The sequence below is a fragment of the Cervus canadensis genome, chromosome 5 (genome assembly GCF_019320065.1).
Source record: "Cervus canadensis isolate Bull #8, Minnesota chromosome 5, ASM1932006v1, whole genome shotgun sequence".
In the NCBI taxonomy this organism is placed as follows: domain Eukaryota; kingdom Metazoa; phylum Chordata; class Mammalia; order Artiodactyla; family Cervidae; genus Cervus; species Cervus canadensis.
The window spans coordinates 168,347-281,473 of NC_057390.1; the positions used below are offsets into that span (position 1 = coordinate 168,347).

The following is a 113,127-nucleotide window of genomic DNA, read 5'->3' on the forward strand; positions in this document are numbered from 1 at the left end:
CTGAGGGACTGAACTGAACCCTTGGTAATTTTGCACTTTTCCCTTGCCCCTGCTGCTGCCATTTAGTTTTGTTTTGTTTTTTTTTTAAAAAAAAAAAAAAAACAGCTTTCTGGATGGGTAAAGTATATACTGTAAAATCCACCCATTCTTAAATGTACAATTAAGTGATTTTCAGTAAATTTACCAAGTTGTGCAGCCATTTCGAGCATTCAGTTTTAGAACATTCCATCAACCCAAGTGCCTATGTACTGTCTTGCCACCCCTGCCCCCAGGCAGACACTACTCTACTTTCTGTCTCCACAAATTTACCTTTTCTAAACATTCAATCTAAATTGAATTATACAATATATGTTTCTTCATCCTACATTCTTCGTTTAACGTGCCCAATCCCTTCTGCACAAGTTGAAATGGAGCTCATTTCTTTCCTCTCTGGTCAGTAGTTACTGAATAAAATCTGTTTTCACTGCTTTAACTAGTATCTGGCTTTATTTTTTACAATAATGCCCATCACCACTACACACACACACACACACACACACACACACAGACGAAAATGGTAATTGACTTAAAGGGGTCAATATTTTGCCAAATAAAGACTTTAACAAACCTTATTATGGTTATTTTGTAAAGGAAAGTACATTTTAACACCAAGAATATGTTTAACTTTAAGAAAAATTCAGTTTGTCTTTGTTTTGCCCCAGGGCAGTAAGAACAAGCTCTGTAAACCATATTCCCAATTATGGCAAAAATTTCAGTTGTCTAATGTGACCTGGGCTTTCCAAGTGCTCAGAGGTAAAGAATCTGCCTGCCAATACAAGAGACCTGGGTTTGATCCCTAGGTTTGGAAGATTCCCTGGAGGAGGAAATGGCAACCCACTCCAGTATTCTTGCCTTGAGAATCCCATGGATAGAGGAGCCTGGCGGGCTACAGTTCATGGGGTTGCGAAAGATTCAGACACGACTTAAGATTCCATAACAAAAATGATGTGACTGAAAGAGACTGGTCAACCTTGGACAAAAATAATCTCCGAGGTGATCATTCTAGGTGGAGGATTAGGGGGCCTTTTCCTCAATCTTCCTGTGAGCTTGTAAAGTTCCTAACTGTTTGTGGGGCTCAAGGTAATGGTGGGGGGGACCCCATTACAACTATGATTTTTGCCTATCTAGCAGGATGGGGACTTCACGTTAGAGTTAATTTGGGGGTGGGGAGATTCCCTATACAGTACACTTTGAGGTTAGAAATAAATACCTGTCTTATTCACATTCTTTGGAAATTTTCCCAAAAAAAAAAAAACCCCAAGCACCTGGATATCAGCCCGAGCTTTGCAGAAGTGCTTTCAAAATGTTGCTTCCAAATGAGAAGAAGATACTGATGCACATGGCAGTCTCCGTCTTCTCTGGTTCATGCTCTCTGACAGCCTCAGATGGTAAAGGTTGGGATCGGTCCATAGTACACTTCAGGTGTATGTTTCAAAGGTAGAATTCAGAAGTCACTAAGTCATATTAGAGGAGTTCCCTGGTGGCCCAGTGATTAGGACTCTGCTTTCACTGCCAAGAACAAGGGTTCAACCCCTTGTCAGGGGACTAAGATCACCATGCTCCACAGGGCGGCCAAAAAAAAAAAGTCATTTCAGAATATCAGATCATCCTTACACCTGCTTAACTATTTTTGTTGTTTAGTCACTAAGTCATGTGACCCCCATGGCCTGTAGCCCACCAGGCTCCTCTATCCATGGATTTCCCAGGCAAGAATACTGGAGGGGGTTGCCATTTCCTTCTGCCATTTCAGATCTTTCTGACCTGAGGATAGAACCCTCATCTGCTGCACTGGCAGGCAGATTCTTTACTGCTGAGCCACCAGGGAAGCCTGTTCCTTAAATACTTTTCTCCAAATTCTTTATTATTATTCTGCAAAGATAAAGAACTCAATGGCAGCTCTCAACAGTTATGAAAGCATTTTCTGATGAAAAAAAACCCCAAAATAGTCTTTATTTTAAGATATCACTTATGTTTATCTGCACTAGAAATGTGATGTTTATTTTTCCAGTAGTGAAAGTATGTACTGAGCTCTATCTATCCCCACCCTCAGCATCTTAATCTTGGGAGCATTGATTCACTCATTTGTTTATTCAGGAAAGATTTATGATCGTGATGCTTCACATATCATGCTATCTTCTGAGCAGAGTTATAGATACACTACCTGGGATGTCTATTCTCATGGAGCTTAGAGTCTAATAATGTGTACTTGTGAAGCCTGCACTTATCAAAATGCTAAGTGGGGTCAAGGATACCTACTCAGTTGAAATTGAACTTGATTGCATGTAATGAAAACTCAACTATACGGCTTAACTAAAAACAGATTTTAAGTTTCTTTAATAACGAGATAGCTGTTAGTAGGGGTCCAAGACTAAACACAGGCTCTGGTTAGCTTCTTGCTCTGCAATTCAGTCTGAAGTTTCCATCCTTAACTTCTTGCTCAACTACCATGTGATCTAGGCCATGGTCTGCATAATATCTGTCTTTAAAATTTATTGATGCTTTATATACATGATTAATTTTTATAAATATTCCCTGTGTGCTTAAGAAAATAAAATTTTCTCATTGTTGGATGCAGAACTTTAATACCTGTCCATTAGGTCTAGTCTATTAACTTCAAAATGTTTATCAGCTATATCCTTGCCAATTTTTCTCTGTCCACTTAATAAATCAATCAAGTAAAAGATGTTAAAATTCCTTACTATGATGTTGGGGTTACCAGTTCTTCTACTTCATATACTATAAGGATATTTTATTAGGTACATAGACATTGTTTTCCTAGTTAATTATTGAGTAACATTCCATCAAGCCATCTAAGTTTTGGACACATTTACTTCTTTTTCTGTGGCTACTTTAAAACTTTTCTCTGCTTTTCTGCAGTTTTATTGTGATGTGGCTGGGTGTAAATTTCATTTAGTTATCTCGCTTGGTATTTGTTGAGTGATGTATACACATTTCTTGATGTATAGATTGATGTGTTTCATCAATTCTTAAAAATGTTAGCCTTTTCTCTTGAAATATTTCATCCACCTTTTTCTCTTTCTCTTCTTGTCTTGTGGTTAAAGTTAATTATATTTTGACATTTTGACTTATTGTTTTTATTTCTAATAGTCTCTTTTGTAGATTCCTTTCTTAAAGGAGGAGTATCTCGGGATAATTTCTTCTGACTTGTCTTCTGGTTCACCCACTTTCCCCTTCAGTCCTGTCTAGTTTTCTACAAAAGGCCATCTTATTAACCAAGTTTCTCTCAGAGAAGCAGAATCACTAGGAGACAGATTTACAGGCAATTGACCGTATGCAATTGTAGGAGCTGTTAAAAATAATCTGTATAAAGCTTTTCTCTGAGTCTAGAACTTAGGATCTTCAAGGCAAGGACTAAGGAAGGGGAGTTGGATGTAAAGAGGGAGAGTAGAAATGAGCTAGAATCCCTAGGAGACAAACCAGAACCTGTCTTCATCTCTTACCACACCCAACTTTTGTGATGTGGGTGCTCTGAAGAAAAACCTTGTGTCCTTTATCTTGAAGTTAAACATACCTTGCCCAGAATTTGGAGAAGCTGAAGGAAGATCTGTGGGAAGGTGGGTCAGCTAAAGGTCTGGTTGTTGCCACATAGCAAGAAGGTGAACTAGCAGGTAAATGATAATGTGCATGTATTGCACCAACATCTGTCACCCCGTCACTGACTTTCTTAACATAAAGACAATATGACTGCTATATGACTTCCACCTTCTGAATTTTGTGCAAAATCTCTCTTATAGCCCACTCTAACTGGAAATATGCAAGAATAGGAATCCTGCACAACATATAGCAGCCCAGCCAAGACAACACACTACAGAATCACCAAAACACTTTTCAACTAGGCACCCACGTGTACCTCTTTCACTGGTACTTAACTTCCATCCAGAATAAAGACAATAGCGGGGACTTCCTTGGTGGTCCAGTGGTTAAGAATCCGCTGTCTTCCAGTGCAATGAACACAGGTTTCATCCCTGGTCGGGGAACTAGGAGTAGGAAATGGCAACCCGCTCACTCATTGGCAACCCGAAACATGGACAGAGGAGCCTGGTGGGCTACAGTCCATGGGGTTGAATAAAGTCTGACACAACTGAGCGACTGAACATGAATGGATAGATGGGAAACTAAGATTCCCCCATGCCATGGGGCAACTAAGCCTGCCTGCCACAGCTACCGAGCCCTCACATCACTACTAGAGAGAAGCCCAGGTGCCACAGCAAAGACCCAGTATGGCCAAAAAGAGAAAAGACAAGAGCAAGATCATGCTTTGACCTACTATAGTCCTATTACACCATGTTCAGCCAGGAACATGTTAACCCTCTTCCCTAAAAAAGATAAAAATCTCTTTTCTTTCTGTGGGTTATGTTTATTCTTCTAATTTTTCTTTTAATTCAGTCACACTCCTCTTTTCATATCAAATAAGTTGAGTAAGGAGATATAAAGTTAACTACTATTAAAACATTATGTGTTAGTAGGGAAATGGGAGGGGGAAGATTTCATATATTTTTTATAATTATATTTATAATTATATTTCACATTTATGTGTACACATGCACATTTATCCCTGGAGAAAGAACTAGCAACCACTCCAGTATTATCGCCTGGAGAATTCCATGGACAGAGGAGCCTGGCGGGCTACCGTTCATGGGGTCACAAAGAGTCGGACACAGCTGAGCGACTAACACTATACACATTTATATGACATTGAGGATGAAATATCCATAACCATTACAACCATTTTTGCTACTGGTCACGCGGTTGTGTTGTTTAATAACTACCTTTTGCCTTTACTTTTTGTTGCATTCCCTTTGCCCTGAGCTGTTCTTGGCTCCTTCTTGGTGAATAACTCAGATCTTCATCCCTAAAGGGTTTGGGCCATTAATAGTACTGCTTATGGGTTTTTGTTTTCTACTGACTTTAATAATAGGACATAGAATTAATTAGAATGCCTCCAAGAATTCTCCTGAGTTTCTTTAACCTCATTGTACAAACAGGATGACTTGATCATTACAATTAATCACCCCAGCCAGTATAATAAGCTCTTTATCTGTTGATTCACTGGCCTAAGAAGTTCTAAGTGGCCAAATGGCTGTCTCAAGTTTAATTAAACTATCATCATGTCCCTTGAGGAAGCCTTCCTGCTTTGGGAATTAATCACTCTAGACCAGTGGTTCTCAACATGGGGATGATTTGCCTTCCAGAGGACATTTGGTGATGTCTGGACACATTTTTGGTTTCACAGCTGTGGAAGGAGTGCTACTGGCATCTACTGGGGAGAGGCCAGGCATGTTGCTAAACACCTTATTATGCAAAAGACTGTTCCTCACAACAAGGGATTTATTACCCAGTGCAAAATTCCCTATACAGTACATTATAAACCTGTGACTTACCTATTTTTGAACTGGAAGTTTGTACGTCTTTCTCCTTCCCTTACTTCACTCCCTTCCCCTCTGGCAACCACCTATTTGTTCTTTGTATCTATGAGTCTGTTTCTGTTTTGTTATGTTTGTTCATTTCTTTTGTTTTTCTAGTTTCCACACATAAGTAAAACCATATGGTATTTGTCTTTCTCTGTCTAGCACTTCATTTAGTGTGATAGTTTTAGGCCCATCTATGTTGCTGCAAATGGCATTTCTTCATTCTTTTTAATGACTGAGTAGTATTCCATTGTATATGTACCCCATCTTCTTTTTTTTTTTATGTTTCTTTTTTTTCCATTTATTTTTATTAGTTGGAGGCTAATTACTTTACAATATTGTAGTGGTTTTTGCCATACATTGACATGAATCAGCCATGGATTTACATGTGTTCCCAATCCCGATCCCTCTTCCCACCTCCCTCCCCATCCCATCCCTCTGGGTCTTCCCAGTGCACCAGCCCTGAGCACTTGTCTCATGCATTCAACCTGGGCTGGTGATCTGCTTCACCCTTGATAGTATACTTGTTTCAATGCTATTCTCTCAGAACATCCCACCCTCACCTTCTCCCACAGAGTCCAAAAGTCTGTTCTGCACATCTGTGTCTCTTTTTCTGTTTTGCATATAGGGTTATCGTTACCATCTTTTTAAATTCCATATATATGCGTTAGTATACTGCATTGGTCTTTATCTTTCTGACTTACTTCACTCTGTATAATGGGCTCCAGTTTCATCCCATCTCATTAGAACTGATTTAAATGAATTCTTTTTAATGACTGAGTAATATTCCATGGTGTATATGTACCATAGCTTCCTTATCCACTCATCTGTTGACGGGCATCTAGGTTGCTTCCATGTCCTGGAAATTATAAACACTGCTGCGATAAACATTGGGGTGCACGTGTCTCTTTCAGATCTGGTTTCCTCAGTGTGTATGCCCAGGAGCGGGATTGCTGGGTCGTATGGCAGTTCTATTTCCCGTTTTTTAAGGAATCTCCACACTGTTCTCCATAGTGGCTGTACTAGTTTGCATTCCCACCAACAGTGTAAGAGGGTTCCCTTTTCTCCACACCCTCTCCAGCATTTATTGCTTGTAGATTTTGGATAGCAGCCATCCTGACTGGCGTGTAATGGTTACCTCATTGTTTTTGATTTGCATTTCTCTGATAATGAGTGATGTTGAGCATCTTTTCATGTGTTTGTTAGCCATCTGTATGTCTTCTTTGGAGAAATGTCTGTTTAGTTCTTTGGCCCATTTTTTGATTGGGTCATTTATTTTTCTGGAATTGAGCTGCAGGAGTTGCTTGTATATTTTTGAGATTAATCCTTTGCCTTTTGCTTCATTTGCTATTATTTTCTCCCATTCTGAAGGCTGTCTTTTCACCTTGCTTATAGTTTCCTTTGTTGTGCAAAAGCTTTGAAGTTTAATTAGGTTCCATTTGTTTATTTTTTATTTTATTTCCAATATTCTGGGAGGTTACCCGATCTTCTTTATCCATCCATCTGTCATTGGACATTTAGGTTGCTTCCATGTCTTGGCTATTGTAAGTAGTGCCACTATGAACATAAGGGTGCGTGTATCTTTTCAAATTAGAGCTTTCATCTTTTCCAAATATCTTCCCTGGAGTGGGATTTCTGGATCATAGGGTAACTCTAGTTTTAGCTTTTAAGGGACCTCCATCATGTTTTTCATAGTGTGGCATGCTATTTTTGCTGCACACTATTAGTTAGTCTTTAACTCAGATTAAGGAGGATTAAATAAGAAATGAAATACAGTCCATCTCTGGATGGGAGGAGCAGCAAGTCATATTGTAAAGGATGCAGATATAGGGAAAGGTGGAGAATGGGGGCCGTTGGGGGAAATCGACCTACCACAAACATATGTAGCCTTTTATAGTCTTTATCTGAAAAAACTAGTATCTGATTCCTTTTCAGGTCAGTTTTTCCTGTTTCTTGATTTTGCTAATTTCTTTTTGGCCATGCCCTGAGGCATGTGGGATCTTAGTTCCCCCACCAGAGATCGAACCCACACCCCCTGCATTGGAAGCTTGGAGTCTTAATCACTGGACTGCCAGGGAGGTCCCTTATCTATCATTTTAATTTCCTTTTGCTGCCTGATTATCTTTTGCTATACACTGGACATTTTACGTGAAAAAGTATGCATGGTAATACTTTGAGTTTTGTAATAGCAGCCCTTTCCTCCAATGAAAGGTTACCACCTTAATTCAATTTTCCCCTTAGTAACGCTTCATGTGTAAAAGAAGGTGACTGCCAACAGCATGACCAACAGGGGAAGGTACAACTTCCCTGGGAAAATGTCTGGCTTCAGAGAACTTCCCTTGGCTTGTCTGTGAAGTAGACCCTGATTTGGGCCAGGAGTCAAACAGTCCTTCCCTAAAAGAAGAAGCAAGCGAGGCTATCGTAGGGTGGGCCAATCTACCTTTTGAGATTTCTTTTTCATGATTAACCTTATACTGGCATCATATTAAGCAAAACTAAAAAATTCCCAGTTCCCTGTTTTTCAAGTGTGCTTTATTTTCCTGACTTGATACATTTCTGTCTGCATATGATGCCCGTTTACCTCTAACTTCATCTGTTCCAGTGGAAATTACCTCAAGACAAAGCTCAAATAATACCCCTTTCCAGAAGTCTTCCCCAACCAATGTGCTTTTTTCTCTTCTGTATCCTCTTAGCACTTAATACTCACCCCTTTTTTCCCCTCCAACTAACCCGGGGCATCTTCATTTCACAAAAGCCCCCTATTAACAGTCTTTCTAAAGTAGACTTTGTTTTAGAGCAGTTTTAGGTCTACACAAAAACTGGGAAGTACAAATTGCCCTTGCCCCCCAACACGGTTTACCCTATTATTTACATCTTAGGTTAGTGTGGTACATTTGTTACACCTGATGAACCAATACCAATACATCAACATCCACAGTTTATGTTGGATTCACTCTGTGTTGTATTCAATGGGACAAATATACAATAGTATGTGTCCCTCATCACTGTGTACAGAATAGTTTCACTACCCTAAAAATCTGCTGTGCTCTACCTAATCATTCTTCCTTCCCTACCCCACCCCCAGCCCCACCCTTGACAACTGCTGATTCCAGATAATTGACCAAAAATCCTGGAACTAACAAACAATTAAAGCAAAGTTGCAGCAATACAAGGTTAATATACAAAAGTCAATTGCTTTCACACATACTAGTCATGAGTAATTGAAATATGAAATTTAAAAAGTTACATGAAGACCAAAAAAAAAAAAACCCTCAGGTATAAATCTAACGAAATATGTACATGAATCTGTATGAGGAAAGCTACAAACCTCTGATGAAAGAAAATTAAATAAATGGGCATTCTTTCATTTTTTTAAATTTTAAAAGCCAACTCTCCACGTGTTGAGAATCAGTGACCAGCAGAACAGAGGGGCAACCATTCATTATAGCCTTTGATGGACTTGGGCTGGCTACATAAGACCCCTCCCCCTTTCAAATCAGAGATTCAGAAACTCCTTCCTTCTCAATGATGGTTAACAAAAAATTCTTCAAAACAAAGGTAGCCCCACAGATATGCGGTTACAAATGAAAAGCTCAGGGCCCCAATCCCTGTCTGCTGCAGCAAGAAAAGATGCCAAAACAAAATATAAATAAGTGTTTAGTATATGTAGTTCCTAAATATTGCATGGGATGTGCTTGAGTTCGTGCTTAGTCGCTGAGTCGTGTCTGACTGACTCTTTGTGACCCTATGGACTGTAACCCGCCAGGCTCCTCTGTCCATGGTATTCTCCAGGCAAGAATATTGGAGTGGGTTGCCATTCCCTTCTCCAGAGGATCTTCCTGACCCCACGATTGAACCCAGGTGGCCTACATTGCAGGGGGATTCTTTACTGTCCGAGGCACCAAGGAAGTCTGATGTAGAATCTACCAGTCACAAAATCTGTCCACAGCTGTTTACTCAAGTGTGGAAGGTAACAGTATATTCCTTAGAGGGCTGTTTTGAGGATGAGGTGATCGAAAATGTGAACTGATGCTTGGTACAAAGTGAGTACTCAAATAAATATCAGCTAGAAGCGCGCAAGCGATTTTGCCTCTCCTACCATCTTGCTAGGGCTTCTCCTTTGCCCTTGGACGTGGGGTATCTCGTTAAAGTCGCTCCAGCGCCATACAGTCGCAGCTCCAGCTGGGAATACCAGACCACCTGACCTGCCTCCTGAGAAATACGTATGCGGGCCAAGAAGCAACAGTTAGAACTGGACATGGAACAACTGGTTCCTAATCAGGAAAGGAGTACATCAAGGCTGTATATTGTCACCCTGCTTATTTAACTTATATGCAGAGTACATCATGAGAAACGCTGGGCTGGGAGAAGCACAAGCTGTAATCAAGATTGCCGGGAGAAATATCAATAACCTCAGGTATGCAGATGATACCACCCTGATGGCAGAAAGTGAAGAAGAACTAAAAAGCCTCTCGATGAAAGTGAAAGAGGACAGTGAAAAAGTTGGCTTAAAACTCAACATTCAGAAAACTAAGATCATGGCATCTGGTCCCATTGCTTCATGGTAAACAGAAGGGAAAACAATGGAAATAGTGATAGACTTTATTTTGGGGGGCTCCAAAATCACTGCAGATGGTGACTGCAGCCATGAAATTAAAAGACGCTTGCTCCTTGGAAGAAAAGTTATGACCAACCTAGACAGCATATTAAAAAGCAGAGACATTGCTTTGCCATCAAAGGTCTATCTAGTCAAAGCTATCAGTAGTCATGTACAAATGGGAGAGTTGAACTATAAAGAAAGCTGAGCGCTGAAGAATTGATGCTTTTGAACTGCGGTGTTGGAGAAGACCCTTGAGAGTCCCTTGGGCAGCAAGGAGATCCAAGCAGTCCATCCTAAAGAAAATCAGTCCTGAATATTCATTGGAAGGACTGATGCTGAAGCTGAAACTCCAATACTTTGGACACCTGAGGGGAAGAACTGACTGCTTTGAAAAGACCCTGATGCTGGGAAAGATTGAGGGCAGGAGGCGAAGGGGACGACAGAGGATGAGATGGCTGGATGGCTTCACTCACTCAATGGACATGAGTTTGAGTAAACTCCGGGAGCTGGTGATGGACAGGGAGGCCTGGCGTGCTGCCGTTCATGGGATCGCAGAGTTGGACACGGCTGAGCAACTGAACTGAGGAGCGCGCACGCATAATTGGTATCATTCCTTAGAAACACTGTGACTTCGGTCGAACAGTTTACACCAACGTAGAATCTCAAGGGCTAAGTTTTAAAATTCTACTAACGATTTGAGATAACGTATTAAAAAACTGTTAGTACAGGTAACTGAACAGAAAGAGCACAGCGCCTGCGCAGAGCGGCGGGGGCGGGGAGAGCCGGCTTGCGCAGCGCGGAGATTGAACGGCGCATGCGCGGTGTGACCTACGGGCGGCGAGCAGCGTGGTGTGGGACCTCCTCGCGCCGGGCTTGTTTCTTTGTAGCTCCCCTGCGCCGGCGCCGAAGAGAATGATGGACTTTGAGAATCTTTTCTCCAAACCCCCAAACCCGGCTCTTGGCAAGAAGTCCGCCACGGATTCTGACCAAAGGTGACGTCTAGTCTTTTCATGCTTTGAACGCAGGGGCTGCAGCCGGGTTCCGCCTCTTAGTTGCTCCGGGAGTCCGCGGGGGCGGCGCCGTGAGGTCCGGCGTGGAGCGCGTGGGTCGACCCGGCGCCCAGAGGTCGTTCGGGGGCAGGAGTTAAAGCCGGGGTTGGGTCCCGATTCGCAGACCGCCGCGGCCAGAGGCGCGGGGAACCTGGGCCCGGGGAGCGGCGGGGTTCAGGCGGCGATCGGGGTGGGGGCGGGGGAGGTTCAGGATGCTCCCCTTTCTCCGCGCCCAGGTCTTTCTGGCTGGGAGGGAGCCCGCCTGCAGTCCCAGTAGCCTTCCAGACCGTCAGCTCCCGGAGGGACAGAGATCATTTGTGGTTCTCACTACACGTGCTGGGCGTTCTTCGGTAGAAAAAAATGAGTCGTGAAGGATAAACAGCGAGTAGTCATTGAAAAAGCCTAAGTGAAGTGAAGTTGCTCAGTCCTGTCCGACTCTTTGCGACCCCATGGACTGTAGCCCACCAGGCTCCTCTATTCATGGAGTTTTCCAGGCAAGAGTACTTGAGAGGGTTGCCATTTCCTTCTCCAGGTGATCTTCCCAACCCAGGGATCGAACCTGGGTCTCCCGCACTGCAGGCAGACGCTTTAACATCTGAGCTACCAGGGAAGCCCGAAAAAGCCTAAAGACCATAATAAAGCAGCGAACTCCATTGGGGTGTATTATTTCCTTTATGTTTAAAGAGGTAGAGACTGCCATGGAGAAAGTGAAAGCTGAGTAGTGGGTAAGGGAGGATGAGATGGTAGGGAAGATGTAGGTCTTTTAAAGAAGGTAGTTAAGGAACGTTTACTAATAACATTGATGAGGAATATTTGAGTAGGGGCAGGAAGGAGGCGAGAGAGGTTGATCATGTAGTGGGAAGAGTATTCATGTAAAGGTCCTGAGCTGGAGTAGGCTTGCTGTGATGGAAGCAGAGTGGCCAGAATGACAACTGCAGTGGTGAGGAAGAAAGGTGGGACTGGAAGAGAAGAACCTGAGAGGTATTGGAATGGAGGGCGGATGGGGAGGGACAGATTGTGTAGGGACTTGCAGTTACCATGATGAGAACTTTGGCTTTTACCTTGAGTGAGGTGAGAGGTAAGTATAGGAGGGTTTTTAGCTGAGACCTACACATTAGCAGGACCATCTGGTTGTTGAGAGTAGACTGCAGTGGCCAGGAGTAGTTGGGATCCTAGAGTTCGTAGCAAGAAGTGGTCAGGTCTGGGGCGTCTCTGGTGATCCAGTGGTTAGGAGTCTGCCTTGTAATGTGTGGGAAACCGGTTCAATCCCTGGTCAGGGAAGATCCCACATGCCCCAGAGCAACTATCTGTGCACCACAATTACTGAAGCCTTTGTGTCCTTCAGCTCATGCTCCGCAGCCAGAGAAGTCACTGCAGTGAGATCCCGGAGCTCCAAAACTAGAGAAAGCATATGCTGTAGCAAGGAAGACCCAGCAAAGCCAAAAATAATTAAAAATAAATAAAAAAATTTTTAAAGTCGCTCAGTTATGTCCAACTCTTTGAAACCCCATGGACTGTAGCCCGCCAGGCTCCGCTGTCCATGGAATTTTCCAGGTAAGAATACTGGAGTGGGTTGCCACTTCCTTCTCCAGGATCTTCCTTGACCCAGGGATTGAACCCGGGGTCTCCTGCATTGTCAGGTGAATTCTTTACTACTGAGCAGTTGGGGCGAAGCTCAATAAAGGGCACATGGCTAGATTTTTTTTTTTTAAGTGATCAGGTAAGGATGTATTTTGAAGACTGGATGGGGAATATGAGAGAGGAATTAAGGTCGACTTCAAGATTTATGGTTTGTATCATTAGGTTAGAGTTGCTGTTTAAGATTGCAGGGGGATTGTATCAAGAGTTCAATTTTGGATATAAGATTTTGTCTAGTAGATACTTCGGGCTTCCCTGGTGGCTCACATGGTAAAAAATCTGCCTGCAATGCAGGAAACCCGTGTTCAGTCCCTGGGGCAGGAAGATCCCCTGGAGAAGGGAATGGCTACCCACTCCAGTATTTTTGCCTGGAGAATCCCATAGACAGAGGAGCCTGGTGAGCTACAATCCATGGGGTCGTAAAGAGTCGGGCCTGACTGAGTGACTAACACTGCTACTCCTAGTAAGTATTTTAATTGCCTCTTCTTTTTTCTTTTGGCCAAGTGACATTCAAGATCTGAATTCCTTGACCAGACCAGGGATGGAACCCGTGCCCCCCACAGAGGCAGTGTGAAGTCTTAACCACTGGACTGCCAGGAAAGTCCCTAGTAGACGTTTTGAATAGGAAGTTGGTTCTGCCTGCCTGAACTCAAATCTCAGTTCTGCTCTGCTAGATTTCTGATATGTTTTGTAAACATTCCGTATTCAGTTTTCTTACCTGTAAAATGGGCTTTTTAACAGTAGTATGTATGTGGAGGGCTGTTGTGGTGTGTCTAATGTGCATGGAACAGCAGCCGGCACAGAGTAGGCATAAAGCGCGTCAAATGCTTTGCCTAAGGAGAGTTTGCTTCCTAAAAAAGACAGTTCATGACTAGAAACTACACCAGTGCTAGTCCACAGCATTTGGTTTGTTGGCTCTCCTAACAATGGCCTTGGGCCCTCATGTGATGGATGTGACGCAGGACAGATGAGTGTAGTAACTGTTGGATTGGATGAAACTAAGGTCCCAGCTCCTCCTGTAACTCTGAAAGAAGTGCAGAGTCACTATTCACAGTTCTGTGCTGGCAGTACTTTCTACTTGCAGCATGTTCTTTTGAAATTGTCTAGTCTTTGCCCTTGTAACTCAGGCCTTAAGCTTTTATCACATAGTCACTACTTGGCTTCAGCCCCCTGTGTCTATGTGTGTGTTAATCGCTTAGTCATGTCTGATTGCTTGCAACCCCATGGACTGTAGCCCACTAGTCTCCTCTGTCCATGGAGTTCTCTAGGCAAGAATACTGGAGTGGGTTGCCATTCCCTTCTCCACTCTGTGTCTACAGCATCTACCATTATTTAGGTTTACCTGTATATTTTATTGGCCTCTTTGTTTCTTATAGTTCCCATTTTCATCTTTCTTAGGTTTGTTTTTAGTTTTGTTGGAATATCCTCTAGTAGTCATCTAAGACGGTCTCTGCTTGTTCATCTTCTCAGTTCTAGTGACCCTGAGAACAACTTTTCTTTCTTTTTTTAAAAAATATATTCTTAGCCATGCCATACAGCATATGGGATCATAGTTCCCCAGCCAGGGATCCAACTGCATTGAAAGCAGAGTCTTAACCACCAGACCGCTGGGGAAGTCCCAACAACATTCCTTTTTGATCTTCTCGCTTGAATATAAGTTTGGCTCTCTTCTGACCTCAGAAGGTACCCTGAATTCTACCTGAAATATTCTTCTCCCTGACATTCTTCTTTGTTTTCAATTCTTACATATCTTTTAGGTTCAGAAAACCTTTGGTCCCCATGCTAAGTCACTTCAGTCATGTCTGACTCTGTGTGACCCTATAGATGGCAGCCCATTAGGCTCTGCCGTCCCTGGGATTCTCCAGGCAAAAACACTGGAGTGGGTTGCCATTTCCTTCTCCAATGCATGAAAGTGAAAAGTGAAAGTGAAGTCGCTCAGTTGTATATGATTGTTAGCAACCCCATGAACCGCAGCCTACCAGGCTCCTCCATGGGATTTTCCAGGCAAGAGTACTGGAGTGGGGTGCCATTGCCTTCTCAGTCGGTCCCCATATCTTAGGTTTAAAAATGTTCCTCATATATACACCAGTTCTTTTTTTTTTCCATTTATTTTTATTAGTTGGAGGCTAATTACTTTACAATATTGTAGTGGTTTTTGCCATACATTGACATGAATCAGCCATGGATTTACATGTGTTCCCCATCCTGATCCCCCCTCCCACCTCCCTCTCCACCTGATCCCTCTGGGTCTTCCCAGTGCACCAGGCCCGAGCACTTGTCTCATGCATCCAACCTCGGCTGGCAATCTGTTTCACACTTGATAATATACATGTTTCAATGCAATTCTCTCAGATCATCCCACCCTCGCCTTCTCCTAGAGTCCAAAAGTCTGTTCTATACATCTGTGTCTTTTTTTCTGTCCTGCATATAGGGTTATCATTACCATCTTTTTAAATTCCATATATATGCATTAGTATACTGTATTGGTCTTTATCTTTCTGGCTTACTTCACTCTGTATAATGGGCTCCAGTTTCATCCATCTCATTAGAACTGATTCAAATGTATTCTTTTTAATGGCTGAGTAATATTCCATTGTATACACCAGTTATTATCACCCCATATCGAAAGGTCTTTCTTTCTTTCTCCCAAGTAGATAGAAAGTTCTCAGAAAGTTCTCAGACCTTGGGAACAAGGTCTTTTTCATTGTTATATCCCAGGATTTAAGACCCAGAGCCTGGTATATGGTGGATTCTCAGTATTTTTTGAAAGAATAGATGATTTATTTAGCTGCTAATAGTTGACTATTAAGATTATGTAATTTAAAGTTTAAGCTTTGCAGTTTACTCATAAACGTATGTTGACATTTACTGCTTATCATAATATTGTACGTTGCCCTGAAATATTTGGAGTAGAATCTGATTTTGGAATTTCTTTGAGGGCAGGTTGAAGGTAAACCAAAGCAGTGGATATTAATGCTGTGGTATGAGCCCTTTTCAGGTTGAAAACCCTTTTGTGTTATTTGGTATTTTTGCTATAGAATCAGTGGTGAAATAGATGATACAGAAATTGAAGAAACACAAGAAGAGAAAATAAAATGGAAAGTAAAACTGGAATGTGAGCAAATTCCCGAAAAAGTAAGACTAAGTTGGTGTATTGAAAAAAACAGACAGGAAAGGGTGTGAGAAATTAATCAGAGATTCTGTTTGTCTCATTTTAGTCAGCATTTGAGACAAGGTTACTTATATCAAAGGGAAACTGGTTACACTTTTTAAAGAATTAATCATTTAAGAACTTTTTTGTCATTTAACATGAACTGATTTTAGTGCATTGCTTTTACTTTTGTTTTCTCTATCTCTGAAGTGGTTGTAAACAATTTCAAAAGCTTCTTTCTTTTCAAATTAAAGTTTTGATTTGCTACCTTAGCTAGCCTTAGTGACTTACAGCTTAAAAATTGTATTAGTTTGCTAGGACTGCCATAACAAAGTACCACATACTGAGTGGTGACTTAAACAACAGAAATTTATTGTCTTATGGTTCTTGAGGTTGGAAGTCCAAGACCAAGCTGTTAGGAGGGTTGGTTCCTTCATAAGGCTGTGAGGAAGAGTTGGTTCCGTGCCTCTCCCCTAGCTTCTGGTTGGCTTGCTGGTAGTCTTTGGTCCCCCTTGGCTTGGCTTCCAGAAGCATCATCTTGATTTTTACCTTCATGCTCCGAAAGGCTTTCTACCTGTGTGAATAGGTCTATGTCTAAATTCCCCTCTTTTATAAAGACACAAGACATATTGGATTAAAGCCTATCCTAATGACCTCATCTTTAATTATACATATAATGACCCTATTTCCAAATGTGGTCATGTTCTAAGGTACTGGGCGGTTAGGACTTCAATTTGGGGAGGACACAGCCAACCCACAGCAAAGCCAATATCTGCTTCTCTCTTGCTTTTTCTCTTTTGGAACTTTTGTTACTGTGAACTTTAACACACTACAAAAGAATGAGTTCAAATTGGCGGTGAGATCTGCAAGACACACATGGCCTTTAATATGATACTGTTATACTCAGCTTTATATAAGGATACAGGGCTGAAAGTTCAGCATTTTCATCTCAGAAAGCCTCTCAGCTACCCAAGTACATAACTTCTTTTGCCCTTTGGGGCATATATGGCTGCTGTAGACAAGAGCCCTAATTGAAACTGAGAAATGATAGCTTGAATTTCCCAGACCTTTTTACTACTTAAAAAAAAATTTTTTTTTGGACTTCCTTGGTGGTGCAATGGATAAGAATTCGCCCACCAAGGCAGAGGACACAGGTTCGATCCCTCCTCAAGGAAGATTCCATATGCTGCAGAGCAACTAAGGCTGTGTTCCACAGCCGCTGAGCCTGTGCTGTAGAGCCGGGGAGCTGCAGCTACTGAGCCCCTGCTCCACAACAGGAGAAGCCACTGCACTGAGAAGCCTAAAACTAGAGAAAGGCCTGTGTGGCAACAAAGACACAGCACAGCAAAAAAAGCAAAACACCTCTTTGTGCACCGCCACTACTGCACCCACGCGCTAGAGCCCACAAGCCACCAGCCGCTGCAGTGAGACGCGCACGTGCCGCAGATGACCCCCACGCGCCGCAGATGACCCCCACGCGCCGCAGATGACCCCCACGCACGCAGATGACCCCCACGCGCCGCAGATGACCCCCACGCGCCGCAGATGACCCCCACAGATGGCCCCGCAGATGACCCCCACAATGACCCCACGCGCTGCAGATGACCCCACGCGCCGCGCAGATGACCCCCACGCGCCGCGCCGCCGCAGATGGACCCCCCACGCGCTGCAGATGACCCCACGCGCGCAGATGACCCCCACGCGCCGCAGATGACCCCCACGCGCCGCAGATGACCCCCTCGTGCTGCAGATGACCCCCACGTGCGCAGATGACCCCCACGCGCCGCAGATGACCCTCACGCCCCGCAGATGACCCCCCGGCGCCGCAGATGACCCTCACGCGCCGCAGCTGGAGAGAGCCTGCGCACAGCAGTGAAGACCCAGCACAGCCAAAATAAGTAAATCATATTACTTAAAAAATTTTAGTATTAATCACATAAGGCCACTTAAAGGTCCCCACTACATATATAACCCCATACAGGATACAGGCAGATACAACCTTCTATGGTTATCTTAAGGAGTTTCTCAGAAACAATACTGTGAGAATGTAGACACCTGGATTAGTTGTAACTAGGCTTACTTCAGGCCAGGCTCTTTCCTTACAAGTGTATAAAACGTAAGTGTATCACAGTTAATTAAAAAGTGAACTCAAGTAAACACTGAGTCCAAGAAAGCTCTACCCACAGCGCTTCTCATGCCTCCTTTTCTCAGTCGTGTTCCTTTTTTTCCTTCCAGAGATGAGTCCTATCCCAACTTGTGTACTAATCACTTGCTTCTTCTTTGCAGTTTTCCTGCTAATGCTGTCCTCAAGAGTGCCGTTTTCTTGTGGCTGTTTTTTCACTTGATAGAATAGTGTTGTATGTGTCCTTTTGTGTTGTATGTGTCCTTTTTCTTAACGTTATATTTTTGAGACTCATAGTATGCATAATGTATACTTACAGAATATGCATAGTGCACACAAGTGGTGTGTGCATTTGTTCATCTTCTTCACTGCGTAGCACTCCATCATTGGAGTATACTGGGTGCTGACGTTTGGCCTCACTTCCAGCTTTGGAGGCTGTGACCGGCGCTGCTCCATCTCAGTCGCCTCCTGCTGTACTTCGCCTCTGCATTACCTTGGAGTAGCACCGCTGGGTCTTAGAGGGTGAGCATCTTTCCCTTTGCCATGATGCCAAGCTGTATTCCAAAGTCATTCTACTGATTTTTATTCCAAAGGTGGTATATGAGAGTCTGTATTTCTACACAGATATCTCCACACTTCCTTAAATTTTGCCCTCTGGTGAGATACCTTCATTGTCATTTAGTTTGCATTTTATTGATTACTGTTAAGATGGAGCATCTTAAAAAAAAAAAAAAGATGGAGCATCTTTTCATATTTGTCCAATTTCGATTTCCCTTTTTTGTGTGTCAGCTTAAGTCTTTTTGCTTTTTTTTCTTTTTCCTTTATTCTGGATATAGGGGATTGTTTTTCCCCCTGCCCTGTGTGGATTATGTGTTGCAAGTATCAGCTCATATTGTAGCTTTTTTCCCAAGTTAATAGCAATTTTTGATAACAGGTTAAAATGATTTTAGTGTATTCAAGTTTATTCATCTTTTCTTCATAGTTAATGCTTTATGTGTTTTTTTTTTACGTATTCTGAGATAATAAAAATATTCCCATACAGTGTGATCTAAAAGTTTTGTTGTTTTTCCTTTTCCATTTAAGTTTATAATCACAATTAATTTTTGTGTTTAAAAAATTTTTTTGTGTTTACTATGAGGTAGAGGGGACAGATTGTGGATTACTTTTTTTTCCATTATCCTACCCAGTTGTTCCAACACCATTCACTGGGGGAAAAGGTGGTTCTTTTCCCCCCATGAATCTTCAGTGTCACTGTTGTCAAAAATCAAGTGTTTGGGAAAAAAACGTGCTTGTGTTCTGATGGATCCATTTCTAGAGTCTGTTCTCATCCGCTGGTGTATGTGTCTGCACCTCCCCTCGAGGCCTCCTTGCATTGATCAGTGTAGCTCAGTGATGATGGTTTGGGTGTCAGGCAGGCACGTCGTCGCACGCTGTTTTCTTCTTCAGCTGTCTCGGCTGTTCTCAGCCCTTCGTATTTCCATATAACGTTTAGAAATAGTTTACCAAGTTCCACAGAAAACCCTGGTGGGACTTTCACTTGGGAATGCATTGAGACTGTAGATCATTTGGGAGAGAATTGGCATCTTTAGAGTATTGGATTGTCCAGTCTTTAGGTCCTTTTTTAATTGTCTTAGCAGTGTTTTATAAATTTCTTTGTAGATATATTATATACCTTTTGTTAGATTTAATGCTGGGTGTCTGATGAGGCTTTTGTGAATTACGTCTTTTTTTTTTTAAGCATGATTTCTAACTTATTTTCATTTAGCTGGCATGCTCTGTTATATAGGGAATGCCTGGGATAAAGCTTTTGAGTTCTTGTGAACGTTTCTGAAAATACTGACTTTATCCACATAGCTGATAGGTATTTTGGCTGAAATAGAATTAAGCTTGAGGTTATTCGCCCCATTTTCTTCTGCTGTCCTTGTCGCCAGTGTGACGTCTTGCCAGTCTGGTTCTAGTCATTTTGTAAGCATCCTGTTCTGGGAGCTTTTAGATTCTTCTCTTTATTCTCAGTATTGTTAGAGACTATGAATCTTCTCATTCATTGTGCTTAAGTATTTGGTGAGACTATTCATACCCTTCATACACAGGGAATGTGTTTTATTTTTATTCTTTGTCTTTTATCTTTATATTCTAAGAAACTTCCTCTTTATCTTCATTTCATGAGTCATAATTTAATGATTCAAGGGTTCTTTCTTGTTCTGCTGTCTTGTTATAACTTTCTAGCATTTAAAGAAAAAATACCATCTTGATATCTTTGTGTATTTGTTTAAAAATTTTGTGTTCTTTTCTTTTCCTGGAATTGTATTTCTTCTTCTGGGCCTGGTTTTCTTTTTCCTGCTTTTTTGTTTTCTGCTCTCGATCTCATTTGCTTTGCTCTCAGACTTCTCATTGCAGTGGCCTCTGTTCAGAGCGTGGGCTCTGGAGCACAGGTCGACAGTTGTGGCTACGGGCCTAGTTGCTCTGTAGCGCGTAGGATCTTCCTGGATCAGGGATTCAGCCTGTGTCTCCGGCACTGTCTTCACCACTGAGCCACCAGGGAATCCCTGCTTTTGTTTTTCTTTGTGTCCTTTGAATTAAGAAAGGTCTGGAAAGTCGATGAAAGTCCTTTGCTGGTCTCTTGGTGAGTCTCCATAGGCATTTCTTCTCAATGGGAAGCCTGATTGGGCGCTTGATACCTGAGTGGGCTGTGCGCATCTGTAGGCTTCCAGCAGCATAGTCGTTCTTAACCCTTTATCTGCCATGTATCCCCTTTGGCAGTCTGGCAAAGCTCTTGGGCCCCTTCTCAGAAAAATATTTTTAAGTGAATGAAATAAAATATGTTGGGTTATAATGGAAGTTTATTCTATTGAAACACAGTTATCAAAATATTAAGAAATGAGGTAAGAGTAATATATTCTTTGTTCATGTACTAAATAATTAGATCCAGCAGTAGGTCTCATTATTGTGTTGTAGGTCTAAATATTATGTTGACAGAGTGATGAACATAAAACATAACTTTGAGATCTGCGGTAAGTATAATGTGTAAAAGTCCCTGTGATTTCTTAGTACTCATATAAGAAGACTTGGCACTTATCAGACATTTTAATAAATTTCTTTAGAGAATACCCTCTCTTTTGCATGGGGTAAATTTTTGTTTGATTATATTCTGGGTTGAGAGGGGGTGGTCAGAGATAATTTGTTACAATAGCTTTTTTTTTTTTTAATGTAGCATTTTAGTTCATTCTTGTTTATAGCCCTATTTCTCACACTGCAACCTAAGCCCAACCTCCAAATTATACCTTGCTTTATGTTTGTCAAAAATTTGCCAGGAATTTGTTGAACCCTTCTTAATTCCTTCCTGACGAATTGTACTTCATTTTCCCGCTCCCTATGCACACACTCTTTTGAGACTATTAATTTTTACATTTCTATACTTTTATTTCTGTGGAATTTCAGGAGGCCATACTAGTTCTATAAACCATTCTGAATCAAGCACAAGAAAATCTTTTACTTAAAAGAGGAGAAAAATACTTCAGACTTTCTTATGAAACGGGGATAAGTTGTAATATTGTGTTCTTACAGTTTCTAAGTTATATACAGAACAACAGCCATCAGAGCAGTGAGTTTATAGCAGCTGCATGAGGACATATTTAAGCAATCCTTGTGTTAATGTGTTGTGTATCTCAGTGCCCTCTGAAAAGAATCATGTCCATTAGAAATGCTTCTCTAATGTATGGGCTTCCCTGGTGGCTCAGATGGTAAAGAACGCACCTGCGAATGCCAGAGATACATAAGAGGCGTTGGTTCAATCCCTGGGTCAGGAGGATCCCCTGGAGGAGGGCATGGCATCCCACTCCAGTATTCTTGCCTGGAGAATCCCATGGACAGAGGAGCACATTGGGCTACAGTCCATGGGGTGGCAGAGAGTCGAACGCGACTGAGTGAAGAGCACTCTCACTTTCCCTAATGTATAATGAGGCGGCATAGCTGATGATTGTCCTGGCTTTATAATGTTACCAAGTCATCTCCTCTCTTCATTTAACACAAGTAAGTCACTTCTGTTGCTGCTTGTAGAGAAAAGGGCTGCTTCAGGACTGCAGGCCCGTGGGTCTTGGAGGGTGGGGTGAGGTGGGGGACATGTGACAGCGCTCACCTGGGTCCTTGTAATGCTTTGATTCAGATGCACTGACTGGAGCCCCATGGTTGTGCTAAACTCCATGTCCACTGTTGCTCGCTGAATGACTCTCTTCGGTTCTCCCTGTGCCTGCTTCCCTGGTGGCTCAGAGGGTAAAGCATCTGCCTGCAATGTGGGGGGCCTGGGTTCAATCCCTGGGTTAGGAAGATCCCCTGGAGAAGGAAATGGTAACCCAGTCCAGTATTCCTGCCTGGAGAATCCCATGGATGGAGGAGCCTGCTGGGCTACAGTCCACAGGGTCGCAAAGGGTCAGACATGACTGAGTGACTTCACTTTCTTAGCCTGCTAAATTATGTGAAAGGCTGAAACCAAGGTAAATTTAGTTCTCCTCACAGCCCCACCCATCAACAGATATTTGGATTAAAGACGAACTGAGCATGGCCCTGCCCATCAGAACAAGACCCAGATTCCCCCAGAGTCGGTCTCTCCCATCAGGAAACTTCCACAAGCCTCTTTTCCTTATCCATCAGAGAGCAGACAGAAATGAAAACCACAATCACAGAAAACTAACCAAACTGATCACATGGATCACAGCCTTGTCTAACTCAGTGAAACTATGAGCCATGCCGTGTAGGGCCACCCAAGGTCATGGTGGAGAGGTCTGATAGAATGTGGTCCACTGGAGAAGGGAATGGCAAACCACTTCAGTATTCTTGCCTTGAGAACCCCATGAACAGTATGAAAAGGCAAAAAAGACACTGAAAGATGAACTCCCCAGGTCGGTAGGTGCCCAATATGCTACTGGAGAAGAGTGGAGAAATAACTCCAGAAAGAATGAGGCGACAGAGCCAAAGTGAAAACAACACGAAGTTGTGAATGTGACTGGTGATGGAAGTAAAACCCGATGCTTTAAAGAAAATATTGCATAGGAACCTGGAATATTAGGTCCATAAATCAAGGTAAATTGGAAGTGGTCACACAGGAGATGGCAAGAGTGAGTATTGACATTTTAGGAATTGGTGAGTTTAATTCAGATGACCATTATATCTAGTACTGTGAGCAAGAATCCCTCAGAAGAAATGGAGTAGCCCTCATAGTCAACAGAAGAGCCCAAAATGCGTTCAGCACAGTCGCTCAGTCGTGCCCGACGCTTTGTGGGACCCTGTAGGCTGCAGCACGCCAGGCTGCCCTGTCCATCACCAACTCCCGCAGTATACACAAACTTGATGGACTGGTTGGATCTCCTTGAAGTCTTTCAAGAGTCTTCTCCACACCACAGTTCAAAAGCATCAATTCTTCTCTGCTCAGCTTACTTTATAGTCCAACTCTCACATCCATACATGACCACTGGAAAAACCATAGCCTTGACTAGATGGACCTTTGTTGGCAGAGTAATGTCTCTGCTTTTTAATATGCTGTCTAGGTTGGTCATAACTTTTCTTCCAAGGAGTAAGTGTCTTTTAATTTCATGGCTGCAGTCACTATCTGCAGTGATTTTGGAGCCCAATAAAATAAAGTCAGCCACTGTTTCCCCGTCTGTTTGCCATGAAGTGATGAGACCAGATGCCATGATCTTAGTTTTATGAATGTTGAGTTTTAAGCCAACTTTCTCACTCTCCTCTTTCACTTTCATCAAGAGGTTCTTTAGTTCTTCTTCACTTTCTGCCATAAGGGTGATGTCATCTGCATATCTAAGATTGTTGATATTTCTCCCGGCAATCTTGATTCCACGTTGTGCTTCCTCCAGCCCAGCATTTCTCATGATGTACTCTGCATATAAGTTAAATAAGCAGGGTGACAATATACAGCCTTGATGAACTCCTTTTCCTATTTGGAACCAGTCTGTTGTTCCATGTCTAGTTGTAACTGGTGCTTCCTGACCTGCATACATATTTCTCAAGAGGCAGGTCAGGTGGTCTGGTATTCCCATCTCTTTCAGAATTTTCCAGTTTATTGTGATAAACTTGCAATCTCAAAAATGACAGAATGAGATCTGTTAGTTTCCAAGGCAAACCATTCAATATCACAGTAATCCAAGTCTATGCCCCAACCACTAATGCCAAAGAAGCTGAAGTTCAATGGTTTTATGAACACCTACAAGACCTTCTAGAACTAACATCCAAAAAAGATGTCCTTTCATCATAGGGGACTGGAATGCAAAAGTAGGAAGTCAAGAGATACCTGGAGTAACAGGCAAGTTTGGCCTTGGAGTACAAAATGAAGCAGGGCAAAGGCTAACAGAGTTTTGCCAAGACAGTGCACTGGTCATAGCAAACACCCTCTTCCAACAACACAAGAGAAGACTCTACACACAGACATCACCAGATGGTCAATACTGAAATCAAACTGATTATATTCTTTGCAGCCAAAGATAAAGAGTCTCTATACAGTCAGCAAAAACAAGACCAGGAGCTGATGGTGGCTCAGATCATGAACTCCTTTATTGCAAAATCAGACTTGAAGAAAGTAGGGAAAACCACTAGACCATTCAGGTATGACCTAAATCAAATCCCTTACAATTAGACAGTGGACATGATAATAGATTCAAGGGATTAGATTTGATAGAGGGCCTGAAGAACTATGGATGGAGGTTTGTGACATTGTACAGGAGGCTGTGATCAAGACCATCTCCAAGAAGAAGAAATGCAAAAAAAAAAGGCAAAATGGTTGCCTGAGACCTTACAAATAGCTGAGAAAAGAAGAAAAGTAAAAGGCAAAGGAGAAAAGGAAAGATACACCCATCTGAATGCAGAGTTCCAAAGAATGGCAAGGAGAGATAAGAAAGCCTTCCTCAGTGATCAATGCAGAGAAATAGAGGAAATCAGTAGAATGGGAAAGACTAGAGATCTCTTCAAGAAAATTAGAGATACCAAGGGAACGTTTCATGTCAAGATGGGCACAATAAAGATCAGAAACAGTATAGACCTAACAGAAGCATAAGATATGAAGAAGAGGTGGCAAGAATACACAGAAGAACTATACAAAAAAGATCTTCATGACCCAGATAACCATGATGGTGTGATCACTCACCTAGAGTCACACATCCTGGAATGCCAAGTCAAGAAGGCCTTAGGAAGCATCACTATGAACAAAGCTAGTGGAGGTGATGGAATTCCAGTTGAGCTATTTCAAATCCTAAAAGATGATTCTGTGAAAGTGCTGCACTCAATACGCCAGCAAATTTGGAAAACTCAGCAGTGGCCACAGGACTGGAAAAGGTCATTTTTCATTCCAGTCCCAAAGAAAGGCCATGCCAAAGAATGTTCAAACTACCGCACAGTTGCACTCATCTCACACGTTCGTAAAGTAATGCTCAAAATTCTCCAAGCCAGGCTTCAACAGTACGTGAACTATGAACTTCCAGATGTTCAAGCTGGATTGAAAAAAGGCAGAGGAACCAGATATCAAATTGCCAACATCCATTGGAGCATAGAAAACGCAGGAGAATTCCCGAAAAACATCTATTTCTGCTTTATTTACTATGCCACAGCCTTTGACCATGTGGATCACAATAAACTGGGGAGAATTCTTAAAAGAGATGGGAATACCAGACCACCTTACCTGCCTCCTGTGCAGGTCAAGAAGCAACAGAACCAGACGTGGAACAATGGAGTGGTTCCAAATTGGGAGAGGAGTACGTCAAGGCTATATGTTTTCACCCTGCTTATTTAACTTATATGCAGAGTAGTACATCATGCAAAATGCTGGGCTGTGTGAAACACAGGCTGGAATCAAGTTTGCTGGGAGAAATGCCAATAACCTCAGATATGCAGATGACACCACCCTTATGGCAGAAAGAGAAGAGGAACTAAAGAGCCTCCTGGTGAAAGTGAAAAAGCTGGCTTAATACTCAGCATTCAGAAAACAAAGATCGTGGCATCTGGTCCCATCACTCATGGCAAATAGATGGGGAAACAATGGAAACAGAGACTATTTTCTTGGGCTCTAAAATCACTGCAGATGGTGACTGCAGCCACGGAATTAAAAGATACTTGCTCCTTGGAAGAAAAATCATGACAAACCTAGACAGCATATTAATAAACAGAGTCATTTCTTTGCCAACAAAGGTCCATCTAGTCAAAGCTGTGGTCTTCCCAGTAGTCATGCATGGATGTGAGAGTTAGAGCATAAAGAAAGCTGAGTGCCGAAGAATTGATTCTTTTAAACTGTGGTGTTGGAGAAGACTCTTGAGAGTCCCTTGTACCACAAGAAGATCCAACCAGTCCTTCCTAGAGGAGATCCATCCTGGGTGTTCATTGGAAGGACTGATTCTGAAGCTGAAAGTCCAATACTTTGGCCACCTGATGCAGAGCTGACTCATTGAAGAAGATGGTGATGCTAGGCAGGATTGAAGGCAGAAGGAGAAGGGGATGACAGAGGATGAGATTGTTGGATGACATCACGGACTCGATGGACATGTTTTGAGCAAGCTCCAGGAGTTGGTGATGGACAGGAAAGCCTGGCGTGCTGCAGTCCTTGGTGTTGCAAAGAGTCGGACACAACTGAGCAACTGAACTGAACTTGACAACTGGGCTTTTTACAAATAAACTGTTTAATTGAAACATATCATCCATACCGGTTGTAATAATAAATCTTGATTAACCCTGGTGTCTCCAAGTATAGACACCCGTGTAACCTGTCCTTGGGAGTGTTTCTACGCCGAGTGCTGGAAGGTGTCTGCTGCTTGGGCTGCTTGGTGGTTTCTTGTCATCATTGCTGCCGCATCCCCTGCCACCAGTGTTCTGGGTTAACGGGAGGAAGTAGACTTTGGTAGCTGGCGTAGTGGATTTCCAGTTGGGCCATTTTAGTTTACTTGCACTTGATGACGAGTTACTGAATTAAACCATGTGAAAGGATGGTCAATGCAAAAGGAGAAATAAAATGTGGACTATAATACTGTAGTTCTTTAATAGCAAATAATTCAGTTGTGGGGCTTTAGTCTTTCAATCTAGTAAAGTACACCCAGTGAACAGATTGAGTCTTCCCTCAAAACATCTTTTAAGTATGGATGCATGTGTTTTGTTTTTTTTTTTAATTCCAGAAAATTTCATATGCATACAAGCAGAAAGAATAGCATATGAAACTCTTGTGTTCCCATCAGTCAACTTCAACAACGATCAGTTCACAGTCTTTATTTCTCCTTCTTGGCCAGATTGTTTCAAATCATGCTAGGTTTTTAAATTTGAAAATTTAATTTTTACTTAGTTTAGGCACTCTGGAAGCTCTACATCTCCAAAAAATTTGCAACATAGGAAATCAAGAAGTAAGGACTATGATGCATATAGTGATGATGACATATGCAGTCAGGAGCCAGAAGATAATTTCGCTAAGGAGCTTCAGCAGTACATACAAGCTAAAGAGTTGGCAAGTGTCACTCAGTCCTTACTGTGTCCAGAAGCATCTGTGAAGAAAGAGACAGCAAAGGGGACCCAGAAAGGTAAGGGTCAAACTGTTTGATCATTTAAAGTTACCTGGAGGCGTAGTCATCGTTGTCCATGGATGGAATTGGGGGTGGGGTCTGCATTTTATCTCATGATAAGATCAGATTTTCTTGGATCTTGACACCAAATGTGAGCTGGTCACTTGGTGTACAAATGCTCAGTTTGCAAGAGGAGTGGAGAGTGCAGCAGAGTTTTCAAAGGATGACCACTTTGGGACTCCCCTGGTGGTCCAGTAGCTAAGACTCTGAACTCCCAATACAGGGTGCCCAGGTTCGATCCTTGGTCAGGGAACTAGATCCTATATGTGGCACCTAAAAATCCCCTGTGCACAACAAAGACCTGTAAGGCCACACAAATAAATAAATAATTTTCAAAGGAAAAAAAAAAAGCAGAGGACACGACAACTTTGCAATGCTAGATCCCTGGCCTCAGAGTATGTGAAGGACAGGAAATACCTTCTCGGGTTGCTTTCCTTTGAAGAAGAATAGACTGGGATAATAGTGTATGAGACTAAACTCAGGAATATATTCCTTTTTATAAATATTTATTTTATTTATTTATGTTTGGCTGCATCAAGTGTTAGTTGCTTCGTGGCATGTGGGATCTTAGTTCCATGACCAAGGGTCAGACCCATGTGCCCCACATTGCAAGGCAGACTCTTAACCACTGGACCACCAGGGAAGTCCCCCAGGAATATATTCTTTTAGATTACTAAAATTAAGCCACAGATATGACAATAAGGGACAATTGTAAGTAAAATTCTTAATCCTCTCCTTTTTTTCCCTGTTCAAATGTTTTTCTATTTAAAATGGATCTATAGATCAACTTAATCTATATAAAGTGTTTTCAGTGAATAATCTGGTAGCCATATATGAGGTCCTTTGAAGCTTTTACTATGGTGGCACTATAGCAATTCCTAATGAGATCCATCGTACTTTGAACACTTAAAAAGAATCTGGGCTGGTGGCTCGCAAGAATGATTTTGTTAATTATCTTGCTTTTTTTCCTGGCAATGCCTTATATATTTTCACAAGGAATGAATTTGGGATCTAGAGTATATTAATCCCATAGCTGCTGGAAAGACAGGTCCACATCATCCCAGTTTTTACTTTTTGAATAGTGGAGAACTTCTCCTGCATTATTATAGAATATCCCTCTTAAGAGTAAATTGCTAGTGTCATTTTATATTGTCTTTAAGTTAAATTTTTGTTGTTGTTGTTTTTAGCTGTTAAGCGAAAAAATAAAAACCTTAAAGCTGCTCACAAGAATGGTAAAAGGAAGAAACTGAAGCGAGAGGGGCCTGGCCCTGGAGACAGAGGAGATGCTGCCCTGAGGAGCAGTGGCGCACAGGGCCAGGTATGAGAGTCCACGTGTGTCGGAAGGCCCTGGTGGGGTCGCCTCACCCGCAGCGGGTCCCCACGTGCTTCCTTCTCCCTGTCAGGCTCCCTTCCTCACACTCAAGGCTTAGTGTCGTACCTGCCGCCCCTGAATACATGCACACAAGCCCCTGATTTCTGAGCGCTGTGCTGTCTGTGACTGTGGAAGAACAGATGTGGGAAGCAGGGAAAAGAGAAGATAGCCACGTGTGCATGTGTGCTCAGTCGTGTCCAGTTCTTTGCGACCCCGTGGACTGCAGCCCGCCAGGCTCCTCTGTCCATGGGATTTCCCAGGCAAAAATACTGGGCTGGGTGCCATTTCCTTCTCCAGGGAATCTTCCCAACGCAGGGACTGAACCCACATCTCATGTGTTTCCTACACTGGCAGGTGGATTCTTTACCACTACGCCACCTGGGAAGCCCAAACCACTGGACTGCCAGGAACGTCCCTAGATAGCTGTGAGGGCATTCCAAAGGCCGTTGGTCTATTGGTTTTTGACTCCCCCTGGAAATTAAAAATGAATATTTTTGAGACACCCCCTACCAGATACCAGACCCCCCACCCCCTGTGGTGTTTTTATTTTGCTCTCTAGAAGTTCTTCTTGTTCTGCAGATGTAATCACAGTAGAGCAGTAAGTGACTCCTTTGGACTCTACTTTTCTGAGGGCTTCTGAGCTGGATGGCAGCCATTTGTGAAGCTTGGTTCAGGACACAAGAGTTAGAGCTTGGTAAAATATTAGAAACACCAAGTATTATAGACTGAAATGTATTTATATAAAATTTGTTTTACAAAAGACGAGTGTGAAGCCATAGGGTTTAGGTGACTAACTGTGGTCACCCAGGGCCAGGCAGGGCTGGACTCAGGCGGTGTTCCCTTTCCTTTGGTTTGGATTGACCCAAGCGATTATTCCACCATAACTGACAGCTCTTCTACATGAGGAACACATTGTAAACATGTTTGTTAGAATTTAACCACACGGTCAAATAAAACCGAGAGTTAAAACTGGCATACTTGTTAGGCACCTGGTTTTGATAGTGCTGAGTGGAGTTTTGACATTGTTACAGAGCAGCTCACGTAAGCATACAGTCAGCTCCCTTTGTACTTGTGGAATTCCTAAGGCCTTACGGAGGAACACCACACGTAGGTGCTGTAAGTTGTACCACAAGTTAACATGCTGAAAGTTTATTTCTAAATAAAATTCCCCTTTCGTTTTTATATGAAAGTCCCCTTTTGTTTTCATACCTTTATCATCATCTTTGAGGGTCTGTTTCTAATTATGTGTATTAATTTGAGCTCATCAGTATACTCAGCTCACACCTAGTGAGCCTGTCATTGAAATGAAAGATTACACTACTTTCGGTTTACCTTTTGATTTTGAGGTTTGTCCCCAGTGTTCTAAAGAGCCTTGTTCTTAGACTTCACTGTTTATCACAATGAGTGGAACTTACCTTTTAAAAATTTTTTAATTTTTTAAGTGAGGGCATGTACATTACAATCTTCAGGTGGTGCAGTAAGAAAGAATTGGTAGGTAAAGAATGCACCTACCAATTCAGGAGCTGCAGGAAACTCAGGTTCAGTCCCTGGGTGGGGAAGACCCCATGGAGGAAGAAATGGCAGCCCACTCCAGTACTCTTGCCTAGAGAGTCCCATGGACAGAGGAGCCTGGCGGGCTGCAGTCCATGGGGTCACAAAGAGCCGGACATGGTTAGCATGCAGTCAAGATACAATAAAAATTCAGATTGCACAAACACTAATGTTCAGTGATGGAATGATACTGAAACTGACATTCATTCATTTGTTTCAAATGATGTGCAAAAATCCAGGTCTTACCTGAAGGGCAATTCAGAAGAATTACTTTTTAGTGTTTTAAAAGGTGGGTTAAGATAATTTTGTACAATGGAATAAAATGTTTAATCTCCTATTTCTCACATTTAGTTTTTTGTTTTTGTTTTCATAGAATGGGAAACCTAAAGAGCAGCAGCAGCCTGTGAGAATGAGTCAGGGGTTCATCAACCAACATACGGTGCAACGCCAGGGAAAGCAAATTTGTAAATATTTTCTTGAAAGGAAGTGTATTAAGGTATAGTGTAAGCAAAAGTACATTAAGATGTAAGGTATAGCAAAAACGTTCTAAAACTAGCTCCTGTTTCTGTTAGACACTCCAAAAGCATACTTGTATAATTTTAGAACTGTTTTCTTTCTGGAAAGGTTTCAAGTAGAAAATTTTACTGAAATATTCTTTTGTATTTAAGAAAGTAGTAATGTAATTCCACAGTGATAAGAGAACAGACTGTGTATGATTTTAATACCTTTAGACCATGAAATTTTTGTACCTTGTTTTATGTCTCTGAAAATAGATAATTTTTTTTAAATGCTTTGTGTTAAAAATGCTAAGGACTTGATAAATGGCAAGCCAATATATGTAATACAATGCGGTTACAATAGCTCTTTAAAAATCAGACTATACTGCTTCTAACTAAGGCTTTGTTTTCTTCTGGAATCATTTGCTTATTCAGAATTAAGTAGGAATTATAATGGCTTAACTGTGAGAAATGGCTTTTCCTTGTTTCTTCCTTTGGCCCAGGGAGATCAATGTAAATTTGATCATGATGCAGAGATAGAGAAGAAAAAGGAAATGTGTAAGTTTTACGTACAAGGATATTGTACCAGAGGGGAAAACTGCCTATATTTGCATAATATCCTTTATCACAAGATACAGTAACTTTACTTTTCATAAATGTTTACATGAATGTAAAATTTTGAATGAAACCAATGTTTTAACCATGGCAAAATTATATTATCTAAGCTCAGCTTGGTATTGAAGTGATTAAATTGTTCACAGATTCCCTCCCCCACCCCCCTGCCCCAAGAAAGAGTCTTTAGAAGTTCTCTCAAATGTACGTCCTCTCTAACTGGGTAGTGTAACAGGGTCATGAGACCTTTCTTTCTAGGTCCCAGAAAAACTTTCTCAGAATTTCTGCTGTGACATCCATGAATTGAATCTATATTTATGAAATCTACTTCATAAAAGAGGCAGGAATCGCATAGTTTGGGAGTACTTCTTTTCTGTTATACTCTGTGCTGTACAGAGATTAATTGTCCCTTAATTGAAGAGTAACCCTTAGTAACTCTTGAGTATAAATATAAATTGGTCCAGACATACTGTGAAAACATGGAACATAGCATTTTAGGATAACTGCATGTTTGGTTACCACAAAAGTTGTTTTCCTTTAAGACATTCAATATAAGGAATCTCAAACCCTAACTTGAGAAATTTTTCCTGGAAAATAATATCAGAGTTGTATATATGGATCCCATTTTAAACAAGCCTAATATATGAAGGATCCAGATTTGCAAGACACATCATTGTTATTGACTTTAATTCCCTTACCTCAAAAGAATGCTTTAAAAATAGTCAAATTTCTCAAAGTACTTAAAATGCACCTCTTTCATCTTATCAGTGAAACATACCTGTAGTTTAAGAATGATTATGAGGGAGAAATTTGTCCTGTGATAGCCAGTAAACTTCATGTATATAATCATCCTAAAGTTCATTTTCTTATAACCCAGTTAATAATTTATTTTCTCATACTTTATTTTATTAAGAATGGATTTTTTTATTTCTAATTCATTAATTTATTTGGCTGTCCTGGATCTTAGTAGCAACACGTGGGATCTTTAGCATGTGGGCTCTAGTTCCCTGACCAGGGATCGAACCTGGGACCTCTGCGTCGGGAGTGCTGAGTCTCAGCCACTGGCCCACCAGGGAAGTCCTGTCGTCTCATATTTTACATAGAGAATTTAATGTTTCTACTAGTGGAAAAGAACTTCATGTAGGAAAAATAAAGTTATTAGATTAATAATAAGCTATTTTAGCAGCATTAAATTTTTTTTCTTCCTTAACATTTGAGTTACATGAATATCCTTGCAAGTTTTACCATACAGGAGCAAAATGTTATCAGGGAGAATATTGCAAGTTTTCACATGCTCCATTGACTGATGAGACACAAGAGCTGTTGGCTAAAGTAAGTACAATTTTAATTTTTGTTTTTCTTTTTTAAAGAATACGTTTGAACCTAAGGGTGGGAATTTAAAAAGACATTTATTTAAGCAGAGTGCTTCATGGGTTAGCATATGGGTTATATTAGGACTGATAATTTAACAACTTACTTCAGTATAGAAAATTATTATTCATTTGTATGTTTTTCCTTGTAGCTTAAAGGAAAATTTATACTTGTTGCTGGTATAAATTGGAATGTTCTTAAAAACTTCAGTGTATTTAGCGACCTTAGTAGCTAAGTCAACCAATGGAAAACAAAGCAAATAGGAGAAATAGTACTTCTGATATACTCTTTGAAGGAAAGTTAAGAATCATTGGTTGATAAATATTTTAGAGTTACATCAAAGCATACTCAAGTGATTATTTCAAAGTTTTATTCAAAAGCTCTTTCAGATTGTAAGAAAAGATAGATGAAAAATAATAGTCATTTATGTCCTTTCATTTCCATGTGTGAGTTGGAGGAAATCTCTTCAAAATTAAATTGAAATGTGAGTGAAAAGAAAAGATTCTTTTGAAACCAAACTATTTAATCTTGCGGCAAAAACTCCCTTGAGCATATGCAAATATTGAAAAGTCAAAGGTCCTCATTTCTGGATGCTTTCAGTTTTGAAATAGGAAGAGTTATCCTAGAATTACAAATTATACCAAATATTTGGTGGTTTATTACCATGAAGCATATATAGGAAAAAATGATGTATGTAGAAGTCATTTTCCAATTCCCCTTCTAGTAAATATTATTAGGTGATTGCCAGGATTAATGATGTAGGAATCTTTAGAAAATTACAAAAAGAAAAAAAGAAAATTACCAGAGTATGATGATGTACCTGAATTAGATAGTATGTGAAAATGATTGTGTGACTTTTTTTCCCTCTATATTAGATTTTGGATCCTGAAAGGAAGTCATCGTGAAAATAAAATAGATGAAAAAGGTAAAATTAAAATTTAGCACTTTTTTTTCCCCCTCTGAAATGTCTCTAGGAATTGGCAGGGGAACATATATTTTCTCAAATAGAAGTCTTTTTCTCGCTCCTATCCCACTTAAAAGAATTATAAAATATTTGATACATCTAAGTAGATATATATGTGGGTAACTGTGGATCTACTTCCCACTCTGGATTTGTCACTATCTTTTTGTATTTTTATTCTCTTGTTTTATTCTTTGTAGATTTACAAAATGTGTAAGGTTAACAATATTATGCTTGGGTTTGGATATTATTTTAAACAGTATCATATTAGACATTTATTGGTGACTTGCTATTTTTACTCATTATGCTTCTAAGATTCATTCATGTACATGCATGCAACTGTCATTCATTTGTACTCTTGTATAGCATTTTTTTCTGTGAGTATATTACAGTTTATTTAGACATTCTACTGTTGATGGACATTGAGGTTATTTTCATTTTTAAAATACAAACTCTAAATAACTGTTTTACCTGTCTTCTGATGGAAATGTATGTGAGTTGTCCTGAGTATGAATCAGGAAGTAGAATTGTTGTATCATCTTAAAACTTAAGATAATTGTGTATACTTTCGGCTGATTCACATTGTGGTACAGCAGAAACCAATACAACATTGTAAAGCAATTTTTCTCCAATTAAAAAAAAAACTTAGGTTAATGCCAGTCTTTTCTAAAGTAGCTCTTACAGTTTTTATTCCCACCAACTGTGTAAAAGAAATTCCATTGCTCCACCTTCAGAAATGGTATGAACCTGACAGAAGCAGAAGATATTAAGAGGAGGTGGCAAGAATACACAGAAGAACTGTACCGAAAAGATCTTCACAATCCAGATAATCACGATGGTGTGATCACTCACCTAGAGCCAGACATCCTGGAATGTGAAGTCAGGTGGGCCTTAGGAAGCATCACTACGAACAAAGCTAGTGGAGGTGATGGAATTCCAGTTGAGCTATTTCAAATCCTGAAAGACGATGCTGTGAAAGTGCTGCACTCAATATGCCAGCAAGTTTGGAAAACTCAGCAGTGGCCACAGAAATGGAAAAGGTCAGTTTTCATTCCAATCCCAAAGAAAGGCAATGCCAAAGAATATTCAAACTACCGCACAATTGCACTCATCTCACACGCTAGTAAAGTAATGCTCAAAATTCTCCAAGCCAGGCTGCAGCAATATGTGAACCGTGAACTTCCAGTTGTTCAAGCTGGTTTTAGAAAAGGCAGAAGAACCAGAGATCAAATTGCCAACATGCTATGGATCATCGAAAAAGCAAGAGCATACCAGGAAAACATCTGTTTCTGCTTTATTGACTATGCCAAAGCCTTTGACTGTGTGGATCACAATAAACTGTGGAAAATTCTGAAAGAGATGGGAATACCAGACCACCTGACCTGCCTCTTGAGAAACTTGTACGCAGGTCAGGAAGCAACAGTTAGAACTGGACATGGAACAACACACTGGGTCCAGATAGGAAAAGGAGTTCATCAAGGCTGTATATTGTCACCCTGCTTATTTAACTTACATGCAGAGTACATCATGAGAAACACTGGGCTGGAAGAAGCACAAACTGGAATCAAGATTGCCAGGAGAAATATCAATAACCTCAGATATGCAGATGACACCACCCTTATGGCAGAAAGTGAAGAAGAGCTAAAGAGCTTCTTGATGAAAGTGAAAGAGGAGAGTGAAAAAGTTGGCTTAAAGTTCAACATTCAGAAAACTAAGATCATGGCATCTGGTCCCTTCACTTCATGGGAAATAGATGGGGAAACAGTGGAAACAGTGACAGACTTTGTCTTTCGGGGCTCCAGAATCACCGCAGGTGGTGATTGCAGCCGTGAAATGAAAAGACACTTACTCCTTGGAAGAAAAGTTATGACCAACCTAGATAGCATATTAAAAAGCAGAGACATTACTTTGCCAACAAAGGTCCGTCTGGTCAAGGCTATGGTTTTTCCAGTGGCAATGTATGGATGTGAGAGTTGGACTGTGAAGAAAGCTGAGTGCCAAAGAATTGATGCTTTTGAACTGTGGTTTTGGAGAAGACTCTTGAGAGTCCCTTGGACTGCAAGGAGATCCAACCAGTCCGTCCTGAAGGAGATCAGTCCTTTTTGGAAGGACTGATGCTGAAGCTGAAACTCCAGTACTTTGGCCACCTGATGCAAAGAGCTGAGTCATTTGAAAAGATCCTGATGCTAGGAAAGATTGAGGGCAGGAGGAGGAGGGGACGACAAAGGATGAGATGGCTGGATGGCATCACCGACTCTGTGGACATGAGTTTGGGTGAACTCTGGGAGTTGGTGATGGACAGGGAGGCCTGGCGTGCTGTGGTTCATGGGGTCACAAAGAGTCAGACATGACTGAGCGACTGAACTGAACTGACCTTCAGCAATGCTTTAATTGTCAGGATTTTAAATTTTTGACCAATTTACTGGATGTAGAAATGGTGTCATGTAGCTTTATTTTCATAAAGTTGTACATCTTTTCTTATGCTTACTAGCTTTTGAGCTTCAGCTTTGGTGAAATGCTGTTAATCTCTTTTGCCTGTATTTGTATATTGGACTGATTTCACGAAAAAGAGAGTGGCTATGGGTATAGGGAAAATGGAAGAATTAAGGCTAATTGATTTTTTTTTTTAACAGGGTGTGATAAAGACTTGATTTTCTTTTTTCCCCATACAGAAAACCAGTCTCCCAGAACCATTCAACAGAAAAGACTGCTTTTCCCCACTGATTTGTAATAGCCTCTATGTTGTATATTGAGTTTCTTCAAATGGAGGTCTATTTCTGGGACCTCTGTCTGCTCCTTTTGTCTGTTTCTCTAATACTCTACTGCTTTAATTACTGGAGCTTTACTGGATTTTGCTGTAGTTTGATAGAGAATCTGTTCTCAGTGTAGGAGAGGAGAGACGTGGGCTTGATCGCTGGTTGGGAGGATCCCCTGGAGTAGGAAATGGCATCCTGCTCCAGTATTCTTGGCTAGAAAATTCCATTTACAGAGAAGTCTGGTGGGCTACAGTCCATGGAGTGGCAATGAGTCCAACATGATTGAGCACCACACCACATGGTTTGATAATTTTTCTAATGTTGTTCTTCAGGAGCATCTTGATGATTTTGGACTCTTTTACTTTGTTAGTTTAGTTCAGTTTTTTTTAATAGCTTCAGAGGTCGGGTGTGTGGCTAGGTTGATCAAGCTGATGTGTGTGTTTGTTTGTTTGTTTGTTTTTTTTGTCTTGGTCTTTTTGGCTACACTGTGTGACATTGGGATCTTAGTTCCCCAACCAGGGATCAAACCTGTGCCCCCTGCATTGGAAGCGCAGGGTCTTAACCACTGGACCACCAGGGAAATCCCCAGCTAATGTGGTTTTTGTGTTTTCTTCTGTAGCTTCGTATGGATGAAGAGTGCTTGTGTCTGTCTATGCCCGTTGAAGACTGTTCAAGACTTGATTTGGAGTGGTTTACAAGATTCCTGGTGTAGAGCGCCCCCTTGTGTCATTACATTGAAGTGCACCTCTTCTGTGGACAGTGCAGAGGGATAGAATGGTGTCTAAAAAGTGAAGGATTGGTCTCCACCAAGGTGGTTCCAGGCATTGAAACAGAGGAGTGTATATGACAGAGATGCCAGGTGGTGGGCAGATGTTACAGTAGTAGCTTGCAGAGGTCTCTTCTGAGTGATTGCATGTTCTCAATAAAATAGGAAGCAAGGTTAGACTGAGTAAGGATGGATGAAGAGGTATAGGAGTTTGAAGAGAGAAAACCATCAGGTTTCTCATAGAAGACTTCCGGATAGTACACGGTAGATACACAGCTCTTTTCATGTCATTAAACACATTCACATGTTGTTAATGGTTGCTCATAGTTTTGTTTTAAATTATGGTTTGATGATGTTTTAAAACCCATTTCCTGTTGTTGGACAAAAAAGTTGTTTCCAGTTTCCTACTATTATAAATAAAATGGAACAGTGTCTCTTGCTATACCATTCTTTTTTTTTTTTTTTAATAGAAATTCCACTGATGACGTTTCATTCCCTGATTGCCTCACAGCCTCGCGCGCTCTGCTGCCCTCGCTCAGGGGGCACGGTGTGTCCCCGCGGAAGCCTGACCCGCGCACGGGCCGGGCCGGGCTGGAGCTTGCAGGCCACGGGGTGCTGATCGCCAGCGGGCAGAGCGGGCGGGGAGCACACTGCGGGGCGACGGCCGGGACTTCTCCTGTACCGTTCTTAAGCCTGGAGTTCCTAAATCTTTTGTCGATAAGACAGAAGAATGGATATCTTTCTCATTGGTTCATAAACTGTAGTAGAATGTAAAGTTTAGGAGTGTGGTGATATCTTAATATTCAAATACAGAATTTTTCAAGCACAAATAATAAGCTTCTAGGCATGTACTTTTGTTTAGTAGTACTGATGATGATTAGAAAAATACAATGAAACTGAAACTATCATCATCACATATAATAGGATCACTAACTGTGTACAGTAGAGGCCAGCATCAGTGGCACTTCTTAGCAAAGCCGTGTTTGAAAATATGAGTCAGAATTATTTTGGTTGTAACCTAGCCCCATAAAAGCCAGAAAGGAAATTGAATATACTCAAGCAGAGGTGTATCAGACAAGACCTGGGAAAGGAAGAAACAAGGATGATCCTGGGCCCTTAGCATGGGGAGTCTGTGAGCTGAGAGCAAGTCGTCTCTCAGCATCCATGGCTGTGATGGGGAAGAGGGAAAGAGAATGCGCTGGAATCGTCCATAGGAAGCCACATGGGAGAGACGCTGAGTCGGTGCTTTAACAAGGTTCGTTATAAGAACCTTCTATAATTTAATGACATTGTTCAGGGGAGTGGTTATGTTACCTATAGAACTGATACTTTATATCTTCCTTAAAGATCACACACAATTGAAAGGAATTCAAGATCTTGTCTTGGGCAGTGGTAGAAGGTACATTTTATGGCCAACCTGTATGTAAGCTAACACTGGCTACTGTACAGTAAGCTAACATTAGCACATACTTAGCATGTGCAGACGCTGGGCTAGTTTATTCAATACTGTTTGACTTTTTATAATTTAAGCCTCAAAACCTTTGGAGGTGGATAATGGGATCCATTACTTAGAAAAGAAATAAAAATATTTACCTTATACTTTCTCTTCATGAGCTTTGAAAATACTTGTATTTAATCTTCTATGACAGTTTTTAACAATTTTTTCCTTATGTAAAGTTTAAATACACATATAAAGTTTATGTATACAAAAAAAGTATTTGTTTTCCAAGAGGCAGTACCCACCTCACCTGTGAACTTAGAAGACCAAGCAGAGGTTGAAGGGACTGAGAGGGAAATTTAAATAGCTACAACTATTATTATTTTGAAGAGGCCAGCATCTCTGTGTCAGGGAACTCTCTTGCCTTGTGGCATTAAGTCAGCTTGAAGGAGAAACGCATTCTCAGATGTGCCCTGCACCCAAGCCAGCCCTTAGGCAGTGGGTCACGTGCTACGTGGGTCCTTGGAGCCATCCTGCGCACCCAGGCCAGCCCTTAGGTGGTGGGTCACGTGTTACGTGGGTCATTGGAGCCATTTTCAGCTGATCTCCAGCCTCCAGTGTCCCCTTGCTTCTCTGCAGTTCACTCTCTCTTCCTCAGTTAGAGCAGGTTTTCCAAGGTACTGCCTCAGTCAGGCCTCTGCTCTGTTCTGCCTTGAACCAGGGTCTGTCTGTCTGCCAGTTTCAAGCACTCTGAAGCCTGGGCATTACCAGGCCGCAGTGCCTCTGCTGCTCCCCGTGGTTTCCTCCTGTGAATTATTGATAAATCTCACCCTTGAGGCACTTGCAAGCAAGTACGTGTATAATAAAACCATAGCCATAGATCTTCATGACTCAGGTATCGAACCCAGGTCTCCTGTGTTGCAGGCAGATTCTTTACCATCAGAGCCACCAGGAAGGCCCATAATAATACCATAGTTTTAAAAAAAAAAATCTGAACCAGGGGAAATATAATCAAAAAAGTTTTAATGGGGAAAGCTGTACATGGATTTACACGTCATTACATGTCATTACACTGCATGCTTATGGCTGTATTAAATGTATCTTTTGGGGGGGGGGGCAGGTTACACACCATGCAGTACTTTAGTTCCCTGACCAGGAATCAAACCGGTGCCCCCTGCAGTAGGGGCATGAAATCTTACCCACTAGATCACCAGGACAACCCTATCACTGATCTTTTTTTAGAGCCCAAACAAAAACGATGAAGTGATTATCTGTTTACCTTTTATTTTCAGGAAGGAGATAAGATATAAAACCTAACTGTTCTAATAATAGTTTCGTAAAAACAGTTCTTACATAGGTCTTCATTATGGAAATCGCTGAGTGGAATGTGAACAAATTTCTCATTTCTAAGATTCTTTGTGACGCTTCATAGAACTTTTTTGCGGTCAGTTACTAAAAGACACATGACAGCAAAACTCAGTGTTTTTCAGCTGGTGAGAGAATATAAGTCAAGTATGTAGCCTTCCAGCCATGAAATTAAAAGATGCTTGCTCCTTGGAAGAAAAGCTATGACAAACCTAGACAGCATATTAAAAAGCAGTGACATCCCTTTGCTGGCCAACGTCCATATAGTCAAAGCTGTGGTTTTTCCTGTAATCATGTACGGATGTGAGAGTTGGACCATAAAGAAGGCTAAGCGCCGAAGAATTGAAGCTTTTGAACTGTGGTGCTGGCCAAGACTCTTTAAGAGTCCCTTGGACTGCAGGGAGATCCAACCAGTCTATCCTAAAGGAGATCAGTCCTGGGTGTTCATTGGAAGGACTGATGCTGAAGCTGAAGCTCCAATGCTTTGGCCACCTGATGTGAAGAGCCGACTCATTGGAAAAGACCCTGATGCTGGGAAAGATTGAAGGCAGGAAGAGAAGGGGATGACAGAGGATGAGATGGTTGGATGGCATCACAGACTCCATGGACATGAGTTTCAACAAACTCAGGTAGATAGTAAAGGACAGGGAATCCTGGCGTGCTGCGGTCCATAGGGTCACAAAGAGTTGGACATGACTTAGTAACTGAACGACTATGTAGTCTTCTAGTGTGTTAACTTGACCCAATTGTAGAATTTCAGTAAATCAGGTGCAAAAGTGTTGAATTACCTGCCCCCCGGTCTTAATAGGATTCCTGACATCCAGCACGGTTACCTCAGTTCACTGAGTAGTTTTATTAAATATAACCATTCAGGGGTTAAAAAAATACTGATGCGTGGGGCCCACTCCAGGCAGAGATTGTGATTTTGGAGTTTTGGAGGGAAAGCCTGGGATGTGTGAACCTGAGGGTTTTTAAGTAGCTCTCAGATGACTCAACAGCATAGCCAAGGTTGAATACTACTGGTCTCAACAACTAATGGAAAAGTCATTCTTGCCATTAGTGGGCTTAAGCTTGAAATACAAATTCAGGTCCTCTGCTGCACTCCTGGAAAAGCGAACATTTCTTGAGATACATGGTAAGGAACTGGATGTTGCCATGTCTAAACAGACACCCAGAATGGATGCAGCTGTCTTAAGACCTCAAGGGGAGCCGACTAGCCAGTGGAAGATGACAGAGAAGAGAGTTGGGAAGAACCTGGGTCCTTGAGAACAACTGAGCCATGGAATTCATGACCCTTAAGAGAGGAGACAGCCAGCATTCAGATCTCATGTTATGCCACGTGAAATCATATATTCTCTTTAGACCATTTTGATTTAGGCTTTATGTTACCTGCAGTCAAAGGCAAGCTAATCCACGTGACCCAAAAATAAACTATTTGTTGATCCAGAGGCCACGAGTCCTCACACACCGCTGTCCTCACCTAGACTCTGTTCACTGCGCCAGCTCCTGTAGGCGGCACAAGAAGAAACAGTAAGAAACAAGAGTGCTGTCTTTCACAATCAACCTCTCTGAAATTGGGATGTACTTTACAGCTGATGGAATATCACATTTTCATTGACCATTTTTTTTTTTCTTACTGGTACATTAAAAATGGTGGCTTTTATTAAGTTACTGACATTTCAGTTTGGAAATGGGGGAGACAGTATTCTAAGGTGGCTCCCAAAACTTTTGACCCAAGTGAAAACAGCCTGCATAACCCTCTCCCTTTGAGTGTGAGTAGGACGGATTTCCCTGCCATAGTTAACTTACACGTCAAAAGTAAGTGGTTTTTACCTTTGGTGTAATTAAGGTCTCCGATCAGTTGGTTCTGAGTTCATCGAAAGGAAGGTGATTCCAAGTGGGCTGTAACTAATCAGATGAATCCTTTAAAAGGCTAGGCCCTTCCCTGGTGGTCCTGGTGGTAAAGAACCTGCCTGCTAATACAGGAGACGTAAGAGGCGTGGGTTCAATCCCTGAGTCAGGAAGATCCCCTGGAGGAGGGCATGACAGCCCACTCCAGTATTCTTGCCTGGAGAACCCCATGGAAGAGGAGTCTGGCAGGCTACAGTCCATGGGGTCACAGAGAGCTGGACACGGCAGCATGCATGCACCATCTATGCCTGGTCTTGGGACTGCACACTGGATTTCAGCTGTCATTTTGGGAGCTCTCGATCTTCAAGGCTGCTGGGGGGAGAAGAGTGAGATTAGGGCAAGTCATTGCCACAAGACATTTTACCCAGATTCAGCTATTTTTTCTTTTTTTGGCTGTGCCGTATGACATGTGGGATCTTAGTTCCCCAACCAGTGATCGAACCTATATCTCCTGCATTGGAAGCACGGAGTCTCAACTACCAGACTTCTGGGGAAGTCCTTTCAGCTATTTTCTTGAGTAAAAATTCTCTTTGAATTGTTGTAAGCCTTTAATTTCCAGAATTCTGAAAAAAAATTTTAATTTTCACTGTTTTGGCCATTGTCCTCTCATACTTTTTATGAAGCAGTAGATTTCAGAGATCCTTTGTCTGTCCTTTCAGAACTGATGACAACACTTCACTTTTAAGTATTGTTTGACATCTTTTTTCCCCCATGTCTGCACTTTAGAAATGCTTATCTTTGCCGGGTATGAAGACTGCAGGTGTCCCATCTTCCAGTCTTTATTTCAGAGTCCCCCTTTCCTGCCTGGCGGTACAGGAGCTCATCTTTCCAGCCTGATGTTCCTCATTTCTGAGTGGGTGAGGCCTTCACTCCTGCTCCAGATATTTAAACTGCCTTTTTCAGGGGTTCCACAGAAGTGGCCTTATTTACCATTCACACAAGTCTTAAGTAAATACAAGTTTTGAATCCCAGCTGTATCCTGCACAAAAATATTTTAAATTTATTTGCCTGGATGTGTTGCTTGGCAGGTAAGCTTGTTACATAATAACATAAACTGGACTTAATCTTGGACTTCCTGAATAAATTCGTGATTCAGCCCATATCTGCTGACACACCAGCCTTTCTGTGCACCCGAGGACTATAAGCCAATTTCAACTTCCTCATGTCGCGGAGCTGAGTTTGGTGAATCCAGATCCAACAGAAACGCTCCTTTTTCAGCCAAAGACATATGAAATGGTCACTTCGGCGTGAAAAGAAGGAAAACCTGGTCCCAGTGAATTCCTGATTGTCTCAGGGGCTGAATGGCTGTCCTTGTGTGGCCGTGAAGGGTTCTGTGTTCTCCCCAAGCTGTGGAGGTGATGTGAGCTGCCCCTCAGGAAACAGAAAGCTGCCCAGCCTCCTGCAAGACTACCAGCAGCTCTGCTGTGCTGAGTTCTTGGGGATGTGCCCTCCAGCTAAATCTGCACCTAAAAAAAAAAAAGAGGTAGAAGTGACCTTGACTTTTGGATGGGATATGCAGGCCCCTCCAGGTGGGGGACTAGAGACCAAGATGGGGAAGGGGGCACCCGGGAACAGGCGGGGAGGCAGCTGCTCCCCGTGGCCTCGGTTCTGGCAGATCTCAGCAAGAGGGCTTCCCTGGTGGCTCAGTGGCAAAGAATCTGCTTGCCAATGCAGGAGGCGTGGGTTCAGTCCTGACCCAGGGAGATCCCACAGGCCATGGAGCAACTAAGCCCATGCGCCACCACTACTGAGCCTGTGCTCTAGAGAAGCCCAAGCACCCTAGAGCCTGCGCTCTGCAACAAGAGAAGCCACCACAATGAAAAATCTGCACTCCACAATCAGAGTGTAGCCCCCGCTCACTGCATCCAAAGAAAAGCTCGTGCAGCAATGGAGACCCAGCATGGCCAAAAATGAATAAATTTTAAAAAAACCCAGAAACTCACAAGGTACCGTGGCTGCAACAAGATTGAGCTGCACGAAGGACCCTCTCCTCTGAGGCCTCACCCAAATTTTCTCTGGTGTCGGGGTGCCCTCCCTGATATTCTGAAATTGGCACATATTGACTTAGCTGCCCCAAGGCATGTGGGATCTTCCCAGACCAGGGATCGAATCTGTGTCCCCCACATTTGCAGGTGGATCCTTAACCACTGGACCATCAGGGAAGCCCAACAGAGTTCTTGCGTCAGTCCTGGGGTGGGGCAGAGTTTGTCAAGTACAGAGTTGCTGGACAAGCTGGTGATCTGGTCCCTGGGAATGAGCAGGTGCTGGAAGTTTATGCTTAGGCAGTTTGTGATGCTCACATCTGAATGGGTGCAGTTTCTGGGTAGTGTAAGTCCCGGAGCAGCCTGTTTTGAAAAGCCACAGAGGCTGTGGCTTCTGTTTCCATTCTCGGTTTCCCCACAAGGCTGGCTGACAGCCAGGCAGTTTTTCTCTCTTACCAAGGAGAAACTGTGGCGAATGAGAGGTGGACCAGTCCTAGGAAGTGACCTGTCTGCAGCCAGTAGGTGCTGTGTGCAGTGATGCCCGTGGACTTGGCGAGGTTGTTTCTCAGATTCAAGGAAGGCCCTGACTTTCCAGGAACCCTCTGCAGAATTCCCATCCATTTGTCTTTTGATTCACACACACATATATATATTGGCCATGCCCCACTTTATGGGGGATCTTAGTTCTCTGACTAGGGCTCTAACCTGTCTCCCCCACACTGGAAGCATGGAGTTGCTGAGTCTTAACCACTGGGCCACTAGGGAAGTCCCTCTCACTTTTGATCAAGATTATAAATTGTGTTCCCCTTCTGTGTGTATCAGAGGAAAAGGAAATGCAGGCCTTGCAGTCCAGTTTTTAGGGCAGAACCCAACTTGATCTGTCCTTCACTTGCTCCATGAAGTCCCCTGACGTGAGTGACAGCAGTTTCGTTCACTGTAGACCACAGAGGAAGGGGTTTCTGAGACTGTACTGTAAGGGGAAGGGCTTCTTCGCCTTCTGCTGCAGGAATCTTTTTTTTTTAATAACTTTATTTATTTACTTGCAGTTGTGCTGGGTCTTCGTAGTTGCACAGGCTTTTCACTAGCTGTGGTGCACAACCACAACTTCTCTTGTTGTTGAGCATGAGCTCTAGGGCATGTGGGCTTCAGCAGTTGCAGCTCCTGGTCTCTAGAGCCCAGGCTCAGTAATTGTGGCCCGCAGGCTTAGCTGCTCTGTGACGGCGGATCTCCCCCGATCAAGGATTGAACCCATGTCCCCTGCATTGGCAGGCAGATTCTTTACCACTGAGCCACCAGAGAGGTCCTTCTGTAGGAATCTTGCTGGAGAGATGGTGGGGGTGGGGGGGCGGGTAGGGACTGTGGGGAAGGGGGTGGTGAGGGTTCGGAGAGGAAGTATTTGGTCCTGCAGACCCTGAGGGGAGAATGGTTTTGATTTCGTGTCCAGTCTTCTAGCCTAATAATCCAGGGTTGAGATTAAGAGTCCAAATTCCTTCCATATCCCTAGAGTCAATGAATTTATGAAATATGCTGATTGGGCTGCTTGTTTCAGCTCTGACTGCTGAAATAAGTAGAATTATGTCACTGCTAGTTATAAAATCAACCAAATTCTCTTTTGTAAAAAGAAAAAAGGCAACAGTGTTTTGAAATTAGCCTCCTGAATGTCCTCAGCATGACTCTGCATTCACTGCAAAATGGTCTTCTCTGACTCTCAGTTTAGCAGGAATTACATGAAGAAGGTGATTGTTTTTATCACCTTTTTTTAAAAAAAGGAATTTCATCTTGGTACCGTGGACTCCAGACACCTGAGGGCTTTCTTTTTTTTTTTAAGATTTTAAAATTTATTTTATTTGTGACTGTGGTGGGTCTTCACTGCTGCATGCAGGCTTTCTCTAATTGCAGCAAGCAGGGGGCTACTGTCTGTTGAAGTGTGCAGAGTCTTCCTTGCAGTTTCCTCCATGTTGCTGGGAAACCTACCCCAAACTTTGAGACCTACCATTCTAGCCCAGTTTTGCAATGTAAGATATCACTTGTGCGTGTGGTTTTTCTGTTTGGTGTAAAGCAGGTATAAGGAGTGGAGTGCATGCCACCCTTCAACCCATAGCGTGATCTCATTGTCAGTGATGGAGGGATTCCTCCTTATTTTTTTCTCACTTTGCATTGGCAGGATGGTTATGCTGGAGTAACAACTCTAAAATCTCTGTGGGACTTCCCTGGTGGTACAGTGGATAGGAATCCGCCTGCCAATGCACGGGACACGGGTTTGGTTTCGGGTCTGGGAAGATCCCACATGCAGCAGAGCAACTGCTGAGCTCGCATGCCTAGAGCCTGTGATCTGCAGCAAGTGAAGCCACCACTGGCCGCAACTAGAGGAAACTGGCATATAGCAACGGAGACCCAATGCGACCAAAAATAGATAAATAAAATTTAAAATAAACTCTCTGTGGCTTGGGGCCATGTTTTGCTCATGCCACACACTTTATGTGCCAGCAGTTCACATTCGCTGTCGGGGGGCCTCCACCTGAGTGGAGATGCCATCTCGGAGGGGGAAGAACGCTGTAATACTGAGACCCAGCCGCAAGGGGGCAGAAGTGCACAGAGGTGGGCGAATAGGAGCCTGTGCCTGTTGTGTGCTCATCTGTGTCCGACTCTGAGACCCCAGGCACTGTGGCCCGCCAGGCTCCTCTGTTCATGGGATTTTCCAGGCACGAATACTGGAGTGGGTTGCCATTTCCTTCTCCAGAGGATCTTCCTGACCCAGGGATCAAATCCGTGTCTCCTGCGTTGGCAGGTGGATTCTTTACCACTGCACCACCAGGGAAACCGGCCCTAGACATACCAAGGCGAAAATGCACAAAGACAAGCAGGTATTGCTGAAGGATTTTAACTGCAACGGACTAGATACAAGCCAAATGTCAATCAAGGGTGACTGGTTGAATAAATAATCATATGTCTTCATAAAGCAGCATTTTATAGAAGAACATTCTATCTGGTTCTATGGATTCATATTCAATATATCATTAAGGGGGAAAAAACCAAGATCAGGGAAAGTTAAATAAATTAGTATACTATCATTTATCATGTGTTTATATGTTTTTAAATGGAAGGGTAAAATGGAAAAAACTTGATTATCTGTGATAGAAGGAAGAAATAGGGTGAATGGGACGATGTTAGGATATAGACTTCTTTGACTACAGCTCATTTTGTGGATTTGACTTTATAACCATGTAAATAGTTTACACAAATTTTTAAAAATTAAAATGAAAAAGATCTAAAAATGGAAGCAAAACAAAGTGAATAATCCTAACCCTGATTCAAGCTTGGGCCATAACCACAGAGAGAGGTTATTTATTCCAAGTTATTTGATTGTACATCCTCAATATCATAAACCCTAAGGACAAAAAAAAAAAACTGCAAAAGAAAAATCTTAACTTTTTCAGTAATTTTTTCATGATAATTTTGGCATTGTTATCCTGAGGGTTTTAAAAGCCCCTGATGCTGGGAAAGACTGAGGGTAGAAGGAGAAGAGTGTGTCAGAGGATGGCACCACCAAATCAATGGACATAAACTTGGGCAAACTCTGGGAGATGGTGAGGGACTGGGAAGCCTGGCGGGCTGCAGTCCATGGGTCGCAAAGAGTCAGACAGGACTGAGTGACTGAACAACAACATATTATTTTGGTCATTTCTGAGAAGGAGGTCTTCAGAATGACAGAAAGAAGAGCAGATGTAAGATCAACGAAGCTACATTAAAAACCCTGCAGTCTTGAGTTGAATTGGAAGTATCAGTATAAACTAATGTAGAGTTTCTTCTTTAAAAAAATGGATAGTACCTATTTCCCAGCTCTATTCACTAAAACCGGGAAACAATGACTAAACCACTACCAATGAGCTCTCCTTACACTCAGATTTTGATCTAATGACCATGCCCCACTGAAAGAACATGGATGGATCCCTTGGGGGGGCGGGAGGGGAAATGAATGACTTCAGGCTGGAGAGTAAAATAAATGAGACAAGCTTGAAACATCTTGTTATGCAAGATAACTACAAAATTACCAAAGACCAGTGTGTGTGTTAGTCCTTCAGTCCTGTCTGACTCTCTGATCCCATGGACTGTGGCCCGCTAGGCTCCTCTCTCCATGCGATTCTCCAGGCAAGAATACTGGAGTGGATTAGACCAGTAGAGTCATGTCAAAAACAATGTCAACTTGAAGTAGTTCCCAAAAGCCAAATGGGACAATTTGAGTGACAGTAAAGATAATAACATCTATAGATTGAAGCATATATCAAATATGTCTAAGCCATGAGTTCATAATGTAGCCAATAAGAAAACAACACTCACTGGAAAGCTTAGAAAGACGCCAGGGAACCACTTTGGAAACTGACAAGGGGGGAAAAGTCAAAAATTCATCGTCTTGGGCTTCCCTGGCAGTCCAGTGTTTAAGACTGCTTCCACTGCAGGGGACGCGGGTTTGATTTCCTGGTTGGGGAAGTTCTGCATGCCTTGAGGTGCAGCCAAATAAAAAAGGAAGAAAAAGAAAAGGGGAAAAAAACATTAAGAAAATTCTATCCAATCTTTCCTGTACAAACCAAGCCTCAGGGTAGCCAAATAACCAAAGAAAGGAAGTTTCTCCTTAGAAGGTATGCCACTAATAAACGAAGGAACAATAGCACTAGAATATTATTTGCAACTCCTAAGGAAGTAGTGAATCTATGCAGTAATCATCCAGAGCTGCTGACATCAGAAAAGAGAGGCAACCAGAGATAATACAGCTCCCACTGGAAATACCTGTCATCACCAATAGAGCAGTCCTGTGACAATAAACCTAGATGCACTCTTAATTGAATTTCTAGCTATAACTACTGACATATAAAAAATGGAGAGGACAGAAAAGTCAAAGTGTAAGTCGCTCAGTCACATCTGACTCTTTGTAACCCCATGGACTGTAGCGCACCAGGCTCGTCTGTCCAGGGGATTCTCCAGGCAAGAATACTGAAGTCAGTAGCCATTCCCTTCTCCAGGGGACCTTCCCAACTCAGGGATTGAACCCGGGTCTCCTGCATTGGAAGCAGCTTCTTTACTGTCTGAGCCAGCAGAGAAGAGAGGACAGAGGGCCATGTTAAAAGAAGCTACAGAGACACACTCAAGAAAACCTAGACCGTGAGGAATGCTCGGGACAAAGGACCCAGTACTCTGGGTGTTGGTTTGCTTTTAACACAACAGGGGTTTGGGAGTTGTTACTTGTTTTTGGCCGTGCTGTGTCCTCGTTGCGGCACTGGATCTGATCTCGAGTTGCAGTGCGTGGGAGCTCCTCCTCGTTGCAGCGTACGGCTCCTCACTGCACGTGGCTTCTTGCGGGCAGCACGCTTGTGGGCTCTGGGTGTGCGGGCCTCAGCAGCTGCAGCACGCAGTCTCAGTAACTGTGGCTCCCGGGCTCCAGAGCGCAGGCTCAATAGCTGTGACTCACGGACCTAGTTGGTCTGAGGCATGTGGCATCTTCCTGGACCAGGGATCAAACCTGTGTCTTCTACACTGGCAGGTGGATTCTTTACCACTGAGCCGCCAGGGAAGCCTCAGTGCCCTCTCTGTCTTTTAACAGGATTCCAAGTTATTCCAATACATGCTAAAGTTTGAGAACCACTGCTATGGATTAGAGAGTTAAGAAGTTAACCAGCAAATTACAGAGAATGTACCTAATTCAAACAAACAAACAAAAAATATGATGAGCCACTCAGAAACGTGAACAATGACTAAATATTAAAGGTGTTATGGAATTATTGCTGATTTTTTAGATTGGATTGTGATCCAGGTCATGGGGTTTTTTTAAGTTCATATGGTTATACATAAGAACATTTAGATATACATGCTGAAATATTTACTGATGAAATGTGAAGTCCATGATCTGCTTCAAAATTGTCATGGCATGGGGTGAGAGCAGAGATGAAACAAGATTGGCTGTGAGACTATTGTTCAAGCTGCTGATTTGGACATGGGGTTTATTCTATTATCTGTACTTTTGTCTATGTTTGCAATGGTGTCTAATAAAAAGCTTTAGAAGCGCCCAGTCAAATAATATGAAACTGTATTACTATAGTATGTGAAAAGGGCTGCAAATTAATACCTGTTCTTAGGTTAGTCACTTAGTCATGTCCAACTCTTTGTGACCCCATGGACTGTAGCCCGCCACAGTCCTCTGTCCATAGGATTTCCCAGGCAAGAATGTTGGAGTGGGTTGCCATTTCCTTCTCCGGGGGGGACCATCCCCACCCAGGGATCGAACCCAGGTCTCCTACGTTGCAGGCAGATTTTGGCCATCTGAGCCACCAGGGAAACCTCCTAGCTATTCTGACCTAGCACAGATTGGAGCAATGAATGGAAGGGAGAAACTGGTTTCCATAGGGGAAAGCTGAGGGAGGCGAAGAGCAGGATGTCACCCGGGGAGGAAGGTCCAGGCATAATTCACAAGACAGTGGGTGCAGGCAGGCATTAATAGGTAGGCGCTGGGGCTCAGCACGGCACTTCATAAATGGGAAACAGGTTTGATGATGGTGGGTTGTGATGATGGAAATTTTTGGCTTAGATCTGGCCTGTGTCATCACCCTACAGAAGTTAGGGAGGGCATCTGCTCTGTAGTCCCCCAAATCACTCCTTACCTGCTGGGAGGCAAGAAGCTTGCCCTTTGGCACCACTCACCCTCCCCCCAGCAGGAAGGGAGGTCCACACACCTGTCACATTGTACTCTCAGGAGCACGGCCACACCTTGGTCCCTCCCACCTGGTGTCCCAGGGACCGGGCGACGGGTAGGCGTCTGACCCATCACAGCACTATTTGGAGACACAAAACCATGGATGACAGTTTTCTTTTTTAGTCTTTTTATTTTTTGGCCACAGGGCACATGGAATCTTAGCTCCCCAACCAGGGATTGAGCCCATACTTCCTGCACTGGAAGTGTGGAGCCTTAATCACTGGACCACCAGAGAAGTACTCTTTTTTTTTTTTTTCCTGGAATGATAGGGTTTTTTCCTTTTGAACTTTTTATTTTGTGTTGGGGTGTAGCCAATTAACAATGCTGTGATAGTTCCAGGTGAACAGTCAAGGGACTCAGCCATATGTATATATGTATTCATCCTCCCCTAAGCTCCCTCCCACTTGGATGACAGTTTTAATAACGACCTGTAACAACACAGGGAAGCAGATTTGCAGGCCCTAAATTCTGTTGCTGGAGAAATCACAGCTGATCCTAGAAGAGTCAGAAGGAACTCTCGACTGTTTCACTCTCTGATGTAGTACAAACAGAGGCGTCCTAGGAGCCACCTTGGTGAAGGGCTTGGTCACTGAACTGGCAACACACTCCGTCAGGCGCCACCTCACAGCAAGGGCAATACAAAGCGTTTTCCAATAGGACACCCGAGATGAAATCTCCCCTGGATGAACGCGATTTCCTGATGACTCAGCTAGCATCTAAGCTGTCTTTTGAACTATCACCCACCCCCACCCCCAACTCCCAGCACCAGAGAGAGTGTTCGAAACTCAGTCACTGGAGGGTGTCACCACTGGGCTCCTCCATCAGGAGTAGAAGGCCCTGGAATCAATGGTTTGCAATGCACGTGCGCTCAGTCGTGTCCAACTCTGTGACCCCAGGGACTGTAGACCACCAGCCTCTGTCCATGAGATTCTCCAGGCGAGAATCTGCTTGGGGGGTGTTGCCATTTCCTTCTCCAGGGGATCTTCCCAACCTAGGGATGGAACCCATGTCTCTTTTGTCTCACTGGCCGGCAGATTTTTTCCCAGCTGAGCAACCAGGGAAGCCGGGACCCAACGACGACTCAAGTGTTTTCTTAAACTCTCCATGGGCAGATGTTGCCTTACCAATCTCCCACATAGCCAAGCCAAATTCCTATTGATGGAGCAATCCTACATCACTTCTGTGTTTTCTTTTTCATTTGATTATCCCAGTTTATTCCAGCCTAGACAGGAGAGGACTGGGTACCCCCTCCTGGGAAGAACTGGGCTAGCGCATGGTCAGGGAGAGGCCAGATGGACAGGGACGAGCAACAGATTTTATTTTTTCAGTTATAATACCAGGTTATGTTTTGAGATATGGTTTCTCAAAAGGGAATTCATTCAGGCAGAATCTGCACATGAACTCTGGCTCCTTGGTCCGGAAGAATCTGCGTGGGGGTCCAGGCCCTGACGGGGCTCTCTGGTGAGAAGGCCAGCCATGGGACACAAAGGGAAGTGCAGACAGAAGAGCGTGCCGAGTCGTGGCAGGAACCCGCCCCCACGCCACAAGTACAGGGGCATGATTCACCCTCAGCATGTCCGGAACCCCTGCAATAATGAGGCCTGACTCTAACAACAGAAGGCTGGACCGTCATCTCAGACCCAGGCCATAAGCTCCTCCCTCCCCAGCTAGTTCAAACTTACAATGCCACTCATGCATCATTTTGACAAGCTGCCCATTCCCCTGTTAAAAAGAAAACAAAGATTTGAGAAAGTGCATCATCTAATGGCAGGCCTTAAAGCAGAAAAACATATGATGGCAATAGTTTGGGCTTTGGTTTGCACTTCAGCATCATGGGACAGCGTGCGGTGCTGCCCTGGGAAGCCACGGGGACAGGCAGCTGGGGAGACATGTCTGCTGCAGCCCAAGCCCGCAGCTATGTCTCTGCGGAAGAGAAACAAGCCCAGGCTCCTACACCCCGTGACCCCAGGACCCCCTCAGAAGTCATAAGGGGACACAAAGATGGTGACCTTGGACACGTGGCTGGCCTGGAAAGAGCGGTCCAGGTATTCAGACATGTCGACATCCACCTCCAGCGTCTGAGGCCCCTCCAAGGTCTGGACCAGAATCAGCTCCCCAGTCTGGCGGTCTGAGCGCTGCATCACGAAGTGGCCGCGGCTGTTACCGCCCACGATCCCGAAGCGCAGGCTGTTGGGCCCTGGCCGACCAGGGGCTGAGGCTGTGGCCATGCGGAAGAGCGTGATGGGCGTCTTTAGGTTGGAGGGCAGAGACAGGTAGTGGAAGGAGATTGTCTTGGGCATGTGGCGGCAGGGCCTGCTGTCCATGGGGCAGGGGTTCCGCTCACACTGGCTGGAACAGAGAGGCAAAACGTAGGGGATGCTCAGCCTTGGGGAAAGTCAGCAGTGGCTGCTCTGACCGGGCTGGTCTGTCCCACCTGCCTTCCTAAAGAGGCACCAGAGTGACCCCTCCAGCCATGCGTTCCTTGACCTGGGCACTCCAGAACCACAGGCCAGTGAGCGTGGCTGGTATCAGGCCAGGAAAAGGTGCTTCCCTGACCCAGCTGTCCATGTATGTCTGGGTGTGCATGTATGTTTATATATGCTATTACTACCATTTACATACTATGCTATTACTACTATAATATGCTATGACTACTAGTATATGCTATTACTACTGTTTCCGACTCTCTGCAACCCTCTGGACTGTAGCCTGCCAGGCTCCTCTGTCCATGAAATTCTCCAAGCCAGAACTGGAGTGGGCAGCCATTCCCTTCTCCAAGGGATCTTCCCAACCCAGGGATCGAACTCATATCTCCTGCATTGCAGGCGGATTCTTTACCGTCTGAGCCACCAGGGAAGCCCTTTTTCTTTCACCGTTTCTGTAGAAAAATAAAGCCGGGGAAGATTCAATAATGATGGTGCTAGCATTCAAACCAGGTGCCCCTTCTAACGTGCTGAGACCCCAGCAGTTAGCTGGTGACATCCTAGAGTGTGGTTCTCCACATGTGGTGAGCTTACTAAACACCCAGTGTTCTTTCTTTTTGACAGTGTCCCATGGCTTAAGAGATCTTAGCTTCCCCCACCAGGGATTGAACCCGGGCCACAGCTGGGAAAGCGCTGAGTCCAAACTGCTGAACCAACAGGGAATTCCCCCAGGGTTCATTCTTAAGCAGGACACTCTGCCTTCCTTAGGTATGTGGAGTCAAGGTCCTGTGAAAATGCTTTGATAGTTGTTGTTTTTTGTGTTTTTTTCTTCACCTCATTCAACACAAGCGTGAGTGCTAAGTTGATTCAGTTGTGTCTGACTCTTTGCGACCCCGGGGACTGTAGCCTGCTAGGCTCCTCTGTCCATGGAATTCTGCAGGCAAGAATACTGGACTGAGTTGTCATGCCCTCCTCCAGGGAATCTTCCAGACCCAGGGATCGAGCCCATGTCTCTTAAGTCTCCTGCATTGGCAGGTGGGTTCTTTACCACTAGCGCCATCCAACACGAGAGAGATGCAATTTAGCGATTCTGGTGACTCAGATCAGCCCCATTAAGGAGGTCACACAGCACTTCGCTGTTCATCAGGGAGGTCTGCCAAGGCCTGACATGTGGTCCCTCCTCCCTTCACTATGTGACACTGGAGGAAGACCCTGGTGTCTTCACTCTCGGTGAGTAACTGCCACCAACTTTCTTGATGCTTCTAACCTGCTGTAACCCCCACAGCTATTCGAGGAGCTGCTTCACTGGGTCAGTGCATTCTAAAGACAATGCTAAGGCCCTTGTGATCTCTCTCTCAGAGAAAATACATGTCTTTGTGATAGTTGCAGTTATTCTCTTTAAAAGCCTGTCTTCACCTTTTGAAGAAAAAAGAAAAAGTCTGTGAGGGGCTGAGGTTACTAGAAATCAAAACTCCTAACAGCAGCAGAAAAGAAGAGAGATATAATGCAAGGTGTACAGGTACCCTGTGAACACAGGAAATGATCCTCTTCCAAATCTGTGTACCATACATACCTCCTGGCAGCCCCACCACTGCCCTCTGCCCCCCAGTGGCCTCCCTGTCCTCAGGGGAGCACTCAGGAACATCATTCCTACCACCCAGGGCAGCATCACATTCAATGCAAACCCGCAAAGCAGAGAGATGGAAGCTCCAAGAAGCCAGACAGCGCCGTGCCTTTCATCAGACGTACCTGTACCTTCTCCCGAGAACATCTAGGAAGAATGCAGCCCAACCCTGGGGAGGCCTGGGTGAAGGGTGAAGGCACGCAGCTGAGGGTGGCCCTAGTCATACTCACAACGGAGATGTCTTCACATAGCTCACGTTGCTGCTGCCCTCGGGGCACTCCGGGCTGACGCACTGGAAGCCTCCGCCCGTGTTGATGCACACAGTCCCCCGGGGGCACACAGGCTGTGGGCTCACACATTCATCAACATCTGAAATACCAGACGAGGGCAGGGCGGGGTAAATGGGAGCCTGGGATCAACATATGCACAATCCTGTCCAAACAGCAGACAACTAGTAAGAGCCTTCTGCGCGGCACAGGGAGCGCTCCTCAGTACTCGGTCATGATCTACCCGGGAAAAGAACCTAAAAAAGAGCTGCTCTTCAGTCACCAAGTCATGTCTCTGTGACCCCACGGACTGCAGCACGCCAGGCTTCCCTGTTCTTCACTATCTCCCTGAGTTTGCTCAAACTCATGTCTATTGAGTTTGTGACGCCATCCACCATCTCATCCTCTGTTGTCCCCTTCTCCTCCTGCCTTCAGTCTTTCCCAGCTTCAGGGTCTTTTCCAACGAGTCAGCTCTTTGCATCAGGTGGCCAAAGTGTTGGAGCTTTAGCTTCAGCATCAGTCCTTCCAATGAATATTCAGGGTTGGTTTCCTTTAGGATTGACTGGTTTGATCTCCTTGCTGTCCAAAGGACTCTCAAGTGTCTTCTCTAACACCACAGTTGGAAAACATCAATTCTTTGGCACTCAGCCTTCTTTATGGTTCTACTCTCACATCTGTACATGACCACTGGAAAAACCATAGCTTTGACTCTCCAAACCTTTGTCTGCAAAGTGATGTCTCTGCTTTTTGATATAGTGTCTAGGTTTGTCATAGCTTTTTTTCCAAGAAGCAAGTGTCTTTTAATTTCATGGCTGTGGTCACCATCCGCAGTGATTTTGGAGCCCTAGAAAATAAATTTGCCATTGTTTCCCCTTTTTCTTCTTCTATTTGCCATGAAGTGATGGGACAGGAGGCCGTGATCTTAGTTTTTTGGATGTTGAGTTTCAAGTCAGCTTTTAGACATATATGTATAACTAAATCACTTTGCTGTACAGTAGAAACTAACATAACATTATAAAAATAATTTGCTTTACAATGTTATTAAAGCAACTAAACTCCAATAAAAATTAAAAATAAAATAAAATCCATGGATGTAAAAAACAAAGAAGAAATAGTAGGCACCCAGTGAGGGAGATCTCCTGCCACCCCTCCGTCACTGATGAGCCCACATGAATGGCAAAAGCAGGCACTGCAAAAGGCGCTCCACACGCAGTGAACTTTCCAAGATGTCCAACGCTGGTTCTTGTAACTGGAAGCCCGGTCGTTCTTAACTGTTAGAAATCTAGGTCTGATGGCAGATCCCATCCTCCCCCTCCGGACATGACAGGCTACAGGGGCACTGGAGGGCACGAATGAGTGTCACTAGTCACAACACTTCTCTCAACCTGCCTCCCCCTCAGTTAGCGGGACATGGAATCTGCCCTCCATGGCTAATATCATGCCCTTTATATGTTCTCTGTTCTTTACATATTCAATGAGCTCCTGGCCTGGAGGCTAGGTTTCTTTTCAAACCCTACACAATCCTACAGGGGCCTTCTATCATAGGATAGAAGGAAAGGTGGAGAGATGATGGATAGATGGACGGATGATGGATGGATGATGGATGAATGAATGATGAATGGGTGGACCATGGAAGAATGATGGCTATCTGGATGCCTTCTTTCTCTAGTCCCAGGTTACCACTCCTCTGAGCCCAGCCATGGGGCCCCACTAGGACGTCACTGGGAGTCTCCCTTTTCGCTTGGGTTGCATGTCAGGGTAGAGGAGCCCTCTGCCCTCCCCTCCTCCCCCTGTCATTCCGAGCCACAGTCTGGGACCACCTTCCTCTGCAGCAGCCTCACTCACCCTCACAGCTCTTTCCATCAGCCAGAGTCCGGTATCCACTGGGGCAGACACAGCGGTAGGAGCCGGGGGTGTTCACGCAGGCGTGCATGCAGAGCCGGGGGCGCCCCTCCTGTCCATAGAGCTCGCATTCATTCACATCTGGGGACAGAAGTGCCCAGTATGACCCCAGGAGCCGCCGTGACCCAGGATGGCTACTGCGTCACCATCGCTGGCAACTGTGGCTAACGGGCGGGGTCTTCAGTGGCCGCCAAGCCCGATCCCCTGCAGAGGACTCAGAAGGGAAGCAGGAGTGCTCCCCGTTCTCCCAAGCCAAGGACCTGGAGGGCCGAAGGGAGGAGGCGAGGGAGCTGATACGGGGACCCAGGGCCGCTCCTCTAAGACTGATGACTGCCTGGGCAGACCCTATGAGGCTGCCAAGTCCAACCTGGCAAGTACCTTGCTCCCCAGGGAGCAAAGCGTGGGGCGGCGGACCCAGACTTCCGCCCTGGTTCCCCGCCCCGCCTTAATCCTTCTCATCTTTGGGAACGGGTGTAAAACGGCTTCTGTGGCTGTAAAATGAGGCCATTAGCAACAACTAGGCAACTCTTAAGTTGGAACCGCTGGTTTGAGTCGTTTTCAGATGGAAGTCTGATAATCAGGAAGTGGGCCAGTCAGTAAGACTAAGCAGAGAGGGGCCCAGAGAATGAGCCCAAGCCCCTGCACAGCTCTGGGGACAGGGACGGGTATGGTGAAGGGCTGTCATTCTAGCTGCGCGCTGCCACCTGCCTTGCAATCCTGGCCGGGAGGGAGCGCCTCTTCTAGACGAGTGCGCATGACTAGGGGTAGACCGGGGACCCCTGGATGCTTTCTCTAGTCTGGTTTTCTTAGAACCGCCCCCGAGGTCCGCGCTAGCTGTGTCCTAGCAGCCATCAGGTCCACACCTACTTACCTAAGCAGCAAGGTGCGGGGCTTTCTGAGACCACGCCCAGGAAGCCACCCGCCCACTCGCACCTACACCTGGGCGCGGCGCACCCCCGGGAGGGCGGCAAGTAGGAGCCCCTCTCCCCACGACCCCCGCGTCCCCTCCCGGGAACGAGCCCGCGCCTACCCTGGCAGACGCTGTCGGCGGCCGCGCCGCTCAGGTGGAATCCGGCTTCGCAGCTGCAGTGCTGCGTCCGCTCCACCTGCGCGCATCGCGGCGCGCGGCTGAAGGCGGCGTCCGCGGCCTCGCTGCCCTCGGGGGCTGCTGCGGGGAGAAGACATCCTCAGGGCCGGGCCTGGCGCACCTGGGCCTGACCTTGGGGGGGGAGGGGTCCCGAGATCGGGGCGCGGCCCCTTCTCAGAGCTTCCTCTGGAGTAGGGAGAGGAAAGACACAGGATTAACCGAAACTCAGCCGGCGATCCAGCGCCCACACCAAAGGGGCAGAAGACAAGGGGAGGCGCCCGAAAAGAACGATGCACGCACGAGACAACTGCACCTAGAGGACCGCAGTGAGGTGAAGTCCGCGTTTCACTTTCGAAGGCTGAAAGCACCAGGACCCTAGCAGTGACCACTGGAGTTTAAAACTATGGAGTTTATCGAAATAATGCCATTTGCAGCCAGCCACATGGATGGCCCTAGAGATTGTCATTCTGAGTGAGATCAAAGACAGATATCATATGATCTCACTCATTTGTGGAACCTAAAACCAATGGTACAAGTGAACCTGTTCACAAAACAGAAATAGAGTCAGAGCTGCAGGAAACAAACGTATGCTTACCACGGGGTCAGGAGGGGAGGGGCAAACTGGGAGAACGGGATTGGCTGTTCACCCTATGCTACTATATATAGTAGTTATATGTGTATGTGGACATGTATGTTTCCCTGCTGGCTCAGTGGTAAAGAATCCACCTGCCAATGCAAGAGATATGGGTTCAATCCCAGGGTCAGGAAAATCCCCTGGAGAAGGATTCTCGCCTGGAGAATTCCATAGACAGAGGAGCCTGGCAGGCTACAGTCCGTGGGGTCGCAAAAGAGTTGGACACAACTGAGTGACTAAGCAATAACATCAACAACTATATATATATATATATATATATAAAATATATCGGGCTTCCCCGGTGGCTCAGACAGTAAAGAGTCTGCCTGCAGTGCAGGAGACCCAAGTTCATTCCCTGGGTTGGGAAGATCCCCTGGAGAAGGAAACGGCAACCCTCTTCAGTATTTTTGCCTGGAAAATCCCATGGATGGAGGAGCCTGGCAGACTATCGTCCATGGGGTCCCAAAGAGTCAGACACCACTGAGCAAACATGTCAATCCATATAATATATATATTTTAGAAAAGAATCTAAAAAAGAGTGGATATATGTATATGTATACCTGATTCACTTTGCTGTAGAGCAGAAACTAAATCAACTATACCCCAATAAATATTAATTTTAAAACACTTTTAAAAAATCTATGGAGAGACTTCCCTGTCAGTCCAGTGGTTAAGACTCTATACTTCCCATGCAGAGGGTGCAGGTTTGAAACCACGCTGCATGGCATGGCTAAAAAGTAAAAATTCAAGAAAAAAAAAATCTACATAGCTAAAAACACTACCTTTTTTCTGGGTTCTTTTTTTGTGTTTTTAAAATATTTTCCTAAAGTGTTGAAGGTTTTTGTTTGTTTCAACCAAGAATATAAATCAATGTTCTAATCAGTAAAAAAAAAAAAATGCTAATTTTTGAAAGCTTTCAAAGGATTTCAGACTCTCCATGGTTAGAGGGATTGGTGTAAATGTTATCTGATGCACAAGAGGAGACTTAGTCATCCCACTGGAGCCATCAAATTCATCCAGACAGAGAACAGAATGATTGCTGGGGAGATGGGAAGAAGTTGTTTCATGGGCACAGAGTTTCAATTTTGCAAGGTGAAAAAACTTCTAGAGGTGGATGGTGGTGATGGTGAACATAGTTAATGCCATTGAACTACACACTTAAAATGGTAAATTTTGTTATAGATATTTTACAATGTGAACAAAAACAGTGAATGTGTTTTGTTTTTTTTTTAAAGTAATCAAACAGAGGCTCCCCCTGGGAGCCAGAAAGACTGGCGCAGAGCGGATGAGAAGGAAGGCTGTAGGCTGGGGGACCAGGTGAGCAAAAAGACAGGGGTGTGCTGGGCTGTTGCTCACATTGTTCACGGGGATCCTGTGAGGACATAAACTAGCTTCAGATGTGCCTGCTCGTTCCCTCCTTCCACTTCCTCACAGAGATTCCTGTCCTGGGAATAATTTCTATATTACCTGTGCCCTGGACCTGAGGATCCAGGAGCCTGAGGATCTGTGCCCTGGAGCCTGAAGGTTCCAACAGTGGACGCCCAGACAGCTGGGGCTTAGCTCCAGTGTCCAGGATCAGCACAGTTGGGTTGAAATGTAGCTATTTCTTTCTCCTTCCTGGTACTAAGTAGAAGGAGGAGTGGGGCTGTTTCCACGTAGGGCAACTCCAAGGACAGGCACTGTCAGGGGACCTCAGGCTCTCCCTGAGAAAGCACCCAGAAGGGTGACTCAGCTAAACGGAATCAAGACACAGTAAGCAGCAAATCTCTGGGGACAAAACTTAAACTGGACCTTGAGCTGGGTCCAATGGAAAGATATCAAGTATTGACAAAGCTTGTTCTCTGCTAACCACCAATTCCTCCCCCTATACTGAGATTCCACTCAGAAGACAACCACACAGACATCCCAGGCTTTCCTGGCAGAGGAACAGGACATCTTCAGGGTTTGACTTTCTTATATGAGAAATGTTGGCTCAGGGAATCCCCTGGTGGCCCAGTGGTTAGGACTCAGCTTTCACTGCCGTGGGCATGGGTTCAATTCAATCCTTGGTCGGGGAAGTGAGATCCTACAAGCTACACACAGGGGAAGCCAAAAACAGAAAGATGGTTGCAGCATAGCATGGCACCACCCCCCATGTCCCACAGACTCCTTATCATCAGATCTTCTTTGCCCCTGCAAAAACAGCCACCATGTGGCACCTAGACCTCTGGCTACAGAAATGCTGGGACTCAAATGTCGACCATAACCTCGTCACCGGTCGAACATCTAGTTTACCCAGCTCTGAAAATACTATATCGGTAACTATGAACTTTGCAGGAAGCATTTGCAGGAGAAGCTGTTCTGCTGATGTGCAGGGGAAAGTCAACCACGTGAAGCTTCCTAGCTTCTCACGCCAAGTTCCAAATCTGGAGGGGTTTAGGGTGGGACTCAGTCCTTCCACTTGCATCTTCTTCCATGTGTGTGTGTGTGTGTGCTCAGTCATGTCTGACTCTTTGCAACCTCATGGACTGTAGCCCGCCAGGCTCTTCTGTCCATGGAATTCTCCAAGCAAGAACACTGGAGTGGGTTGCCATTTCCTCCTCCAGGGGCTCTTCCCGACCCAGGGACTGAACCCACTTCTCCTGCATTAGCGGGTAGATTCTTTACCACTGAGCCACCTGGGAAGAACCAAAACTCTGGTTCCACAAGTTAACTAAGCGCCATCCCAAATAACCATCTCAGGGAACCAGAGGGATCTATGATGTAAACCAGAGAGAACATCCCATTGGTCTGCCTTTGCTGACCTGTGACTAGGGTCCTCCCTTCTCGATAACAGACTGTCCTCCCCGGCCCCATACCTGCTACGTACCAGTCTGGGCCTGATGCTGACAGCGGCTCCCGGTCCTTCCAGGAGGACAAATGCATTTGTACTGGTTGACACCTTCCACACACGTGCCACCATTCTGACAAGGCTGGCTGGAGCATTCACTGATATCTAGGAAAACAAATAAATTTCAGATATAGGCATGAGTTCTCATTCTAAAACAAAACACAAAGCTGGGGTCACTTTCTTTTCATGACATGATGACTCCAGCTTGTGACCACTCCCCACCCCACTCTGTCCTTGCCTTGGCCCCTTCCAGCAAGAACAAGAGCTGGGAGGGAGCCAGTGGGGCTGAGATGTAGCCCACCATGCATGCAATAAGCCACTGACCCTGGCACACACTATGCCTACCTGGAGCTCTGCCTGCGAGAGTTGCCCATCTTTCAGCCCGGGTCCACCCAGAGCCGCCATTTCATAATTTGCAGCATAGACACTGCAGCTGGGCGGAAGGAACCAGCGTTGTCCTGGGCCCACACTGCCTTTGGGGAGAGTTAACTGCTTCTCATCTCCGCCCCTATCAGCCAGTGCCCAGGTAGAACCCTCTTTGAAAAGGAACTCAATTCAAGGGGTTATAAGAGGGAGAGATGGCCCATAAGAATGGTCAGAGATGGAGAAAAATAACTCTTTCCAAATTCTCACCCTGTGGGAATAGGGAGGAGTTAACCTTGACGCTTAATTTTCCCTTTTCCTGAAAAGGAAAACGTTCCTTGTTTATACACACAACAGTCCTGTGAAAAATGTATGAAAGTGAAAGTGAAACTCAGTCATGTCCAGCTCTTTGTGACCCCGTGGACTATACAGTCCATGGAATTCTCCAGGCCAGAATACTGGAGTCAGTAACCTTTCCCTTCTCCAGGGGATCTTCCCAACCCAGGGATCAAACCCAGGTCTCCTGCATCGCAGGCAGATTCTTTACCAGCTGAACCATAAGGGAAGCCCAAGAATATTGGAGTGGGTAGCCTATCCCTTCTCCAGTGGATTTTCCTGACCCAGGAATTAAATCAGGGCCTCCTGCATTGCAGGCGGATTCTTTACCAACTGAGCTATCGGAGAGATATATTAAACATGTTCAACAATTTAATAGGCTTAGTGAATTCCCTGGCAGTCCAGTGGTTAAGATTCTGTGCTTTCACTGCTGAGGGTCCAGGTTCAATTCCTGATTAGGAAACTAAGATCCTGCAAGCTGCATAGAGCAGCCATAAAATAAAATAAATATGTAATAGGTTTAATAGGCTTTAATAGATTCTTCTCTGTGTGGTAGATTATGGGTAATTTTTCTTTGTTTACTGACAATTATTTTATTTGTTGTTGTTCAGTCGATAAGTCGTGTCCAACTCTTTGCGACCCTGTAGACTGCAGAATGCCAGGCTTCCTTGTCCTTTACTATCTCCCAGAGTTTGCTCAGACTCATGTCCTTTGAGTCGGTGATGCCATCCAACCATCTCATTCTCTGTCACCCCCTTCTCCTCCTTTCCCAGCATCAGGGTTTTTTCCAATGAGTCGGCTCTTCCCACAGGGTTGCCAAAGCATTGGAGCTTCAGCATCAGTCCTTCCAATGAATATTCAGGGTTGATTTCCTTAGGATTGACTGGTTTGAGCTCCTTGCTGTCCAAGGGACTCTCAAGAGTCTTCTCCAGCACCACAGTTCAAAAGCATATTTTTAACAATCTTCCATTTTTCCACAGTGAACATTTCTAAATTTTCTAATGAGGAAAAAATGATTTTTTAAAACCCTCAGGCCACATCCGCTTGCTCTGAGTTCCTTAAGCCCAGTTTTAGTGCACAGGCCATTTCCACCAAAGAGGAACAATCTGTCAGTTCACTGACCTGACCACAGCATCTTGGGAAAGAAATTGGAAGCACTTCCTTGTTGGCCTCAGAGCATCCTTTCCTGCTGTGTCTATCAGGAGGCAGAAAAAGGTGCTTTGCTCCTGATGAGAACAACAGCCTTCCTGTGGGTGGGTTGGCAGGGACACTGGCTTCCCTCAGCCTCCTTGTAATTGGGAAGTTATGCAGACAATTACATGGATTCTGTTCATTGTGAAAGGACCCAGACCATCCGAAATGCTGCTTCTCCCTAGGGAAGGAGCCATTCCAATTTCTCTGTAAGCTCAGCCTGGGGAGGGGAACCTCAGCTTCCTGCCTCCGCCCACTCCCCCCCCACCCCGCCCATATGTTCTCTCTGCTGATGACCGGTTTTCAGGAATGTGTCTGAAACAACACAAACGCCCCAGAGCATGGGATTCCTGTTTCTGCCATCTTGCTCCCCAGCATAGTCTGAAAGTCACCAGGCTGAGAGCCAAAGAGTGTGAACCTGAGAATCTTTCAGTTTGGCCCCGTGGGGGGTGGGGACCAGCAGCAGCCTGGCTGTACCTGGCTGGTGCGGGTGTGGATAGGGTGGGGTGGGGTGGAGTTGTTGACGTGATAGAGGAATGAAGAGATGCCCCATGACCCTGTGTGCTAGCGCTGCCTGGATCTTGTCACCCAGGATTTTCATTGCTTAGAAATGAAAATTTCTCCATTCAGACTCTCATTTCTTATCTTGATACACTGTCAGGCATTCCATGGCCCGGTGCCCAGTTCTGGCACACCCTCTGTATCCTGACTGAAGTAGAGCTGTCATGGCATTCAAGTCTGTCCAAGCTGTGGCATTTGGTTGAGTGCATGGCGACTTCAGAACTGTAAAGAGGGCCGACTTAAATAGACATTTCTCTGAAGAAGACACAGATGGCCTACAGGAAACTGAAAAGATGCTTGACATCACTAGTTATCAGAGAAACGCAAACCAAAACTACAGTGAGGTACCACTTCACACAGGTCGGAACAGCCATCATCAAGAAGTCTACAAATAGCAAATGCTGGAGAGGGTGTGGAGAAAAGGGAGCCCTCCTACCCTGCTGGTAGGAATGTAAGCTGGTTCAGCCACTATGGAGACCAGTGTGGAGACTCTTCAAAAAACTAAAAATAGAACTACCGTATGATCCAATAAACCCACTCCTGGGCATATATCCAGAAAAGATGGAAACTCTAATTCAAAAAGATACATACACCCCAGTGTTCATAGTGGCACTATAGCATCCATCGACAGACGAATGGATAAAGAAGATGTGGTACGTGTATACAGCGGAATATTATTCAACTGTAAAGAAGAATGAAATATGGCCAGTTGCAGCAACGTGGATGGACCTAGAGATTATCATACTAAATGACGTCAGACAGAGAAAAACACCATATGATATCACTTACATGTGGAATCTAACAGAATTATACGGATCAACTCATTTACAAAACAGACACAGGCTCACAGACATAGAAAACAAAATTATGGTTACTAAAGGGGAAAGGAGGGATAAATCAGGAGCATGGGATTAACAGATACCAGTTAGTATACAGGGCTTCCCTGGGGGCTCAGACGGTAAAGAATCAGCCTGCAATGCAGGAGACCTGGGTTCAATCCCTGGGTCAGGAAGATCCCCTGGAGAATGAAATGGCAACCCACTCTAGTACTCTCGCCTGGAGAATCCCATGAATAGACGAGCCTGGCGGGCTACAGTCCAGTTAGTATATATAAAATAGATAAACAACAAGGTCCTGTGGTACACCACAGGGAACTCTACCCAATATCTTATTTTAACTGACAACAGAAAAGAGTCTGAAAACTTTCAGATTCCAAATCACTTCGCCGCACACCTGAAACTAAGACAATATTATAAATCAACTACATTCAATTTATAAAAGAGAGGACACTCACAGAGGCTGTGGAGAGGCTGGCAAGCCAGAAGCGTGGATTATGATTCTCTTTTAATCTGTTTACTGAGCACTTGCTATTTTCCCAGAACTGAGCTAAATGTTCCACATCCATGATCTGATTTTTTCTTTTTTCTTTTTGTTTCCTGTGTTTTGTCATCTTGCTTCAAATTTTCCATTTCTTCAATCACCTCATTTCTAAGGTTTTCTGATTTTTATTTATGTTGTCCTTTCATAGTTTTTATATTTTTAAAATTTCTTTCCACTTGTCCAGAAGTACTAGGTCATAGTTTTCATCTTTTGTATGGGCATGTCTTTCTGGGATTTCTTCATTGACTATAGAGGGTTTACTTTGTTTTCTTATAATAATTTGGACAGGATTTGGCAACAGTCCTTTTCCGTTACTCATATTTAGGGGAAATAAGTTTTCCCATATAGCTTTTCTAACTTTCTGACTATTCATTGGAAGGACTGATGCTGAAGCTGAAGCTCCAATATTTTGGCCACCTGATGTGAAGAGCCAACTTATTGGGAAAGACTCCGATGCTGGAAAAGATTGAGGGCAGGAGGAGAAGAGGGTGACAGAGGATGAGATGGTTGGGTAGAATCACCGAGGCAATGGACATGAGTTTGAGCAAACTCAGGGAGATAGTAAAGGACGAGGAAGCCTGGTGTGCTGCAGCCCATGGGGTTGCAAAGAGCTGGATATGACTCAGCAACTGAACACCACCTTCCTGACAGCCTCTCCCGTTAGTTGTTTTCTAAGGCAGCTCTGGCCTTCTCCACTCCACTCTGTCCTCTCCTCTCTCTTTCATCTGGACCATCTCTTTCATTTGCACCAACTTTCCTTGTTGGACTTAACTGGATTCTCCGCCCATTAGAGAATGGACCTTGAAAGGTCTTGGGAAGTTCAAGAGATCCTTGGGGCAAGACTGTTCCAGCCACTGAAACTTCCTGTTGCAAAGATAAACCCCACATCTGAGACAACTAACCCAGGAATGCCAGTACTGATCCATATCCCAATACAATTATTGGGTTTTCAAGAAAAAGGAAAAGCATTCTTTGGGCATCCTTATGATAGCAGTAACAGTTAAAACAGGAGATGTGGGAGAATTTATTTAAGATAGTCAAGAAAATAAAATGTGAGGCAGGTGTTTTATGTCCAATTGAACAGTCATTGTTGGTAATGCTGCGTATGTTTTGAAAGTGTGAGAACTCAGGAACTGCCCTGTGAGTTCCTCCTGAGAAGTCTACTGAACAGAGGTCACGGTGAAGAGGGTGGTGACGCTCCCCAAGGCTCAGCATCACAAAAAGAGACGATGGACCACAGGGACTTCTTGGCAGAAGTATGTACTGCCGTCCTGCCCAAACGATTGAAAAATCTCACCGGAATCTGATCAAGCCTCTGCAGTAAGCTACCAGTTTAAAAGAAATACAGAGATCAAAAACCTACAAACTTCCAGTCATAAGTACTAGGCATGTAATGTACAATATGAAGATTATGGTTAACACTGCTATGTAGTATATTTGAAAGTTGTTAAGGGACTAAATCCCAAGGGAAAAAAAACTATTTTTTTTTTTTGTATTTGTATGAGATGATGGACATTAACTGAACTTACTGTGGTTATCTTTTCACAGTATATGAAAATCAAGCCATTATGCGGTATACCTTAAACTTACACAGTGCTATATGTCATTTTATTTCAGTGAAGTTGGACCCCAAAAAAGAGAGATGCAGATCATGTTAAATAACCTCACAGGGATGCAGTGAGCAAAATAAAGGTTGTGGGAGGCTTCCCAGGTGGTCCAGTGGTTAAGAATCCACCTGTCAATGCAGGGGACACGGGCTTGATTCTAGTCCGGGAAGATCCTACATGCCACAAGCAGCTAAGCCTGTGCACCTAGAGCCCATGGTCTGCAACAAGAGAAGCCGCCACAGTGAGAAGCCTGCGCACTGCAACTAGGGAGTGACCCCTGCTCGCTGCAACTAGAGAAAGTCTGAGTGCAGCCACGAAGACCCAATGCAACTGAAAAATAAATAAATAAATTTTTAAGAATTCAAGGTTGTGGGAAACAACACATTTTCTTCAACAGATAAACTTCAAAGGAATGGCAGACAGAAAGAAGGAGCAGTCTTCTTCAAGACGACTATGGATTAAAAAGGTGTAGGAGACATAGCAACCAACTGTGGTGTACAGAACTTATTTGCACTCTGGCTCGAAGTGTTAAAAATATGAGAAGCAGTTGCAGAAATGTTTACCCTGACTAGAAATTTTAAGATATTAAAGGATTTGCTGTGTTGATAATTACTGGACTATGAGTACATGATGACCATTAAACTATTCTTTCTACTTTTGTGTATTTGAATTTTTCCATAATGGAAAATGTATTAAGATTGCTTGTCTTAATGAATGGATAAAGAAGATATGGTATATGGTATATATGTGTGTGTGTGTGTGTGTATGTGTGTGTATATATATATATATATATGCTGTGCAGTGCTAAGCTGCTTCAAATTGTGTCTGACTCTTTGTGACCCTATGGACTGTAGCCTGTCAGGCTCCTCTGTCCCTGGGATTCTCCAGGGAAGAATACTATAATGGGTTGCCATGCCCTCCTCCAGGTGATCTTCCTGACCCAGGGATCAAACCTGCATCTCCTCATCTCCTGCTAGTGGGTTCTTTATCGCTAGTGCCATCTGGGAAGCCCATATATATATATATATACACACACAATGTATACATGTATACACACATATACAACAGAATACTGAAAGTAAGTGAAAAGTGTGTATATGTATACATACAATGGAATAGTGTGTGTGTGTGTGTGTGTTCAGTTCAGTTCAGTTCAGTCACTCAGTCATGTCTGACTCTTTGCAACCCCATGAACCGCAGCATGCCAGGCCTCCCTGTCCATCACCAACCCCCAGACTTTACCCAAACCCATGTTCATTGAGTCGGTGATGCCATCCAGCCATCTCATCCTCTGCCGTCCCCTTCTCCTCCTGCCCTCAATCTTTCCCAGCATCAGGGTCTTCTCAAATGAGTCAGCTCTTCACATCAGGTGGCCATAGTATTGGAGTTTCAGCTTCAGCATCAGTCCTTCCAATGAACACCCAGGACTGACCTCCTTTAGGATGGACTGGTTGGATCTCCTTGCAGTCCAAGGGACTCTCAAGAGTCTTCTCCAACACCACAGTCAAAAGCATCAATTCTTCAGTGCTCAGCTTTCTTTGTAGTCCAACTCTCATATCCATATATGACCACTGGAAAAACCATAGCCTTGACTAGATGGACCTTTGTTGGCAAAGTAATGCCAACATTACTTATGCTGTCTAGGTTGGTCATAACTTTCTTTCCAAGGAGTAAGCATCTTTTAATTTCATGGCTGCAATCACCATCTGCAGTGATTTTGGAGCTCCCAAAAATAAAGTCAGCCACTGTTTGCACTGTTTCCCCATCTATTTGCCATGAAGTGATGGGACCGGATGCCATGATCTTAGTTTTCTGAATACTGAGTTTTAAGCCAACTTTTTCACTCTCCTCTTTCACTTTCATCAAGAGGCCCTTAGTTCTTCACTTTCTGCCATGAGGGTGGTGTCATCTGCATATCGGAGGTTATTGATATTTCTCCCGGCAATCTTGATTCCAGCTTGTGCTTCTTCCAGCCCAGCGTTTCTCATGATGTGCTCTGCATATAAGTTAAATAAGCAGGGTGACAATCTACAGCCTTGACATACTCCTTTTCCTATTTGGAACCAGTCTGTAGTTCCATGTCCAGTTCTAACTGTTGCTTCCTGACTTGCATACAGGTTTCTCAAGAGGCAGGTCAGGTGGTCTAGTATTCCCATCTCCTTCAGAATTTTCCACAGTTTATTGTGATCCACACAGTCAAAAGCTTTAGCATACTCAATAAAGCAGAAATAGATGTTTTTCTGGAACTCTCTTGCTTTTTCGATGATCCAGCAGATGTTGGCAATTTGATCTCTGGTTCTTCTGCCTTTTCTAAAACCAGCTTGAACATCTGGAAGTTCACGGTTCACGTATTACTAAAGCCTGGCTTGGAGAATTTTGAGCATCACTTTACTGAAGTGTGAGATGAGTGCAATTGTGCAGTAGCTTGAGCATTCTTTGGCATTGCCTTTCTTTGGGATTGGAATGAAAACTGACCTTTTCCAGTCCTGTGGCCACTGCTGAGTTTTCCAAATTTGTGTGTGTGTGTGTGTGTGTGTGTGTGTGTATTCTACTCAGATAAAAGTCAGAAGGAAATTGTTTTAAAATATAATCCACCATTCATTCATTCAATCATTCAAGCATTTGATAAATCAGCCAGCCAGTTGGTTTCACAGTAACCAAATATCAAGGGGCTACTTTATCAAAGGCAGCTATTTCAGATGTTGTTTAAAGGTCTCTCAGGAAAGCCTCATGATCCAAAAGTAAGCGAACCAAAGCTTTGCTCTATTCTGACTTCAAGATAACCTTTCAGATACCAAATCTGGTGCACCGCAATTTCTGCAGTCTCCCTGCGGCTTGCCTCTGCAGGCTCTGCCTGCCTCCTCCACCCTCCTTTGTCTGGATTCTGAGCTGCTTCTTTTCTCTCTCTGCCCTCTCCTCTGGGTGCTCTGATCACTGTCCTGGATTTAAGCACCACATGGGAGTGCTCAGTCGCTAAGTTGTGTCTGACTCTTGTGCGACCCCATGGGACTGTAATCCACAGGCTCCTAGTCAATGGGATTTCCCAGGCAAGAATACAGGAGCAGGTTGCCATTTCCTTCCCCAGTGATCTTCCTGGACCAGGGATCCAACCCACATCTTCTGCATTGGCCGGCGGATTCTTAACCACTGAGCCACCAGGGGACCCCGTTTAAATGGGCTCCATCATCACACTAATATAATTACTCCAAACTGCATCTCTGCGACCCTCCTTTGCCCTTGACTCCAGATTTTACATCCAACTGTTCACTTGGCTCTATTGGGAAAGGAAGTCGCTGGCCCCCCACTGGGCCTGGCACCTGCCCTCAACATGAGATGAAGCATTCCTAGGGCCTGTGCTGGGTTTACCACCTCATGTGGCCGTATATTTCCCTTCTTCCTGCTCCACAAGTGCTGTTCAGTTCTGCTGAAGTTGTATGCTGATGGCTGCCAGGCTCACCTGAAGCTCCAGTGTTTCAGATTCCTTGGTGAAGTGGGGAATCCTTCCACTGCACATGAGCAAGCTGCCCTGGGCAATCGCTGCTGAGAGACCTGCCCAACCTGGGGGATGGACGCCCTTGGCTGGAACTGATCTTGCACTGTCCAGAAGCATGGGGACAGCGCTGCTTCATCCAGGGCCCAACCGCCTTGTATTTTCCTTGGTGACTCCGATATTAAGATGCAGTGGGCAGAAGTGCTTAATGCCTCCCTGGGACTGCTAACCAGGGCACGGTGCTGGGTGTGATGGTCTCTGTGGGTTGAATGAATGGATCTCCGCTGCAATGTCACACAGACACCTTAATGTAACCAAAATGGTATTCTGATTAACGACCCACACACAGGTTTTAAAAAAGAAAACATCCCCACCATTTACATCCCCTTCAACAGGAAAAAGAATGAAATAATGCCATTTGCAGCAACATGGATGCACCAAGAGATGATCATACTAAGTGAAGTCAGTCACACAAAGACAAATATTACATGATAACACCTAATGTGGAATCTAACTAAATATTAATAATACAAGTCAACTCACCAAAACAGAAACTGACTCAGACATCGAAAACAAAATTATGGTTACCAAAGGGGAGCGCTGTGGGGGCGGCGAACGAGCTTGGAATTGGCAGATACAAACTACTAAACACGGGCACCTCCAGTGGCTCAGGGGTAAAGAACCCGCCTGCCAGTGCAGGAGACGCAGGTTCGATCCCTGGGTCAAGAAGATCCCCTGGAGAAGGAAGTGGCAACCCACTCCAGAATTCTTGTCTGGGAAATCCCATGAACAGAGGAGCCTGGCAGGTTACAGTCCATGGGGTCGCAAAGAGTTGGGCATGACTCAAGAGACTAAACAAGAACAACTGCTACTATATATATATATATATATAAAATAAACAACAAAAATCTACTGTGTAGCACAGGAAACTCTATTCAGTATCTTATAATAACCTACAATGGAAAAGAATCTGAAGCAGTACATCATACTATTATAAATCAACTATAGTGAAATAAAAACAAGAACAACCAAAAGTAAACCTACATCTGTTGCTGGGTCTTCGTTGTTTCTGTCCATGGCGCCATGCACCCTGTCACCCAAGATGGAGTCTGGGAACCTTGCCTTCTTTTCCTGTTCACATCCCTAGTGGGATAAGTTCCATGAGGCCGTCTCCCAGTTCACTTTCAATTTTCCCTGTCCCCTGTTCAATCTGGCCCCTGAACCTGCTAAGAGCCGCCTAAGTGGTTTCCCAGCGTCCATCTCTCCTAGTCATCTCCAGTTCACGTGCCCGTCCAATCAGTACAGTCTTCTTCTTAAACCTGGCTTATTTTCCCAGAACTACAACCCCCACCACCCACCCAGTCCTCAGGACTATAAGAGCTGGCTCAGGAATCTCTCTGCCCAACCTCACACGTTCGCAGCTCACACGCTGCTCCAGCAACAAGGTTCTATGTTTTAGGCTGTCATTTCCTCAAACATGCCCAATTCTTCCCTTCCTAAGCCTTTGCATGTGTTCCTCCCTCTTTCTGGAATGGCATCCTTCCCATGCCACCCACTGATGCCCATCTTTACCTGGATGGATCCTGCTCATCCTTTCAATCCCAGCATCCTTGTCACTGCCTCAGAGAGGCCCTCAGCTGCCCTCGCCCCATAGGAGGTTTTGTTCCCAGTCCCTTGCTGTTGTCGCAAACTTGTGTCTCTTTGGCTCTTTGCAACCCTGTGGACTGCAGCACCCCAGGCTTCCCTGTCCTTCACTGTGTCCAAGAGTTTGCTCAAACTCATGTCCATTGAGTCAGTGATGCCATCCAACCATCTCATCCTCTGTCGTCCCCTTCTCCTCCTGCCCTCAGTCTTTTCCAGCATCAGGGTCTTTTCCAATGAGTTGGTTCTTCACATCAGGTGGCCAAAGTATTGGAGCTTCAACTTCAGCATCAGTCCTTCCAATGAATATTCAGGGTTGATGTCAGTCCTTTCAAAGCACTGCCCACAAATGCTGATCTGTTTACTTTTGTGCTCAGTGACCTCTGAGCCCTACTCACACTCCAAGTTGGGCAGGATCTGTTAGATTCAGCGTTGAATCCCTAACATGATGTTTGGTGCACAGCTGGTACCCAGTGAGAACTGGTTGAATGAATGAAGGTTTAAAAAGAGGAGGATGGGGATGAAAAAAATGAATTTTTTCCCAGCATGGTGGACAAGGGTGTGTATTCCTCTCGTGCTGTTTTTTGGTCACCCATTATTGTCAGAGGGACAAGGTCTGTGGTTATGATTTCCTCAGTTCATGAAGCTTCAAATCTTAAAAATATGCTCTTCTGACTAAGAGGGGAAACAGGGAACTAATCCAGGAAGCTAAATGGCTGCTTTCCATTCTGGAGCTCTGGAGCCTACCTCTGCATTTTTAATATGTAATTATGTGTCATCTCCTCTCATGCCAAGTTGAGTTCATCACCTTCCTTCAAGCAGTTGACTGGATGGGGGGGGGGGGACAATTATTAAAGCACTCCCAAATTTTTCAGCGACACTGAGGTTTGGCATCTTGAGATTAGTTCCCTGTAAGTAAGAAGATGATCTCCGCACTGTGGTCACACACAGAGTGACTGCAAGACTCCTGAGAAGGTAAACAAAGTGGACAAGCAGAGCCACTGGTGGGAGTCTAGGGCCACTCTGAGGTGGGGAGAAGGGGCCACTGGATTGTTGAACTCCAGCCTGTGTCCTGTCCCCCCGTCAATGCTGTCCCACCAAATAGCAGGTAGAAGCACTATTTCTCCTTTTTGACAGGTTTGGGTGGCACCCTGTTGAGGCTTTTACTGGAAATAGCATCCATGAGACAAACTCCTGCATAGAACAGAAGTGTCAGTCGGGCACCGTCCACTCTCTCGGGAAAGGGTCATGTCCAGCGGCTGATGGGGCACCTTGGTCGTGACACCAGTGTTTCTGTTTCATCACCACCCAAGGGGGAGCTCCATGTCCAGTTTACACTTAAACCATAAGATAAAAGTGTTAGTTGCTCAGTTGTGTCCGACTTTTCGTGACCCCATGGACTGTAGCCCACCAGGCTCCTCTGTCTGTGGAACTCTGCAGGCAAGAGCACTGAAGTGGGTAGCCATTCCCTTCTCCAAGGGATCTTCCTGACCCAGGGATCAAACTCAGGTCTCCTCCATTGCAGGTGGACTCTCTACCATCTAAGCCACCAGGGAAGCATACAAGATGGAAAACATCCCTCTAAGATCTCAGCATGGACTCCTGCCACCTCATTCCCTGAGCCAGTTCGCAGGCTTTTAGATAATAAATGTGGCCCTCGTAGAAGTCCAGGATGGGCTGCCGCAAGCCATCCTCAGGCATGGGGGTCAGGGAAGAAGGACTGGTGGTTAGGGAGGAGGCTGGGAAGATAGGGGAGACCAAGAACACACGGCAAGTCTGCAATGAGCTGGGAAGCTCAAGGTGGAGAATGAGAAGCACCATGTTGGACAATGGGAAAGGCCAGCAGACTTGCTGGCCACGCTTGGCAGTGGTCCTCCAGGGAAGATGACCTCCACATCTCAGGAGAGGGGCCTGCTCAGTGGGACTGGGTACCCTGATGTTTGTCACGGCTGCCTCAGCCTTCCCAAAACATCAGTGCAGGTGGAGGTGAGCATACCTAGTATGTCTCACCTGGTCATATCCTACTGCTGGCTTATAGCTTGCGGTCCTGATTGGCGAGGGTCCAATTGCATCAGTGCTTCAAAATGTTCAATATCCTTCCTGCTTCTGGCAGTGGCAAAAACCAGCGTTGTTAGTGTTTTTTAAAATTCAGTTAACATCACAATCACATGAAAAATGCGGATTTCCCAAGTCCTATCCATAAAGATCTCATCCAACTCAGTAGACCTGTTGGGGCATCAGAACTTATGTTTTATAAGCTTTCTGGGTGATTCTGGAGCACCTGAAAGTTTGGGATCCACAGCACACAGGCCATGATACAGTAAGACTCCATTTTCCACTAAGGGGGTCGGTCCTGCTGCAGTGAGGTGAGGTGCTAATATATAATTAATAGGTGTAAGCTCAGGAGGGCAGCTGGCAGACACACCCAGGATCCTCTGAGAAGGCACTATTTACAACAGCTAGGCCATGGAAGCAACCTAGATGCCCATCGACAAATGAATGGATAAAGAGGCTGTGGTACATATATACAATGGAATATTACTCAGCCATAAAAAAGAATTTGAGTCAGTTCTAGTGAGGTGGATGAATCTAGAGCCTGTTATACAGACTGAAGTAAATCAGAAAGAGAAAAACAAATTTCATACATTAATGCACATATACATTAATATATATGCATAATATATGACGCATACTCACACTAAGATGACATTGGGCTTCTCTGGGCCCCAACTTTGTCAAACAACAATGGATTCCTCTGCTCAAGCCACTTATGACTACACTCCTGAACCTCCAGTGTTTCTTATTTATCTGCCTAAATATGCATTTTTTTCAGCTCTCTTCTCTTATGAACCCATCTTTCCACTCAAACCAGATGATGCTCACTGTAAATGTATATCACAACTGAGGGCCAAATATGGATAAGACCTGAGCAGGAAAGAAAAATTTGCACAAGGGTAAAATGTGCTTCTGTCCACAGAATTACCGGGAGAGCACAGCTGGTGTTGCTCTTGTGAAGAACAACATGACAGCACTTGGTCCAAAGGAAGTGAGCATATAACCAACTGCCCCCCAAATCCAGCCCCAGATACATGGCAGAGACAAAGATGTGGGGAAAAGACCTCATCAGCACTGTTGGTGGTGACGGGGAGGGAACTGTCCGTGACAAGGGCACCAAGTGGGGAGATGCCCACACGCCTCATGGAAGACGAATGGCCATCAGAGGTGCCCAGCTCTCAGAGAGAGAGACCCGTGGGGCCTGTAACTCAATGCTGGTCCAACTCTTTGTGACCCCATGGACTATACAGACCATGGAATTCTCCAGGCCAGAAAACTGGAGTGGGTAGCCATTCCCTTCTCCAGGGGATCTTCCCAACCCGGGGATCGAACCCAGGTCTCCTGCATTGCAGGCAGATTCTTTACCAGCTGAGCCAGCAGGGAAGCCCTAAGTTAGAAGTTCAGTTCAGTTCAGTCACTCAGTCGTGTCCCACTCTTTGCGACCCCATGGACCGCAGCACGCCTCCCTGTCCATCACCAACTCCTGGACTTTACCCAGACTCATGTCTATTGAGTCAGTGATGCCATCCAGCCATCTCATCCTCTGTCGTCCCCTTCTCCTCCTGCCTTCAGTCTTTCCCAGCATCAGGGTCTTTTCAAATGAATCAGCTCTTCACATCAGGTGGCCAAGTATGGGAGTTTCAGCTTCAGCATCAGTCCTTCCAGTGAACACCCAGGACTGATCTCCTTTAGGATGGACTGGTTGGATCTCCTTGCAGTCCAAGGGACTCTCAAGAGTCTTCTCCAACACCACAGTTCAAAAGCATCAATTCTTCAGCACTCAGCTTTCTTTGTGGTCCATCTGTACATGACTACTGGAAAAACCATAGCCTTGACTAGACAGACCTTTGTTGACAAAGTAATGTCTCTACTTTTTAATATGCTATCTAGGTTGGTCAAAACTTTCCTTCCAAAGAGTCTTTTAATTCCATGGCTGCAATCACCATCTGCAGTGATTTTGGAGACCAAAAAAATAAAGTTTGCCACTGTTTCCACTGTTTCCCCGTCTATTTGCCATGAAGTGATGGGACCATATGCCATGATCTTAGTTTTCTGAATGTTGAGCTTTAGCCAACTTTTTCACTCTCCTCTTTCACTTTCATCAAGAGTTTAGTTCTTCTTCACTTTCTGCCATAAGGGTGGTGTCATCTGCATATCTGAGGTTATTGATATTTCTCCAAGCAGTCTTGATTCCAGCTTGTGCTCCTTCCAGCCCAGTGTTTCTCATGATGTACTCTGCATATTAGTTAAATAAGCAGGGTGACAATATACAGCCTTGACGTACTCCTTTTCCTATTTGGAACCAGTCTGTTGTTCCATGTCCAGTTCTAACTGTTGCTTCCTGACCTGCATACAGGTTTCTCAAGAGGCAGGTCAGGTGGTCTGATATTTCCATCTCTTTCAGAATTTCCCACAGTTTATTGTGATCCACACAGTCAAAGGCTTTGACATAGTCAATAAAGCAAAACCAGATGTTTTTCTGGAACGCTCTTGCTTTTTCGATGATCCAGCAGATGTTGGCAATTTGATCTCTGGTTCCTTTGCCTTTTCTAAAACCAGCTTGAACATCTGAAAGCTCACGGTTCACGTACTGCTGAAGCCTGGCTTGGAGAATTAGAAGTTAGAAGTACAGACACCCAAAGCAATGACAATGAAATGCTGCTGTAGTCCCACATGTGCCGCCATAGTTTAGGACACATCAGGTGCTGATCCTGGATGGAGAGCTTTCAAGGTCAAGGCCAAGTTCAGATATTGGTATTTTCAGTGTTTGCAGGTCACATGGCTTGATTTCCTGGGTGGTTCCAAGGTAACTCTAAGAGCTGGTATCTGAACTTGTTCTTGACCTTGAAAGCTCTCCATCCAGGAGAGGCCTGTTTTCCTGATGTTCCTTTATATTTTCAAGTTATTCATGTACTAGAAGTCCTCTCCAAGCTACTCTTCACAATAAACTTACTGATATTTATGTAACATTTGCATTTTCCCCTTCAAAGCTTGGGCAAGTCCTGGACATTCTGCCCCAGCAGAAGTCCCATGAATCTTGTTCTGAAAATGACTGGTATCCATGATATTTTGATCATATACTTTTTTTCTTTGACCATGCCAGTTGGCATGTGGGATCTCAGTTCCTCTTCCAGGGATTGAACCCATGCCCTCTGCGGTGGAATCATGGAGTCTCAATCACTGGATGGCCAGGGAAGTCCTTGGCCATATACTTTTGAAAAGCCAACAAATTATGTGTGCCATGGCTGATTTTCCTCTACCTCAAGAAAGTACTGTTTTCCATGAAAAGATGCTCAACATGATTCATTATTAGAGAAATGCAAATCAAAACTGCAATGAGGTATCACGTCACACCTTCAGAAAGGCCATCATCAAAAAATCTACAAGCAATAAATGCTGGAGAGGGTGTGAAGAAAAGGGAACCCTCTTGCGCTGGTGGTGGGAATGTAAATTGATACTGCCACTCGAAGAACAGCATGGAAATTATTTTCAAACACTAGGAATAAAACTATATTATGACCCAGAAACCCTGCTACTGGACATACAGGCTGAGAAAGCCATCATTGAAAAAGACATGTACCCCAATATTCATAGGAGCATTATTTCCAGTAGCTAGAACATGGAAGCAACCTAGATGTCCATCAACAGATGAGTGGATAAAGAAGTTGCGGTGCATATACACAATGGAATGTTACTCAGCCATAAAAAGGCATGCATTTGAGTCAGTTCCAATGAGACGGATGAACCGAGGGCTTGTATACAGAGTGAATTAAGTCAGAAAGAGAAAAACACAATTCGTATTTTAAAGCACATATATGGAATCTAGAACATTGGTACCGATGAACCTATTTGCAGGACAGGAGTGGAAATGAGGATTTACAGAGCAGACTTTGGACACAGTGGGGAAGGAGCGGGTGGGATGCCCTAAGAGAGTAGCGGCTGACGCATGTACACCACATGTGTAAAGCAGCGGGCCAGTGGGGAGCTGATCTGTAGCTCAGGAAGCTGAGCCTGGCGCTCTGTGACGACCGTGAGGGGTGGGACGGCGTGAGGGGCAGCAGGGAGGCTCAGGAGGCGAGGGACATATGTGTACTTGTGGCTGACTCGTGTTGTTGTGTGGAAGAAGCCAACACAACATTGTAAAGCAATTATCCTCCAATTAAAAAAAAAGTACTGTTTTCAAGGTTAGCACAGAGAAAAAAGAAGCCTTTCATGCCGCCTTCTCATCTAAATGGTTTCTCCTGCAGCCTGTCTACTCCAAGCCCCAACGCAGTCACAAAGGACACCTGAGAAATTTCCTCAGCGTTATAGATCACCCAGAACCTCACCATCAAACTGCAGCCTCAGAGCAAAGCAGTCCAAATAAGGAACATCTCCCCGCAGTATCTCCCCTGGCCCCTCCCCAACCCACAGAAGGCTTCTTGCCCCAACTCTGGGATAAAAGTGCAAACGTCAGTCAGTTCAGCCTGTCCTCTAGCTGTGTGACCTTGGGCAAGTTCCTTCACCTCTCTATGCGTCCATTTCCCTTTAGGTAAAACAAGACGAAATCGTTGAGAGGGTCTGGCAAGGGATTCTGGAGATAGAGGCCAGCCCAGGCCAGGCATGGAGTGAGTCATCAGACAGGCTGGCTGCAGCTCTGCGTTGAGAAATCAGGGAGAAAGTGTCCCCTGGAATGACCCCTCCCATCCAGCAGGCCCCGGGAAGGAGGGACCATACCTTTACAGCGGGGTTGCTCCCCCGTCCAGGTGCCGTTGGGAAGACACACCACACTGCTGGGCCCAACCAGCCGGAAGCCGGGATCGCAAGTAAAATGGACTTCGTGATCCACTAAGTACTTGCTTCCAAACTTCTGGCCATCCAGAGGGGCATTCAGAGCAGGGCAGGAAACTGTAAGGAAGAAAGGAAGGCCCACAAGCATTTAGACATCATTCTGGATTACGATCCATAAAGAAGGCTGAGTGCAGAAGAATTGATGCTTTTGAATTATGGTGCTAGACAAGACTCTTGAGAGTCCTTGGCCAGCAAGGAGATCAAACCAGTCAGTCCTAAAGGAAATCAACCCTGAATATTCATTGATGCTGAAGCCGAAGCTCCAGGCCTTTGGCCATTTGATGCGAAGAGCCGACTCATTGTAAAAGACCCTGATGCTGGGAAAGATTGAGGGTAGGAGGACAAGGGGGCAACAGGGGATGAGATGGTTGGATGGCATCACCGACTCAATGGATATGAATTTGAGCAAACTTCGGCAGATAGTGAAGGACAGGGAAGCCTGGCATGCTGCAGTCCACGGGGTCGCAAAAAGTCGGACACGACTGAGCAACTGAAGAGCAACACTGGATTACAGTGGGCTTCCCCAGTGGCTCAGCAGAAAGAATCTGCCTGCCAACACAGGAGGTGCGGGTTCGATCCTGGGTTGGGAAGATCCCCTGAAGAAGGAGATGGCAACACACTCTAGTATTCTTGCCTGGGAAATCCCACAGACAGAGGAGCCTGGTGGGCTACAGACATGGGGTCACGAAAGAATCAGACATGACTTAGTGACTAAACAACAACAAACTGGATCACAAAGCTTCTCACCCTCAGTACCCTCGGGCTGAGCGCCTGCTGCACTGGGCTCCACATCTTATTTTGTATTAAACTTTTTGGCTGCACCACAAAGCTTGCAGGGTCTCAGTTCCCTGATAAAGATCTAACTCAAGCCCTCGGCAGTGACAGCTCGGAGGCCTAGCCACTGGACTGGCAGGGAAGTCCTTGGACTGCACATTCAAAACACTGCGTGTCACTGAATCCTCAGAGCACTCTTGGGCACAGGTAATGCATGCCCAGGTGGTGATGGATGAGGAGATCGTGGCTCAGACACACTGCCGTGGGCAGGGCCTGGCAACGTGGGAGGGTGGGAGCTGGGACCCCTGCAGGGCCCACCCACTTGTTCTGCTCTCTCAGAGCCCCAGCTTCCCCGGAGTGTCCTTGGTTCTCTCGGACAGACCATACTCAGCCCCATCTCCAGGCCCCGCTTTTTGCCCTTTTCCCTGCCTAGAATGTTCTCTCCCCCAGGACCGCCCATCTCTGGTGGCTTCTCACTATCTAGGTCTTGACTTGAATGCCCACTGCCTTCCAGGGTGTTCTCTGACCGTCATGTTCCACTAAGATCCCTCCCCTGCCCGTGAGCTCATTTGGCTTCCTTCTATTGTTTGTAACTGTTGGCATTATCTTATCAACGTGTTTGTTTGTACATTTGATGTCAGTCTACCCCTCAGAAGTTCCAGGGGGGCAGAGACCTCTGTATCCCCGTCACCAGCCTGTAGTGAAAGCCTGGTAAATAATTCTTGACCAAATGAATGAATGAAAAATTGTTTATTGTATTCTTACTGTCTGCCAGGCACCTGATTAGGAGTTTGAGACAATTAGTGAACAAACAGATGAAACTCAGCGCTCAGGAAGCCTCCTTCCATCAGGGAAGACACTTGACAAGCAAGATCCACAAGCAAATGGCAGAGTGTGACAAGAGGTGACAAGAGCCATGTAGAAAATAAAGTAGGGAGTAGCACAGGGAAGCCAGAGGAGGGGTGTATTTGGGGTATAGTGGTCAGGGGAGGCCTCCTTGGGACAAAGAGCTGAATGAAGAAGGTGTGACCATGCAGGTATCCGGGGAGGGCAGAGGGATCAAGTCGGTGCAAAGGCCCTGAGCTAGGCCTGTGCCTGGCAAGTCTGAGGAATGTCCAGGAGACCACCACAACTGCAGTGGGGTGGACCAGCTGGACAGCAGCTGGGCATGAAGACAGAGAGGCGACAAGTAGTGAGAGACAGCGGCGTCATGTGGCATCCCAGAGGAAAGAAGAGGCCGCGCAACTTGCTATTGGTGTGCAGAGGGGCCACTGGAGAGTTTGAGGAAAGGCTGGAAGTGTGACCCCCTTGTGAAGAGCATCACTCTGTTTGAGGCTTGAGCGCACTGTCCAACGTGAGAGAGGATGAAAGGGAGGCAGAGCCGGGGGCAGGATGAAGGTGGCTCAGCTCAGGGTGAGTGGGGAGCTAAGAAAGCAGGCAGAACCAACCAGATTTCCTGAAGGGCCATCATGGGCTGGAGAGGAGAGACGGTCCCTGCTCCTCCCCAACCTGCAGCCAAGCTCCACTTGTGGTCCATGCTGGTCTAAAGGAAGGCTGCCCCAAGTTGGACCAGCTTGGGTTTGGATTTGTCTTAGCTAGAAATTCAGAGTCACTTCTAACTCATTTCTAAGGTAAGATCCAAACATCATTTGTAAAAACACTTCCAGGGTTTTAGACAGACGAAAACAAAGCCGCTGCTTCGGCCGTGTGGGCTCTAGGTTGTGATGGAGAACGGCTCAGCACCTACTCGGAGGGCGGCATCTGCCCACACATCGCTCCGGGGGCGGGGCAGCAGCCACCTGCATCTCTGCCCCATGTCCCCACCCCCCCGGTGTCCTGGGAGAAGAGTGGGAGCCGCTTCCCTCTCTGACGACTCTCAGTGCCCTTTGGGTTCTGGGGAACGTTGGACAACTGACACGTCACCTTCTGTTAGTGAACTTCCAAGTGAGCACCCACAGTAATGACCCTGTGAGCAGAAAGCCAAGCGAACCCACATCCCAGCACTTGGGCAGCCCCAGCTCGCTGCCTCAGTCCCTGCAAATACATGACTTTATATCTCTCTTTGAAAAATATCCTACTGCATTGTGCTGAAAAGGATTTAAAATGCTTTGGGAGAAAGCAGTAGGGTCTCTAAGGGGAAGAGACATCTTTAAAACCCTCAAAGAAAGAAAACTAGCCCGCTGGAGCAACTTGCAGGCAAATGGCATGAGAGTGGATGGAATCGTATCTCCACATGGCTCCATGAGGCAGGGATCAAACCTGGCTTTCCTGCAGGCAGATTCTTTGCCATCTGACTTAGCTGAGCAGGCCCCCATTCATGTCAGCAGACTTGGCAAACAGATGTGCATGCATGCGTACGAAGTTGCTTCAACCATGTCCGACTCTTTGTGACCCCATGGACTATAGCACCGCACGTTCGTCCATGGGAATCTTTAGGCAAGAATACTGCAGTGGGTTGCTGTACCCTCCTCCAAGGGGTCTTCCCAACCCTGGGATCGAATCCACGTCTCTTGTGCCTCCTGCATTGACAGGTGGGTTCTTTACCAAGAGCGCCACCTGGGAAGTCCCAGTGAATGGATACAGATTCAATAAAATCAATTTTCAGGCATTTCCCAAACGGTAGCCAAAGGATTCTGTTGGGTTGGGAAGACATGCCCCTTGGCTGGTTCATTTCATCATGGTCATCTCTTGGTGAGCCTACAGGGCTGCAAGGAAGCTGCCCAGAGCACCCCGGAGGATGTAACATGTAGGAAAGAGCTCAGCAGGGAATCAGTCCTGGCGATTTGGGGACGTTATTGGCATGAGGCTGCGGAGATAAGTCCTAAAGCTGATGGACTGTGAAGTTTTCAGGAAAGAAAGGCTGGGAAAATAGGATGGAGATAGAAACAAGCCAGAAAGAAGGCCAAGAATTCGCCGGGACTGGAAATTATTCTTCCCAACCCCCAGGCAAATGCCCTTTTTAAAAAAGGAAAGATAATTTTCCTCTCCCTGCAGTTTGATCTGGGGCAAGCTTCTGGCTTCCCCTAGGCACCTTTCCCCTGCAAGGTGGTCCTGACAGCTGCCTGCCCCCATGTTCAACACACGAGGGAGACAAACAAGTCTTTAAAAAGAGATTTGGCCACTGTTTTTTTTTAAAGGCATGTCCTGTGGGATCCCGGTTCCCTGATCCCCAACCCATGACCGTAGTGCAGTGTCTTAACCACTAGACCACCAGGAATGTCCCAAGAATTGGGCACTTTCAAAAGGTCTCTCATGCCTCAGGAAAGAAAGACCTTGAACCCAGCAGCAAGAGGATTAGTAATTTAACCATAGAGCGTTTCTTTTTAAAATATATATAAAAAATAAATAAATAAAATAAAAATAAATAAATATATATATATATATATGTGTTTATTTGGCTGTGCTGGGTCTTAGTTGCAGTACATAGGATCTTCAATCTTGGCTACGGCCTGAAGGATCTTTTTTTCAGTTGTGGGATCCAGTTCCCTGACCAGGGATCAACCCCTGGTCCCCCTGCATTGGAAACACAGTCTTAGTCACTGGACTACCAGGGAAAACCCCTACCTTTTGTTTTCTGTATTCATGGACAGGGACCTCAAAGATGGGCAGGGCAGTTGTAGAAATTCCCTTCTGCAGGTTTTTCTTGGAAACTCCCAGAAACGCGCAGGCACTCTGACCCCAAGAAAACAGGAAGGACCAGTGCGGCTGAGCCTCCAGCAGTGAACAAAACCCCCAGAACAGAACCCACTATCACTAACTCATGTCTCTTGGCCTCAGTTTCCACATCTGCAGCCCAAAGGAAGGATGCCACGCCTCTCCCTCGGAGTCCGGCTGGTGACAAGCCCCAGCGAAGGCTGCGGCCTCTGGGCACCTGGGAAAGTGTGAGGCATTTGACCACCAGGTCTAGCTCTGCACCCGTGGAGCCAAAGCAAACAGGACTTGACTCAGGGCTGTGGAGACTCTAGATTTGCTACCAGAGTCTACAAAGGTAGAAAATCCAACCCAGGAAATTCATCTCACACCACCAAGGAGGCCCTTGAGAAAAGCATCTTAAGTGAGTAAAGACATCAGATATTCCTCAGGCTGATGACTTAAACAAGTGTATGGCAACCCGCTGCCCCACCCGACCCCCATCACCCTGCATGCACGCGAGCAAAAGTGTTAGTCCATCGATCATGTCTGACTCTTTGCGACCCCATGTTTTGCGACCCCATGTATTGCAGCCCACCAGGCTCCTCTGTCCATGGAATTCTCCAGGCAAGAATACTGGAGAGGGTTGCCATGCCCTCCTCCAGAGGATCTTCCCGACCCAGGGATCGAACCAGGTCTCCCGAATTGCAGGCAGATTCTTGACTGCCTGAGCCACCAGGGAAGGCAAGAATATTGGAGCGGGTAGCCATGCCCTTCTCCAGGGGAATCTTCCCGACCCGGGGATTGTACCCAGGTCTCCCATATTGCAGGCAGATTCTTTACTGCCTGAGCCACCAGAGTTTGTCATGACTTAAACAAACATACAACAGGCTCCCTGACCCCTGTCACCCTGAGGAGAGGCCAGAAGAAATGCAGCCACCCACGCCAGGCCTTGACAGTGTGCAATCCATTACGGGGACAACCAGGAAAAGGCCCAGTGTCTGCAGAGTCCTACCCCAGGGGAAGGGGTCTGGGGGCAAGGGGAGGGCAGCAGAGACACATGCAAATTGCCCTCAACAGCCCCTGCAACCCAACCCACTGCACTAACAGGGGGCTCGTGGAGAAGGACTAATTTTCACGCCTGGAAAGCAGAGGCCAGGGCTGGTCCATGGGCTGTTCCCGGCGGGCCACAGGAGTGCGAGATATTAATGGTGGGGAAGCCATGAGTGTTCGGGGAGAGTGTCCATGGGACCCCTCTTCGCTTTTCATTCAGTTTTGCTGTGAAATGACAACTGCTCTCAAAAAGTCTATTAAACGACAAAACAAGAAAAATGAACCAACTAGGGTCTCTCCTGGGGACGCAGGCTCTGAAAGTTGTACCTTTCAACCATTCTCTGGAGACGCTATGCAGACGTGAGGGTTGCTGAGTCTGGAATGGAAAGTTCTAAGAGGAAATGCGGTAACGCTCAGATGATGGGGGAGGCTATGCTACATGCTTGCTGAGTGACTAAGTCAAGTCTGACTCTGCGACCCGCCAGGCTCCTCTGTCCATGGGGTTCTCCAGGCAAGAACACTGGAGTGGGTTGCCATCTCCTCCTCCAGGGGGTCTTTCCGACCTAGAGATCAAACCCAAGTCTCTTACGTTTGCTGCATTGGCAGGCGGGCTCTTTACCACTGGTATCACCTGGAAAGCCCCCTATGGTCGGGAAGGAAGCTGGCACTTGCCTTCCTGCCACCCAGCCCCAGACAGAAGGCGAGGCTGGGGAAGGCCCGGGAATCAATCCAGCCATGGGAGATAGGGGCAGGGAGAGGACCCCCTGGGCTCGGGGTGCTGACCTGGGGACCCACCTGGGGGCGTATCTGGGCCCGCCTTGCTCACAGAGCTCTGCAGCGCCGCCAGCCGGCTCTTCATGTGACGGATGCCCTCGGCGAAGCGTGTCTCCTGGCCTTTCAGCAACTGCTGCAGGTGGCGGATAGCCGTGAGGAACTGCTGTTTGTTGAGACAGTTCTGGGGAGAGGAAAAAATACTCATCACCACCACTAGCACAGGGGGCCAGCAGTCATCGGGACCCTGGGCTCCGACACCCTAGGGGTCACTGAGTATAGTGCAACAGACAACACATCGGGTGAGGTCCCCAGAAAGCAGGCCCCAGCCCCTCACTCAATGAAAACAAAGCTCCGATTTTCAGAGCACAGGGCAGAAGTGACGACTCTTAAGTGATTGGGTGGTAGAATTATCTGAATGCAATGTGCCTTATATGAGTGGTCTTACTTCAAAGACCGCCCCCCCGCTGCCCCCGATAATTCTTCACTCCAAGTTAATGCTCTGAAATCTGGGCCTCGAGGAACTTTTTCTTTCTTTATCCTTTGGCTTTTTTATTCTACCTTGGACATTTTTAAGCAGATGGATGATATAACATAAAACAGGCAAACAGGGAAGCCCAGTGGTTCCCATACTTTTAAAAATGTAACAGGGCACAGGGCTTCCCTGGTTAAGAATCTACCGTGCAATTCAGGGAATGCAGGTTCTATCCCCAGTTGGGGAACTAAGATCCCACATGCCTTGGCGCAACTGAGCCCCCGAGCAACAACAAAAGATTCCACATGACTCAAGGAAACCCTACGGGCCACAACGAAACATCTGACACAGCCAAATAAATAATTAAGTATTTTAAAAAATATAACAGGGCAAGTTCAGTTCAGTTCAGTCGCTCAGTTGTGTCCAACTCTTTGCGATCCCATGGAGTACAGCACACCAGCCTTCCCTGTCCATCACCAACTCCCAAAACCTGCTCAAACTCAGGTCCATTGAGTTGGTGATGCCATCCAACCATCTCATCCTCTGTCGTTCCCTTCTCCTCCTGCCTTCGATCTTTCCCAGCATTGGAAAATGCTGGAGAAGGGAATGGCACACCACTTCAGTATTCTTGCCTTGAGAATCCCATGAACAGTATGAAAAGGCAACAGGGCAAGTAAGAAGAATTAAAAAAGCATTCAGTTAAAGTTAATGCTGAGTTCTAACACTTTTTGAAAAGCTCAAAAAACAGAAGGAGGCATGTGCTTATCACGATAGAGACTAACTTTAAGCAACATTTGGTATCATGCCTAGTGATAAAAATCTCAAGGTTTCTGATCCTAATGGGGGCTTCCCAGGTGGCGCTAAGTGGTAAAGAACCCGCCTGCCAATGCAGGAGATGTAAGAGACATAGGTTCGATCCCTGGGTCGGGTAGATTCCCTGGAGGAGGAAACAGAAACCCACTCCAGTATTCTTGCCTGGGAAATCCCATGGACAGAGGAGCCTGGCAGGCTACAGTCTATGGGGTTGCAAAGAGTTGGACACGACTGAAGTGACTGAGCATGCACTGATCCTAATTGCCCTTAAGAGCCAGGACATGAACAGGAGGAAGGCAGAGGTGAGGACTTCCCTAGTGGTCCCATGGTAAAGACTGTGCTTCCAACGCAGAGGGCGTAGGTTCAATCGTTGATCGGGGAACTAAGGTCCCCCATGCCAAGGTGGGGAGGGTGCAAAAAAATAAACAAATAAGGACATTGCCTCACTGGGGAAAAAAAAGAAGAAAGGAGAGATGAGTACAGGGGGCAGAGATAGGACAGGCCCTGGTTCACATGTTGCACATTACCTCAGCACAGCCTAGTCCAACCTGACTCACATGACCTGCATGGAACAAAGGAGAGTGGGATGACGGCAACCTCTGGGGATAGGCTTGCGAATCTGCTTTTATTTTTTATACTTATTTTTTTTTCCTACAATGATTATTAGCTTTATAATTAGAAAAAAAATGTCTCAAAGGCGGCCAGCGGCCGGCAGCTGGGAGGCACATGGCCTCTGCAGCCTGGGTGGCTTCCGGTATCGTCAGTGGAGCGCTGCCCCTGCAGGGGAGACGGAGCCGCAGGCTCTCTCCCAGGGCGGGTGCCAGGCCCCTGCACCTTGGAGATCTCACCAAACACATGGCTCACTGCTCCGGGCCAATGGATGCTTTTGACAAAGCTGAATCCCCAGTTGCCCCTGGAGCTCGTTAATCCATGGGGGCTCCTTGGCCTCCACCCTAAAACCAGGGCCTGACTGGGCCTGGCCCCAAACACAACCATTGGGAAGTGAACTGTTGTTTGCTTTCCTTCTCCCTCCCTCCTTGTGGTCCTTCCCACGCAGGCCCTGGGCACCCAGGCAGTGACCTCCTGCAGTCCCTGACCTGCCCGGCATGGTGCAGCCATCCACCCAGATCGGACTTCCCACACCCGCCTCCCTTCCCTTTAAAAATACATAATAATAATAAGGAGCTGCTTTCAGAGATGCTGCTCCATATCATGTGTGATTCACACTTGGGAAGTTCCTCATAGTGTACCACGCTATATGCTACTCCTAAGAGGACAGAGGAGTCTGGCGGGCTACAGTCCATAGGGTTGAAAAGAATTTGACAAGACTGAAGCGACCGAGCGCACAAAAGGACTCCTGGCTGGCAGCAGCCCTGTGAAGAAAGCCTGGGACTGTCTCTATTTTACAGTCAAGACACAGAGGCCGGAAGTCAAGCGACTTGTCGCGAACCATGTGGCCTGTGAGCGGCAGCGCCAGGCTGGGGCCCTGCTGACCCCAATCCATTGCCCCCCAACAACTCGTGCCCCCAAGGCTGCCTTATGCCCCAGTGTGCTCAGTCGCTCAGTCGTGTCTGAGTCTTTGCAACCCCGTGGACTGTAGCCCGCCAGGCTTCTCTATCCATGGGACTCTGCAGGCCAGAACACTGGAGTGGGTTGCCATTTCCTCTTCCAGGGGATCTTCCTGACCTAGGGATGGAGCTCAAGCCTCCTGCATTGCAGGCAGACTCTTTACCACTGTTTCACAAACGCCTCCGTGTGGTGCATGTTCTTGATTAGTCTGCATGAGGGATTGATCACTCTGTGACCCAAGCTAAATGTCGCACAGGAGTGGATTTCTAACTCCTGTGTGGATTCCAGGTTGCAAGCATGGGCAGTGGAGACAGGAAGTGGGGTGGGTGGAGTGGAAGAGAGCCAGGCCAGCAGCTGCCTCCAGGGCGTGGCAGCTGGGGAAGGGCAGTTCCAGGGGACAGGGAAGGGCTAAGTTCTGAAGTAGGAGACGTGAGATCAATGCCAAGGCTTCTGCCGGGAACCTGGCATGGAGGACATGGGACTCCAGTCAGTACAGAAGGAAGGACAGTGGGAGTGGAGATAAAGGGGCCTCTGGGAAGCCAGGTAAGTTGCATGTCAGTGCTCCCAAGTCCAGTCACGCTGTGCTCTGCTTGTGTGGCACTGCCCGGACTGGAACCCTCCCCACCTATGCTCCGTGAGCGGCAGGTACCACCGGCTTTGCCTCGAGGCGCTCACCGCAGGTGAGGTGAGCTTCCCAGGGGGCGCGAGTGTAAAGGACCCGCCTGCCAGTGCAGGAGATGCAAGAGACAGGGGTTCAATGGCTTCATCCCTGGGTTGGGAAGATCCCCTGGGGGAGAGCACGGCAAAGAACTCATATAATTCAAGAGCAAAAAACAAGAAAAAAACAAAATACTTTGGCTACCTGATGCAAAGAACTGACTCCTTAGAAAAGACCCTGATGCTGGAAAAGATTGAAGGAAGGAAGAGAAGAGGGCAACAGAGAATGAGATGGTTGGATGGCATCACCGACTCAACGGACATGAGTTTGAGCAAGCTCCAAATCAAGTTGGTGAAGGACAGGGAAGCCTGGCATGCTGCAGTCCATGGAGTCTCAACGAGTCAGACACAACTGAGCGACGGTACTAAACTGAAACAAAAATCTGATTTTAACATGGGCAGAGGTTCTGAACAGTTTTTTCAAAGAAGACATTCCAAAGATGGCCAACAGGTACATCATAAGATGCTCAACATGACTAATCATCAGAAAAATGCAAATCAAAACCACAGTAAGTATCACCACATTCCTTTTGAATGGCTGTTATAGAAGAAACAAGAAATAACAAGCATTGGTGAAGATGTGGAGAAATGTGAACCCTCGTTCCCTGTTTGTGGCAAAGTAAATTGGTGCAGCCACAATGGAAAACAGATTGGAGTTTACTTAAAAAATTAAAAATAGAACTACCATATGATCTAGCAAGGAAACCCAACCAGTTCATCCTAAAGGAAATCAGCCCTGAATATTCATTGGAAGGACTGATGCTGAAGCTGAAAGTCCAATACTTTGGCCACCTCATGTGAAGAACTGACTCATGTGAAAAGACCCTGATGCTGGGAAAGATTGAGAGCAGGAGGAGAAGGGAACGACAGAGGATGAGATGGTTGGATGGCATCACCGACTCAATGGACATGAGTTTGGGTAAACTCCAGGAGTTGGTGATGGACAGGGAGGCCTGGCGTGCTGCAGTCCATGGGGTCGCAAAGAGTTGGACACAACTGAGCAACTGAACTGAACTGATGATCTGGCAATTCCAAAGGAAACAAAGTTGTGTCTTGAAAAGATATACACACCCCCATGCCCACTGCAGTGTTATTTTCAATAGCTAAGACATGCGAACAACTTGAATGTCCACTAGCAACGAAGACCCAGCACAGCCAAAGGTAAATAAATTAATGAATTTTTTAAAAGTTGATGAGAGTAGATTTTTTTTTTGGCCACACAGCCTGTGGGACCTGCATTGGAAGTACAGAGTCTTAACCACCAGACTGTCAGGAAAGTCCCTTAAAAGAATAGATCTCAAAAGCTCCCATCATGAGAAAAAAACTGCGACTATGTGAGGTGTTGGACTTCAATTAAATTTACTGTGGTGGTCATTTCACAATATATACGTATATGAAATCATTATTTTGTATCTACCTTGGACTGTGCGGTGTGCATGTGTGCCGATTCACGTCTGACTCTGCGGCCCCATGGACTGTAACCCACCCAGTTCCTCTGTTCATGGGATTTTCCAGACAAGAATACTGGAGTGGGTTGCCGTTTTCTCCTCCAGGAGACCTTCCTGACCCAGGGATCAAACCTGTACCTCCTGCATCTCTTACCCTGGCAGGCAGATTCCTTACCGCTGGAGCCACGGGGGAAGCCCCATGCCTTGGGCTAATACAATGCTATCACACATTTATGTTATATTATATGATTTTATCTCAATAAAGCTGGGAGAAGGAGGAAAAATAAAGTTCACAAGGGGAAAAAAGGGAGATCCGTGTCCTCTTGGCAAGCTAGCTTGGCAGGGGCGGCACCAGGGTGCCAGAGCAGTGGAAAGAGTGATTGCCTGAGGTTTGATGGGTTTATGCAGCAGCTGCTACTAAAGGGCCAGCTCCTTGATCCCAAATTGCTAGAAATGGAGCCCATGGGCACCATGCTCAGAATCTGTCGCCTGTAGGGACCTCAGCAATGACATAACTGAATTCATCTGCAGAGCAGAGGGACAGACTAGAAACCTTCAGACCGAGTCAAGAGCTCAAGAGGTCCACATTATATGGACATACAGGGACAAATGAGGTCACAAGGCGGGGGCTGAGAACCTAAGCATCTCCCCTTTGCAAGCTGAGAAAGCTCTGTCAGTTTGCTTGGTCAGAAAAATAAAGCATGCTTTCTGCAAAACCACTCTAAATCCAGAAGAACGCATCAGAACAAAGGACAAGTCCCATGACCACAGACCAGCACTGTTCCCGTTTGGTGTGGTTTTAACATTTGGATCAGACACACCCTCGCACACGCACAGGCGTCCCCTGACAGCTGCCGGGCCGCGGCTGCAGGTCCTGCGTTGGCGCTTTATCCTTGGCTCCAAGTTGTGGCGTTGTTTCCACACCAGTGAGCAGAGCAGAAGTCAGACCCCGCGCCTCAGTCTGCTTCTTTTCCTCTGTGTTCTCTTCAGTCCACTTCCGTTTGTCTGCCCACGTCCCCTCCCATGCCTGCCAGTATGTGCTTTCGGCCAAGAGAAGCCACACAAGGGAACAGACCATTTCCTTCTTTGTAAACGTAGACAAGGGGGCTTTGAGGGGCTTCAAGGGCCTGCAAGGCTGGGGGACAAGAAACAGGCTGGACCATCTGGTGTCACCCACATGCATTTCAGCCTGTCCCCACCATGGTGACTGCTGGCTTCCCATCTCAGGCTCCCAGACCCTAACTGTAAAAAAGAACCTCCTACTTAGGTGGGAAGGCTCAGCAAGGCTATGACTGGGAGAAGGTCAAGTCTGGATGGGGCTGACAAGAAGAGGGGTCCACACCAGGGAAGGAAGGCCTATCTTAGGGCCCCCACTTTCCCAGGTCTCTTCCAGGACCTCACTTTTTAAAATTTTAACTGTTTGGCCACACCGTGCACATACAGGATCTTAGTTCCCCGACGAGGGATCAAATACGCACCCCCTGCACTGGAAGCCCAGTCTTAACCACTGGACCACCAGGGAAGTCCCCAGGACCCTCACTTTTAATATTTTTCTAAAAGAGCTCCTCAAATGGCCTAAATCTGCATCCTTTCAATACTGGTCTCCATCCATGCTTGGCATAGATGACAATAAATAATGAAAATTAGTTTTCATTTCTTTGAATTAATAACTTATTTGTAATGGGACCAAGAAAAGACATTCAGTGAAACTCTCCCATCCTTGAGGAGAAAAAGATCAAGATTTCCCACTTCAAGCTCTCCTTCAGAGCACTGGGCCTTCCTGTGAATTTAAACACCAAGAGTCATGTTTGCAGAGAAGACCAGAAGCAGAGAGAGGAGTAGAAACAGCAAGCATTCCACCTGCTCTTTCCAAGCTGGGGTGGAGGTGGCAGAGATGGTTCCAGAACACACCAGCCAATGTTGACAGCCAGGTGGTAGGGGACTGGGTCTAAGGCTTCTGGGAGCAAGGAGGTCACAGAACTGTACTCCATCCACCCCACGCCACATCCAGGGAAAGTCTTGCCTATCTTCTTTCCAACTCATCCTCTTACAATATTAATTCTGATGGATCTGGTGGGGACACTTCAGAGGTTAAACACTCCTCTTCCTGGGAGACCAAGCTGCTCAGAGACCCCACCTGCTGGCCCAGGGTTGGACAGAGACAAAGACAGTTTGTGTCCTCAGCTCACTGCAACCCCGTGCCAGAACTTGGTGGGTGGACCCTCCCGCCCCATCCAGGCCTCCTTGCCGTCTGGGCTCAGTTTACAGATGAAGCCCAGTTCTCCAAGCACTGAAGTGCCAGGGCATGCCGGACTGGTGGGTGGAGGTGTCCTTGAGGCTCTCTTCTCACGTGACCTGGCTTGATGGCCATCCTCACATCAGTCTTGGCAAAGAGACTATTTCTAAGAGCCACCTCAGTGACAACAGAACCCCAGGCCCCTGCAGATGACCAGGCTGCAGATGACCCCTTGGACCTCGGATGGGCCGTCTTGCATTAGTTTCCTCTAAGCCACAGTTATGCATCACGTCAGCATGTTGTTAATGGGAACACAGATGTTTTGATGACTTTAGGTCTATGAAAGGATAGAGCACACTTGCCAAGCATGTGCCTGCTAGCCAAGGCTTGAGGCCCTCTGCATGTGAGTCATGTAGAATTCACACATGTTTTTTTCTCTGAAAGATTTTTTTTTTTAACTTTAGACCAAATCAGAAGCAGTTATAACTCCCTGACTTCTCTCATCCCAGTGACCTTGACCCAGCAACCACACTGAAGGGAAAAGAAAGGACACTTCTGGGAGAAGTGGGGGAATTTTGGGGGGCAGCTGCCCAAGGCCGTTGTCTTAGGGTTCTCCAGAAAAACAGAATCAAGGAGAACCAACTGTATTGGGTTGGCCCCAAAGTTCATTCAGATTTTTCCATAACATCTTACGGAAAAACGCTAACGAATTTTTTTGGCCAACTCAATATATGCACATCTCCTGTAGTGAGTGAGAAGGAGAGAGATTTAAGGAATTGGCTCATGCAGTGTGGGGGCTGGAGACCTGGAAAGAGCTGGTGTTGCATATCCAAAGGCTGTCTGAAGGCAGAACGCCGTTCTTCTCCCAGGACCTCAGTCTTTGGGATGAAGCCCACCCTCTTTATGAAAGGTAACCTGCTTTACTCAAAGTCTACAATTTGACACTCATCACATCTAAAAAATAGCTTCACTGGGACTAGTGTTTCACCAAATATCTGGGCACCATGGCCTAGCCATTTCACACCTTAGAGAAACTGAGGCTCAGGGTATCTGGCTGATGGATGGTGGGGCTACCTTCCCTGCCACATCGCGTCCAGTCCACGCTTTGAAGAGCACATTCTGCCCATTTCTTCAGCCCAAAGAACCAGGACGAGGGGCTCAGAGGAGGCCCCAGTTTGCCAGTGGACCCTCTCAGTGCCCCAGCAGCCCCTCCCAACACACATGCACAGACCCTTCTGGGAACGTCGGCCCAGGTGGGTGCACATTCACACATGACCCCAGAATTCTGAGACCTGTGAAAGTGAATTATCCGGATCTGACCTGGTCTCCTGGGGCTATGCAAAGAGGTGGAGGGAGACGGGGGCCTGGTCTTGGCCTCTTGGCCGGCAGCACAGGCAGAAGGGAAGGGAAGGATGTGCTGGCCGCGGTGGGCGTGGCCACGCGTGAGAGGAGGCGCTTCAGAAGTCCTGCCCTTAGAGAAACTCACCTGCACGGTTGTGAAGGGCTGAATAACAGACGTGGTGTACTTTCAGATCTTTCTACCCTCCCTAGCGAAAAATCCCAAGCATTTCTGGGTGAGCAGGTAGACGTGAGATGAAAACCATCCTGTCCTGGACCTGTGTCCAACCTGCTGCTCCCGGGCCCGCCTGCAATCTGAGCTTCCCGAAGACAGAGGTCAGAGGCCACACTGCATCACTTCCTTGTTTCCACCCGCCAATGGCTCCCCACCCATGAAAATAAAGGCAAACTCCTCTCCACGTCACTGACAGGGTGGATTCTTTTCCTGTTGCTGCTCTAACAAATCAACACAAACCCGGCCGCTTAAAACAACACATTTATTATCTTACAGTCTGGTAGAACTCCAACACTAAAATCAGGGTAAGATTCTTAGATTTCCTGGATAAGAACATAGATATCTTGGGGGGTGGGGGGAGCATTATTCTGCTTCCAAAGCTGTGTGACCAAGCCCTGCCACCTTCAACCGTGTCCAGATCGGACACCTTCTGGGTTCCAATATTCAGACCGCTGTGTTTCTCCACACACCTTCTGCTGCATGCTAAGTCACTTTAGTCGTGTCCAACTCCTTGCTACACTATGAACTGCAGCCCGCCAGGCTCCTCTGTCCTTGGAATTCTCCAGGCAAGAATACTGCAGTGGGTTGCCATCTCCTTCTCCAGGGGATCTTCCCCATCGACCCAGGATCGAACCAGTGTCTCTTATGTTTCCGACACCGGCAGGCAGGTTCTTCACCACTAGTGCCACCTGGGAAGCCCTTAGCTTCCGTGTAGCTTAGCAAGTTTATTTCGACCGCAGGGCCTGTGAACTGGGCCTGTGCTCTGTCCAGATTCTGCCCCCGGTCCTTGAAAGTCAGTCTTTCCACTTTCACCAGAAGCGCCCTTCTCAGAGAGCCCTTACCTGCCCACTGAGTGTAGGGCAGCCTCCTGGCCACCCTCCAATACAACACCCCATTTCCACTGTCTGCCTCTGGACACTTTCCGGTCTGTCCTGTTTTTCTCTGCATGCTTGGCGAGCCACGTGAGAGCAGGGTCTGTGTCACACACTGAGACCCGTTCTCTGAGTGTCATTCACTTCGTCCTCCTATGGCCCCATGAGACAGGGTCTCAGAGGGGACCACTGACTCACGAGAGGCAGGCACTTGCCCCAGGTCGCTCAGCCAGGAAGAGCGGGAGCCAGAACACAGACAGGCTGCTCCCCAGACCCAGGACAGCACCTGGCAGGACAGGCTCTCAGGACATACTTGTTGAATGAGCACATTATCTTACTACTTAGATTCCTTCTGGGAAAGTAAAACCTCTAATTACGCAGAGAAAGCGCTCCAAGCTGATACTGACAAGTCTGTATGTTTTCACACCACGGTGTAAATGGCTGAAGGTGTCTGATGTTTTTCTGAACGTAGTTTTGTGTTTTGTCTTCTTTTACCTACAGGTACTCATGTGTTAGAGGTTTCCCTGGTGACTCAGACAGTAAAGAATCTGCTGGCAGTGCAGGAGACCCTGATCCCTGGGTCGGGAAGATCCCCTGGAGAAGGAAATGGCAACCGACTCCAGTATTCTTGTCTGGAATATTCATTCCATGGACAGAGGAGCCTGGGGGGTCACAGCCCATGGGGTCGCAAAGAGTCAGACATGATTGAGCAACTAAATGACAACAATTTTCCTTTAAATGAAAAAGTCTGTGATGTCCTTATTTTAAGTTTCAGGCAGTCCCAAAGAAGCAGGGATGACTCGGGTGGAGACTTTGAAAGGACAAAGGAAGTTCTATCCACCCAGGGAGTCTGCCCTGTGGCCCCAGGGCTGCACAAGCCGGGGGAAGGTTTGTAGAACCCTGGCAGTCCCACCACTGTCCCTACTGATGAGGGGCATCATCCAGTCTCTGTCCACACGCAATAGACAGACGCTCCTCCTGGGGCAGCTGACGAGGAGGCTGGTCAGGGTGGCTGTGTGTAAGGAGGACTGGTGCCCCAGTGGCAGGGGGAGCGCTCCACGGGCACTGGCTGGTCTGCCAAGAACCAAGGCAGGTGTCCAACAGGACTGCCAGGGTGAGCAGGCCTAGGAGGGCATCAGCTCCTACCTGGAAGAGTCCAGCCCAGCCCAAGGGCCCAGTGCACTGTCCCCTTCCCCAGCTGGTCACCTCCGGTCCACACCCTCAGCCTGCACTGACCAATGCCCCTGAGGGCTAGAAACTGCCCCAGCGGAGCAAAGGGATCTCTGCTCCTCACTGCACTCAGGGCAGTCCTCGACAGGACTGGGAAAGAGTCACACTGCTGAAGGTGCCAAGGAAAGATGGAAGCTGCTGGAGAAAGGGGAAGATGCCAGGACGGCCTTCTGGTCAACCATCCTCACCCTGAGCCCACCCATTTGTCTAAACACTGTGCCTGTGGGGAGTGAATCCATGGATCAGTACTGATGAAGGTATGCAGAATGGCGATCCCGCCCTCCCTGCAAGAGGCTCTGCTGGTCTTCCCATCCAGGGGGCCGTCTGTTTTCCCATCTCCGGATACAGGCAGGTCTGGTGACTTGCTTTGGCCAGCAGAACACACTGGCAGCGATAGACCAGTTCCAAGGCTGGCTCTGGATTAACCTCACTGTCTAGTTTCTGAATTTGATGTTTTGACATCTGGGGCTGTGCTGAATTGGCATGGACTGTCCCTCTGGTGGGGAGGGGCTAGCAAATTCCTAGAGGCAGCAAACAACACAAGACCCTCCTTGTCCATGCCCAGCACACCTTAGGTGGCAAACCAACCAAACCTGAGCCCATCCCCCTGATTATCTGGTCTGACACTTGTGAGACACTAACATCCCACCCTAACCACGCCCCACCAACAACCCCAGGGTCCAGCAACACACAACCAGCAACAGCCCTATACTACCATCTCACTCACATTATTTCAACTAGCCAGTCCTAACTCGGTTAGTGTCCTTACCCCGTCTCACCCATTCCTTTCCTCAAGACCCCCAGTACAGGCTTTCCCAAAGTTTCCATCCCTCTCTCTGTCTGATGTTTTCTCTGTAACCCCCTTCTCTCGAGAACTCTAAGTGTTAATAACATGCTATCTTTTCCCCAGCACTGTCTCCTGATCTGTTGGCCCCACCCCACCTGACTGAAACCGAAATATTAGCTTCATGGCAGACCAGCATCTCAGGAAGACTGGTGCATTCTGCTAGGCTTAGCCCTCGACTACTCTCTAACGTGCGGAAAGCCCAGGCCAGCCTGCTAGAGGACGGGGCACTGCATGGAGCAGAGGCACCCTGGACCACCCAGCTGTGGCTACCCCGGCATCTGTCCACAGACCCAGAGGAGCCCAGGCCTAGCGAGTGGAGCCTGGAGCCCGTGAGCAGAATAGCTGAGCTGAGTCCTGCTCAAACTGGTGACCTGATCAGCCAATTCCAGACCCAGAGTAGCTTGATCAGAACCAAATGCAGGATCCTTGTCTGTTTGGTTCTCGGTGAATGGGCCATGAAAGTGAAAGTGTCAGTCACTCAGTTGTGTCCGACTCTTTGCAACAACACAGACTGTAGCCCACCAGGCTCCTCTGTCCATGGGATTTCCCAGGCGAGAATACTGGAGTGAGTAGCCATGCCCTTCTTCAGTTGGATCTTTCTGACCAAGAATCGAACCCGGGTCTCGCACATATCAATCACATGATTTTTTACCATGTGCGCCACCAGGAAGCCCATGGGCCGTGGCAGGCATCAAATATGAGTTTTATGAAATAACTCATCTTTGATTTGAATGATTCACACATCCTGGTAGCTGTGGTTCATCTCCACGTATCCTTCTAAAACAGGGTGATCAGTCGCTTCAGTTGTGTCTGACTCTTTGTGACCCCGTGGACTGTAGCCCGCCAGGCTCCTCTGTCCATGGGATTCTTCAGGCATGAATACTGGGGTGGGTTGCCATTTCCTTATCCAGGGGATCTTCCAGACCCAGGGATCGAACCCAAGTCTCTTGCATCTCCTGCATTGGCACTCAGATTCTTTACCACTAGCACCACCTGGGAAGCCCTCTAATAAAAGGACTGGTTATAAAACCCTGCAGCAGGGTTGGCAAATACTCTTGGTGCTACGAGCATGGCAGATACCTCTCTGATCAAGCATGGTGTTCTTTCACATTGAGCTCTGAAGTGAACAACAATCCATCCCAACCTAGGCTCCAGACAGCCCCAGGAGATCCGTCTAAACTGGCAACAGAATTGACATTGATAAACTGACCACAACTGAGACAGGCTAGGACCTGGGACCCTGCAGCGCTGGACACAACTCTTCTCAAGTAGGGAAATACAAAGAAACTGTATGAGACTAAAAATAACTCGTGCGTGCACAGTTGGGGCAAATTCTGGGTATAGAGACCAAATGGCCCAACTCCACTTTTGAGGAGCCTGGAGCAAAAGCCGGGTACCGTGCACGCCCTCTGCACTCTACACCGCCAGAGGGGCGGACAAAGTACCTAAGGCATCCTTCCCACCTGACCGCTGGTCACACTCCTACCCACCTACACCCCCAGATAAGGAACAAGCTTTCCCATTCCCTTGGGGAGCGAGTGAGCAAGGGAAATCGTTACCTGTTCTTGATCCCACCTACTGCAGCAGAGGCCCCAAAAAGCCTTGTCTGAACTTGCCTGGTCTCTAGTCAATTTCTATTGATTGGGGAAGGCCAAGAATCCTGGTTCGTAACAACACTACCCCAGGATGGAATGTGCTCAGATTTTCATATTTCCACCCTTTTTCATCTCATTCGTTCTCAGACCAGGGAATAGGTATCGAACCCTCACCACCTCCTTTCCCTCCGTCTCAGTCAGTGGGGTACAGGGGATGGGGCATCTTTTCCCCCCTCTCGCTCCTCCCTCGGGCTTTGATTCTAATACAAGGATTCAGTTGCTACTGTCTCGGGTGCATCAGGATCCCCGTCTACAGCGTGGGGATAATGGTGCTACCATTGTCCGCTTTAAAGTTTCAAAGAAGGACAAGTGTAACATCTACAGTAGGAAAGTGACTCGGGAAGGACAAGGATAGTGAATTAAAACATCATTTTCCTGACAATGGATTCAAAAAAACTAGGGAAGAAGCCAAGAAAGAGGAAGGCATATGATCCAGAAAACGTAAACTCCAGTCCAGGCCAAAGTCCCTGGGTAGCCGCAGGACTATGAGCCAAGAGAAGGTTCAGCAAAACTGGAATCCAGGGGCAAGGAGCCCGGCAGAACAGGGATCAGGAAAGAGATTTTTGGAAACTACTGTGCTTATGTAGAGGACGGATAGGGCAAAGGAGAAAAACTTTGAGGGAAACCAAAAAGTTACACAAGAAAGAAAATTAATCGTGGTAGGTTATTTAGCTCTGTAGCGAACAATGGAACAAAGTACTCATCTGTCATTACAGGAGATCAATTATTTAGAAACGTGGAATAATTTCCAGGGCATTTGAAAACAGTTGCCCCAAGAGAAAGAGAGAGATGACTATGGAACAATTTCTTGAAAGCCACAAACTACCAAAAATCACCCCCAAGGAAAAAAAAAAGCTACCCTAAGTAGTTTTGTATCTGTCAAAGAAAATCCATAGTTAAGAATCTTCCAGAAAAGAAATCTCCAAGCCCACAATGGTTTCATTAGTCAATTCTATCAAACACTGCGAGGGGAATTGACACCACCTCTATGGAGTCTCTTCCAGAAAACAGAAGAGAAAGGGACAACTCACAATTCATTTTAGGAAGCCAGTGTTATCATGGTAACGCACCCAGGCAAAGACAGTAGAAGAAATACATAGATGAGGGGTCAGCAAATTGTCTGTAGAAACAGGGCCAGAGAGTCAAATTTTCCAACTTTGCAGCCCATAGAGTCTCTGTTGCAACTCCTCACCTGTACAGTTGTAATGCAAAAACCAGCGATGGTGACGTGTAAGGGAATCAGCGTGGCCAGATGTGAGCACCAGTGGGCTGGATATGGTTCATATGGATATGGGCTATAGTTTGCTGACCCCTGCTATATACCAATATCCCTCATCAACAAGATGCAAGAATTCTCACAAAATATTAACAAGCAAAATCCAGAAATATATACAATGTATAAGATGACATGATCCAATTAGGGTTTACCTGGGAGTGCAAGGCTGGTTTCAAAATTAGAAAATCACATGACATTGTAAATCAATTATACTACAATTAAAGTTCTTTTAATTAAACTAAATTTTAAAAAGTCAATCAATGTTATCCACTTTAATAACAGACTGAAGAATAACCATGAGATCATATCAGTTGAGGGAGACAAAGCATGTGATACGGCTCAGCATCCATTTATAATAAAAGATGCTGTGATGATGCTATAATATCATCACAGTAATAAAAGATGATGCTGTGAAAGTGCTGCACTCAATATGCCAGCAAATCTGGAAAACTCAGCAGTGGCCACAGGACTGGAAAAGGTCAGTTTTCATTCCAATCCCAAAGAAAGGCAATGCCAAAGAATGCTCAAACTACTGCCCAATTGCACTCATCTCACATGCTAGCAAAGTAACGCTCTAAATTCTCCAAGCCAGGCTTCAACAGTACATGAACTGTGGACTTCCAGATGATTTAGAAAAGGCAGAAGAACCAAAGATCAAATTGCCAACCTCTGTTTATCTGATTATCGAAAAAGCAAGAGAGTTCCAGAAAAACATCTACTTCTGCTTTATTGACTATGCCAAAGCCTTTGACTGTGTGGATCACAACAAACTGAAAAATTCTTAAAAGAGATGGGAATACCAGACCATCTGACCTGCCTCCTGAGAAATCTGTATGCAGGTCAGGAAGCAACAGTTAGAACTGGGCTTGGAACAACAAACTGGTTCCAAATCAGAAAAGGAGTACATCAAGGCCATATACTGTCACCCTGCTTATTTAACTTATATGCAAAGTACATCATGCGAAATGCTGGGGTGGGTGAAGCACAAGCTGGAATCAAGATTGCTGGGAGAAATGTCAATAACCTCAGATATGTAGATGACACCACCCTGATGGCAGAAGGCAAAGAAGAACTAAAGAGCCTCTTGATGAAATTGAAAGAGAAGAGTGAAAAAGTTGGCTTAAAGCACAACATTCAGAAAACTAAGATCACGGCATCCGGTCCCATCACTTCATGGCAAATAGATGGGGAAACAATGGAAACAGTGAGAGATTTCATTTTCTTGGGCTCCAAAATCACTGCAGATGGTGACTTCAGCCATGAAATTAAAAGACCCTTGCTCCTTGGAAGAAAAGCTATGACCAACCTAGACAGCATATTAAAAAGCAGAGATATTACTTTGCCAACAAAAGTCTGTCTAGTCAAAGCTATGTTTTTTTCAGTAGTCATGTACAGATGGACCATAAAGAAAGCTGAGTGCTGAAGAATTGATGCTTTTGAACTGTGGTGTTGGAGAAGACTCTTGAGAGTCCTTTGGACTGCAAGGAGATCCAATCAGTCTATCTTAAAGGAAATCAGTTCTGAATATTCATTGGAAGGACTGATGCTGAATCTGAAACTCCAATACTTTGGTCACCTGATATGGAGAATTGACTCATTTGAAAAGACCCTGATGCTGGGAAAGATTGAAGGTGGGAGGAGAAGGGGACAACAGAGGATGAGATGGTTGGATGGCATCACCAACTCAATGGACATGAGTTTGAGTAAGCTCTGAGAGTTGGTGATGAACAGGGAAGCCTGGTGTGCTGCAGTCCATGGGGTTGCAAGGAGTAGGACAAGACTGAGCGACTGAACTGAACTGAACTATAATAAAAACTCTATTAAGCTATGGCTAGAAAACCTTAACCTGACAAATGGCTTCTACAAAGACCTACAGCCTAGCATCCCACTTAACATTAAAAAACTAAATGCGGGACTTCCCTGGTGGTCCAGTGGCTAAGACATTGCACTCTGAAGGCAGGGGGCCCAGGTTCCACCCCTCGTCAGGGAACTAGAGCCCACATGTTGCAGTGCAAATAAATAAATAAAATAAATATTTAAAAAAATAGACAAAAAAGCTGAATGCATCCTTCCCACAGCAAGGATGTCCACTCTGTTACTCAACACAGTACTGGAAGTTTAATAAGTGTAATCAGGCTAAATAAATAAATAAATGGCACGTGCATAAAAAGGGAGGAATAACATTGCCCCTATTTACAGATAACCTGATTGTTTATGTAAAAAATCTGAGGGAATCTACAAAAAGAAATCCCTATAACTAATAAGTGAGTTCCACAAAGTCAAAGGATACCATGTCAACACAGAAAAGCCCATTGAATTTCCACAGTCTAAGAATATAGCACTGGAAATGAAAAAATCTTAAAACAAATACTACTTAAAATAGCTCCAAAAATTAAATACTTAGATTTTAAATCTAACAAAGCATATTCACATTGAAAATTTTGAAATACTGATGAAAAAAATCAAGGAAGATCTAAATAAATGGAAAGACATGTCATTTTCATGTCACTGGAAGACTGAATACTAAAATGCCACATATGTCCATGTGTACGTTCTTGGTCATGTCCAACTCTTTGAGACCCCAGGGACTGTAGCCCACCAGCCTCCTCTGTCCATGGGATGCTCCAGGCAAGAATACTGGAGTGGGTTGCCATGCCCTCCTCCAGGGGAATCTTCCTGACCCAGGGATCGAACCCGCATCTCTTACATCTCCTGCATTCACAGGCAGGTTCTTTATCTCCTGGGAAGCCCCTACAATTGAGAATTGCCTTTAAAAACATGTATCTTAACATAAACTTCACACTTTATATAAAAATTAACTCAAAACAGATCATAGATCAAAATGTAAAAAAGCAAAACTATAAAAATTTTAGAAAAAAACATACAAGAAAACTTTAATGATCCGGAGTCAAAGAGTTCTTAGACTTAAAACCAAAAGTAAAATCTATAAAAATAAAAAAATTAATCAGTTAGACTTCATCAACATTAAAAATCTTTGCTCTGGAAAAGACACTGTTAAGACAAGCTGCAGTGAATGAAGTAATGCCATTTGTAGCAACATGGATGAATCTAGAGATTATCATCCTAAATGAAGTGAAGTCAGAGAAATACCATATGATATTATTTACAGGTACAATCTAAAAATAAAAATGATACAAATGAACTTATTTACAAAACAGAAACAAACTCAAAGACTTAGAAAACAAATTTATGGTTACCAAAGGGGAAAAGTGAGGGAGGAGGGATAAAGTAGAAGCTTAGGATTAACATACACATACTATTCTGTATAAAATAGATAGCCAACAAGGACCTACTATAGAGCACAGAGAACTGCACTCAATATTCTGTTATAGCCCATATGGGAAAAGAATCTGAAAAAGAACAGATATACGAATATGTATGATTAAATCACTTTGCTGTGTACCTGAAACTAACACAGCCTGTAAATCAGCTCTCAGTTCAGTTCAGCTCAGTCGCTCAGTCGTGTCCGGCTCTTTGCAACCCCACAAATCGCAGCACGCCAGGCCTCCCTGTCCATCACCAACTCCCAGAGTTTACTCAAACTCATGCCCATCGAGTCGGTGATGCCATCCAGCCATCTCATCCGCTGTCGCCCCCTTCTCCTCCTGCCCCCAATCCCTCCCAGCATCAGGGTCTTTTCCAATGCATCAGCTCTTCGTCAGGTGGCCAAAGTATTGGAGTTTCAGCTTCAGCATCAGTCTTTCCAATGAACACCCAGGACTGATCTCCTTTAGGATGGACTGGTTGGATCTCCTTGCAGTCAAAGGGACTCTACTCTAACATAAAATTTAAAAATAAAAAAGACAAGCTGCAGACAGGAAGAAAATATTAGCAACTCACACACCTGAAAAAAGGATTTCTAATTAAAATAGATAAAGAATACGTAAAACTTAACCATAAGAAAACAAACCACCCATTTGGAAAATGAGCAGAGTGCCTGAATAGACACTTCACCCAGTAGACGATTCAAATGTCAAATAAGCACATGAAGAGATGCCAATATTATCAGTCATTAGAGAAATGGCATTTAAACCAAAATGAGATATCATTCCACACCCATTAGAGTGACTTGGAGACAAATAAACAAACCTAATAATATTAAGTGCTGGTGAAGATGCAGGGTAACTAGGCTTTTTATGCATTGCTGGTAGGAACGTAAAATGATAAAACCAGATGGAATATAGCCTAGCTGCTTCTTACAAAGTTAACGATAAATTTACCAAATGACCCAGCAATCCCACTGTTAGATATTTACCCAAGAGAAATGAGTGTTCACTTTCCACAAAAAGCTGTGTGGGGAATGTTTACCGCAGCTTTAGTCATAGTCACCCAAAATTGGAATTGACAGCATGGGAGTCATTAAGTTCAATGGCTGAGCTGACAGACTGTGATATGTCCACACGATGGAATACCACCCAGCAACAGGAAGGAACTGTGAATTCCCAGAATGACATGGAAGAATCTTAAATACATTATGCTAAGTTAAAGAAGTCAGAATCAAAAGCCTTTTTGCTTCCATTTATATGACACTATGAAGATGAAAAACTATAATGATGAAGAACAGATCAGTGAGGCCAGGGGCTGCAGTGGGCAGACATGTGCCTACACAGGGCATCATGATGTCGTTTTGGAGAGGTGGAACCGTTCTGTCTCCTGACTGTGGTGGAGATGGCCAAACATAGAGCATAGCTCTATGGTTAAAATCATGGAAATGTACACTAAAGACATTTTTTCCCCAACAAACCCTAAAAAGCAATGTATCCAATGGGAGTAGACAGTCAAAAGAATGAATCTCTAACAGTGGATTTTGGAACCCTGTGACAACTGACCTCAAGGAGAGGTTTTGGAGAGAGTGAAATGTTCCGAAATACTACAGCACCTGCATCCCACTGCCGACGAGGAGGTTGAGAGGCACCACGGGGGAGAAGGGTGAGGCATGGGGCTTCGTTAAGCGTCTTTCCTTTCTTGTCTCCCCAGCAAGGCTGTTTCTCTTCCCAGGGCGAGACCACAGAGTGGGCAGCAGTGTTGGAAAAGGGCCCCCACTTATGGGATCCCCACACTGCTCAACCTCCCCTCCTTCACCAGGACCACCGGTTCTCCAACAGCACATCTCAAAAGTCTTTCAAAGTGACTCAGGACACACATGAGGAAAAGCCAGACTGGGACTGGGGGTGAGATTTCCCAACCTACACAGGGCTTTGGGCAAAAGACAGTTTCACTAGAATTTTTAAACCAACTTCCATGGAGAATCCCTTCTGCTCCTTTCCCCTCTCACCAAGCCCAGTGAGGCAGGTGCTTCTGCAGGTAAAGAAATCAAGGTTTAGAGGATAAGGAACTTGAGGAAGCCTGGGCGTGGCAGGGCAGGGATGGGACCCAGGTCTCCCCCGAGAACACAGCCTGAAAGAGCTTACTTCCCTGTCTGAAAAGTGGATGCAAACCTCTGAGAACTGCCAAGGTCTCACCTTGTCCAGGTAACCTTGAGAGAGCAAGAGCAGGACAGAGCCCCCCAGCATCCTGTCTCCCCTGCGCCCTCTGCTGGCCCGGGGTGGGGGCCGACTAAGGGACTGTGCACTTCGGGCCTGAGGCTCTGTTTTGTAATCTGCAGTGGGCAACCCCATTGTTCTGCTAGGTGGGTTCCTTGTGGGGACCTTCTGGGGCCTGGTGGCCAAGTGACTCCCTGCAGTGGCAACTCACCCCCTTCCACGCTAACATGGACCAAGTTTGGTCTAAACTAAATTCTCCCTTCCTGAATCCCAAGGGCTTCTAAGTGGCCACCGATATGCCTGCTTGGTTCAGATATTCAGTTCGTGGGTGAGAGTCTGTAGAGAAGGGAAAAGGCTTGGAGCCAAAGAGAGAGAGATGAGGTTGTGTGACCCTGAGTAATTCACAATCTCCCTGGACCTCAGCTCCCTCATCTGCAAAATGGGGGTAGTGACAGTTCCCAACTCACAAGGCTGCTCTGAGAATAAAGAGTCTGGGAGATGCTTAGCAAAGAAACGCGTTCATCCGTCACTCGGCAAGCTTTCCTTCTGAACGGCAACCCACTCCAGGAGTCTTGCCTGGGAAATCCCAGTGACAGAGGAACCTGGCGGGCTACAGTCCATGGGGTCGCAGATTCAGACAGGCCTGAGCGACTGAACACACACACACACTGCCGTCACTGTTATTGCCGTGGATGGTGTTGCTGGGGTAGCTGCCCTACAACTCAGAGAACACGTGGTCACAGAGGGAGGGGTCTCCGGTTTTCAGAACCAGTCTGGTGATAGCTGGCTTGGAATTCAGCAGGTCCAATCTCACCTTTGAAAGCGCACTTTTAACTGAATTCTTTTTTCTTTTTCTACAGCACTGCTGCAGCATGTGGGATCTTAGTTCCCTGACCAGGGATCCAACCGGCTCCCCCTGCTTTGGAAGTGAGGAGTCTTAACCTTAACTGGACTGTCAAGGAAGTCCCTTTAATCTGCATTTTTATCTTAATTTTTTACTAACTATCAATCCTTGCTGCTTGATGTAAAAATGAATCTGTTCAAGTACATAAATCCATCTGGATTCCAATAGCCACAAGTCAGGGAGAGAAAACCTAAGGGCAAGCTGCCTGTAAGTTTGGGAAAGAAACTTAGTCCCAAATCTAAGGTTCCCCAGGCTCAGAGTGAAGCTGCTTCAGACACCTCCCTGCCCACCCCTGCCTGGGAAGTGCTGTGAACTGCTAAGAAAGTTGGTGGTGGGAGCCACAGGCTTAAATTGGCTGTTATGATGTTAGTTGCTCAGTCCTGTCAGACTCTTTGTGACCCCATGGACTGTAGCCCACCAGGCTCCTCTGTCCATGGGATTCTCCAGGCAAGAATACTGGAGTGGAGGGTTGCTATGCCCTCCTCCAGGGGATCGTCCCCACCCAGGGATCAAGCCTGGGGCTCCCACATAGAAGAAGGCAGATTCTTTACCATCTGAGCCACCGGGGCTATATCCCCAGTACAAAATGTTTTTGGTGTTAAAACAAATTTTTTTTAAAGTTGGTGGGAAGAATGATATTTCCGTTAGAAATTTAAGTGTTGGACGTTGGAGGCAGGGGACATCCTCCACTCTAATCGGGTGAGCGGCGAGCTTTTCTGGAGACCCGAGGAGGACCACCGTCTCAGGAGTTCTTCTCAGGCAGAGCCTTCTGTCTCTGTCTCTGTCTCTGTCTCTCTTTCTCTCTCTCCCCCTCCCCGCTGCGGACCGAGGCTTTCGCATCAACTGCTCAGACCAGCCCGGGTCCTCCCTAACGCCCGGCCCGCGATGCATCCGATGACAAGCGGGAACGGAACCCCAGCCCCAGCCTGGCTCCAAGCCCCCGGCCCGAGCATTCCGGTGGAAGTGGCGAGCCAGATCCTTCGGCCTCGGCGTGGCCTCCCCTGCAAGCAGGATCAGGGAACTGGCGGGAGGGACACTGACCTGGGAAGCCCGCGATTCGGGGCAGGCGAGGAAGAGCAGCAGAAGGAAGAGCGCCCGGGGACACTTGGGCACCATCTTTGCCAACCGGAACCTTTCTGTTTGGGAAGGGGAGATAACTTGGTCTGCCGCCCCCGCCGAGGCTGTCCCAACCGATGCCGCGGCCGCCCCTGCGGGGAACCGGGCTCCGCTCGGCCCGGATCGGCTCGGGTAGGGAGGGAAGCCGGAGCCCGGGAGCGCAGCTCGGCCCGCCGCGCTCGGGAGGCGCAGTCCCGGATCCAGGTGCGCCGCGCGCGGACCTGGAGCTCCCGCGGCCACGAGCGTCCGCTGCCGCCCGCACGAGACAGTCCCGGCGAGGCGGGGAGGCGCCGGCCCCTTGGCCAAAGCCGAGGAGGAGGGGCTGCCCGGCCAGGAATGCGCCTGGGAGCGCGCCCAACCCGCGCGGCTCCCGGAGGAGGCCCGGCGCGACGCAGAGGACGAGCGCCGGCATCCTGACCGCCCTCGCGGGGGAGGCCGCCGAGGCGGCACACACGTGCCTGCGGAGCCCGCGAGCCCGTCCCCGCGCCGGGTCGCTCCTGACCCGCCCCTTTCCAGCCCGGGGACACTGAGGCTGACCTCATCCAGCGGCAAGTGAGATTCAAATCCAGGTCTGTCCAACTTCAGAGCGAGCGCGCGCGCGGACGTCTTCCTCCACGGCACTCGGAAGACAGGACTAGTGTGGGCGCGAGATGGACTTCATGAACTTAGACCGAGCTCTCCACCCGAGAACTGCTATCGGAGTACAAGAACACTCACGCACAGTGACTCAGAACCAACAGCCCTCCTCATCTGCCGCCCTCCACTCCCCAGTGGAAGGAGAAACAGTTTGAACTGGGAGGCAGGGTTATGGGAACACCGGATGCTTTGCTGAGGCTCGGTGGGACACGCCGCTGGGAAGGACAGACATCAGCAGTCTGCGTCCCCCTTCATCCAAGGGCTGTGGGAGGATCCAGATGGCCTCAGCTCCAAGCTCCTGGAAAACACTGTTTAAGTTCTTACTGGAAGAATGTTTTCAGAAGGCAACACTGCAGATGTCATGGTGCACACCAAGTCTGGCCAAGCCTCAAATCTGTTTTTCCTTTTTCCAAATTTCATTTAGCAGAGCCCACTCAGAGCTCAAGGCACGGAGCTCAGAAGGCTATGTAGCCTTAGAGCCGAACTGTTTTCTTTTGGAAGGCAGAGGGGAAAATTGGAGTCCCGTGGAAAACGAGGGGCCTGCTGCAGGCTGGCCACCTGGGCAGACATTACCCAGGAAATCCGGCTGGGCTGCCCCTCCACCTTCCTGCGGGAGGAAGCAGAGCGTGCCTGTGTACTATTACCTGCATTCCTGGGGAGGCGGCTTGAGGAGACACTGGGAGCACACTGCTCCTCCCTGCCCAGGTAGAGGGGGCCAAGGAGCCTGGGGCGGATCCCCCACAGCCTGTGGAAACTGGGATTTCTGCCTCCATCGCTCATGTCTGCTGACTTTGCCAAAGCTCAGTGTCCCCATCTTTGTATTCTCCCCTCCTCCACCCCCAGAGAAGAATTTCTTCTGGTCAATGAGGCTGTGTTTATTTTGTATTTTATCCCATCTTATGTTTACATGGCAACTGCCACCCCCAAAACCAAGGTTTCTCAGCCGGTGCCTGCTGTGCGCTGGAGCCAGGCAGAAGTGCCTGAGAACTTTTCTCCTGCCGTGCCCTCTGAATGGATGCACGGACTTGGAAGACACTGCTGAGTTCACCAGTGAAGAAACAAAAGCTGGGAGTGGCTGAGTGACTGGTCTATGGTTTGCAGACTCAAGGGTCTCCAGAGCAGGGCTGTTTCCAGGACAGGCTACCTTCAACCTTCATCCCACATTTTAAATACTTAAATATTCAGTCATAGGATTTCAGAAACTTTGCTTACAGGAACAGAGGTTTTCCTGGTTTCTGGCTTCCTTCATTCCTTTCTCTCACTTTTTCTCCCTTGTTCCCCCATTCTCTTTCTCTTCTTCCACCTCCTTTTCGTCTTCTCATTCCCCTTCTTCTTCTCCTTTTTCTTCCTCTACTTCTTTACTTTTCAAGCATTCCTAAGTTTCAACACAGATTTTTTTTTTTGTACTTACCAATTTGTTTGCCTTGATCTACGGCTGACTTCTCTCCAGTGCCCTCGCGTCTGGTTGGAATTAACCTTCTAAGGTCCCACTGCCCCTTGTCTCTCTGTCCTCAACAGCCCATGACCTGTGGTCATCAACAGCCCCTCCGCAGCCCATACCTGCCAAGGCTGCTAAGAGCAAACAGACTGTGAAAATAAGCCATGGGCTACTCAGAGTTCCACAAATTAACCTTTGCATAAATTGACTCTGATGGTCCTGCATGGGGACAGCATAAGAAGGGAACCAACATTTCTTGAGCACCTGCTGTATGCCATATCCTCTAGTAAGCATTTCATGAATATTCTAGGTTATCCCCTCACAACCCAGCAAAATGGGTCCTATTATTATTTCCATTTGGCAGATTGGGAAACTGAGGCTTAGCATGCTTAGTTGCCCAAGATCAAACATCAGGTTAGTAATTGGGAGAAACAGGATTTACACTTGAATGTGTCTGGTCCCAAGGAGCACGCTTTCTGCTGCAGTTGAAACTAAACACAAGAATTTGCTCATTATTCTTGAGGGCCGGTGTTTGATATTTTCAAAAGCAAGTATATAAAAATTAGCTTTAGGGGTAATTTTTCAGGCATATATTTTCACTGCAAAGATTACATCTATACAAGTTAGGCCTATTTACAATAACCTCCAAGGAATTGTTGAAATTAATAACTGGGCCTATTTGTACTTGATATTGTTCAAAACAGGACAGTTCTGCCAGGTGACACTCAATTTGCCCCTCTGGATGCATTCTGCCCTGGAGGGCAACCTGAAGGGATGGCATCAAACCCCTGGGTGCTCTCTGTCCTCTGGTTGTGTTTGGAGTCTGGGAATGTGCAGTGGGAGATCCGATGGAGAAGGGTGAGGTCCTGAGGCTGAGTCAAGCTGGCTGTGTCCCTTGACAGAAAATCACTGTTCTTTACAAGGCAATCTCTTCCCCATCCCTCTCTTCCCTTGTCATTCCCACAGCCCCTCCCCCTGTCCTGGGCCAAGGGGTACCAACAGTGCCTTCATTAGTGGCCCTGGCATAGGGCAGTCCTCTAGTTGGCATTTGTACATCCTGTCCATATCCTGTAAATAAATCGTCCACAAATTATCCTAATTTCAGCAAGCCATTTCTTGGCTTTTGACTGATAGAGTGACCATTGTCAATAAATTGAAAATATTTTTTCCCTTTAGACTGTCCTCTAACAGGAAATGAGGTGAATAGACACATGATGAAGCTTGTGCACACACACAGTCGGGCCGAGGCACTAAGAGGACACTCTTAATCTTTTCCCTCACTAATCAATCCTACCTTGGCCTAGGGCTGTAGTATACCCAGTTAAAAATACCCCCAGCACTACCTCTTTAGACTCCCTTGGCTGTGCGACCCAGTTTTGACTAATGAGATGTAAGTAAAGCTGAGCAGATGGGCCCAGTTTCTTGATAAACAGAAACAAGTCTCAAAGATGTGTGTCCTTCTTTCTCTTGCTTGGAGCGTGGACCCAAAGCTTGAATTTGCAGCAGCAACTCCATGACTGTGAGATTATAGTCAAGTGCTTAGAACGCAGGTTTAGAGAGAGAAAAGGCATATGTTCATAGCAGCACTAGTCACAATTTGCAAGTCAGGGAAACAACCCATATGTCCATTGAAAGATGAATGGAAAAAGAAGATGTGGTACATATATGCAATGGAATACTACTCAGTCATAAAAAAGAATGAAATAATGCAGCAACATGGATGGGCCTAGAGAGTATGATACTAAGTGAAATCAGAAAGCAAAAGACAAATACCATGTGATATCACTTATATATGGAATCTAAACTATGATGCAAATGAATTTATCTACAAGACAGACTCACAAAGAACAGACCTGTGGTTGCCAAGTGGGGAGGGGTGTGGGGGAGGGATGGATTGAGAGTTTGGAATTAGCAGACGCAAGTGTTACATAGAGAATGGATAAATGACAGTGTCCTACTGTATAGCACAGAGAACTATATTCAATATCCTGTGATAATGGAAAAGAATGTGAAAAAGAATGCATATATACATTTGTGTATATATATGGATGTATAACTGAGTCACAAATACAGCAAAAATTAACACAACATTGTAAATCAAATATACTTCAATAATCTTTTTTAAAAAAAGAAAGCAGAGGGAGCTTGCTTCCTTAATGATTTCTTTGAGACATGACAGTACTGGGCCTCTCCCGGATGTCTTGTTACCTAAGAAACATTAAACCCCTGTTGGGTTAAGTCACTGGTAGTTGGGTTTCTGTTTCATGAAGTAGAACCAAATCTATGAGCCCATGAGGATATAAATACATAGCTGAATAAAAATAAAGGGAGGAGAAACAACTCTTCTTTATAGAAAAATTACAATCAGTAAATATAGAAAAAAAAGTGTGAAAACTAGAAAAGTACCATTCAAGCACTGCAGTAATAACTGCTGCAGGCATGATCCACCAATGAATACTGAAATCAGTGAGTAAGTATTTAAGCAGAAACAGGAATTTTGCATCGTCTCAAAGTATCTTCCCCCAAGTATCTACATATATTAGAAAGGGAAAATTTTAAATTTACAGTAGATCAATGAGGCAATATCCTGTACCCTCTGATCTGAGGCACAAACATGTGTGGCTTCTGTGACATTCTTTTGCCAAAAATGGGTAACTTCAATCTAATTATGAGAAAAAAAAATTAGATAAATGCAGATGGAGATACACACTGCAATGCAAAATTGGCAGAATTTCATTCTTCTTTATGTCTGAGTGATACCCCTCTATCTGCTCACCTGTTGGTAGACACTTAGGTTGCTTCCACATCTTGGCTATTGTAAATAATGCTGCTACGAACACTGGAGTGCATGTATCTTTTAAAATTATTGTTTTCATTTTCTTCCTATATATATCCAGGAGTGGAATAGCTGGATCATATGACAGATTGAAGGCAGGAGGAGAAGGGGACGATAAAAGATGAGATGGTTGGATGGCATCACCAACTTGATGGACATGAGTTTGAGCAAGCTCCAGGAGTTGGTGATGGACAGGGAAGCCTGGCGTGCTGCAGTCCATGGGGTCAAAAGGAGTTGAACACGACTGAGTGACTGAACTGACTGACTGATAACAGTTCTATTCGTAGTTTTTTGAGGAACCTCCGTACTATTTTCTAGAGTGGTTGTACCCATTCACATCCTCGCCAACAGTGTGCTAATGCTGGCCAACATTTACTTGTGGTACGCTTGATGATGACCATTCTGACAGGTGTGAGGTGATAGCTCATTGTGGTTTTGGTTTGTATTTCTCTGATGATCAGTGACGCTGAGCATCTGTTCGTGTGCCTGCTGGCCATCTGTGCTTTAGCCTAGAGTCTGCACCATAAAGCGCAGTTCAGGGCAAGCC

General features: G+C 45.7%; 2 protein-coding genes, 1 long non-coding RNA gene and 1 other non-coding gene across 10 annotated transcripts; 1 reads left to right on the forward strand and 3 right to left on the reverse strand.

Moving 5' to 3' along the window:
- The first annotated feature begins 10,889 nt into the window (after positions 1-10,889).
- Positions 10,890-37,952, forward strand: ZC3H8 (zinc finger CCCH-type containing 8). 2 transcript variants are annotated; one of them, XM_043467703.1, is made up of 9 exons: positions 10,890-11,060; positions 15,794-15,890; positions 27,351-27,582; positions 28,812-28,942; positions 30,921-31,043; positions 31,548-31,659; positions 32,879-32,988; positions 33,903-33,952; positions 37,364-37,952. In XM_043467703.1, the coding sequence occupies exons 1-8, from the start codon at positions 10,981-10,983 to the stop codon at positions 33,930-33,932; spliced, it is 915 nt and encodes a 304-aa protein (XP_043323638.1). In that variant the 5' UTR covers positions 10,890-10,980; the 3' UTR covers positions 33,933-33,952; positions 37,364-37,952. The 2 variants fall into 2 exon arrangements, with proteins under 2 accessions (XP_043323638.1, XP_043323637.1); XM_043467702.1 differs by lacking the exon at positions 15,794-15,890 and having other exon boundaries at positions 27,356-27,582.
- Positions 37,953-40,899: 2,947 nt separating this feature from the next.
- On the reverse strand, positions 40,900-51,165 carry LOC122441322. Of its 4 annotated transcripts, XR_006269325.1 has the most exons (4): positions 49,445-51,165; positions 44,168-48,705; positions 42,147-43,690; positions 40,900-41,819 (listed from the first exon to the last, which is right to left on the reverse strand). It is a non-coding gene; the product is annotated as an uncharacterized LOC122441322 (long non-coding RNA). The 4 variants fall into 4 exon arrangements; XR_006269323.1 differs by lacking the exon at positions 44,168-48,705; XR_006269324.1 differs by lacking the exon at positions 49,445-51,165 and having other exon boundaries at positions 48,545-49,435.
- Positions 51,166-52,243: 1,078 nt separating this feature from the next.
- FBLN7 (fibulin 7) lies at positions 52,244-107,723 on the reverse strand. Of its 3 annotated transcripts, none has more exons than XM_043467705.1 (8): positions 107,596-107,723; positions 85,460-85,619; positions 79,094-79,264; positions 61,733-61,858; positions 58,194-58,328; positions 57,107-57,244; positions 55,226-55,364; positions 52,244-53,297 (listed from the first exon to the last, which is right to left on the reverse strand). In XM_043467705.1, the coding sequence occupies exons 1-8, from the start codon at positions 107,668-107,670 to the stop codon at positions 52,925-52,927; spliced, it is 1,317 nt and encodes a 438-aa protein (XP_043323640.1). In that variant the 5' UTR covers positions 107,671-107,723; the 3' UTR covers positions 52,244-52,924. The 3 variants fall into 3 exon arrangements, with proteins under 3 accessions (XP_043323640.1, XP_043323639.1, XP_043323641.1); XM_043467704.1 differs by having other exon boundaries at positions 58,194-58,331; XM_043467706.1 differs by lacking the exon at positions 79,094-79,264 and having other exon boundaries at positions 58,194-58,331.
- TRNAC-GCA lies at positions 75,689-75,760 on the reverse strand. The gene has a single exon. It is a non-coding gene; the product is annotated as a tRNA-Cys (tRNA).
- Positions 107,724-113,127: the final 5,404 nt, after the last annotated feature.

Coding starts and splice junctions, on each gene's coding strand:
- ZC3H8 (XM_043467703.1), top strand. CDS start 10,981: ATGATGGACTTTGAGAATCTTTTCTCCAAACCCCCAAACCCGGCTCTT. Junction 15,891..27,350: donor GTGAGCAAATTCCCGAAAAA/GTAAGACTAAGT, acceptor ATTTTTACTTAG/TTTAGGCACTCTGGAAGCTC. Junction 32,989..33,902: donor CACAAGAGCTGTTGGCTAAA/GTAAGTACAATT, acceptor CCTCTATATTAG/ATTTTGGATCCTGAAAGGAA.
- FBLN7 (XM_043467704.1), bottom strand. CDS start 107,670: ATGGTGCCCAAGTGTCCCCGGGCGCTCTTCCTTCTGCTGCTCTTCCTC. Junction 79,265..85,459: donor GGGCCCAGATACGCCCCCAG/GTGGGTCCCCAG, acceptor TCTTCCTTACAG/TTTCCTGCCCTGCTCTGAAT. Junction 61,859..79,093: donor GGAGCAACCCCGCTGTAAAG/GTATGGTCCCTC, acceptor TTGTTTTCCTAG/ATATCAGTGAATGCTCCAGC.